The sequence below is a fragment of the Tupaia chinensis genome, unplaced genomic scaffold (assembly GCF_000334495.1).
Source record: "Tupaia chinensis unplaced genomic scaffold, TupChi_1.0 Scaffold000017_1, whole genome shotgun sequence".
NCBI classification, from domain to species: Eukaryota; Metazoa; Chordata; class Mammalia; order Scandentia; family Tupaiidae; genus Tupaia; species Tupaia belangeri.
Window position 1 is genome coordinate 2,572,900 of NW_006159447.1, and position 107,666 is coordinate 2,680,565.

The 107,666-nt window shown below is 38.4% G+C and overlaps 1 protein-coding gene and 1 long non-coding RNA gene across 2 annotated transcripts; one reads left to right on the top strand and one right to left on the bottom strand.

Moving 5' to 3' along the window:
* Positions 1-25,030: 25,030 nt before the first annotated feature.
* Positions 25,031-40,805, bottom strand: LOC102496451 (uncharacterized). Its single transcript, XR_333207.3, has 3 exons — positions 40,698-40,805; positions 27,111-27,192; positions 25,031-25,133 (listed from the first exon to the last, which is right to left on the bottom strand). It is a non-coding gene; the product is annotated as an uncharacterized LOC102496451 (long non-coding RNA).
* Positions 40,806-41,218: 413 nt separating this feature from the next.
* MAL2 (mal, T cell differentiation protein 2) lies at positions 41,219-69,373 on the top strand (the record flags this gene model as incomplete). Its single annotated transcript, XM_006140050.3, has 4 exons — positions 41,219-41,326; positions 55,975-56,145; positions 64,366-64,521; positions 67,846-69,373. Coding segments are annotated over 4 exons (507 nt in total), but the record flags the coding sequence as incomplete, so codon positions are not given.
* Between the last annotated feature and the right edge of the window lie 38,293 nt (positions 69,374-107,666).

The window sequence follows — 107,666 nt, forward strand, 5'->3', positions numbered from 1 at the left end:
AAAAAAAAAAAAAAGTAAAAAAGATGGGTAATGGCTTCTGAATGTTCTGCCTCCTCAAAACCACTAATATGAAGTGATTGAGTACTTCCTTTTATAAATTTTCTGACTTCTATGTAAATGTATATATACAATTATAAAGAAAAAGTATTAGAACTCCAATAAAATTTATTCACTGATACAAACTTCCCAGTTGAAGAAGAGTGATATGAAGGAACTGGTTAACCAGAGAAAATACATTTTTTTTCTAGTTATTAAGCAACCTAGTTAATCAACTATTTTTCTACTTCTAAAATTTGTCCTGCCTTAAATTGCAAACATTCTTTAATTTTCCCTAAAACTTTTAATAAATCTATAAAAGTGTTCTATTTCTTATGAGGTTTTATATATGTGTGTGTGTGTGTGTGTGTGTGTGTGTGTGTGTGTGTGTTTAGGCTTTATATATTTTATTCTTTCTCAAATCTGCCAAAAGTTGTTATACATTGTGTTATACTATGACATTATTTCCAGTTCCTAATGAACTTTTAGCCTGGGATTTGCTCAAAATTGCAAGCATAGCACTAAAAGAAATGACTTTATATTTCTCAGTCTCACAAAAATCCATATTCATGATGACAATTTATAAAAAATGTAATACAAGTTCCAAGTATTTAAAAACAATTTTAATTTTTTAATTATTCTTTGACTTATTCATGTAAAATTTAACCAAAAGTTCTACTCTAGTATACACTTCAACTAGTTCTAGAACAAATATATTTTGTTAAATCAGTTTAACATGAACAAATAGCAGTAGTTAATTTACCAGCTAGGATTTGGGGCATGTCTGTCAGTTATCTGACAGTAGGATCAGATTCAAGAAGAGTTTGGTGTCAAGTAATTGAGAAACTGCCTGAATGCATTTTGGTCTTTGATTTCTGAACAATTTTCAAGAAGTTCAATCCCAGTCCAATTATGCGGTATCATGCTCAGAAAACAAGAAACTGCCTTAAGGGGAATTTGTTACTGTCATTTACAAGATATCTCAGACAGCTCATTCAAGGACAGATGCGGTGTTTTGCTGTGAAGCCACTGTATTGTACTAGAAAGCAAAATAGTCACAAGAATATGCTATAGATCCTGGCTCTCCCATGAACCACCTTAATGTATAACCTTGGTCCAGTCATTTAATGTCCAAGCCTCAATTTTATCATCCTTAAAAAAGCCCCCATTATAGCACCTGTTTTAAAGATTACAATAAGGACCATGTAAATGGTAAAGTGTTTTCTGTTCTCAAGGACCATACTTATCTAAGAGATGATGATCATTATTCTCTGTACAATGATCCTTTCCATGTTATTAGTGTATTTATAACCTTGGAGGTCGCATTCTAAAGATACATCTAAAAAAACCTACATTTTCATATTGATTGTCAGTGTAAATGAAAAAGTACATAGAGAACTTCTGAGAACTGTTAAAACAGTAAAGCAAATATGACTCATCTGGCATGGGATGGGTTTATGTCTAACCTTTGAACTCTAATATGTCATCTATAGCAAGTTAAAGATTATAAGCATAAATACATTGGACAATTTACTCATGTTTATTGGTTTGTCTTTTTCACATCCAAGAGGTATCCTGAATGGCCTCCTGGTCTCAACCTCTCCCTTAACTCAGCACTCCTCCACTGACTTCAGTCTCTTCCAATTTAGTTCTGATTAGAGCGAGATAAGAGAAATATTCACTTCTCCATCTACCCCAACTTTAGGATCTCCTATCAAGTTAGATTCTAAAACCTCATGTTGGGTCTAATATGAGACTTTATGGAGGCTTGATTTTTTGAAAAGGAGTTTCTAAGTCAGTATTTTTCTAATCAAAAGTAGCAGAAAGCCAACAAGAAACTAGTTGAGCCAAAATATAGGAATTTATTGGAAGACTTGTAACCTCAGTATAAGCAAATACAGCCCAGGATCCAACTAGGAATAGAAATGTCATTGTCTTTGGAACATACTAAAAGTCTCCTCTCCACATGCTGGCTTCATTTTCTTAAGAAAGATTTTCCCATCAGCAGCAAGATGGAACCAGGCAACTCCATCTCAATCATTGGGTCATCACCAGAAAATGATGATGCCTACTGTCTCTTTTCCCAAATTAAAAAATCAGGGAGAAGTTCTCTAATTTGGGTATATAAAGGGGTCATCCTCCAATCAACTCAAGTCAGGCAGTAAATTATGCCACTTTGGATTCCTACACGCTCTTACACCATTAGGTTTGGGAGAAAAGTCATTTTCTAGAAGGAGAGGTGAAGGTGACAAAACCACTTCCAGAAGTAGGAGGTGAAAATTCCTGGGTAGACAAGGTAATACGTGTTCACTGGGGTAAATATCCAGTTGGCATATTATCTTTTGTTTTCTTTTTGTTGTTTTTTGTTTGTTTGTTTTCCTATTAAACTCCCCATGGACCCTCTTCCTTTTGTTTGTTTCAGTGTTTACTTAAAGCCAAGATGAGTGTGTTGAGTACTGGGGATTGACCATAGAGAATGGAGACTCAGTTCTGTTTCAAGAGTATGCATTCTCAAGGGGAGACAATGAAATGAATTAAGCAAAGGGGCAACTCCAAGATAGCACAGCCTTGGGCCAACTCCATTCCTAGTACGGAGAGTTTTATTTTCCAGACTCTCCTCTTTTCTCCACTTAGCTCTGCTCCCAGAAGACTGATCTCTAAATGCCGCATAGGGGACTCCCCCTCTGGATTCATGTGCTTGTTGAACATCAGCAGGAGACTGAAGGTGGGCTAAGTGATGTCAGATATGATCCCCAGCTTTTTTCCTGAGAGGTTGCTACAGGCTGGCTTCCAGAAGTAGGAGGTGAAAATTCCTGGGTAGACAAGGTAATACGTGTTCACTGGGGTAAATATCCAGTTGGCATATTATCTTTTGTTTTCTTTTTGTTGTTTTTTGTTTGTTTGTTTTCCTATTAAACTCCCCATGGACCCTCTTCCTTTTGTTTGTTTCAGTGTTTACTTAAAGCCAAGATGAGTGTGTTGAGTACTGGGGATTGACCATAGAGAATGGAGACTCAGTTTCTGTTTCAAGAGTATGCATCCTCAAGGGGAGACAATGAAATGAATTAAGCAAAGGGGCAACTCCAAGATAGCACAGCCTTGGGCCAACTCCATTCCTAGTACGGAGAGTTTTATTTTCCAGACTCTCCTCTTTTCTCCACTTAGCTCTGCTCCCAGAAGACTGATCTCTAAATGCCGCATAGGGGACTCCCCCTCTGGATTCATGTGCTTGTTGAACATCAGCAGGAGACTGAAGGTGGGCTAAGTGATGTCAGATATGATCCCCAGCTTTTTTCCTGAGAGGTTGCTACAGGCTGGCTGAGTACCTCTTGAGGGCCTTACAGCTTCTTTCAAGTTGCCCTCTCTCTATTGTTTGCACATTCCAGTGTCTCTCCCTCTGTTAGACCCTTTAGACCTGAGGGCTGGCCTACTGCAATTAGTCCCATGGACTGACTGCAGTGCTCTTTGTGGTTTCCCTCAGTCTGCTCACACCTTGCAAACAGTGCCTTTATTAGTCTGTCCTTGGAAGTCTCCATGTACGGCAACTAGTAGATGGTGTAATGGTTGCGTTTCGGGACTCCCACGTAGTCAACTCTGGTTAGAGTCCCAAACCTTGCAGCTTAAAACTCATGACAGTGTGCATGCATGTCTGAAATTCTGAGAGGACAATGAGGGGAAAGGGATTGTGGAGTGGCCATCTTCCTTGGGGCGGTGATTTCTTGCTTTCTGTCTGTCTTCTCTGCCTCTCCAGAAAGTGCATGTGCCTTATAGCGAAAATCTCTCTTTAAAAAAAGTCCCCATGTTTGTGTACCATTTGCATCCTGCTGACACCCAGATTGTTCAGTCCCTAAACTACCAGGTAGAGCAGAACCTTCCCGTGACCTACAATAAACATTTGTTGGGTTAAACTTCTGTAGTTTGAAGGTTAGTTTGCAACATAGCTGTTTATTTACTAGAGCTACTAAATCACCTGAAGCCATGTACAAAAGTTTTAAACACTATGAAAATTCACAAAATTAAAGGAGATCATCCTAAGTAGTATAGATTTGCCTAAGGTAAAAGATGAAGCAAGGAGATGAGGTGTTAATAGGCTGCACGCTTAAAGGATGATCAGAGTTTGACAGACTTATTGCTAAAAAAAGAAGGTATTACTCAGATGACCATGTCAATAGCTGTTTGAAGAATTAGGTATAATCAGACACTAGACCGTAAGAGATGTTCCTTCTTCTGACTCCTCTAGAGAGATTTTGCCAGATACGCTGAGTGGCAATGGCACTCCCCCAAAATATGCATGGATAAATATTCAGGAAACTTTTTTTTCTTCCCTTTCTGTTGTTTTCCTTTAGGGGGAGAGTTGACATTTATTAGAATATAAAGCTGAGTCAGGTGGAAGAGTGAAACTTTTGCTGGAAATTTAGTTTAAGTAACTTTAATTCAGATAGATGTTTATACAAGTCTATAAACTATTTTTTTTTTGAGAGATTTTCACTGTAGGGCGCGTGCGCTCGCCAGACAGACAGAGAGAGACATAGAGACAGAAAGCGAGAAATCACCCCCCAGGGGGGATGGTCACGCCGCAATCCCTTCTCCTCCATTCTCCTCTCGGGATCTTGGGCACGCACGCACACGCGCCCGGCGTGAGTTTTAAGCCACTGGGTCCGGGACGTGAACCACGGTCGACTACGTGTGAGTCCAGCGACATAGCCATTACGCTAACTGCTGGTTCCCAAGTCTATAAACTATTAAAGCAAAAAACATCAGGCTTGAATGATCTTAGGCATAGGTTATTGTTGTTTTTGTAGTTTTGTCCTTAACACATAGTTTAGAGCCTCACATAAAGAAAAAGTTCAATAAACATTTATTGAATGAGTGAACAAAGTAATTACTAAAGGAATAAGAATATAGACAGAAATAAATCATAAATAAATTATAGTAGTAACTTTTCATATTACTGCAAATTTAAGTTTTAGGTACATGTACTAGAATTTATCCAGGTAAGTGAATATTCTCCTTTAAAATAATCACCTTGGGGATGCAGTGAGTAATAAGCAAGAACATTTCAAGAATGCTATTGTTTTAAGGTTTTTTCATGTATTTATTTCAGTGCCAACCACATATTCTCTTAGAGAATAACAAGTCTTAATCCTCAGGAAAGGATTTTTTTAATACTGCTAAAAGTGATGCAATCATTTTTTGTATATATGGTGAGTGATCAAACTATATATATATATATATGTGTGTGTATATATTTCCCTCAACCTTCCCACGTCTTGTAAACAGTGCCTTTATTATTTTGTCTTTGAAAGTTCATACACATATACATACAAGGTGGGATTTTAAAGTAATTATTGTTTCTTTTTTTAAGTTGTTCATGGTAAAACTCAAATATGCTTGGAAGTAATCAAATTCATAAGTATGTATATTCCAGAAATATTCTGAACAATGCCAACCTTGGAAAAATGAGCATATAGTTTTCCAAGATGATTATTCTGAAGGATAGTCATCTTTCAAATTTTAATTCTGGCATGTTTATTGAATAAGTGGTACTGATCAGTGCCTGGCATTCGTTAAGCATTCTGTACAAATTAGTTGAATGAAATAAAAGAAGTTTGTTCACAAACTAAAGTTTAAACTCCATGAGGGCAGAGTTTGGGTCTTGCTAATCTCTATTCCCAACACTGCCTGGCATAGTATCTTTCCTGAGTAATATTTGAGTAATATTGGCTGAATATTAAATTAATGTCCAAGGGATTATTGTTGAAAATATTGCATAAAAAATCATCACAGAGAATGAAGAAAATACAGCCTCATATTAACAATAGACCAAAGATAAATGGCAGTAAAATACTAAATCCTAGGGAAGCCAGAAGCAAGCCTTCTTCAATCACATCCCTGCTCTGTTACTTAGAAGTTTGGTGTCTTTGAAAGGTTGGCTCAATTAGCTTTATTTTCATCTCTTCATTGTGTAAAAATGATAATTATATTACCTATCAAATAGTACCTTATTTAGGATTAAGTAAGGTAGTTTACATCAAAGAGTTTTACAGTATAGTCCAATATTCTTCTATCTAGAACACATTTAGTAACCAAATCAACCCTTTAGATGTGGTTGGATTTGTAGGCTTGGAAATTAGATAGGGAGAAATTTCTAATTTTGTCCCAGTTTTCTGGGTCATGCTCTTTTGTATCTTTATCATAAATTAAACATAAGCTTGTACAAACATGGAGAGCAGCATTAAAAACAAATTGATTCTATTGGATATCAATACTTAGATTAGTATTTACTAGATTTGTTTCCAAGGTCTTAGCTAAATGTGTATGTGGAAAAGAGGAATGATGAGATTTTTTTTTCCCCTCCAACTTCAATTTTAGCATGGGCTTATGGAGGAATGGGACTAGAGTGTGGGCTCCAGATCCTAACAGATGGGCTCAAATCCTCCCTTGGCCAGTTATTCATTGTATGGATCTTCTACAACAGAGGAATAATATTGGTTATTTTGTGAACCAGTTGTCAGAGCTGGCTTGTGCTCTATGCCACATGCTCACTACGCTCGGAATTCACATCACAACATTATCTTGAGAATTAATTTAAACCTTTGGACTTGGGAAGGTAACAAAGTATATCCACTATACTAAAAGTTTGAGAGAAGGGACACACCTTTATATGCCTTGAGCCACGCACTCATAATGGATGGATTTTAGACATAATATGATAAAAAGAAAGGCTACAACTGTATGCTCTGGATACAAAGTGGATATCCTATTATCTTTCATGCTCTGTTAATACAGTTATCTCTTGGCAATTCTTATTTGGGATACAATGGCATTTGAGAAAAGCCAAGTTCCAGGAATCTTCCAATAACTGGCTCACACCTTGATGGATTCCAGAAGGCATTGTGCAAAAATTTTCTTGGGAAGGTCTTTTTGTTTGTGTATTTCTAAAAGACTTTCCAACAAATTCCACTGGAGTATTCTTACCATATAATCCTATGAGAACAGCTTTAATGTGAGTTATAGTCAGCAGGACAGCTGGCTTCCGTGACCCCATTTCTCTAAGTCCACACCTCAGTTTCAACTTTCTGTCTTAACACTGTGATGATGAGTAAAATAGAACCCAAAGAAAAGAAGGGAGAGCATTTATTTATTTAAATTTTTTATACTCATGATCCAGTAATATAACCTGGATTGTTCTTGGACTTGATCCCTGCAAAGCTACAAATCTCTTTTGTGGAATAAAAGGGTAAAGAGGAACCCTGGAACCAAATACTGTTACCTTGCAATTGTCCCTCTGAATCCTAAATGTGCCTGATCCACTGAATTTTCCCTTTCCAAACTGGAATATAGGCAGGGTTTTAGTTCCATCTCAACCCTTGCTAACATCGTCTTGAAGCTGTCATTTATTATTTCTAAGTATTAATTTGTTTATCTAGGAATGGATAGCTCTCACTTCAGATTAGTTTGGGATGAGGAAATAAAGGTCCATAGAAGAAATTGAAAGTTGACCAGCACTCAAAAGTTTTCATTTTTGTACAAAGCTTTTTCGTTTTATTTGTTTTTTGTTTGTTTGGGTTTTTTTTGTTTTTGTTTTGGGGGTTTTATTTTGTATCATCTTATTTAGAGCTTGAGTTTAGAGAAAGTCAAGAAATATCTACATAATAAATATTTACCAAATTCATTCATTCAAGTGAATTCATGAGCATGGACTCCTCTGACTAACCTCTGCTTACAACCTCAACCTCCAGTAATAAATGTTCATATGTGGGTCTTTATATTTGTGATACACTCCAAAAGAAAAGCTTGAATTATAGTAATCAATCAGAAGCTTTAGTTATTTGCAGTGACTGTCAATGTGTCTTATAAATGGCAAGCTTTCAACAAATAGCACTTTTGACTAAATTGAATCAAAAGTTCCTTTTAACTTGCTCAGCATTATACATTTAGGAAAGGTGGGTCCTAAGTGTCCCTCACCATCTGTTTCATTTTGAGAGTGATAAGGAAGGAAATTGCAGATGTATATTGCAATGAGAGCCAAAACATCAATGCTTCCTTAAATAATATAAGGGTTATTACTTCGCTGGTAAAGCACGCTGCATGAGATAAGACAGCATCTTTCATTGCCCTGTAAATTTGTCTCTTGATGTGTAGAAGCTCATCTAAATATACCAGAATATATCTTAGACATTTATATCTTCAAATGCTAAGAATGACAAATGTACCAGCATCATGCATATTGTCTTGGAAGACTAAATCATACAGTCTCTATTATAACAAAAACTATGGGTTCTCAATTAGAGCATTCAAGTTGCAAATAAGTCAATGATATGGCTACCAACTTTATTACTCAGAACCCACCTATATCGTTACTAAAATATACTTGATTTTGGGACCAGCAGCTGGCATGGTGGTTAAGGCACTGGACACTCCCACATGGCCAACCATGGTTTGAGTTCCAGATCTCCTGGTGGCTTGCTTTCTCACTCTCTCTCTTTCTCTCTCTCTCTCTCTTTTCATTCTGTTCAAATGAAAAGATAAATTAATGAATAAATAGAATTGAATAAATAATTCTTTTAAAAATATATTTGATTTTGCAAAATAATAGATTTCAGGTAATTGCAGTGCAAAATCTAAAAAGCTATTTATGATTACACAATAATAATTTAAATGCATTGGTTCTACCTTAATAATGTATTAGTGCTCTAAAGAGTTGTGTACAATTATTTTGTTTTCTAACAAACCCATTCTCTTTGCCTCTTGTTTCCCATGAACTTCATGAACTGGTAAAATGCTAGTGTTCTGGCAATAAGTTTCAACTCCTATGCTTGGGGAAAACATGACTCTATTTTGCAGAAGAAATAGTTATCAACTGAGCTATTTCTTTTTCACAAAAAGTGGGGGCTTACTCTGCTCACTTGCACTAAAAAGTACTTTTACAAATTTCAGGACATTAACCCTCACTTGCACTAAGAAGTACTGTTATAAATTTCAGGACATTAACCCTCCCTAATATGCCATATCTTAGAGACTACCATCCTTGCAAAGACAGGCAGACACAGTCTTTTTTCTTTTATGTTATCCTGTACTGCTTATGCCTCTACCAAGATCAGTGCTCTCAAAGACAATGGTGGGTAGAGCTTACAGTCTCGCTGACCTTAAATCCCAGCTCTGCCACAAGCTAGGATACAACCCTGAGCAAGCTACTTACTCTCTGTGTATTGATTTTGTGGTATGTAAATTGAAAATTAAAAACAGCAATGGATTGTGAAGCTGTTGCAGGATTAATGAGTTAATTCTAGCAAAATACTTTATAGAATGATTTCCATTTGTTTGTTCCCTTTTTTAAAACTCTGCCTTTGCTCACAATAGGATATGGCTATTGCATTGACAAGACAAGCGATAACAGGAAAAATGGCTTTTAGCAGTGGGACTCCATAATACATGTGATGTGCCCGGTTTTCTTGATTAGGAACTGTAAGACATGAAAACAGGGTTCAGAACAAGCTCTTTACACTTAAAATGCTCTTCTCCTTGGTTGTGTGAATCATGAAATTGTCAAGTAGCTAATGTGATATTTCATATAATTGAATGTATTATCACACCACAGGCAGAAGGTTAAGAACGTCAGGATTACTAAAATAAAGGTAGACCCTTTGCTAATGATTTAGGTGGTATGTCAGACAATCCAACATTGTCTTTGGAAGAAAACAGCATTTAGCTATGAAACAAACTCAAAGGGTAGGGCAAGAGACTTTTTCGTTTTATTTGTTTTTTGTTTGTTTGGGTTTTTTTTGTTTTTGTTTTGGGGGTTTTATTTTGTATCATCTTATTTAGAGCTTGAGTTTAGAGAAAGTCAAGAAATATCTACATAATAAATATTTACCAAATTCATTCATTCAAGTGAATTCATGAGCATGGACTCCTCTGACTAACCTGCTTACAACCTCAACCTCCAGTAATAAATGTTCATATGTGGGTCTTTATATTTGTGATACACTCCAAAAGAAAAGCTTGAATTATAGTAATCAATCAGAAGCTTTAGTTATTTGCAGTGACTGTCAATGTGTCTTGTAAATGGCAAGCTTTCAACAAATAGCACTTTTGACTAAATTGAATCAAAAGTTCCTTTTAACTTGCTCAGCATTATACATTTAGGAAAGGTGGGTCCTAAGTGTCCCTCACCATCTGTTTCATTTTGAGAGTGATAAGGAAGGAAATTGCAGATGTATATTGCAATGAGAGCCAAAACATCAATGCTTCCTTAAATAATATAAGGGTTATTACTTCGCTGGTAAAGCACGCTGCATGAGATAAGACAGCATCTTTCATTGCCCTGTAAATTTGTCTCTTGATGTGTAGAAGCTCAACTAAATATACCAGAATATATCTTAGACATTTATATCTTCAAATGCTAAGAATGACAAATGTACCAGCATCATGCATATTGTCTTGGAAGACTAAATCATACAGTCTCTATTATAACAAAAACTATGGGTTCTCAATTAGAGCATTCAAGTTGCAAATAAGTCAATGATATGGCTACCAACTTTATTACTCAGAACCCACCTATACCGTTACTAAAATATACTTGATTTTGGGACCAGCAGCTGGCATGGTGGTTAAGGCACTGGACACTCCCACATGGCCAACCATGGTTTGAGTTCCAGATCTCCTGGTGGCTTGCTTTCTCACTCTCTCTCTTTCTCTCTCTCTCTCTCTTTTCATTCTGTTCAAATGAAAAGATAAATTAATGAATAAATAGAATTGAATAAATAATTCTTTTAAAAATATATTTGATTTTGCAAAATAATAGATTTCAGGTAATTGCAGTGCAAAATCTAAAAAGCTATTTATGATTACACAATAATAATTTAAATGCATTGGTTCTACCTTAATAATGTATTAGTGCTCTAAAGAGTTGTGTACAATTATTTTGTTTTCTAACAAACCCATTCTCTTTGCCTCTTGTTTCCCATGAACTTCATGAACTGGTAAAATGCTAGTGTTCTGGCAATAAGTTTCAACTCCTATGCTTGGGGAAAACATGACTCTATTTTGCAGAAGAAATAGTTATCAACTGAGCTATTTCTTTTTCACAAAAAGTGGGGGCTTACTCTGCTCACTTGCACTAAAAAGTACTTTTACAAATTTCAGGACATTAACCCTCACTTGCACTAAGAAGTACTGTTATAAATTTCAGGACATTAACCCTCCCTAATATGCCATATCTTAGAGACTACCATCCTTGCAAAGACAGGCAGACACAGTCTTTTTTCTTTTATGTTATCCTGTACTGCTTATGCCTCTACCAAGATCAGTGCTCTCAAAGACAATGGTGGGTAGAGCTTACAGTCTCGCTGACCTTAAATCCCAGCTCTGCCACAAGCTAGGATACAACCCTGAGCAAGCTACTTACTCTCTGTGTATTGATTTTGTGGTATGTAAATTGAAAATTAAAAACAGCAATGGATTGTGAGGCTGTTGCAGGATTAATGAGTTAATTCTAGCAAAATACTTTATAGAATGATTTCCATTTGTTTGTTCCCTTTTTTAAAACTCTGCCTTTGCTCACAATAGGATATGGCTATTGCATTGACAAGACAAGCGATAACAGGAAAAATGGCTTTTAGCAGTGGGACTCCATAATACATGTGATGTGCCCGGTTTTCTTGATTAGGAACTGTAAGACATGAAAACAGGGTTCAGAACAAGCTCTTTACACTTAAAATGCTCTTCTCCTTGGTTGTGTGAATCATGAAATTGTCAAGTAGCTAATGTGATATTTCATATAATTGAATGTATTATCACACCACAGGCAGAAGGTTAAGAACGTCAGGATTACTAAAATAAAGGTAGACCCTTTGCTAATGATTTAGGTGGTATGTCAGACAATCCAACATTGTCTTTGGAAGAAAACAGCATTTAGCTATGAAACAAACTCAAAGGGTAGGGCAAGAGACCTGGAATGGTCAAGGAAATTTTTCTTCATGGAAACTAAATGAGTGGGTCATACATGCTTTGGATGGGTCTATTTAGTTTCCTATGGCTATTGTAACAAGTCATTACAATCTTAGCTGCTTACAGAAACACACGAGTTAATTCTCTTAGTCCTTTTTTTTTTATTCATAAGGTGTTTAATCACAGGGTCTGTACACTTACCAGAGAGAGACAATGAGAGATAAAGTGAGAAATCCATCCAGGGGGGTAAAATTGCCACAATTCCTTTTCTTCCATTTTCATTCTAGGATTCTGGGCGCAAAGTACATGTGATTTTCAAGTTGCCAAGTCTGTGACTTGAATCGTGGTTGGGCATGTGGGAGACCTGGATTGTAACCACATGTCACTTGCTTGTCTCCTCTTATTGTTCTTGAGGTCAGAAGTAAAAACTGAGGTTCACTGAGCAAAATCAAGGTATAGGCAGGTCGAAAGGAAGAATCAGTTTCCTCACTTTTCTCTGCTTCTAGAGTGACAATTCTTGCATCCTTTGGCGTGTGGACCTCTTCCTCTGTCTTTAAGTCATCAATACCACATTTAATTCCCAAGGTCAAATTCCCTTTGTGTGCATGTCAAATCTTTTGTCTTTCTCTTATAAGAATGCTGATGATTGCATTTAGGATCTACGTATATAGTTCAAGATAATCTGCTCTCTTCAAGATTCTTAATTTAATTACATCTGGAAGGTTTCTTCTCACATACAAGGTAACATTCAGAGTATGGAAGGATTAGGACCAGGATATTTGTGGGGGCCATTATTTAGCCTGTTACCTGGGGGTTGAAAGCTAATTAATTTCAGAAAAAGCAGTTAAAACATTATATTTTAATGACACATGATGAGCTAGTTTTAAGGAGTCATTAAAGAGTTAGGGATAAATATAACAATCAAAATATGATCAGCCAAATAAAGAACAAGTAAGGTATTGCCAAGGTAGATAGTCCAGCTAGTATGAAGGCCAAGGAGCGAGAGAACATGGCATACTTAAAGACTTAAAAAAGTTTTGTGTGGTTGTAAGGGAGAGAGCAAGTAATGGCAGTGAAGTAAGAGTAAGACAGTGGATGTGTGCAGGCATTAGCTCATAAAGGGTATAGTAACTTAGACTGTATCTTATGGTAATTTGAGTCAAATTTTGAAAGGCTAAAAGCAGAGGAGTGGTTTGATTCATTCTGTGTTTCAGAAAGCTCTGTTTTCCATGTAGAGAAAAATGATGGAAAAAGAACAGAACTGGAGGCCAGCCGAGGGGCAATTGTCATTATTTATACTATTAAAATTGATAAAGTCCTGGATTCTATGAACTCTTGCCCTTTGGTCTCTTGGTATACACATGTCAGTTCTAAAAAAAAAAAAATTAAAAATATATTTGAAATTCATATTTATTGAGGGTCATCCAGGTGGCATAATGGTTAAAGCACATGAATCTCACATGGCCACTTAGGCAGTTCTAGTCCCAGACCCAGTGGCTTAAAAATCATGCTAGGCTCCTGTGCATGCATGCCTAAAATTCCAAGAAGAGAATGGAGGGGAAGGGACTGCAGCATGGCTATCTCTCTGGGAGAATATCTCTCACTTTCTCTCTCTCTAATGACTGCATCTGGGAGAAAATCTCTCACTTTCTCTCTCTCTAATGACTGCATGTTTGTGTAGCAAATAAACAAAAATTCCATTGAATATGGTATCCTCCAATAAAATTATTTATTTACATATTAATGTGGTTATCTACTGGATAACAATGCTATCGAGTCAAGTTAATATTATGTATTAGCTCTCACCTGAAAAAGTAGCTTTTTATTCACCTAAAATATCACTAAGAAAGAGATTCGAAATAATTCAAGAGTATTTCAGTCATTACTGAAATACCTCTTGGTAAATGACTGAAATAAGACAAATCAAATGGTGTATTATTTGGTTTTGTAATGTTTTGATCTTCCAGGTATAATATGATTAAGCATCATTATTTGTTATTATGCATACATAATTCTTAATAAATCCTTCAGTCTAAAAGGAGATACTAGGACAAAATTTTGCTTAACCGTATAGAGTCATGTATCATGTAGATTTATTCTGTGACCTCAAATGTATAAATGTCTTCAATTGAATTTACCACAAAATCAGAGCCTGAGACAAAGAATTTGGAACAGTGATGTATTTGGTGGCGATCCCAGGAAATAGAGAAGAAGAAGTGAGGAAAATGAGAAACTGAAGAAGAAAAATCTATTCAAGTATGTTTTGAAGATCACTGCTGTGCTTACCACCAGGTTCTGTTAGGATCTGTTAAAAACCTACAAGATGATAGGCTAGAGAATTTATCACCCACAGCCAAGATTCTGTTGACTAAGGATTGATTCTATGCCTGTCAACTCCCTCACATTTCTGAGGGGTATTTGTGCTAGCTAAGGAGTAAGGGGAGGCTTTGGAACAGAAAGTCAAGGGATACCAGGACAAGCAAGGGAGGCGGATCTGGAGACTTTATCCCCACATCTGTGGCTAGCATTAGGGTAAGCCAAAGACTCTGATGTGGGCACCAAAGGCACCTGCTACAGTGAAGAAGCTGTCCTAAAATCACTAATGAAGTTTCTTTAGGTATACGAACTTTGCCATCATTTTATAACAGCATTAATAAGTTGAATTTTTATAGGACTATTTTTCTCTCAAAATCTGATCTTGAAATTTTTATGTAATGTCAACAAATTATTATATGGTTACTTTGGAATAGAATCAACAGCAGTACATTTTATTATACAGATCATGGAGTATGTCACACATAAAGAAATAAAATAAAAATGGATCCACACTGGATGAACAAATGGTAGGGTCTAAATGACCAAAAATTTAAATCAAAGCTTAAGGGATTGTAGCAAACTCACAGCCTTTTTGAACAAGGTTCAATGGCCATGGGATGAACTTTCTTTACAGTGTGTGTGTGTGGGGGGGAGTTAAAATGATCAAAACTTCAGAATATGAGGAAGAGTTACAGAATAAACCAAGAGTACAGATTATTGCCCTGCAGTGCAGTGGCTAAGCACTGTGCATTGAGAGCCAGATCCCACATGGCCAACTGTGGTTCTAGTCCCAAACCTGAAAGTTTGAAAAAGATGCCGTGTGTGTGTGTGTGTGTGTGTGTGTATCACAAATCCTAATGAGATGGAAAAATGGAGAAAAATGATTGTGACATAACATTATCACATTGGGGGGGGTGCGCTCTCTCTCTCTCTCTCTCTCCCGTGCATGTGCTCTCTGGCCAGAAAAAAATAAAAAGAAAGAAAGAAAGAATGTGTACAGATTATGAGAAAAAACACTTTCCCCTGAAACTAGAAGGAAGAGGAAATGAGCTTTTTGCTACTCCTAACAGACTAGAAAGATGAGTATTGATAGAAGGGAAAGACAATGATCAAGTTGTTTCTACAAAGTAAAGATGGCAAAGATCTTATTTAAAGCAAGGTTGGTGAATGGAAATAAAGAGAAGGTGACAAAGTGAGTAATAGAAAAGAGACAAATGGTGCCAATTCCAACATAAATTGCAAGGGGGTAATAAGTAGTCTCACCTACTAGAGTTTGAGTACATGGGGAAAAAATGACTACTTCTTTTTAGATATGGGTTCTACACAACTCAAATACTAGAAGCTTTCAAAAATTTCATGAAAAAATGGAATTACCGTATGATTTTATTTGGGAATCAAATCTTTTTTGAAAAGCCAGGCACAGTTTTATTGTAATAAGTATTTTCCATGAACTCTTTGAAGATCTTTCACAAAGTAGAGTTTTAGTAAATATATGTTGCATTAAAAGAACAGAGTTTCTGGTTTGATTTACTGAGTCAATTATGGTGTCACCCACCTAGCAATGAAATACATGAATTTTGTTTTGAAGATCGTGAGTTCGAGATGTCCATAGAGCATCCAAATGAACCTATCTAATAGGTAATTACATGCAAGGGACTTCAAAAAACAGGCTCAGCTAGAAATACAAATTAGGAAATTATCAGCAAGTGTGTTGAAGGCCATCAAAACCATACAAATAGATGAGCTCTCCTGGAGAGTGTAGATTGAAAAAGCTGGGACTCAAGAATAAAACCATGGAAAACCAAAATTCAAGTAATGTTGAAGAGGAACAGCCAAAGAGGTAGGAGGAAAGGGAGGCATTAAAATAAATTCAATGCTGCAGAGGTGGAATAAAGTGAAAATGCTTTATATAGTTAGATTTACTTATTGTAGACCTTCAAAAAGCAGTGCAGTGGAATAGTAGGAAAGAAAGATTAAAATGCTAGAGGAGATGTGAGAAAGTCACAATTAGAAACACAACTTCTTTCTAGAAGTTTGAAGCTGTGGAAAGGAGACAAATACATTAACATCCAGAAAAAGATATAGCAACAAGGGAGAGAGTTTGTTGTTATTTTGGTTTTGTTTATGTTTTTATTTTGAAGATAGGAGAGATTTAATGAAATTTAGACCCTAATGGGAAAAGAAGTAAGAGAGTGTAAATTCAGGATGTTAGGAAGAAGATTTTCTTTCTTTTCTTCTTTTCTTTTTCTCTTCTTTTCTTTTATTTTTTCCTTTTTTCTTTTCTTTTTTTAAATTTTCTTTTTTTAATTTCTTTTCTTTCATTATTACCAGAATGCTTGTGCACTTGCAATAGAAAGATAGAGAGCAGAGGGAGAAAGAACAATCTCCCTTGGGGCATGGCCACAATCCCTTCTCCTCCATTTCTCCATCCTGTTAGGATTTGGAGCATGCTTGCACATGTCCCCAATGTGTTTTTCAAGCCAAAGGAACTGGGATATGAACTGTGGTTAGCCTTGTGGACTCTGTTTCCCCTAACAACTAGGCTACAGGACTGGACCTCTTTCCTTTTTCTTTTCTTTTAGTTTATTTATTTATTTTATGAATGAAAACAGACAGAGAAAGAGAGACAATAGCCTTTAACAGAGTCTCACCATAATACTTCCCAGCCAACCAGGTTGAAGGGTGTCTGTGCCTTGCATGTGTAGATCAACTGGAAAACTGAACCTGGAAGCTTTCATATGGCTCCAGCACTACTTTAACAGCAAATAACCACTGTGACACTAGCTGACTGAGGAAGCTTTCCAGTAAAGTCTGGTACCTGGAGAATCGGTCTGCAGTGGGATGCAGGCCTTAAAAGAACTGAGAGGACTTTTGGGGAGAAGTTCCTGATGCTGGGAAGGGAGGCTGGATAGTTGCAGCAAGTATGTTAGAAAAGACATGAGAAGGTGGTGTTTAAAGGCCTTGAGAAAAGTTGTGAAGGCTTTAAATGCAATGTACCTTATCATTAATATGGTAGGTCTCTTCTTTTGCATCCTGAAAGAATCAGTGTAAAGAACACAGCTTCATGGGGACCAGACACTGGGGTGGTGATGAAACACAACATTCTGCAAGGAAATGCCACATGGGAAAATTCCCCAGCTAGGTCTGGAGACCTCTCTGAACATGCCAGGCACGTGGCTGCCCATGACCCAGGGCTGGTTGATGGGTAGGGTGCACTGCAGCATTAAGACCCTGGTGATGATGCTGTCTCTCTCCCTTTTTTTCTCCCTCATGGGGAAAAACATAAAGAAAGCAAAACGAAACAGGTATAAAAGAGTGTGGCTTTTTCCAGCAACAGTATTAAATAGGTTTTCAATAACTCACCATATCGTCATACTCCTAGCTTCAAAAAAAAAAAAAAGATCATGCGTAAATAAAGATGACTAGGATAGAAGAGTTCTGATGTTTTCTTTGGTGATGCTGTCATTCATACATGCAATACCAGGATGTAAGATGAGAGGACAGTAAGAGTACAGGAGACTGAGCATCCCACTGGTATTAATTGTAACAACAGTAATAGCAACAGCTTTTTTACTGCTTCTGTGTTAACACCAATGCTGGAGTTTCACTCCATTATCTCATTTGAGATTCAAAAAAGCCTCTATCATTCTGAGCAATTTGAGCAATTGTTTTCATAATTCCAGTAGGTTAATACAAAAGGGTATGTACACGTATGTACCTGTGCAAAAACGTTTGTTTCCACAGACACACCATTACTTATGAAGCTTTCTTTGACATTTTCCACAACTTTAAATTATTTTTATTCAGTGGTTACTGATGATCCAATATGTGCTTTATTGCCATATTACTACCAGTATTGCTTTGGGCCACTTTGTTAGGAAAATTTTTGTTCCATTCAAGGTCAGTTCATTTTTACTTACTTATAGCAGATATGTATGGAATATCTATTATCTTTTAAGTGCTTGTGAAACAAAATTGACTGGACAGTTCTTGTCCCTTAAACATCCACAATTTTGAGGGAAAGAAAGATTAGTACAAAGGTAATTGCTACATTGTCAATTTGGGGGGACAGAGTGGCACTTTCTATTTAGAAATAAGTTCAGGGTACTACAGGAGAACAGGGTGAGAAGGACACTTCAGTCAGTCATAGAAGATTCAGGGTAGACTTCCTGGAAGAAGCAACTTCCAAACTTACATGTAAAGCATAAGCAGGTGTTTGAAGATAAAGGGATAGAAGGAGAAAACACTACAGAAAGAGTATATACTATTTACAAAGATCCAGAGAAAACCTAGGACACTATCAAAACTCAAATAATTTAGTTTGGCTTCATGCTAGTGAGGAGCGAAGTGATTGATAAAACCATACTGCATATGTGGATTAGATCATGGAAGTTTACCCGCTATGTAAGAGTTGAGATTTTATTCTCAGTGTAAAAAGGAGGAGATGTAGGTTATAATCAAGGAAGTGACATGATCAGAATTTAATTTTAGGTGCTACAAGCAGAAAGGGCACTGCTGTGTGATGCTGGAGACCACATGAAAGGCTGCGGGTTATCACTCTGGGTCTAACTGTACATCTGACTGTACCTACTGGTGCCCTTATAATTCTGACTGTCCTGGGGGAGGGGAGTGGCATGAAGATCCTGTTGAAGATGATTCTCATTTCATCTCTCTTAAAAAGAAAAAATTTTTGTTTGTTTGTTTTTCTATTGGGTGCATGCACTTTCTGGGGAGAGACAGAGACAGAGAAAGTCAGGAACTGAGAAATCATTATGGGGATAGCCATGCCACAATCACTTCTTCATTCTTTTCTGGAGATTTTGGGCACACATACACACATGGCTTCCGTGTTTCTTAAGCCACAAGGTCCAGGATTTGAACCTCACCGTCGACCATGTGAGATCCAGTCACCTTAACCTCCATGCCACCTGATGGCTCCCATAATTTTTTTAAGTGTAGTTTTAGATCAAATTTTTGTAGTGGAAAGTTATCTTTATCCAGTACCCTCGCCTTGACAACTCACTAACTAACCCATCCTCTAATCAAAAAGAGTACACGTGATTTGCAGACACAGTTTCAAGATGACTGTTCTCCGTTTGTATGTGTGATTGCATACGTATACACACGGCCCACCAGAAAGCCATCTCCTAGCAGAAACGTCAAGGATGATGAAAATAAGGTCAAGGGATCCCAAATAGAAACTGAGCAGGACTTTTTAAAAAGAAAGAGAAGATATTACAGAATCTTGGTCCCAACAAAAATGGTCAGTCAGAAGCTACTTCTAGAAGGAATCTAGAATTTAAATATACCATGTGACCCTGGTCCAACCCCTATATAAGAATCTTTCCCTCCTATGTCTCACATTTCACTCCCCTTTCAAGCTACAATCTGTTCTCATTTCCCACCTCCCACCCCAGCAGAAAGTGAACATGGAAGGATGTTTGAAGAGGAATAAGAGGAAGTGCTATTTACAGAGCACTGGTTACAAGGCATGTTAGGTATTTCCTGATACCTTTGTCGCATTCATGTTGATCCTTACAGCAGCCTTGTCAGGTAGGTAAAATCCCTGCTCTGCACATGACACAGTGGGCCTCCTGGTGATTCATTTCTCCTTTTTCTTTCCTAGGCATGAGGGCCCTGAGCTAAAAGCTGAGCCACAGAAGCCTGCCTTGGGTCACAGTGTGGTGAGGAAGGGATCTGAGGTCAGATTCTTTGGCTCATGCCCTTCCAACCACATCATGACAGTGTTTGGTCACTGCTATCAAGACCTTTTGTTATTGATGCTGGTGTGCTCAGGAAGCTTATGAGTTTCTGCTTCCTTGTCTGCCCCTGCTTTTCCCTCCCGATGACATTCTCAGCTTATGGCTGCCTGCCAGCTCAGACTTTATAGTCCTCGTATTACTTTGCCCTTGGGTATCTGTAACCTCCTAATTCCTGACTACCCACCTGTGCTCTTTGGTTTGTGGCCAGCTCTGAACTGCTCACCTGGCTCCAGTGTCTCACCTCCACCCTATCTATCTGCTAAGTACTGCCCGGGCAGGACTCAGGTTCTTCCCAGTTTCCAAGCACCCATAGTACTCTCCAACTCAAGGCCTGCTGGTCATTTTAATCATGCCCTTCAGCAAGAAAGAACTTTAGAAAAACACTGCTCTGTGTTGGGGTAGCCCCATTGCCTGCTGGTTGGGGGAACTGGATCCTACTTGGCCACTTGCTTGGTTCAGGTCCTGGACCTGGCATCTTGTAAAACTACACAGGGCACATGCGCATGTGTTTGTGTGCCCAAAATCTGAACAGGATAGAGAAATGGAGATGAGGGAATGATAGGAGTGTATCTCTCTCTCTCTCTCTCTCTCTCTTTCTGTCTTTATGGTATTAAAAAATAAAAATAAAAGAACAAATAAAAAGAATGAAGCTACTGTTTTCTCCATTTCTTTATTTTCTTTTTTTATTATTATTTTTTTTTAAAATTGCCAGAAGGCCCATGTGCTCCTCAGAGAGAGACAGAGGGAGACAGGGTAAGGATAAAGCACCAGGCCCCCATGGAGCATGGTCACACCACAATCCCATATTTTCCATTTGTCCTTTTTTTCAGGATATTAGGCATGTACACACACATGCCAGTATGTTTTCCTGAACTGGGTCCTGAACTCAACCACAAGGTCATAGGCTGGCCCCTGTTTTCTCTATTTGTACTGTTTAGCATTTTTTAAACACTAAGTTATTTTCCTAAATTAAGTCAGAAAGAGCTTCTTGATGAACCTACTTAGGGCCCCCTTAGACCCAGTTCTTTCAAACTCATGGGTAAATTTGGTGCAAAAATATAATCAGAGAATCACAAGGCTATAATATTGTTGAATAGTCATTAGTATTTGTCATGCTTTTTATATGCAGACAGGAGTATAGCTAAAGTTTACTAAAAGAGAAAGAGAAAAAATTATATAACTTCAGGAGATAAACTGCTTAGGTAATCCTTCACCTACTATTAGGCAATTCATAGTAGAGCTCATCATATTTAGAAAAGAGTCTTAGCTACATAGAAGATAGGATTTGAATAATTTTTATGAAGGGTGTCTTTTCAGGGGCAATTATCCAATTTGTAAAATTCAGTATGTCCTGGTCAAAAGTGCAGATCATAGTGCTGGCTTGCTATCCTTTCAATGTGGATAACTTTTTAACTAACAATAATGTATTTCCTGATCCAAGGTAAGCTATGAATGATCAAATCTCATGCTTCAGGCTACGAAGTAATTACTGCAGAGAACAGTTCCCTTGCCTATGTTGACAGAGAGCGATGGAGAGCAAGAGAGGCAGCAGGACAGGGAACAGCAAGAAAGAGAGCAGGAATTTGAGAACCACAATACACACTGTGCAAACCACCTTCTCTCCCTAGAACACTCATGGAGCGACTCCACATTCCCAGTCAAGGGCTAAGACTGAAGCAGAGATGGTATAGCTTTAGCTCCAGCATACAAAGTGCTCCAATTCCTGTCAGTCCCTTCGAGGTCTTCTCTTTACTTGCCAAAATAAACCTCCTTCATGTAAGTAAAACCAAGTATTGTTCTGTTAAGTTAATATAAAGAATGGAATACAATGCTTGTGTTTGTTAGTATCTGACAGTTTCAATCCTGTGTTAGTACTTGAGACTTTTCTAAGCAATAGAAGCCTGGTACAAGTGCTATTATTAAATGAATTGAAACAAATTCACAGAGTGCAGGCACTATGCCTAGTGGCATTGACTCATAGCCTGTGCTTAACTTGTATTTACTATATTAATCATGGTTATATTACATATTAATTCTTTGCGAAAATGTGACAATTATAAGCTTAACTAACAGTAGCAACAGTGCCCTAAATAAGTTAAAAAAAAAAAGTTGGCAGAACTGAAAGCATAAATAGATCATTTAACAATAACAGTTGGAGAGTCAATACCTCAGTTTTAATATCAATAGTAGAAAAACTAGGTAAAGAATCAACAATGAAACAGAACATGAACTAGAAACTAAAATGTGAATGAGAACTAAAAACTAACTAGACATAACAGACATGTATAGAACTTGCCACCAAACAAAAGAATAGACATTCTTCTTGAGTATACTTTGAACGTTCTCCAGGGTAGACCATATGCTAGGCCATAAAATAGGCCTTAATAAGTTTGAAGTTACTGAAATGATAGAAAGTGTATTTTCTTAACCACAGTGGAATGAAGCTAGAGATCATTAATGCAAAGAAAGTTCGGATATTTACAATATGTGACAATAAGATGATACACTCCTAAATAATCAAGGGGTTAAAATTAATCATAAAGGCAATTAGAAAGTACCTGAGATGAATGAAAAAATTATGACACAAATGTCCAATTTACAATATCCAATAACTCTACTCTGTTTTATATCCAAGAGAATTGATATGTATATCCATAGCGAAATCTGTTAAAATGCTCACAGAAATATTATTCATAAAAGACACAAAGTGAACACAACACAAATGTTCATTACTGATGAATGAATAAACAAAATTAGGCATATCCATATAATGGAATAGTATTCAGTCATACACACAAATAAAACAGTTATATTAGATGTTAATTCTAGATTGAATGTTGAAATAAGCCATTTGTGAAGGATATAGTGCATGACTTAACTTCAATGAAATGTCCAGAATAGGTAAACCATAGAGACAGAAAAGAGACCTGCGGGTTTCTGGGACTTGGCAAAGAAACGCTGGAGCAAATGAGGAGTGATTGCTATTGAATATGGATTTTTTTTCTCTGGGGCAAATAAAATTTTCTAAAAGCAATTGCAGGGCAAACTCCATGGTACAAGATTAATGCACTTCTCTAAAGAAGCCAGATCCCTCTGGGTGACCATGATTCAAATCTGTGACCTGGTCAGCCTAAAACATTCTGAGGAAGTAGATGACAAATTATGTTGAGTGTTGTGAGAAAAAAGAAAGAGGAGGGAGTTACAATGGGACAATAACGAGAGTAGACCTCTTTAAAAAACAAAGAAACAAAAAACTGGCTATATAGGGAAGAAAACACAACGTCATTAGGGGTTAGTACTAAAGAGAGTAGAGATACTAGGAGGTATAAGAAAAAAGATACAGAAAAATGGGGTTGGGGAAAAGAGTTGGCTGAGTAAGAGAAGAAATGGAATACAAAGATCCAAAGGGGATTACATATTGATATCATCACTCCAGTGATATGGGAAGGAAGAAATAAAGGACAAATATACTATCATTGAATTGCTCATGATCTAGCGGTTGCTGCTGGGCATCTCTAACCAGAAGACAAGGGAGAGAAAGGGTGTGACATGGAGACTCATCATGGGGGATGCTTCCACTCTCATTTTTCTCTGTTTCTCTCCCACCTCCCTCCTTAGTGGGCACATGTGTTTCCTAGAAAATTGAAAAAAAAAAAGAAAAAAAAAAGAAAAATTAGAAAGTTCTTAAAGTGGTGGTTCTGTAGCCTAGAGATTAAGGGAACTGTATCTCAGAGGACCAATCATGCTTTGACTCTCAGCCCCAGCAACTTCAAAACACACTAGCCATGCGTTTGTTCAAGCCCCAAATCTCCAGAGGATGGAAAAATGGAGAAGGTACGGTAGCATGACCATGCCCCATTGGGGGTGCTTCCTCCCCCCTCCTCATGTCTTTCTGCCTCTCTTTGTTGAGCATGTGCACCCTCTGGCAATTAAAGCAAAGAAAGTTTGTAAAAACTGGAGTAAAAGCACAACTTTATTTCAGTGCAAAAAATTTGAAATTCATGTATGAATCTTTCATCATATGCACTTGCCATGAAAATTTTGAAAATAAATACCATTTATAAACAAACTATGTAATTGATTAGATAAAGATATAAATATTTATCCTATATATAAAATTTAGCTTTAAGATGTCATAAAAACTATCAACTGTTTTTACTAGTGGATATCAAAATACTATGTCCAATTTAAATACAAACCCACCCATATTTCTAATTATGTATCTATTTGTCATTTTAATACCCATGAAGGTCAAGAGTTTAAAAATAGTTTTTTAAAAATACTTTGGATAAATTTTTATGTATTAAAAAATTAATGGGTAGAAATACATATTTGGAAAATGTTAGTTACACTGGGGAAGTTATAAAAACAAAAACACTGAGCTCATTAATGTTCAAATGGAGATGTGTTTGACTAGAGAAAGTTAATCACTACTCAACGTGGGAGGAGCCCTGAGACAGTTAAGACTGTGAAACAAATGCAATGTTTAGAAGAACATGATAGATAATTCTACTTAATGAGTACACAGCAGACTAATTATTGTAATGAAATATGTTTAATTAAAAAGAAGTCTGTGTTCTAACGATTGTACTGAGTATAAACCAGTTTGGAAAAAATCCCAAAGATTGCTAAAGACTATACATACAGAAACTTTCTCAAGGAGGGTAAGGATAGGCTGGGCGGGGGGGAAGGGGGAGTCTTCCAAAAGTTCATGAAAATTTATAAGCAATCATTCAGGGATTTCAAAATTGTTCATGCTGAAATAACCTTGTACTTTAGTTCCACTAACTTTGGAAGTATCCTCATGTATTTGATTATTTTTATTGTTTCCCCGAAGTTTGCTCTTTTTTTTTTCTGAGAATGAGAAAGAGAGAGAGAGAGACAACACCTGGAGATTCACCTCCAGGCTTCAGGCGTACCTAGAGAGGTCTCCAAACTTGAACTTGGCACCTTCTCATGTGGGATTTTTCTTGTAGAACCAGTGTTGACCGCTGTGCCACTGTCTGGGCCCCGTTTTAAAGTTAGTATTCTAGTTACTTCAGGCTCTTTTTAATGTCTCCTGCTTTCCTAAGGCAATGCCCAGTTGAATAAGAAAGGAGAAAGTATTTGGAAACAAAAGAAAGTTGTAGGAGAATCATTTTAATATGTTTTAATATGAATTAGGAGAAAATACATTTTAATACAAATTTGGGGAGAAAAGGAAAATTATAACAAGTTTTACTCAGGTAATTAGCACTAAAATTCATTCATGGAATCAAAGTGTCAATGACACCTACACAGGTCCAGTGTGTGGCAGAACTTGAAAATGACCTATAAAACATGCCTGTACATTCCGCTTCAGCCACCATTGATGCCTCAGTAGACAGAGAACACCTGCTGTAGCAAAGGAGAGTAGAAATGCAAGTTTTTCTGCCTCTAATTCCTATGTATGTGTAATTGTGTGTGTGTGTGTGTGTGTGCGCGTGCACATGCGCGTGTGCATGTGTGTTGGGATATAGTAGTGTTATCAGACATATCTTCAAGAGAATTTCAATGTGGGAGAATTCATAATTACTTATTTCATTTTCTGGGCTTATTGTCCCAAACCACCCACTTCTCTTGGCTTTTCCCAGGCAAATGCTGTGTGGGGGCTGACCTGAACAGCTCATGAGAGCCAATATTAAATTGAAAAAAATTTTTAATTTATCTCTCTATGTATGTATGTGTGCATGTGTGTGTGTGTGTATATACACACATATATATGTAAAATATGAGAGAGCACACATGCACGCTAATGACAGTGAAGAGAGAGCATGTATGAGCTTCCTCCAGTGGAGTCTGGTCCCTCTGTAATCTCTTCTATTCCGATTCTTTGTCCCGTCATGATCCAGTGTATATACTCACATGTCTGGTATATTTTTCAAGCCACCAGGATCAAGGCTTGAGTGCTGTTCAACCATGTGGGATCCACTTCCCTGTACAATGCTTAATCACTGCACTACGAGGCTGGCCTCTGCCAGATTTTTAAGTAACGTGTGAGCTGCTTATCACAAGGTAATTAAAATTTAAATTATGAAACCTCAAAGTACATAAATTATATTAAAAATGAAGGCAATAAATACTCAAACTCAACAACGTGTATTTACTTTATTTTTTTAATTATCCATGCTCTTGAGATTACCTGCATGTTTCATCTTTATCGAGTGGATATTGTATATACTACTGCACAGCTTTTCATAATTCCACCTTCAGTGACTTCATATTGGTAGCTTAAAATTGACCATAGTAGAAACATTTACATCACAGAATTCACTATGCATTACAAATTAAAGCTCCTAGGACCAGCGGATGGTGTAATGGTTACATTACTGGGCTCCCACATAGTTAACTGTAGTTCGAGTCCTAAACCTGGAGGCCTAAGACTCACACCGGGTGTGTATGTGTGCATGCGCAAAATCCCAAGAGGAGAATGGAGGAGAAGGGATTGCATCATGGCCATCCCCCCGGGGGGGGGGGTGATTTCTCATTTTCTGTCTCTCTGTCTCTCTCTCTGTCTCTCTGGCAAGCGCAGGCACCCTATAGTATAAAACCTCTCTTAAAAAAAACATACAAAACAAACAGAAAAAAAAATTAAGCTCCCTTCAACCCTAGATAGCTGCAAATGTTTGCAAGCACATCACTGAATAGAGCCTGTTATGGGGAGCTAAGTCATGGCATGTGGGTTCCACTGTAAGTTTGGAGAGTGGAACTTGAGCTTTGGCAGTTGCCGTAGGAGAAGAGTGATTGGATGTGAGTTTGTAAAAGAAATGGAACAAATGTGATCTCAGTGAACTGGCATTCTGAGAAAGCAGGCAGAGAAAAATCAAGAATTTGGTTAGGAGATGCTGAGAGGAGAATTTATTATAGGAAAGTCAACAAAAGCAGGATCATTTAAAAAAAAAAAAGACCGGTAAAGAAACCATAAAAGTTGATTCCACTGAGTGGACCAGCAGGTTTGTCAACTTGATACCTGGTATACACAGGAAAGAAGTATTTAAAGAGAGGGACAATAATTTCTACACTTACCTTATGTCACTTCACACAAAACATTGTTTTTCTAAAATTGCTTTTTTCCCTCTGTTCACAGCTTCAATCTTCAACACCTTATCTACATTAAAAAAGAAAGAAATTGGATTAAAACAATTTACACAGTTATGGTTTATATTCCTGGATACTAGGATGAATGTTACACACATGCATATGTTCATGTGCATGCACACACACACACATACATAAACACACATCTGCACACATACAGGTTGGCTAGAATAGTATGTAACAAGGGAAAACCAAAGAGAATTATTAGTAGCAATCTGTAGGTTTTAAGTCATTCATTCACTGTGGTCTGACCATGTATAGGACTCAGACAACTCTAAATCCTAAATTGTGAGTATTTTTTAAAAAGTTTTTGACTTAGGGTGTGTATGCTTGCTGGAGAGAGAGAGAGACAGAGATGGAGAGAAGGAAAGTGAGAAATCACCCAAGAGAGATGGTCACACTGCAATCCCTTCTCCTCCATTCTCCTCCTGGGATCTTGGGAACACAAGCACACGTACCCAGTGTGATTTTGGAATCAATGGTCTGCGACTTGAATCGCAGTCAGCTACTTGGGAGTCCAGCGACAGAACTTATGCCATCTGCTGGCCCCAGCTGTGAGTGTTTAAGCTGAATGACTAGGATCAGTCCCCTATACCCTGATGTCATCCCTGCTGTGATGTGGGATGAAGTACGTGGGTAAAAGCATGCCTTCTACTGTATTTTGCTAGTTTGGTATTCATGGATGGTGGGAAACAGCCTCTGTCCTGGGTGCTTGGGCCTAAGCTTTCTAGTTTCAGTATAGGATGCATCAAACTACAGCAGAAGTAGTAACATCAGTGTTTACAGTTGTGGATACATCATTCCCTCCCCTGGTATGATCATAGGTTGGAGTCTAAACTGTACATTTGAAGAAGACTGATCACTCTAAAAATTGGGACATAGCCAATGAATTAAACCAGGCCAGCTCCTTTTCTGAGAAGCAAGTCTGCAGAGGCTCACTCTTGGACAAGTATATCCTTATTTCTAATTGATAAGTGGCCTAGATTCTTCAAGAGATTCTTGGAATATAATATATGAGTTAATTAACACAGATTGATTAGTCTATTAGATATAAAGTTTAATAAATTTTATTTTTAAAAGCAAATTGTTCTCCTGCTGCTTTTCCCCTGTCTTAGAGAACACCTCATTCCCCTATCAGTTTCACCTTACAGACATCAGTTTCAACAACTTATAACCCATTGTATGAACACTTCCATGGGGATGACAAACATTTTTCCTCTAAGTGCCAGTTGCTGTAAAGAAACAGTACTAAGATTGGTTACTGATGTCCGTTACAAATATGAGGGTAATATGTGTCACACATCCCATATATTTGTCATTTTGCCTAACTTGCTGTTAAATTATTCTTCCATGACAATGGTTTTAGGTATCTATGTCCGTAAAAATCAAAATGAAAGACCAGTAGATTGCATAATTGTTACATCACTAGACTTCCACATAGTCGACCGTAGTGAGTCCTGTACCCCACTGCTTGAAACTCACACCAGACAATGTGTGTGTGTGTAAGCCCAAGATCCTGAGAGGAGACAAGGAGAAGGGATTGCAGCTTGGCCATCCCCCCCTTGGGGGTGATTTCTTGCCTCCTATCTCTCTGTCTCTTTCTGTCTCTCTGGTAAGCACACGTGCCTTATAGCAAAAATCTCTCTCCCCCACAAAAAAAAAAGAGCTAAACAATGGAATATTACCCAGTGTGAGAAATAAATGAGATGTTAAGACATAAAAAGACACTAAGAAAACAAATGCATGTTACTAAGTGAAAAAAGCAAGTTGGGGACATCTATATATTGTATGACTCCGACTATATGACATTCTGGAAAAGGCGAAACTATGGAGATGATAAAAAGCCCAGTGGATACCAGGGACTAGGAAGAAGAGGAGAGAACACAGGATTTTCGGGGTAGTGAAAACTACTCTGTATGGAAGTATGTCATGGATACAGGCCACACACCTTTGTCCAATCCCATCGGGTGTGCAATATCTAGTGAACCCTAGAGTGAACTATGGACTTTGGCTGATAGCATGTCAATATGGGTTCATTATAATAAATGTGTCACTCTGGTGGGGGGTGTTGGTAGTGGGGGAGGCTGTGTGTATTGGGGGGGGTATATGAAAAATCTCTGTACCTTCTGCTCAGTTTCATTGTAAACTTAAAATTGATCAAAAAAAGGCTTAAGAAAATAAAAATCCCCAAAGCTACTGATCCCTGCTATGATCTTTCCAAAGGCTATATCTTCACATATGACATAAATAGATTAAAATTAGAGTGCTGGCCACATTGATCCTTGGTAAATTTTCTAGTAAGTTCACTTTTGGTGTTTTTTAAATGTTATATATTCTTCATTTGATAGTTTACACAAACCACATTAAAATGTCTCTCAATAAGTAAAAGGCAATTTTTCAGGTACAGGAAGTTCTAATTAGATTAGCAGAGTTATGACCAAAAATATAAAGTTAGACGTCACTTCCTTATCTTCAACTCTTTGCCTTTAATGGGTTAATGAACACAAATTAATACACAGGTGAATCTGCTTCGTTTTGAGACACGAAGGGATTTCTTCAGCATTTATATATTCATAACCAATATATGCTTAAATAAAACTGAACTCAATAGTACAAATTCCCTGAGTAAAGTTGTGTTTCTACATATTTTTAATTAATTTATTTTTATGTGACAAAGAGCCCAGTGTAAAACTGACCATCTGAAATGTACTTTCTCTTGTAAAAGTGATAGCAGCACCTGCTCTTCTTGCCTTGTAAAGACCCGCACATTTTTCTTTATGTCACAGATTCAGTCTTTTTTTTTTTTTTCTTTTTTTAGAAAGTGAGAAGTCGTCCCCCAGAAGGAAGATGGCCACACAGCAGCACTCCTTCTCCTCCATTCTTCTCTTGGGTATCTTAGGCACGCATACTCGCATGTCCAGCATGAGTTTAAGCCACTGGGTCAGGACTCAAACCACGGTGGCCTACATAGGAGTCCAGTGACATAACCATTACACCATTTGTTGAACCCATCAAAGTCTGTTTCTATTGGATACGTCTAAGTCATCACCAAAAGAAAGAGTCAACATGGTATTTATTTCAGGAGTCATGTCAATGATGCATGCATGATTACTAATGACGTTCGGCATTTATGAAGTGCTTCCTACGTGTTAGGTGCTGTGATACGTTCCCTACATCAGTAGAATAACACTGCCTCCTTACAGAAATATGCTTAAAATGATGAGAGCAAATGATGTTCTGTGAAATGTGAAACTGGACTATTTCCCTCCCAGTTTAGTAAATGTTTTACCCTCCACCATGCATAGCAAAGTAAGTGAGAACCCATAAAATATTTATTACGTTATATTTGTGAGCAATCTACAGTTACGATCACATCTATTTCGTTTCACTTCACAGTAACCTTGAATGTGGGTAAAGACAGAATGATAAACCCCATTTTGTGGATGAGGAATGACTCTTAGGGAGGTTAAATATTTTGTTCAAGTTAAGCAACTCTTTCACATCAAAGCTTGTAAATTTACCTTCCCACGTCATTGTTTTCCTGTTGATTGTTTACACAGTTAAGTGCCATTTTGTTCTTCCCATGGACCCTGAATTATACTCTTTTCATTTTCAATCAACATATAGTAATTGTACTTATTAGTGGGGGCAATGTGATTTTTCATTACATGAATATAATGTGTAGTAATTAAATCAGGATAATTAGTGCACCCCTCATTGATCTCTGCCATTTACCATGATTTTGTGCTGGAAACATTCAAAATCCTCTATTTTAGTTACTCTGAGATATATAGAGTAAGTTATTACCTATATGCTAATTAATGTGTTTTGTAACACCAGAAATTGTTCTCATCTATTTCTAATTTTGGTTCCATTAATCATTAAATTATCTTTTTAAAGATCATTTTACCCCCTGCTCAAAACTTACACTGTGCATATAGACTCCTTCTAGTAAAATTTAAAATCTGGAGAACTAAATTTTCACTCAACTCCCTAGCCTGATCTCAAAGCACACAGATTTCACTCAATTTCTCACCACCAAGTTCCTTCTTGAATAAGGACTTCCACACACAGTCTTTCTTTGTTTGTGATTCCCTATCATTCCTCCACTCTTCAGTCAAACTAGCTTTATTCAGCCTTTGAGTCTGCGGTGAAGTCACTTAACTCACCAAAGGTTTCTCCAACTTCCTAGATGGAGGTTCTCTGTTACACACTCATACACTGTCCATATAAAGAGAACATTTCTCAAGGTCTTAATGGTTGTTCAGCATTTACACCAAGTCTTTATTTGGTCAATTTTCCAAAGTGCAACATATGGGGAAAGATAGAGGCCACGTTTCATCACAGAGGTCTAGAAGTAGATACTCATGTCCCCAGCTTTCTTTCAACTAGGTTGCAGGTTTAACAAATTAGATGCACATGCTTCCATCTTTGAGAATTTCAAGACTCGAAGAAGATTAGATAGAAGTGCATTTATGATGACAGAGCCTATGCCTACATTCGGTTTTAAGGGATCACAGAAATAGCAATGGTATTGGTGTTGGTGAAAGAAATCTTGATCCAGTTCTGTCCACAAAGGAGTGTAAGTCATAGATTTTTAAATTTACGTATAAGAAGTGTACACATATGTGGGATAAAATGCGATTTCTCAGTACAAGAATACAATGTGTATTGATCAAATTGGGTAGTTAGTATACCTACCATCTTAGCTATATGTCATTATTTTATGTTAGGAACATTCAAAATCTTCTTTATTAACTATTTCTGAAATATGCAAAAAATTGGTATTAACTATATTTATCCTATCGTATTTTATAATAGTAGAAATTATTTTCAAAATCTATCTGTGATTCTGTTTCTGTTAATCAACCTCCTTTTATCTCCTTCCCTCCATCCTTCCTAGCATATAGTAGTCATTTTTAAACTATTTGCAAATTCTAGACTTGAGTGACTAGTGACATTGAAAGTTATACCCTCACTAGTCTAGTTCTTTAGCTTAAGTTTGGGCATGACTTTGGCTACATATCTGCCCTTACTCCACTATCTGAGCTTGATTTCCCAAACTTCCTTCCAAGTTTATGAACTACTATATGTTCTTTCAATAAAGTATATTTCTGTTTCAATTTAGTTTCTGTTGCTTGCCACTTAGAACCCTGACTAATAAAAACATCCTTGCCTGGGGCCAGCAGGTTACATGATGGTTGGGGACACTGGACTCCCACATGGCCTATGGTGGTTTGAGTCCTGGAGCTGGCAGCTTGCATTCTCACTTTCTCTCTCTCTCTCTCTCTCTCTCTCTCTCTCTCTGGTGAGTGCATGTGCCCTATAGAAAAATTTAAAATAATAATAATAAAATTTAAAAATTAAATAATTCTTTAAAAATAGTCACACCCTTTAAAATATTACAACTTTAAATTTTTAAATACACCATATATGTATGCTGGGAAAATTCATTTTACAGAGGTTGAATGTATACTAAATAAGTAAATAAATAAAGTATGGGGAAACAAAACAAAACATGCTTTTGAAAAGTAGAATTTAAAAAAAAAAGAAAAGTAGAATTAAAAGATAAAAATAAATAGAAATCATTTTTTAAATAAAAAATAAACATTTTACTGCATCTTCAAATGAACCATAAACTTGATGAGACTAGACCTCTGCAGAAATCATTTTTTAAATAAAAAATAAACGTTTTATTGCATCTCCAAGTGAACCATAAACTTGATGAGACTAGACCTCTGTCAGGTGTGACACTGTGTCTCTAATGCCTATCACAGACTTGTAACATAGATACAAAACAAACTTGCTGAGTTAAAGATTAAGTATGAGCAAAGCACGGTGCCTAAATGACAAAGAGGGTATGGAGCAACAGGACATACAAAGGATAGATCTTCCATAGAAGAGTGATGTTTATAGTAATGAATTAATATGTAAGTGCAGACATGTTGAGCTTAAAGGGCATGTGCATTCCAGTTGTCAACCGGAAGCAGCAGTCTGAAATGAGAGAAAACAGACTTCTGGGTATAGATGAGGGAGTAAAGCAGATGATGCTATGGCCCTCAGGTTCCCTCGAAATCCCCCAAATCTCTTTACATCCTTTCTGTGCACCCTTCTTCTGACTTTGAGGTGGATCCCATCATCACCCGTGGCTCATTTTTGGAACACAATCTTGAGCTACTGAAAGCACATTGCCTGCATATGCAGAGAGCTGGAAGAGTCTGCAGTGTATGCCCACACCCCTGCCTTTCCTCCTTCTCCTTCTCAGTGACAGTTGGTGAAGAAGTAGGAAGGCCTTGTCTCAGACTGTGCAGCACTGAGAAGTAGTTTACATTCCAGCTTTCTGCAGGATCTGCTGACTTCTGCCTGCGATCAAGTGCCCTTGCCTAGCTTCCTCTCCTGTTTTACACCCTTTCCAAGCTCCTCAATAAGCACTTCTTAATGACTCACTTGCACATTAATCTGCATCTCGGGCCTCTGGGGGGGCCAGACTGAAGACAGGGAATTGTTGGGTAGTGTTGTTCAAGTCTTCTATATTTTCTCTGTTTTTTTCCTGCTTTTTTTTTTATCAATTATCGAGAGAGAGAAGTGAAGACATCTCTGATTCTAACTGTAGATTTCTGTATTTCTCCTTGCATTCAGTTATTATTGCATCATTATTTAAAAACTGCTGTAAGGTACATGCACACTTGAGAGTATTAAGCTCCCTCGTGTTTTAGTTTATGTCTGATCTTTCTCTCACACATATCAAACATTATTGTCTTTGAATTTAACAATTGTTTTACTATGTGCAAGTATTTACTAAATATTTTTTTCTTACTGTGGTAAAAATTTAACATAAATTTTACTATCTCGACCATTTTTAAGTGTACACTTCAGTAGTGTTACCAATACTCACATTGTTGTGAACCAAATCTCTGGAACTCTTTCATCTTGTGAACTAAAATTCTACACCCATTACACAGTAAATCCTCCTCCCCCCAGGACCTGGCAACCATTCTTCTACTTTCTTTTTCTATTAATTTAGTCACAATGTTTTTAATTCCTGGAGGGCAACTGTGTTTTCCAAAAAGAGCGGGGGGGAAGAAAAGAAAAAGAAATGGGAAAGAAAGTCCCTTCAATGGTGCAGGGCCAAGCATCTTTCAGAATTTTGGGCATGCATGCACAAACACCTAGCATGCTCTTCAAGCTGCTATGGCTAGGTCTTGAACTATGATTGGTGATGCAATATCCAGCTTCCTAAAATACTGTGCTATGGTGCCAGCCCTGAAGCTGACTACTTAATATACCTCACATAACTGGTATCGCACAATGTTTGTTCTTTTCTGACTGGTTTATTTCACTTATCATGAATTCCTGAAAGTTCATCCATGTTGTAACATGCAATGAGATGTCATCCCGTTTTTATTTTTAAAAATTTATTTAGTTTTATCTATCATTATTATTTTTAAAAGAATTATTTTATTTAAACTTATTTCTTTATGTATTTATTTTGACCAGAAAGGCACAGAGTGAGAGCTAGAGCGAGAGGGAAAGTGAGAAAGCTAGCTGCCAGTTCCAGGATTTGAACCACAGTCGAACATGTGGGAGTCTAGAGCCCTTAATCGCCATGCCACCTGCTGACCCCCATTATTACTGTATTTTACTTTGCTCCAGGGCACACACACTCACCAGAGGGAGAGCGAGAGCATGAGAGAGAAAGTGAGAAACGAGCCACCAGGTTTGGGACTTGAACTGAACTACAGTTGGTCATGTGGGAGAGTCCAGTGCCTTAACCACCATACCACTAGCTGGTCCAATTTCCTCCCTTTTCAAAACTGAATAACATCCCATTGTACGACTGTGTCTGTTAGGTGTATGTGTGTTTTTTTTTAGACAGGGTCTTGCTGTGTCATGATCCTCCTTCTTGCCTTAGCTTTCTGAGTAGCTGGGACTGCAAGTGTGCACGCACAGCTTTTCCGGATAGCAGGGAATCAAACCAGGCTTCCCATGTGGTTTTGCCCTGCTGAGTAGCATGCTTCTGGGCTAGGCCATATTGAATGTTTATTTGATATTTTGTTTTACCTTTTCATCCATTGATGGGCATCTAGTTTGTTTTCACACCTTGATGGTGCACAAATATCTCTCGGAGATCCTGCTTCCAGTTCTTTTGGATGTAGACCCAAAAATGGGATTGATGAATCATACGGTAGTTCTATTTTTGATATTTTGAAGAAACTTTATATTTTTTCCCATAGTGAGGCATCATTTAAAATCCTACAAGCAGCACACAAGCATTCTAATTTTGCTGCATACTTACCAACACTTGCTATTTTTTTGTTGTTTTATTTTGTTTTTAATATTAGCCTACAACTACTGGGTATGAGGTGATAGCTCATTGTGATTTTAATTTATATTTCTCTGACATTTAGTGAGTACCTTTTCATGATTAGCTTAGTATCTTTTTATATGCATGATGGCCATTTTTGTCTGATCTTTAAAGTAATGTTTAGGGAATTTACACTTAATAGGATTATTACTATACTTAGGTTTACTAGTATCATTTATTTATTTTTTGTTTCTTTTTTCTTCTTTGTATGACTTCTTTTGGATTAATTGTGTATTCTTATGATTCCTTTAGATTTCTTTTGTTAGTTTATTGCTCTATTTTTTAAGATGTCAAATACATTTATACTAACTGCCTTAATGGTCTTTTCAATACAGTCATCTGTGTGATTTCTGGGTCTGTTTTTAGTGATTGCTTTTTCTTCAATATGCATCATATTTCCTGCTTCTCTGTATGGCTGTTAATTTTTAATTGGATTTGAGACATTATGAATCTTATCTTGTTGATTGCTGGACATTTTGTTTCATATAATATTCTTGAGCCCTGTTCAATGATTCAGTTGAGTTATTTAAACTTTTCAGTGCATTTTATAACTCTCTGCAAGGAAGAACCAGAGCAGCCTTTTGTCTGAGGCTTATTTTGCCCCAGTACGAGGAAATACCTTTCCAAACAGTCTATCCAGTGCTCCATTAGTTAGAAGATTTTCCCACTCTTGATGGTGAAAACATTAACTATTTATGGCCCTGTATGAATTCTTGGGGTTGTTTCTTTGCACCTCTGGAATGCTTCTCGCATGGCCTTGGGTAAGCTGTACACCTTCATGAGATGACCAGCACTCAGCCGAGGGTTTCAGGGGGAACCTTTGCTAACCTCCCAGTCTTTATCTGTATGCAACTCTTTCCTCTTTAGAAAGTTCATCCTGTACCTTCTACCTCTCTTATAAGATTTCCAGCTTCACCACCTCAATCCATGGAGACTGCTGGCATCTATCAGGGTCTCTCTTCCCTCTGTTCTGGAAACTCCAAGCTAAAAATCATAGGGGTCTTTCTCATCTCCAAGTGATCACTGTCATACAATGCTGATGTTGCAAGGCCTGAAAGCCAGTTTTACACACATTATATGGGATTTTAGTTGTTTCACCCAAGAATAGTACATCTAGCTATTGTTATGCTATTGGGATGGAAATCAGGTATTGCTGTTTCTGATGATGAGGGAAACTTGCTCAGTTTCATACAGGGAGAAAGACTGAGTGAAAATTGCAAATTGAAGAGAGAGAAGAGAAAAAAATCAATAGATTTAAGTTTCTTAAGTAAATAGAAAGGGGAAATAATCAAAGCTGAGATGGAGCTCAACTTTGCATGGGGAAAGAAATAACCTCTACAGGAACAAAGGAGGGAAGTAATGGTGATGAAACAGAAATTTAAACGCAGCTTTCATTTGGTCAGCTGTACTATTTGAGCTCTTATTATTTACTGTGAATAAAGCTCAGCTACTTCCTGCAATGAAGGAGAAGGGATGCAGGAGGCTGAGGCTGAAGTGTGATTGCCACACTGTCTCCCCCACCTTCCCCCAAATCCTTTCTTTTTTGGAGAGGTTTTTGCTATAGGGCATGTGTGCTCGCCAGAAAGACAGAGAGAGACAAAGAGACAGAAAGCAATACCCGGGGGGTATGGCCACACCACAATCTCTTCTCCATTCTCCTCTAGGGATCCTGGGCATGCATGCACACACACCCGGTGTGAGTTTAAGCCACCAGGTCCAGGACTCGAGCCACGGTCGACTACGTGGGAGTCCAGCAACATAGCCATTACACTAACTGCTGGTCCCCCCAAATCCTCTTTCTAAATCCTTTTATCTCTAATCTTTTATTCTTGATGGAAGTGAGAGGTTTATAGATTGCCTAATGAGTTTTTAATCAGCCTGCAGTCATTTTGAAATTAAGAAAGGCCTCTAATAAGGGAAATCTGTTTGAGGAGTGGTCAGACGAGAAACTAGGAGTGGGTATTAAAAAGAAGACGAAGACGAAGACGAAGACGAAGATGAAGACGAAGATGAAGACGAAGAAGAAGAAGAAGAAGAAGAAGAAAGGAATCAAGAGGAATCAAGATAATTGTTCAAAGGAAAGCCATTGGCTGTGGTGAGATTGTAGTAGAAATGGTATTTGGTAACTACAAATATTGAGCTTGTTGAGACAGTTTGGTGTTGCTTGCTGACTGTCCCCTTGTAACCTGGCTGTAAAACTAAACTCCCTTCTCCAGCCTTTGCCTCTCATTTCACTGACCTTGAGAAGAAGCAGTTAGACTTTGTCAGTAACAAAGCCCCCTTTTGTTTTTAAGAGAGATTTTTGCTATAGGGAGGTTGTGCTTGCCAGAGAGAGACATAGAGAGAGAGAGCAAGAAGTCACCCCCTCCCGGATTTTGGGCATGCACACATGTGCCCAGTGTGAGTCTCAAAATGCCAGGTCTGGGACTAGAGCCATGGTGGACCACAAGGGAGTCCAGTGACATAACCATTACACCATCTGCTGATCCCACAAAACCCATTTTAAATCTTTTGGTGGTCTAGTTTGCAACTCACATTAGTATCTGATATCTATGATCTCATAGTGCCTCCACTAAACTTATTTTTAATATACTGTTAGACCAGACTAATAGATGTGAGACAAGTGAAAACACAGTTTCGATGCAATGAGGTTAATGTTTTTTATAAAGTATAGCAGGTGATGCGAACCCACTGGGATCGGGGCCCCGTGTAATCTTGAATAAGCACAGAAAGGCCAGAGTGTACTGTCCTTATGACTCAAAGGAGTTATCAGGAAATGGCTGTGAGGAATGAAGTGGTAAGAAGAAAGGACCTTCCTCGAGAGGGAGGAGAATGTGTAAAAGTTGGAGGCAAAAGAATTATTAGACTGTGAGTGGATCAATAAGTCTAGAGAGGTGAGGAAGCTTATCACCCACTCCAGAAATATCTTTAATGTACCCTAAAGTGCTTAGAATTGATCCTGAAAAAAGCAAAGACTCCTATAGGAACTTTTCACTTCTCGTTGTTTCTTACATTCATGAGAGAGAACAGGTACTCCTGAGAGTGAAAAGAAAAGAGACACAGGCACCTTGGACAGGGTCTCATCGTGCTGCAGTCCCCTTCCCCAGCCACTCAGCTTTCAGGATCTTGGGTGTACCTGATTTCAGGCCAACTCAGGATCTAAACTAGTAGTCAGCCATGTGGCTTCTAGCACGGCAGCAACACTGAGGCTGGGCCTACGGGGTTTTAAGCAGAGGAGTGACTGATGACATTTGTAAATCCAAGTCATTCTGATGACAGAACAGAGAATACAAGAAGAGGGAACGACACTTCGGAGTACTCATCGTGCGAAGAGAGAGCGGCCTGTGATGGAGCGAGAACAGTGGAAATGGTGAGAGGTGGATATATCCTGGAGAGTGAAATGGTAGAACCGCCAGAACCCAGTGACTGAGTAAACATGTGACATGAGAAAGAGGCATGAGGGGCAACACCCAGGTGTTTGTCTTGGATAACTGGATGGATGGCTGTGTTTTCAATGAAACAAGTATTACTGGTTAGATGTTCTAAAACTTCTTGTAAAGCAGGAGAAAGTAGGGAAGGTTGGAACAGTCTAGATTTGTTTTTCCTGATTGAGCGTGTTGTCTACCCGTGCCAGGCACAAGGGCTGGAAACATGCAGAAGCTATGGAATCATAACTAAGAAAAATGGGGGTAGGGGATAGAGAAAAATGACAACGGGGAACCTCTAAGGCCCAGCCAAGGTTGAACAACATGAATTAGTAGTGGAACCAAGGGCCATGGTTTTGACGTTCTTTCAGCAACCCCAGGCAGCATGACGGTAGAATCGGAGGGGGCATATCTAAAGAATATGCAGTTTTGAGGGTAAGTTTACAGCAAAGTGAAAGATGGAGGGCAGATCTGAAGAATATGCAGCCGTGAGGGTAAGTTTACAGCAAAGTGAAAGATGGGGAGGGAAAAGGGGACTAATAACAAGCATTACTAAAATGCCTTCCAATAAGCACAAATCAGATAAGGAAGCCAGGAGAGTCAGAATAAGGCCAATGAGAATATAGGAGTGGGTGAACGGCTGGAAGGCAGTGAGCTGAGAATGAAGAAGAGAAAGATGAATAGGAGGAATCAGCAACATCGATGTTCAAAGGCATGGCAGTAGCTTATTGCTAAGTCACAAAGTGGGTTCAGTTGCTGAGGATCTCTACAATAATTTCTTTGAAGTGGTCTTCCATTTGAACATTAAGAGCTTATTGAAAACTCTTAGGCAGAAATAAAATAAAACATAAAAATCATTCCCTGCCATTCCAGGTCTAACACAGAAAGGATTCATCAATCAAACAAATCAATGTAGAAAACTTTAAATTTCCTATTAAATAAATGTCACACATTGAATACCAGAAAGTGATGACTAAGAGGTGGAGAGGCTAGGCAGTATATACAAAAGGTTTCATCCACGCCCTGGTTTGTGGGGTTTTTTTTACTCTGATGCCACCACCACACCTATGAGTTTCGCTTATTAAAATAATAAAGAGGGAGAGTAACTAAATCTTGCTGATCACTGCATAGAGCGAACCGCAATTCCTCAAAGGCTAAACCTGACAGACAAGATCAAGAGTCAATGTAGAAAATGTCTGCTGAGGTTAGCTAATACTTTTTTCCAACCTGGTCTACAGGTACGTGTTAACGTGTAAGTTGGTTTTGCTCATCTTCAACTGATCTTTGAGAAAGTTTATCTCACCTTCTTTACTTCCCTTACAAAATATGACATTTAAAATCAAGATTGGAGTAGGGGGGTCCAAGCAGACTTGGAATCCCCCTTTTCAGAAATAATTTTAAGTGTTTAAAAGGTAACTACAAGAAGTAAGTTTCAGACAGGTGTAAAGGCTTTTGTGCATTATGGTATGTCCTTAGTGACACATGCGTGTGTAAAAGTCAGTAAAATAGCTGTTACCTTGCTAGTTACGATTTAAAGTGACATTATGCTAAACTCTTCACTGTCATTGCATCTGCACGCTATACGAAATAGATACCCTCATCCCATCTCAGAGAAGACCAGCGACGCGAACTAGCCAGTTACTTGCCCAGGACCACGGCCAGTAGGTGATGGAGCTGAGTTATCTGCCCGACTCGAACGCGCAGTGCTGAGAGTGGTGTCCTTACAATGTTCATGGAGTCCCGTGTAAAGTGCATGCTCTCCACTTTTTAGATGTCCCCGAAGACTGGATTTTACCTCCTGAGTCACAACCCCAAGACCTATCATCTCATCACCTTGAGGGAAGTGGGCGAGGGCCAGCCCTGAGTTGGGGACGACAGGTAGAGAGAACAGGTGACATCTGAGAGGCGGGGCAGAGCAGGCCTGGCGTTGAGAGGCTCTGGGAGCACAGGGCGCGGCCAAGCAAGGGAGCCAGGGCCGTGGTGCCCGCAGGGCCGCACCTGTGCACGTGACCCGCTCGGGCGCGGGGGACAGAGGCCGGCTCACCTGTGCCCACGTGACGGGGCGGGGCCTCGCCCGCCCGAGAACCGCGTGGCCACGCCCCCTCCGGCGCGGCTCGCCCAGACCTCGCGGACCCGAGCGGCGACGGCGGCGGGAGCCCGGGAAGCGGAGGCGGGAGGCGGGAGGCGGCGGTGGCGCGTGGAAACGCAGCAGCGGGAGGGGGAGGCGGGGGGGGCGGGGGAGGGGGAGGCCGCCCCCGAACCCCGCCGTGTCCTTCCCGGCCCCTCGGTTAACCCTGCCCATCGGCCCCGACATCCTGCGGACCTACTCGGGCGCCTTCGTCTGCCTGGAGATTGTAAGTGGGACAGCCTCGGGGAGGGTCTCCCGGGGAGCGGGGACTGGCAGCGGCATCCCTGTCGCCAGGCTGTCTCTGCGCCTGCTCCCACCCTCGTTCCCTGCGCCCGCCCTCACCCTCCTTCCCTTCGACGTGGCCTTGTCCTGCGTCCCCTCCCGGGGTCTTCTCCTTGTCCGGAGTAGCCTCCTGGGTCCTCTCGCCTGGCACCTGTTACGCTGGCACCTGCTCCAGCGCCGGACGGAAATGGCCCCGAGAGAGCTAGCAGGCGGCCGGGCGGGGCCGAGGATTGGGGACTGGGAGGGGAGAGGGGCTGTTTGGGCTTGGGGACGCCTTCAGAAATTCGAGGTTTGGCCGGAGGCCGAGCTTGGCGAGGGCAAGGGCCGGTGCTTTCGGCCTCGCCTGTTGCTAACCTGCCATTTTGTTGGGTGGTGCAAAGGTGTAGCCGACGACTGGGTGACCAGGAGGCTGCCAGGGTGTGGAAAACTGGGGCAGTAGCGCCAAGAAGAGGAGGAAGGCCGGAGACCTGAGCCTGTTCCCTCCCCGTGCCTTCCATAGTACCCTTCGGATTGGGAGAGGAGGACGCGGGAGGCAGGACTGGGGGAGAGGTGAAGTACGTGCCGTGCCCTTGGCAGGTTCTAACCAAGTGGGAGCGTGAGATTGGCGGGGGACAGTGGGAGGCTGTCACGTTCGTCTCCGCCCGCCCTTGCACCTTCTCGCTCCTGCTCCACCTGCACAACTGCAGACCTTCCCAGCGCACTTCTTTTGGGACCAGATAAAGGTGGGGTCACCTCATCTGTCAGGCAACCTTCTTGGGCTAGATACTTGAACTTTTAAAAGGAATTTTATGGAGTTGGAAGCTTCTGAAGCTCGTTGTGGACAAGGAGAAAATGTGCAAATATGAATTAGGCAACCTGAGGTTGCATCATGCCCAGAGAATGGCAAATAGAATGAAATGTTGGTGAGTGAGTGCCTCATGACTGTAGGCTGGTTTCATTTGCTCTGTTTGGGGTTTTGACTCTCCCCTCACCCTCTTCTTGGAGTTTGCATAACCTGGATTTGGGTCGCTTGGATTACACTTTTGTGCTAGTGGGGCTGGATGCCTTGTGCGCATTGGTTTTCTGCCCTATTATGCTCAAGTGGCCAAACCACCCCAAGTTAAGTTTAGCTCCGATTTAATGTGAAAGAAGAGACACAATGAGTTAGAGGCGATGACATCAGTAATCGGATCGTGACTGCCAGGCTGAAAGAATCTGGTTGCGTTTGAGGCCAGTTCAGAAGTATATGAATGACTGGGAGGAGGTACAGCCTCCATGTGTGAGGAACCAAGACAGGACAGCATGGGGCCTGCTACCTGCTGTGGGATGGAGGCGGGTTTACAACAGTCAGAGCTGGCAAGAAAGTTCCTGAGTTCTGGGCAGTTCTCTGTTGGTTGCTTATCTCTTTTAAAAGTGTTTGCCATATCCACATTCCACCCTAGCATTTACAGAATGTTCACTTACAGAGACTCGCTTTCTAAACTTCAGTACTTACCTTAGCCTCATCCTAGGCAGTAATATACATAAAAACTCAAAGTTAGTAATTTGGTTATATTTTTTAACATTTATTTGAATACAGTTTTATGTATTTACAGACACAAGAACATGAAGATACATGTATGTATATATGTATATATCTAAATGCACAGACACACATATATATGTATGTAAAGAAGGCTTATCCATGTACCAGCAAATCAAATACTGTCTCAAAAACCACCTATGGTCACGTTATACCTTTTGGAAAATGTGCCTAATTCTGAGTGGGAAAAAAGTCGAAAGTGACTTATTCAGTTTTGCCTTCTCCCATTCCCATATCTCCTCATGTACCCCAGTGGTTAGGTCTCAACTCTTAGTGTACTTAATAATTTAGGAAGCTTTTAAAAATACTGTTGCCAGCCCAGACTAATTAAATCGGAATCTCTGGGGAGCACCTGGAGTCAGCTAGTCTTTTTTTAAGTTTCTCTGGAGATTCTAATATATAGTCACAGCTGGGAACCCTTATAAAAAGGACAACTCTTCTCTTGCACACGAATTCTCTGTCTCGTAAATCTTTTTACTACTCTCGATCTGTGAAGGATCCTAGATTCACGCAAATATCCAGTCCAGTCCATATGTGTTATCTCATTTTTTTCTGTCTTGTTACCCCCAGAAACATGTCAGGCTCTTTGGGTAGTACAGCATCATTTTTCAAAACTATTTTAATTTGCTTTTCACATTTTGTGGTCCAACATCTTTATAAATTCAGATCTTAGAGTTCATTTGCCTTCTTTTCATGAATATCATGCACCCCCACTGCTCCAGTAAAGAAATACTGAAATATTCTAACAAAACAAGTGATCTTAGTGAAACAAGAGACCACCCTTGCGATGAACATAGCTTTTTATTGGCCATAAAGCACATTCTCCAGAACGCTCACAGATACTGGATTATATGCTTTAAGAAAGCTGGAATCTCAGCCACTGTGTTATCTGTGTATCTACTTTAGAAGACCCACCTTGAGTGGCTGTACAGATGGGACCTAAGTCAGCACTTTTGAAGGACCTCAACTCCCAGATTTCTCATTTCCCTGTGAATTTCCAGTTCCTCTAAAATGTCTAATCCTCCATGAGACCTCTTCAGAAATTCCTTGTCCAATAAATGAAATGTGAGAATTCCCTGGGTATAGATATAAACACCATTCTGGAAACCTATTATTTAGTCTATACCAGTATTCCTGGATATCCCCAGACAACGTCTTAATTTTGGCCTTTTATTCAAATCTATTAGTCTTCACAAAAATTACCTTATCTATTTATTTATTTATTTATTTTTGCTACAGGGCACATGCACTCCCTGGAGAGAAAGAGGAGGAAAGTGAGAACTCTCACCCTAGGGGGGGGATGGCCATGCTGCCATCTCTTCTCCTCCATTCTCCTCTCAGAATTTGGGGCACACACTCAGGATTTGGGGCACACAGTGCATGTGCCTGTGTGTCTCTCAAACCACCAGTCTGGCACTTGAACCATGTAGTTGGCCATGTGGGATCCAGCACTTTAGCCACACTACCTCCTGGCTCCCATGAAAATGTCTTTGTTTATGCCTTGCTGCACAGAAAAACTATCTGACAAAGATGAAATAGACTATCAATAGTGGACTAAGCTAATAGATCATGATCTTGGAGCTCAGTTCTCATATAACCATTTAACTCTGCTCAAAGAATTCTACTCCAATCACCCTTTTCAGCCACAACCTCAAGTATAAGCCATTTTGGGTGGAAATAATATAAAAGATAAGTGTATTGCCAAATTACCAGTACCATGTAAAGCAATTTATGGCATTGACTTCACAGGTGGAGAATATTACAACTTCACATGCATGGTGTGATTTTTTGAAATAGGTGTGTTTCATTCCTGGATCCTTGAACTGTCAGACTATTGGATTTTGGTCTCAGGTATACTAACCAATGTAGGCTGGCCACAAAGAATTTAATGATGAGTTAGTATTACAAAGCAAAGCTTTTCAGTGTAAGATGGAAAATAGCGTATTCAAAAGTTATCATTTTCAAAATCTCCCAATATTTCCTGAGTCAATGTTTTATAAACCAGTCATCAAATATTTTTTTGAATACTTACCATGTACAAGTCATTCTTCTGGGGACAAGGATATTTAGGCCCCTCCTCACCTGAAAGATCTAACTTAGTGGAGAGCATATGCACAAAAATAGCTCCCACTCAGGGAACATCAAGAACAGGAAGTGAGCTACAGCTGAGCATATTCTAGGCGGACCTATCTATATGGAAATGACAGTGGAGCACCTGTACTGTCAGGCCGAATGAGATATTTAGTGTCCCTGGCCTCTATGAAGCTCTTTTGTAAAATGTACAAGAATGATTGAATGTAACAGTGTTAGTTATAAATAAGAATAAAGGTCACCATTGAATTTAGTGTGTTTCACAGTTCCTGTATTTAGGACACTGTTTATATTCTCTCAGTTATTTGTTCACATTCTCTTTATGGGTGATATTCTGGGACTTTTTTTTCCACATGCTTCTAATAGTAGTAATGTGGGCACTATAATTTTTGTCTACTTAGCATATAACTGAGAACATTCTGTGCATCAGATCTCATGTTATGCCCTGGGAATGGGATAACTAACATAGTTCCTGCCTTTAAAAGAAATTACTATAGGTGGAATATCAAGTCAAGGGAGAATTACAGTGCTTGTTGAAGTGCTGAAATATGTTCATGAGACATTCTATGGAAAGACAGGTAAGAGTATGTCTTGGCTAGTGGTGTGACCAGGGTAGACAGCATTCATCTGGTGGTAACATTTCAGTTTGGCTTTCCAGGATGAACCAACATTCAAAAGACAGAAAAAGTGGGAAAGACTGTTCCAGTTAGAAACCAGGGTATAGTGGGCCACACGGCGATTGGACCAGAGCTAAAATGCAGCACTCTATGAGGCTGACCCATGTGGGAAGGTTCTGAGTTCAAATCTGGAGACCTCCTTGAATATTCCCGGCACATGTGTGCCCATGACCCATGACTGAGGCTGGAGATGGATCGTGGTGTCAAGTTGGAGGTGCATGTGCTCTATATCTCACTCATACAAGAAATCTGAAAAAATAAACTTAAAAATAAAGCAAAAAGAACAAATCAATGAATGAATGCACAAGGGTGTGGAAAGCTCAGCGATGAGACTGTGGCTTCATGAGTTTGGCAGTTGTTTGTTTTCTGACATGACTGGTGGGAAGGTGGCAGAAGAAGGAAAACAGCAGATAGGTTCAGATTGTGATTTGCTGGGAGACGCTAGGCCAAGGCACTGACTTTATTCTATGTTAGGGAGCTGCTGAGGCACAGATCAATTTGATTGACCTTATGACTTAGAAATCTTTGAGTAAGGAAGTTTGATTGTAAACTGAGGTCTTGAAAACAGAGTCAGGGGGCTTTTTGCAATGGTTTAGGTGAGCAATGATGAGAACCTGAAATAAGGCAAAGAAAAGAGGAAAAACAGAGAAAATGGAGGTTTAGAAGGTCAGCCAACAATATAAGTTTGACATGTCCTCAAGTAATACTAGGCCAGACTTAAGTGTAAGATATAATGCAAAGGAATTATGCCAGGAAAACAAATGTTAATGAAAGCATGATGCTGAAAGACAAACTGTGGAAAAGCAGATGCAGTCATGCAGATAAATCTATGCAAAGGATTCAGGTTTTTTTCAACCTGAAGCTTTGACTCCAAACTGCCTGACAGGTAAATGTTCTGATGAGTAGACTTTTCTTTTCCATCCCAGAAAATAGATTTTGATTGAGAAAGGGCATTTGCTATGGACAAAAAGGGCCATCCATGGCTGTGTTTGTTTCCCTAAATTGGTTTTAATCCTGTAAGTAAAATTTTTCCTTTGCTCCTGGGTCAAAATTTCTCCATCCACATGAAAGAAATCTTTAAGATTTTGTAAGAAAAAATAAACCAATACCCTTACAAAAAGGTTCTTGTCAGAAGTTGTTTGCCTTGACTGGCAGCCCCACAAGAAATATGAAGAATTGAAATATGGACTTTAAACAAAGTTGCCAGAATATTGACCTTGAGGTCCCAAGGAAATGGTCAAGGAGAGGGGATTTGTCTTAAAAAGTTCAATAGAGGAACCAGCAGATGGCATAAACTCATGCTAGGCGCATATGCGTGCATGCCCAAAATCCCAAGAGGAGAATAGAGGAGAAGGGATTGCGGGGTGGCCACCACCCCAGGGGGGAGGGGTGATTTCTCACTTCCTCTCTCTCTCTCTCTCTCTCTCTCTGTCTTTCCAGTGAGCACTCATGCCCTATAGCAAAAACCTCTCTAAAAAAAAAATTAACAATAGAAAAGTTCCATAGAAATTTTGTACATAGTAGAAGGAACTTTGATCAGGGCATATCTGTATCGATAGCGCTGAATAGAAAGGACTGCATAATGGTACAGGACAGGATCTAGGTTGTCATGCCCAGTATTGTGCATGTGTGGTACTTAACTAATGCCGCTTGATTGTTTTATAGTACAAACTGAATGGTGTGTCGGAATATTCTGGGGCAACTGGCCAGAGAGGACAAGGGCAGCTTTGGGGTGAGAAGGGCAGCTTTGCACTGGAAGACCTCCTTAGGTCTTGCCCAGGTAGAGAAATACTGTGGTTCTCCTCCAATTATCTACTCTTTTACCCGAATTTTGTAAGTGTCCTATGTTATATGAACGGGCCTTGTTCTTCCGTAGCAGGCATATGTCACACTCTTGTAAAACAGCATTGAAAACAGGAGGTAAAAAAGACAGAAAAGAGGCCGATAACAGGGCATTGGCATGCAGGAACATTTTTAACCTGCGATAGATACTTATCTTCAAACGTGAAAAGAGGATTTTGAACATCAAAGGAAATGGTACACGTGAATGAAAAGGGGTCAGAACATATTTCTCTTCTGTAGTATGTACTTTCCATTTTAGGATTCGCGTCAGCTATTTAAACAACTGAAGGGGAGTTTGGGTCAGATGGGGAACAAGCAAGTATAACTACCGAACTCAGACAGAAAGCCAAAACACAAAAGTAGCGTGTTTTGCTCAAAGCTCTCTTGTATATATATCATTTCTTGTTGGTTCCCAGGATTTGTCTTGTTTTCCTTTCCCTAATTAAAGGAAGGAAGGAAGATCCTTTCTGCTGTACCTCTAATTCAGACCAGTACCAGGACTAGTCCAAGACCAGTGTGGATGGAAGTTGGCCTGGTTAGAGGACAGAGGGGACTCTATGGGGGGAGCAGGAAGGGACAGGGAGGCATGGGTCTGCCCTGAGCAATGGTTTCAGTGGCACTAGGTCAGCTGGGTGTAGTTGAGACCCAAAGAAGATTGAAGATGGGATGTCGTGAAGTAGTCTGGCAAGGGGTGCCTACTCTCCCATAGCTTTCCAGCCCAGTACTAAGATCTTGTACTAAGTGGTGGGTGTTGCCAATAATAACTTAAAAATTGAGAATTACATGTTCCTGCTTCTTTAGTCTTTATGCCTATTTTTGAACGACCTCTGTGTACCAGGGAACGAACCCGGCTCCAGACAGCAGCACATGTCCAGCATCCTAAGCTGTGCCTCCAGAGCATTTTCTTCTGAAACCACTCGTTGCACACACTGGTTTCTATCCACTTCAGGGAGAATGCAATTGAGCACCATCTGTAGAAAGTACAGTCCTGGAGCCCACTGCTGGCGTGACGGTTAAGATGGCTGGATCCTACATGGTCAGTGGTGTATTGGGTCATAGGGAAAGTCATGATGCATTTTTGCATTAAAAAGAATTTTAAAAACATGTCATACTTGTCCCAACAACCTAATAGTTTGAATCCTGGACCTGGCAGCTTGGGAAATATACCAGGCACATGTGTGTGTGTGTCCGAAATCCCTAAAAGAGGGAAGGATGGAGGAGAACAGATCACAGTATGACCATTCCCCATGGTGCTTTCTCATGTTCCCTTCCACTCTCTCTTGTCTGTCTCTAGCTGGCACACACATCCTCTAGCAAAAAAAAAAAAAATTAATTTTTTAGAAGAAAGCACTTTCCTGGGTTCCGAACATTCACATATGTTTAAGACATGTTTACTGACTCTGACCTCACAATTCAGTGGGCAAAACGGCTGTGTGAATTTGTAATTTCAGTCCAGTCGTAAACCATAGGAGACATACCTCAGTACCATGGAAGTGTGGAAGGAGGGCATCCAGCCAGGAAAGTCGTTCTGGAGCACGTGGTATCAGAGTTTAGTTACCCGACAAAAATTGAATGGCAAGGTACTAGACAGAAGCATGGGCAAGCGCGATTGTGTCTTGTGTACAGGGAATGTGGGTGGAGTTGAAGTGCAGAGAAAAGGTGACAGGAAAAGGGGCATTGCAGGGGGAAAGATGACCTTGGGGAGGTAGGCAGCAGTATTCTCTTAGTGTCCGTACCACAGGACTGCAGTTGTATTGTGAATGCATTTACACTTTGGTCAGCTGCCTTGTAAATATGGCATCTGCCAGTTATTGTTACTTATAAATATGACATGTGTCAGTTATTATATTTTATCTCTTGACTGAAGTATGTTCTCAGTTTTATAAAAAAAAAGCACTTTCAAAATACAAATTGTGTGTAACATAGAGCCAGTTGCAAGTCTTCTTTTTTCTAGATGTTCTCTTTCTGAACTGATTAAACACATCAATAGCCATGATGTTCCATATACAGGTACCCAATAAGCCAGTACCCATTAAAATAAGAGGGGTAAATAATAGTGTTCTGGACTTATGGGGGGGCACAAACCCCTCTGTGATTGTCATAATAGTTACAGGCTGTATCTTTGGAAAAATGCATAGGCACTTATCTCCCCAAACATATATGATTTAAGGGAATCTGTGGAAAATGATAGAAACTCTGCTCTAGAATGAATTATAACCTTTGAAAGAGGCAAAACAACATAAACTCTGGAAGACAATGACCAAGTTCAAATCCCAAGCCTCACATCTATTAACTGCGTTACTTAGGATAAGTTATTAATGACTGTCAATTAGCTCAATTAACTTATCTGTCAAGTAGGAATAGTAGTATTAATTATCTCTCAGGATCTGTGAGAATTAAACTGGCACAAATAAAACCCTTAGAACAGTGCTTGGAATGTAAGAGCTCTGTAAATGTTAGGAAATATTTCTGTTATCATCATCAACTTCACCTCTCACTCTAGCTCCATGAGCCAAACAGGGAGAGTTTCTGTTTGTTCTGTTTTCTTTTTTTTTCTCCTTTAGGCTTGCTGGTTGTTCATTGTCATTGCAGTAGAGTATTAGAATGTCTAATATCCAGATAATAGGAGAATTAGAGGGGGTTATATGTTACATTCAGGGAGTTCTAGAAAATGAGGTATTTTTCCTTAGGGGTAGTCTAACCAGTCTTTTATTCCTTCAGATTTACTTACGTTTCTGGTTCTCATTCCAAAGGTAACCGAAGATAGGTCAGAGTAGGAATTCGCCATTGTACTTGGCGCTTTAAGAGTCTAGTAAGACGAAGGTGTCCAATTGGTTTGAAAATTATTAGCAAAGATGTTGAAGGGCATATTTAAAGGCATGTTATTGAGAAATAAATGACATTTGAAATTAAGTGTATTTGAAAGAGGAATCCTTTGGGAACCTAAGAGGACCATCCAAGTAGGAGACAAGTTGAGGAGTCTAATCCAGGCAGCCAGCATTGCAAGAGGCAGTACTTGCTCAATACCGTGTTTTCCTGCGGAGTATGTATTTTTACCAAGCCACGGTTTCTAGTAAGAACTTGTCTTAACTCCAGTTCTGACGGCTTAGTGTAGTGTGATTTGCAGATGAGCACATTTGTGGTTTTCTTACAGGGAGAATGCAGCCAAGTGATGCCCTTCTGGTGTGCAGAGGCCAAATGAAAATGACAAATAGCTATTAAACCATGAAGAACAGCAAATGTTTTAGGAGTTTGCAGCATCAAAATAACTGCAGCTCTGAGTATATTTGAGTTCTTGTGTGTGCCAGGTGTCTCTTCAGTTGGGCTAAGATGGTACGGGGTGACTGTGTCACAGGAGAAGGTGAGGAGGTTTTTACCGTTGCCTTAGCTGTAAGTAAGGTGGTCTTATTTTATAGCTTGATGTTCTAAGCTGTGAGCCCTGGCTGAGTTTCATAAAGAAATTTCAAATTGAGGTGCATTTGGCTTTTTTTTTTTTTTTACATAATTATGAGACATTTTAGGAAACTAGAGAGCAGGGGAAGTTGGTGGTAGACAAAAGGTCAAAATGTGGCTTCAGATTCGTGATGGGAACAGCGTGGGTGAACCGTGGCACCCGACCACCTTTCTTCACAGTATGCTGCAGTTGCTATGATACTTATCAACCACGTGCCCTTGGATTTTAGCCATGCTTATGCCTTCCTTCTCACCTCTGGAACAGGGCTCCCTCCAGAGTCTCTACTAAACCAGGACCACTAATAGTTACACTGTATCTGGTAAATAGTCTGAGCCTCCTAAAACCCGGAATGACCTGGAGTAAACCTATTAGTAGTGTTAGTAAAAGCTTAAATTTTAAGTTGGGAAGCTTGGAGGAAAGGTTGCTTTTGTCAAAAAGAAATCATGGAGTTGGGGAAAAATAACTTTATCAAGGCCATAGTGACCCACACACCAGCCCAGTACTTTTTCTTTGTTCATTTGTTTGTTTGATGGGGGTGGGGGAAGCACATGCACTCACTTGAGACAGAAAGATGAAGAGGGAGAGGGAGAAAGCACCCCCAATGAGGCATGGCCACACCATAATCCTATCTCCTCCATTTCCCCATCCCATTGGGATTTTAGACACATGATGCACGTGTAACCAGCATGTTTTTTAAGCTGCCAGGGTCAAGACTCAAACTGTAGTCAGCCATATGAGATCCATCTCCCTTAACAACTAGGCATGGGTCCAACCCTAGCATGATACTCTTGAAATAAGGAAGGAGGCCCACCAAAGGGGGTTTTATGTTTTTTGCCCCATCCTGCATCTTCCAGATCTAGCCTGACAAGTAGGATTTGCACAAGATTTCACAGAATCTCTGACCTAGGGATGTAGTGCATATATTTATATGAGAGGGAGAGTGGGAGCATTCATATGCCCCCTTTTTCCCTCTTTCCGTGCAACACCCACACCACAAATGAGACAAATCTGATCCCTTTTCAAATAAGCACTTAGTTTCTTTTCCAAGCCTTTGAGGTGTTGGAAGGACTGTAATTTTGAGTACAGGAACAGTTAATCTATACTGTTTCACAGGCTAGCTTCCCCTGTCAAAGCCTTGTTCTATCTTAAAAGCAGCCCTGCCTCCTCTGCCTGCTTTCGCAGACTCCTCCCATCCTGTTTCTTCTCCTCTCTCCCATTCTCTGAGAGCACACTGTGCTGAGCTCTTTTTATAGCCCTGGCCACAATCTGCTCCGGAATCAGATTTAATGGTTTCTATTTCTCCCTTATTCAAAGCTCCTGGAGATGGAACCTTGCCCTTCTTGTTTTTTCTTGAGCATTTTCTACAATCTAGCAGTAGGTTTGGGGCTGACCTGTTTGCAGTCCAGTTTGGGTATATTTAATTCCAAAAGAGCCTATAGCCTCTTCTTTAGAGATGTGAATTGACCACAGTTTCTAAAGTGTGTTATCATGCTTATCTGTTTGAGTCCGCCTGTCCCAAACTGTGGCAACTGTTCTTTATTATCCTTCATGCTTTCACACAGATTCTCAATAAGTGATTCTTTTTCTTTTATAGTCAGAGAGTATGTTTAAAAGAGAGAACGAGAAGGTGCCCCCAATGGGGCATGGTCATTCTGCAATTCTTTTTCCTGTTTCTACAACCTGTCAGGATTTTAGGCATGCATTCACATGCATCCAACATGCTTTTTAAGCCACAGGGGTTGTAATTCAAACTTAGGTCAGCCACATGGGATCCTGATCCTTTAACCATTGAGCTATGGGGCCAGCCCACTCAGTAAATGACTCCTAAGAGATACTTAACAATGATGTACATTTCCTAAATTGTATTTGAAGTAGTGTTGGCTATTTTTAGTGTGATAGTAAATAAAGGCTACAAGAAATAAGAAACTGGGGGAGAAAAGTGATTCATTGAAGTCATTCTTCAAATATATACACCTTCAAATACTTAGCAACTGGTGTGAAAAAGTAGATGCTCTTTTACCAAGTACGAGTTTCTTTCTTTCATAAGTACTGATTAGGTGAGGCTGATTAAAATTTTTAGCATGCATTAATATTCATTATTTAGGTTTATTTCATAAAACTTTCTAGGCTAATGGTTCATTTTTGACCTGAAATTAGGACTTACAATATACCACCACAATTAGACATTTATTAGACTGGTGATTTACTTATCATTGCTCAAGTAATCATTTTTTTTAAATTGTTTTTATTTTTTCCATGAGATAGCAAAAGTTAAAGTGAAAAAGACAGGACACCCTCCCCCCCACCCCACAGGATCTCATTATAGTGTGTTCCCCAAACTCCAGCCAGCTGTGGATGCACACAACGTGTTCAGATCATTCTGGGGCATTCCCACAGTAGCACCCTACTGCCTCACCACCACACCTGGACCAAGTGGCAATTTGTTATACTTTCAAAATTGTTTGGAGGGGCCGGCAGGTGACATGGTGGTTAAAGACACTGGGCTTCCAAATGGCCCACCGCAATTCGAGTCCTGGACCTGGTGGCTTGTTCCCCCACCCCCCACCCGATCAAATTTGAATAAATAAATAAATAAAGTTAATAAAATAATCCTTTAAAAAAAGTATTTGGAGTAACTTCTGCGACTGGGCCTTTATATAAAACTTGAATTAAAACATGTTTCTCACTTTCAGTGACTTGTGCAATGTGTATATTATCTAAATACTTAAGAAGCAAGATACAGATGGTTTTTAATATTTGGAGCAAATATTTGAGAACTGTGTGTGTGCATAAGAGAGAGAAAACAAAAGGAGGGAGATACTGAGATTTTAATTTGCATGAGGTCCCTTTAGGATAGGTAGATCGCCCAGGTTTTTGTGTTGCCAAATCTAGCAGAGTGCCTGATAATTATGAAAAGGCTATCAGGATTAATAAGTGACTCGAGACGCAGACATGTAAAGCAGGATGTTACCAAGAAGGTCTTATAGTGCAGATGGACTGAGAGCCAAAGGGGTTCAGTTACACCGTGTCTCATTGGAGTAATGAATCTCTAGCAGGGAGGTTGCCCAGAGAAGGGAGGGGTACATGGACATGGGGTAGAACTCAGAAAAATTTTGTTAGATGATGTGCTGAAGATTAGATGTGAGGGAACCAGCAGTTAGCGTAATGGCTATGACGCTGGACTCCCACGTAGTCGACCGCGGTTCGCGTCCCGGACCCGCTGGCTTAAACTCACGCCGGGCGCGTGTGCGTGCGTGCCCAAGATCCCGAGAGGAGAATGGAGGAGAAGGGATTGCGGCGTGACCATCCCCCCTGGGGGGTGATTTCTCGCTTTCTGTCTCTAATGTCTCTCTCTGTCTGTCTGGCGAGCGCACGCGCCCTATAGTGAAAATCTCTCAAAAAAAAAAAAAATTAGATGTGAGTGGGAGTTTCCCAAGTACACGTGGAGAGGGAATGACATTCTGGGACAGACAGCATCAGGCCAAGGACCTTTCAGATGTGCGCCCACCCCATCAAACCTCTCATCAAGATCAATCACCAACGGTCATGATCCTATTTCTGTCTACTCCATTCTCTTCTCTTTTTTTCTCAATGCTGGGAGCCTAGCTTACATTCTGTTGTCATGGTCTCCTCTGTGGTCTTTCAGCCCTCCATTCTTTCCCCTAGTCAGAAAGAAACTGCTAAATGCAATTCTTGCTCATGCTAGTTCTGGCCCCTCACTCCTTAGCTGACCTTCAGGTCTCTTCAGCTCAGTCTCTAGCTCTAGGCTCTCACCGTTCTGTCCCTACTGTGTTCATGTGGCTCTGCGCTCTGTTCTTTGCCCATGCTGGCTTGCTCTGAGCTGCCAACCCATCATCTTAGAACTCATCTCCCACCCTAGGATACCCTTCCGCTCCCTCTGCTTCTCCCAGCCCTGTCCTTGGACTACTGCTTCTAGGATGTGTTTCCTGACTTTTCAAATCTGGATGTAGGATCCTGGCTGTGCGGACCCACGGTGACCCATATTTGCCCAATTGTGACACAAAGCAGTGTCATTTGCTTTCTTGTCTCTTATAGTGATAGGCTGAGTTCCGTAGGCACAGAGTCCAAGTGTAGCTTGTTTGCCCCCTAATCCCAGCACCTGACACAGTGCCTAATGTACAGTAGGTATTTATTGACTTAGATCCATGGATATCTAAAGTGTTTATTCCCTCATCATGAGTACATGGCAAATCTTAATAAATGAGAGCTTTTGTTTACCATCACGTACAACAGCTGCAACAATTATTTTATATAAGGGATTTCAAAAACTTCATGGAAAATGGAGTTAATGTAGCTTATTTTGATGCAAAATTATTGAAATCCATGCATATTTTTTCATAGTATTTCTGTGAACTTTTAGAAGATCTTGCATAATAGGCCATATTACCAAATGTACAGTCATGATGATAAAGACTGAAAAATGACCATTGGTTTCAACAAATTTGTCAGAGAGAAGTAAAGTGATAGCTATTCTTTGCTAATATGCTCTTTAAGAAGTGGTGAGAGGAGAAGCTTGTTTATAGTGGTTTAAAGAGTCACTGCAAGGGGAGAGAGTGGAGACCAATCAAAGATGAATTTGGGGAAAGGTTTGACCAAAAAGGGAAATATATTGGCAGCACAGTAATTGAAGGGGCAGGGAGTGGGGGCAGTCAAAGGAAGACAGGTGATGAGAGAATGCCCGGCTTGTTCAGAAGCTGGGGAAGAGTCCAGTCTGGAGATACAGGTGTGGCATCAGATCAGGGCTCCTAGTGGAAGAACTGGTTGTGCACCTGAAGAATGAAGGCATCTTGCATAAAAAAAATATGATGGGTAGGATTGCAGAAATGTTTGCAGGAGTCTGAGGAGAATAGAAGGGGAATTGTGAGGGTGATGCAAACATGTTTGACTTTATTACACAGAAGATAGCTTTTAAGCCAACCTGTTACCCTCTTATTTTTTTCTTTCAGCTGTTTGGCGGTCTCGTCTGGATTTTGGTTGCCTCCTCCAATGTTCCTCTACCTCTGCTACAAGGATGGGTCATGTTTGTGTCCGTGACAGCTTTTTTCTTCTCCCTCCTTTTCCTGGGTGTGTTCCTCTCTGGCACGGTGACTCAGATTGATGCCAACTGGAACTTCTTGGTAAGGAATTTTTATTTTAAGTATATTGCAAGAAAATATGAAAAACTTCCAGATATCTCATTCCATTTTGAAATGATCAGGTCCGTGTTCTGATTGTCACCTCTAATGGAGAGAATAGGTCAGTCTGTAGGGACATCTGTGGTGCGTGTGGTTGCCTGGATAAGAGAGTCCCAGTCCATGAAATTCTGACGTTGACAGAGCTGCTAATCATTCTGTTTCTTCTTTATGACTTAAGGAATTTTTATTCAAATGCTGTTTCCTTTCATATAACAAATGAATTGCACATTATTATAATTATTGTCATTATTATTATTATTATTATTATTATTTTAGGGTTTTGCCATAGGGCACATGAGCTCACTGGAGAGAGCCAGGTAGTGACAGAGAGAAGGAAAATGAGAAATCACCACTCAGAGGGGATGGCCACACTGCAATTCCTTCTCGTCCATTTTCCTCTTCAGATTTGGGCATGCACACATACGTATGTCCAACGGGAGTTTCAGGCTGCTGGGTACAAGACTCAAACTACACTTGACCATGTAGGAATCCAGCCACCTTAAACACCACACTACCTGCTGGCCTCACAACCATTATTAAACTATTAAACAGATGCCTTTGGAAGATAAATGTCATAACATGTATCTTGAAATTTTCCATTGATTTTAGCTCCAGATTTTTTTTCCAGAAAAACAGGTAATTATGTATGTATTCTGATCTCCAAATACTTAAAAAAGAAAAGAGAATGTTTAAAACCTCTCCCAATAAATAAATAAATAAATAAATAAATAGATAAAATGTATTTATTTATATCTCCCATAAGCTAGGGAAACAAGGAGAGATAGAAGAGGAGCGAGGCACTGCCTGCAGGGTCTTTATTCTACCATCCCAAGCCTCACCCAGCCCACATGGATCATGTGACCCGAGTACCCAGCCTGCAGAGAGAAGTCTTGGGATACACAACCTGGACCTTCTCATTGGGTCAGTCTAGCAGAGCTTTATATTGTAGAAACAGTGCTCTCTAGCCCTCATGAACATTTTATATTTATAATGAGTTTCTATCCTAAATTAATAAGAATCAGTGAGTTTAAAAAAATGAATTTGCAGGCCATCCCCATGTCACAGCAATGAGGTTCAGTGTATTGGGAGCTGGATCCCACATTGCTCACCGTGGTTCAAATTCTGGTCCCTGAAGCTTGCAAAACATTCCAGGCTCCAAATCCTGATGTGAAGGAGACATGGAGGAAAAGGGATTATGGAGTTCTCTCACCTCTCTCTCATCCTTTCTCTAGCAAGAACTTCCACCTTCTAGAAATAAAAATGTGAGTTTGCAGTCAACACAGCTTTTAAAAATTATGACAGCATTAAAATGTGACCAGCTCTCTTGTTTTTCTGTATAATTTATGGGGCTTCTCTTTCAAGCTTGTGGTCATTCATTCTCTGGGATTATTTCAGAATGGCCCAATAGAGCATGAACTCCAGTCCATGGTAGGTAGTGCCTTAGTGAAGTTCATGACGAACCCCCTTAAGTTCTAATCCCACTTTGGTATTTATGAACTTAAATCAGATCTTTAGTCAGGCTTTATATGTTCCAAGTATAATAGCACCTTTTGGGACAGATATTAGAGGGAAATTTCTGTTTTTGTTGTATTTATGGAATTTAAGAGAACTTGAAATGATCTTTATCACATTATCAGCAGCGAAGGCTGCTTTTTCAGCCGGCAGAGGGGCAAATGGCTCGGCTTCGTATAATGCTCACAAGAAAGTGGAGTTTAACAGACATAAGAATGTAAAGTTATCTATTGAAAATGATATATGTGTGTGTGTGTGTGTGTGTGTGTGTGTGTGTGGTATATACACATATGGTAATATCCTTGGTCTGATTGGCATGTGTATATGCATGCTTAGATAAACCATATTGTATGTAACAATGTACAATGATTAAATGTAAATAAAAATAATATATATTTTTTAAAGTGGAGTGAAGTGCTTAACAATTATGCACAGGCTTTGAGCTTTGGTCTCATCTACTTAGTGTGTAACCTTGGGCAAAATAATTCACCTCTCTGAACTTTAATTTCTGCCTTTGTAAAATGGTAATAATACCTATCTCACGCAATGCTCTCACAGAATAATGGAGATCATGTGTTTTAAAGTGCTTAGCTTTGTGTCTGGGTTATAGGGAACGAAGGATAACCAATGTAATTCTTCACATGCTGAAGCTGGCAGTTTGGAACTTTGCAAGTCCCCTTCTTAGGTTGCTGATATAGTATAGTTCTACATTTTTGCCTTAATTTCCCATTTAGGATGAGAAAATATTTCTAATACTTGGTCAAGTGATGAAGATCAAAATTCTGTGTTTAGGTTATAGATAGATGCCTAATCTTTTCTCTCTAAAAGCCTGACTTTCCCATCATAATGTGTGGATCAGTCGGTCCCTCATGTGGGTAAGGGCCACTAGCTTTTTTTGTAGTGTCAGGCTCAGAGGTGATATTGGGCCAGTATGTACCACTGCAGCCCTGTTGGTACCTGGTACTGGTTAGCATATACCCACTGCCCAACTGACCGCATCTCCCTGAATGTTGTGGCACCACCACCCTGGCCCTTCTCCAGGGACCTTCCTGAATCTCTTAGTAGTCAAGCAATTAAAAGGTTCATACCTGGAGAAGTAGTATCCTCAGGATCTTGCAGCATGCAGCATTCTTTCCAAGTGATTGACATATATAACTTACCAATATTTAAATATTTTTGGGATACCATTCTTGGTCTATTAAACACATGTCTACACCCTCTTTTTTTCTCTTGTGCTTATATTCTTATCTTTGATATTGAGTATAAACATTAATATCCTTATTAATTGTTTAGTTTTCTTAAATTTGCATATCCTATCCATTTGTAGCATTATATTCTGATGTTCGGACAATAAAATAGGAGTATGTGTTATTGTTTTAATTACACCACTATATGAAAGTGTTAGTTGAAATCCGAACTATCAGTCTCTTCTATGGATCACCTGCAAAAATTATCTTGTGGGTTTTTTCAGCTGGAATAGTTCACTCTTACAGAAGAGAAAAAAATCCAGAAGAAAGTGGTAGCAGCAACACATGCCACATGGTACAGTGTGGGGTGTGTGTGTGTGTGTGTGTGTGTGTGCGCACATGCACGCGTGTGTGTTTAGGGCCTATCATTGGTGGGCATGCTTTGAAAGAGTCAACTTTTTCTTCAAGGAATTTGTTAAGAAAAACTAAATGAGACTGAAACTAATAGTAATGTGTACACCAAAATTTTGTTGTAGATTTTTTTTTTCACTCAATTTTTTTTTTTTTTTTTTGGAGAGATTTTCACTGTAGGGCGCGTGCGCTCGCCAGACAGAGAGAGACATAGAGACAGAAAGCGAGAAATCACCCCCCAGGGGGGATGGTCATGCCGCAATCCCTTCTCCTCCATTCTCCTCTCGGGATCTTAGGCACGCACGCACACGCGCCCTGCGTGAGTTTTAAGCCACCGGGTCCGGGATGCGAACCGCGGTCGACTACGTGGGAGTCCAACGACATAGCCATTACGCTAACTGCTGGTTCCCCTCCACTCAATTATTTTTGATGGCACTGTTTGTTTTTGATAGGTTTGGTACATTCTTGTAAATGCTCAGCCAGGAAAGTGTGTGGGCCATGTATATCATGGAGCCATCAGCAGATGGTAATCACTTTTAATTGTTGCATTCTGGAATTCTTAGACATTAATGACTCAAAAAAAATTGTTTTTTCTCTGTGATCATAGTTTAATGCCACCATATCCTAAGTTTAAAGGAAGTAAAAATACATTTTGATAAGAAATTCATTCTCTACCAGTATTTTTCATAGAATACTGACTACAATATGTGTTTATTTTTATTGATCATAAAATTAACTTTCATTGTAGATATCTTTAGTAATTTTTTTCCCAGTTTTTGAGCTTTGGTATAAATGGTACAATTATCAGAAAAATTATGATATATTTTTGCATAGAAAATATGTCATGGCTTTTTTGATGACCCAATACTATGGAATAACATATAGCAGATACTAAAATTTTGTCCCTTACTTATCTGAGGGAAAGAAGGAGAATTTAGTTTTAAAATATTCTGTGTGTGTGTGTGTGTGTGTGTGTGTGTGTGTGTGCTTAGAGAAAATATGAAGTGTCTACCAAAGGTTCAAGGAAAATAAATTTGTATTATTAAACAACTATTCATGGATTTAAAAATGTTTTCTGTGCTAAAATAGACTGAAAATTTTAATTTCATTTTCCACAGAGTTTCTGAAGTCTCTTTGTAATACCATGTTTACCTAACTTTAAACAAGAGAGTCCATATTTATATTCTCTTTTAGGGATAGGGAGGAGGAGTATTCTGGTTCTTTTGTTTGTTTGCTTTGTTTTTTTTGAGAGATTTTTGCTATAGGGCGTGTACACTCGCCAGAGATACAGAAAGTGAGAAATCATCCCTTCAGGAGGGATGGCCATGTCTCAATCTCTTTTCCTCCATTCTCTCCTTGGGATTTTGGGCATGCACACACATGTGCCAGTGTGAGTTTTAAGTCACTGAGTCTGGGACTTGAACTGCACTTGACTACGTGGGAATCCAGCTACATAACCATTACATCATCTGCTGGTCTTCAGGGAGGAATATTCTAAGGAAAGATCTATTTTGCCTGGAAATGAAGTGGAGGGTAAGATGGCTGGATCCCACATGACTGGTTGCACAGTTCGAGTCCTGGACTCTGCAGCTTGAAAAACATGCTGGAGGGACCAGCAGTTAGCATGATGGCTATGTCGCTGAACTCCCACGTAGTCAACCGCGGTTCACGTCCTGGACCCGATGGCTTAAAACTCATGCCAGGTGCATGTGCGTGCGTGCCCAAGATCCCGAGAGGAGAATGGAGGTGAAGGGATTGCGGCGTGGCCATCCCTCCTGGGTGGTGATTTCTTGCTTTCTGTCTCTCTGTCTCTCTCTGTCTGTCTGGTGAGCACGCATGCCCTATAGCAAAAACCTCTGCAAAAAAAAAAAAGAAAGAAAGAAAAACATGCTGGACATGTGTGTGTGCCCAAACTCCCGAGAGGAGAGTGGAGGAGAATTGATTATGGCATGGCTATCATACCAGGGGTTGATTTCTCACTTTCCCTCTCTTCTTTTTGTCTCTCTCCAGTGAGTACATGTGTCCTGTCGGGGGAAAGGAAAAAAAAAAAAGGAAAAATAATAATTACCCAATTGACATATTAATTAAAAGTAATGGCCAAGAAAAGAAAGCTTAACACACTAGAACAGCATATGTGTCATGTCAGGTCCACTGGGTAGTAGGCTAAGATGGATTTAGTTCAAGAGAGCTTTTGAGAGGAAAGAAAGAGCATAATACCTATAAAAGGTGATGGGGGAGGAAGTAGAATAAGGCAGAAAAGTATTGTTGTGTGTACACATCTCCAAAGACTTGGCCAAATCAACATAGTGCTCCGGAGCATCGCCTGCCCCAATGAGTCTTGCGTTAAACACGGGTGACCAGGCACTGTTATCCCCATTGTGCTGTCATTAGTTGGGTGCTACTCGGGAAGCAAGTGGCCTTGGCTTAAACACTGCAGTAGAACCCTAATCTACTGGAGCTAGAGGCTATCTGCTAACTATGTTCTTCAAAGCTGAATATCCAACGTCTTTCAGGAAATACACATATAGGAAGGCCTGCTCTTTGCCCCATGTGGATCTGCTTTCCCGTATGTGTTTGGGGAGTTGCTCCTCCGGAGTCCCAATGTGCCTTTCTCCCTGTAGGAGAACTTTGAGAAATTAAAGGAATGAACTCCAGGCCCTTTCACTGGAGTTAATCTCAGGGTCACAACTGATAAGCATCATCTCTCTCTCCCCATAACCATTTTATCCTCCTCTTGCTTGGTCTCATGACTACTGGTCTTGGAAGTTTGCCTGCTGGAGCATGCATCATACTAATTCCTGAGGAAGTTGGAGTCACTGGTAACCCCACCTTTTTCAGGCCCATGTTGATGTACTCATCTGTTTTAAGTCACAATTAAAAAGGACAGTTCCAAGAGTCCACTCGCGAAGTAGAGTCCCTGAGTTCCACATCCATCCCCTCTCACACTTCCTGTGGCACATACGCCAGTGCCACATGTACTCCTCCCTGCTATCCTGTTTTCTAGCAGCAACTCCCCTGCTCTTGAAGATAAAGACCAACTACCAATGTCTTGCCTTTTGGTCTCTGGATACAAAGAGTCCATAGTTCTCAGGCAGTCACCATAACTTGTGGTTCAATGGGACCCTTGTTATAACCTCTCGCAAGAGTATGCTCCTTTTAGGACTGAGATCTCTGATCATGTAGAGGAACCAAGGACTGCCAAACTTTTAGCCTCTACATGATGCATGCATTTAGATGCTTACTGAGCCCTGCCTTTGATAAAAGAATAGTATGAGTATGTTCAACTGTACATGTTTAAAACTTGATTGCCATGACAGCAGAAATTATAAGGTTACAACAATAAAAAAATATGTTTGTAACAGTGCTGTGAGGGTGGACATCACAAAGTGTTTCAGCAGCTTATTGGGAGTGACAGTAAGTGGAGAAACTTCTGCGTCCACACTTTAGTTCTCATTTTTCCAGTGGGGACACACCACCATGCAGAAAACACTTTTATGTATCTACAGCATCCTGAAGGATGACCGTCCATCCTTGCAGACTAATGCCCCAAGCTGTGCCTTCAGCGAACCAGTCTGATGCAATCAGGCCAGCAACTGGATGGTTTTATGCCTATCAGTTCTCACCTTTCCTCTGCTGAAAAGTGGATTCCTGCATCAGAGACCTGTGGATCAGGCGCTCTAAGTTTCTGGATACAGGTGATGGCTGAGCCTCTCAGGGAAGGAAAAAATTCATACATTTGTTCTTATGACAAGGAACTATTTTGGCTTCTAGGGAGATAGTAGTTCAATTTTCATCAGTTTCGTACAGATGGCTGGTTAGTGTTCTTGGGTGTAGAGGACTCCACATTGGTCTTTGTGGTAGGTTCAAGATTCAAAGGGGGCTGCAGCAAGGTCAAACTTTGGCACTGGAGAGTCCCTGCTATTGGCTCCTCTGACTGTGGCCACTCAGTTCATGTGGCTCAGCCGGCAAAGTCATTCTGCCTGTGGGCATTCCATGGTGCAGCTTCTGGAGCGGTGGTATTAGCATGTGACAGAAAGATCTTCACACTTCATGTCTAATCCATATCCCTTTCTTCTCTCTCTGAAACTTTAATCTTTTTTTCTCTCAAGGCCAGAACCAGCCTATTAGTTCCCGGTGGCTTAAAAAACACACTGCGTGTGTGTGTGTGTGTAAGCTCCAAATCCTGATGGGATGGAGGGAAAAGGATTGCAGCATGTTTGGACATGCTTCCTTTCTCAACTTCTCCCACACATGGGGAAGTGCTCACTCTCTCTGCCTCTCTTCCCTCCCACCCCCATCTGTCTCTGGTGAGCGTATGCACCCTCTGACAATTAAAAGAGAGAAACAGCAACATATGATGGTAGATCAATTCAGATTAAGACAATGTAAACTTTAATATTTATGCTTCAAATTAATGCCAGCAACACAAACAATAGCATAATAAATAATTGAGCTTGTAGAGGTATATATTATGTATTTTTAAGGGAATAAAAGGCTGAATGTCATTGAATACTATGATTTAATAAGTCTTCCATGTATTTCAATATGGGATGATGATCTAATGACAAAACAATTTGTCAAAAACAATAATTATAAGAGTATATAAAAATGTAAATTTATATAATTATATAAGTATAATGATAAAAGTAAGTATGAATATGTAAGGACTATAATAAGTTATAGCAAATAGTATTTTATTCAGATTTTAAAGACAGCTTATGTTATGCCCTTTTGTATTATGTTAATTAATATTGACCTCCATGGCATTTTAATCCAAACTGAAATTACATGTTTTATTATAAAATTTAGTGTATCAAAAGGTTTGCCACTATTCCAATTAAAATAGGTCATTGATCCTCATTGGGATTCTAACAGCCTGACATTGCTAAAGCAATGCCAAATGTTATTGCAAAAATAAGCAGTGAATATGGTTAAGATTGTTTCATTAAGCGTTCTGATCTTCCCGATCCTAAATTTTATTCTTTAAAATAAGGAATAGAAAAACAAAATTACTTTTTATTGTGGATGTCTTTTTTTTTCTCTTCCATTTTAGGATTTTGCCTATCATTTTACAGTGTTTGTTTTCTACTTTGGAGCCTTCTTATTAGAAGCAGCAGCCACATCTCTGCACGATCTGCATTGCAATACAACCACATCTGTGCAGCCACTCCTGAGTGACAACCAGTATAACATCAACGTAGCAGCCACAGTACGTATTCAGTGAGGGTGCTCACCAGCCCTTCCCTCCACTGTCAAGGTCTCTAGGAAACTCCTCAGGCAGTAATAGTCATCATTTATTAGCATCAAACATACAATAGCCATCTATCTGTACAGTAATCCGGTGAGCAAAATACTGTTATCATCCCTAGTATTATGGGCGATGAAGAGGAAGCAGAAATGTCAGACTGTAGTGAGTTGGCCCAGCCACATGGGAACAGTAGAGAGCACTGGTCTGCAGAGCTGGGATCATATGGAAGATCAGGGTTCGGTTCCCAGGTCAATCTGTACCTGCTGGGCCTACACACATGCCTGTGATTCTGGCTGGCGGGGAAGGCTGAAGGGAGAATCACAGTGTGTGACCTCATGGGTGACATGCTTCCTCTTTCTTTTTCTCACTAAACTTAATAAAAAATAAACACTATAGAGGGTAGTAGTACTGCAAGGCTATGTACAGCAAAATCTTCTTGGTAAAAAGAATTGTGATTGTTTTTACTTCTTATAATTGTCCATGAAGGTGAGGGAGATTTGTTCCCAGCTTTGATCTTTAGTACTTTCACCTGTTTATAATCCATTTAAATTCAGTGAATATTTCCCATGTGCCTACCGTGTGGCAGGCAATTTGCTGGGTACTAGAATGAATAAGTTGCAGTTCCTGCCACTGAGGAAAGAAAGTACAGGTAGGCAGGAGACAGGTATGCCTGCCAATATAATAGGTGATATACCGACAAAATGAATCCTATGGGGAATTATTTTGAATTTTTTTATCCTCTTTAACTTACATACTAGAAGTTATCATTTTGTATTGACATAGGTAATTTAAAGAAATAATATATTATTTTTGTCTTTACAGATAATTTTTAAGATTTAAAAAATCCTAATTATTTCCTGAAAGGTCTTAATATGACTGTACATCAACTTAGTGACCCTAAGTGTTTTACTGTGTTACTCTGGTAGCCTGAAAACAACCCAGTACTCCCCATGTAGCTAGCGAAATCTCTCTCTGGAGCAGCCCTGTTCAATATAACTTTCTACAATGCTATGAGCATTCTATATTTGTGCTGTTCAGTGCGGAGACTTCTGGGCACATGTGCCTAATGACCAGTTAAACTGTAGGTAGAATGACTAAGGAACTGAATTTTTATTGTTATTTAAATTTTAACAAATTCAAATAACCACATGTAGTTAGTGGATCATTTTGGACAACATAGATACAGAGTCTGGTTTTTGAAGGGTAGAGATGTTTTCCAGACCTGTTATCCTAAGTTTCCCAAGTTTCTGATAGTATTTGTCAGAATTATACTGAAAGTGCAATTACAACAGAAAAAGAGTTTTGGATATAGCTTTGAAAGGCTTGTAGTTTAGTGATTTTAATGGTTTTTTGTTTGTTTGTTTGTTTGTTTGTTTTTGCTACAGGGTGTATGTGCTTGAGAGAAAGAGACAGAGAGCGGGAAAGTAGAAATCACCCTCAAGGAGGATGGCCACACAACAACCCCATCCTCCATTCTCCTCTCTGGATTTTGGTACACACTCACATCTGGCATGCTTTTGTAGCCACCAGATCTGGGACTCCAACCATGCATTTGGCCATGTGAGATCCAGTGCCTTAACTACCACACCATCTGCTGGCCCTTAACATTTTCTTTTATGAGAAATGGGGTATTTTACTAATGAAGTCTTACTTACAACCCAATAAATGTAGAAGATCAAAGTATAAATGATGTGGGGAAGAGGATCTTGAAGGATACCCATCCTGGGTTTTCATTAAGCCACTTCTACCCATCTTCATCCTGAGGCACTTTTAATAGAATCCTTGTGATCCACAGATAGCAGTTGGAAAACCACTGGTTTTAACAATTTGACAAAGCAAAGTTTAGGTACTTGGAATAGAAGATGGATTTACTTAATGGATACAGAGTAACAGACACTTAAGAGGAACTGAGCTGTAGTGTTACATAGCATAGCAAGGTAACACAGTTGACAATGACTCACTGTATATTCTCAGAGGACAAAAAGAGAGGGCTTGGAATTTTTCCAATGAAAATAATATATCTTTTCTTCAAATGACAAATTTTTGAGATGTTGGGTATATTATTGATCATTATACATTGCATTCTTGTGCTAAAGAAATGCACTGTAGCTCATAAATTTGTGTAGTTATGTGTCAATAACAATAATGAAATTTTGAAAGATCAAAAGAGAGAAAGAAAATGAGAGAGGGGGGAGGGAGGGAGGGAGGGAGGGAGGGAATGGAATGAGAGAAAAAGGGAGGTGATCAATCTCATTCAGAAGACAAGGTCTAGATTAGAAAATCATACAGGAACATCCAGCAGAGGAAGAATGGATGGAATCACAGAATGATAATTTAGCTAAATCTGATATTCTTAGTGCCAGCAGGTGACATAGTAGTTAAGGTGCAGGACTCTCACTTGGCATTCTGCAGTTCTAGTCCCAGACCTAGATGCTTGCTTTCTCACTTTCTCTCTCTCTGGTGAGCATACATGCCCTATAGAAAATTTTAAAAAATAATAATAATAAACAAAATTAATTAAATCATCCTTAAAAAACAATCTGATATTCTTTCCCAGAGCTGTGGTTTCCTGGTTAAAAATCCCTAAACTAAATTATAATGTTTTATCATATTGAACTGCTTTGTCTTGTGCTTTTCAATGGATCATCACCCTCAAAGGATGAGGACAATATTTGTTTATATACACCTAATGTAATGATGTACACATAGTCACTGCTAAAGGAATCCTCACTGAATACTAAATAATTAAGAGCAGAGTAACTTGGGGCAGAGTACAGGCTAATGCATGAAGGTTGTCTCCCATGTGAAAAAGATACAACCCAAGGATTTATTTCCATGAGTTTTCATTTCAGGGTTTCTGGTTTCCCTTGTCAGTTTCCACCATCACAGCAATGATTCCCTACATCCTCAGGTTCTTGTATTTGCTGTCTTCTTTAACTGTGAAGCCACTATGAATAAATTGGTCATATGGAATTTTTTAATACAATTGGTAGGATTTCACAAATTCTGAATAATTGAGCTCGCGATGTGAACAAATGTTCAACATGAGTCTGTCTACCAATGAAAAATTATTCATGGCTAAGATTTTAAAAGGAACAGATAATAGTATGAAGGAATAAAACAGTAGTACAAAATCATCAAAAAAAGAGATCCATATAAAATATTTTTATAAGTCTTGAAGGATCTTTGTCAAGGTTGGTCATTTATCATGTAGTTGTCCCTTAGAACAGTACTACATTAAAGTGCTATCAGGCTGATATCAACTTTTTTTTCTTTTTTCCTTAGATTTTTGCCTTTGTGACAACAGTTTGTTATGGTTGCAGTTTGGGTCTGGCTTTACGAAGATGGCGACCGTGACACTCCTCGGAAACTAACAGTCATGTGTTAGTTTTATTTGTCTACTTTGTATGTCTGATCAATTTAGATACCATTTTGTCCAGAACTAATAACATTTCAAAAATAATTTGTTTAGTATATTGAGAGAATCTAAGTGTGAGTGTTTATTTTCATGGATAGAATTCTAATTTTATTATGGTGTTAAACAGGAAAATAACCTTTAATTTTCCATCTTTTTTCTTTTCTTTCTTTTTTCTTTTTTCTTTTTTTTTTTTAGGAATTTTTTTATCCACAAAACACACTGATATTTACCATGAAAAAGTAATATCCATTTAGTTTTTTTAAGCGTCACCTGGACCTTAATTTTAATAGGTAACTAAAATGTCCTTAAAAAAATAAAGTCAAATAGGCTTTCCACTGACTCCAGCCTTTAGGGATTAGGACACTTTTTCTGTAATAGGCCAGATGGTAAATATTTTAGGCTTTGTGAGCAATCTTGTCTCTGTTGCAGCTCTGCTCTTGTAGCAGGAAAACAGCTATAGCCAATGTGTACTTGAATGAGTATGCCCAGGTTCTAATAAGACTTTATAAAACTAGGGGCAGGCTGGATTCAGCTTATAGGTTATAGTTTGTAGACCTTGGTATAAAACCTCAGTTATGTATTCTATTTGACTGAACTGATCTTGAAAGGTTATAAATTAGATAAGTCACATAATATTTAGTCACATTATGCAATAATCACATTGCCTTTTGTTAATGGTCAAATACTTACCCTTGGAGGGCTGTAGAGTTTCTCAAACTAATTCAAGCAGAGTCTTCGGTACACAAAAATTTATGAAGTAAACCCTAGTTGCTTAATCAAACTAATGATCTTCTAACAACTGAGCAAGACTCATCTGAGAGTCCTTAAAATGGAAACCCTAGAGACCATTCATCACTACTGGAACTGGTATCTAGCTGCTTGTGTCTTACTTTAGTTTTGTTTATGTTTCAGAGTACAGTTTTTTGCCCTGTGCATGAATATATATATATATTTATGTGTGGATATGTGAGTCTTCTCCAAATAGGGCTCTCTGCAAAGTTAATTAATATTTTACTTCTAGTTATTTTGCATTACTTTCTGAGTTAAATCTAAATAGAGTATTAAATATAACAAAGTTATAGATTCTTCATGTTTTGATAGTAGCCCGGATATATGTGTTTTTTTTTTTATTTGTTTGTTTTTTGGGTTTTTTTTTTTGCATTGGTTACAAATGGATACAGTCAGTTTAAAACGATAGCCATCACAAAAACTGTCTTTAGCTGAATAGCACAGAAAATTATTTTAACACATTTGTAAAGATTCTGGTCATGGAACGGTGTCAAATGGCTTGAATGGGAGAGCAAGTTAGAGTTAGGCTATGGTTCCCCCAACATTGTCCAAGCAAGGTACCTGTCATAGTCCAAGAAGGCTACCTCTGGGAATAAAGGGCTTTGGGGGTTGCTCTTTTTTATTATTATTAATTTGCCAGGGGGCATGTGCACTTGCCAGGGGGCAAAAGAGAAAGAGCAAGAAAGTATCCCCCCATGGAATGGTCACGTCACAATCTCTTTTCTTCTCTGTGCCCCTCCTTTTGAGCCTTTGGGCATGCATATACAACATTTCTAACTTGTTTTTCTTTTCTTTCCTTTATTTTATTTTTTTTAGAGAGATTTTTGCTATAAGGTATGAGGGCTTGCCAGAGAGACAGAGAAACAGAAAGCAAGAAATCACACGAGGGGCACTGCCACGCTACAATCTCTTCTCCTCCATTCTCCTCTTGGGATTTTGGGCACACAGACAAATGCACTCAGCATGAGTTTGAGCCTCTAGGACTAGGACTCAAACCATGGTCCACTACTTGGGAGTCCAGCAATGTAACTATTATGTCATCTGCTGGTCCCACCCAACATGTTTTTCAAGCTGCCAGGTCCAGAATTCAAACTGTGAATTCAGCCATGTGGGATCCAGCTCCTTAGCCATCAGGCCACGGGCTAGCCCACATTGCTCTGTACTTTCAGTTGTTTGATTCTGTCTGAGGAATATGTACAGAGTGCCATGGATGAATTGGGCTATTGGATTTCTTGAACATAAAGCATGTATGCACTTACTGGGTTGTCAGAAAAGTCAGGATGCATTTTTGCATATAAAAAAAATGTCATGACTTTTCTAACAGCCTGGTAGTAGCATTACCAATGCTCAAAGATCAAATGCTGATAATTGAATAACCCCCTAGAAGTAACTTTGTTAGAGCTTCATTTGTGGTGAAATTATAAAGACAAAAGATGTGTTTCAATATGGGGCTGAAGAAATCAGTCTTAAGACTCACGTTATCTTGTTTCTGTAATATCTGACTCCCATGCACCTAAACCTGCATTATGAACTGTATCTATTATGAAGTCACAAATGTGCCATAAGGATATATAGTCTATTCTAGCTGGGATCATTTAAAGTCAGTCTGCTAGAATTTAGTTTTGAGATTTTATTATTGTTTCTAAGGTGTAACAGGCCCATGCTTGGTGACATTAAATTGAATGATTTCATTAAAATGCACTTCTGTAAATGGATTGCTTCTAGATCATTAAGAACCAAGCCTAAAACTCATCTAACTGTGAATACTCAGACTTGTAGATTAATAGCATTCTAGGTTTGTGAGTTGAGTGACAAAGCACTTGAACAAAAATTATGGCATTTAATAATTTCTTTACATATCTTAGTTGTAAGGATGAGAAAGTGTTGGTTGCGTTTAAAATCTGGTAACTCCATGAGGAAAAGAAATTTATTTTGTAAGTGTTATGACTAATAAAGTATTCATTTGATAATCTTTGGGTCATCTATTTTTTATGTCACTCACTCTGAAATTCTGTTAAACATTTGATATAAACATGACAGTATCTAGACTTCCAAAAGAATTCTGTTTTAAATATTTCTGAGTAAAAGAGATTTTCTCAGGAAATGACAGTAGATCTTTATTCTTTGAAGGTGAAAGGAGTAAGACTTTGGAAGCAATATTGCAAAGGAAGTTTAAAATTATAGTCTATTTTATTTTGTTTAAAAACATTTTATGTTTCTTATGTATAAGCCAATATTCTAAGCATTTTTTAAATCAAATATTAGCTTATTTAATCAGGTGTTATCCCTTTTTTAAAAATAGAGAACTGAAACACAGACCTTAAGAAAGATTCAGGGCCAGCCACCTAGCAAATGGCAAATCTGGGATTTAAACCTTGATGTCTCTCTCTCTCTCAAGCCAGGCCTTTAACTGCTGTATGTGCTTCAGTTCTCCAAGATCTTACATATATATCCCAAAAAAAAATGTCGTTTTTACCCCCGAAGAAATTTTTAGCAGAATGTTTAACAACATAATTGATTATGGTCAATGTCATCCTTTAGAACATTTTTTTTTTTTTTTAATCAAAACCAAGGAGTCGTTATTTTTGCTCTAAGAATTTAGGCCAAACCCTCTTGATGGGGGAAGGTTAGGCAGCTTTAGTCTGAGAAGGTCCATGGAGTGCTTGGCTTGGCCGCCTCAGTATTTCCTTACCCTGTTAATTCTTGGATGGTCTATGGGATTTCAGTCTGTCCCATTACCTTACATTGGGTCAGCCTTTTCCTGAATTGTCCTGGCATTCTCATTATCTCTGGGGCTAACTCCAGTCAGAATACACCATTCCATCTTTACATGTGGACTATGAAGTTTCATCTTTGCATACCCCAGGTCTGGGTGTTACCATGAAGGTCTGTCTTCACGTCGTCCTTCCAGCTTGTTGCTTAGCCAGGGTGCCTACCGGGTGGCAACATGATGCATTCATGAAGGAGGGGTCCAGAGTTTAGGGAAGGTGATCGTATCAGAATATATATACATATGTATTTTTGAATGCTTCGAAAGTTCACCTTGGTAAGAACGTATCGTCTATACTTTTGCTGAGCCATGCCACTAACAAAAGACCTATCCCAGGCCTCTGATACATTCTTTTCTTAAGTATTTAGGTTTCCTCTAGCTCTTTGGGTCTTTACTCAGCTGTCACTTTTGCAGTGAGGTCCTGGGAAACTCTACTAGCACTTCCTGTTCTTTTTTCTTACAGTTAACTCCATGGCACTTAGGACATCTCTTTCATATGTAGTGTACATGTGTCTTGCACTAAATCACATGTTGACTTTGTTCTCCCCTAGAATGTAAAGCTGTGGTGCAAAATCACATGCTTTATTCACTACTATATCCACATGCCTAGCATAGAGCATATAAATTACCACTCAGTAAATATATATATAATTAGTGGCTGGGTGAATATTGATTGAAATACCTTACTGTTATGTTCAGTCAATATTCTTAAACATTAATCTTGTTAGCACTTGAAAATATCTAGTATAAAATGGCTAGGTGTTTTTAATGTAGGTCTAGATGTATTTAGATTAGTTTCTATTCTTCTGTAGGGTATCAGTAAAACTAATCACGACTTATTTTTTTTAAGAATTATTTATTTAATTTTATTTATTCATTTGTCTATTTTAATTTGACCAGAGAAAGACAGACAGACAGAAGGAAAATGAAAAAGCAAACTACTGGGTCTGGAACTCGAAACATGGTCTGTCATGTGGGAATGTCCAGCACTTTAACCACCACGCCACCTGTTGGCCCCAACGACTTATGTTTTTAATTTAATGTGTTGTTCCTTCTGTACTTTTTTTCCTCCCAGTATGGTGCATGTGTTGTACGGAGACAGAGAGCACTAGAGAGAAAGGCTGGAAGGGTGAAAAATGACCCCCCAAGAGGGTGTCTATTATAGGTACCTTCTGTGCAGGGCCCCATTATGAAGACCCATCCAAGAGGGATGGCCACACTGCAGTCCCTTCTCCATTCTCCTGTCATGATTTTGGGAACACACATACACGTGCCTGGCATGTTTTCCAAGACACCAGGTCCAGGACTCAAACCACAGAGTTGGCCACGTGGGAGCCCCATAGTCTCTCTCTCTAAAGTCAGGCCCTTAATTGCTATTTGTGCTTCAGTTCTCCCACTTCTTAAATATGTATCCAAAAGCGTTCAGCTACCTTATCCTCCACACCACCTGGCTGACCCACTCCCTCTGCTTTCAAAGACCTCAAGCATCACACTGGCCACTATATTTCCCTCAAGTTGGCACTCACCTCTCATACATTAGGGTGATCATAACCCTAAGATACCAATACGATATGTGTTCTTTATTGTAGCAATTACACTATTATTACAAAACAATATAAATGCATGAAATTGCTTTCCATTTATTCAAAATTGAGCACTATTTCACTCTGGAGAATCTTTGAAAGATTTGCTAAGTTTCCAGCAACTAAATACATTTTTTAGTCTAAAGCATTCTTATGAGAGAGAGAATTGATTTCTGATAGGTATATCCTTGTGATCCTCCTGCCCCAGCCTCCTAGGACCACACGTGTAAGTCACCAGCACTCAGTCTATTTTGGTTAGGCCGGGAATTGAGCCCGAGCCTCCTATGTGGCCTCAACTTCTGAGCAGCAGTGTCCTAACAGCCTCACTGAGGATGAGCCTTCAAAGAGATCTGAATCAATTTGGTTTCCAAATACAGAAAATAAATCCAGATGACTTGCTAAAACAAAGTAAAAAAATTTGTGGAAAGAATTCCCCCAAATCATCATAAATCCCCTTCAGACAAGAGCATGTTATCTGGAATTCTTCAGTTCTGAATTTATTTATGGTCTTTGTTCATTTTATGTCTTATTAGTGAACAATCTTGTCTTAATAAATGATAAGCATCTTTCTCTTACCTCCTCCTTCTCTTTTCCACTTTTGAATCCATTGGTTATTTCAGATGAATCAGACATAGGTATAGAATTTGTTAAAATATCTTATGCTGGGTCATTTGGAGAACTGCAGAGAAGTTAGTGTATTCAATGTACTCGTTCTTTTTTTAATTTTAGGGTGCAAGTTACGTCATTTATTTTGCACTGTATCTTTTTCTCATTCATGTATAATGGTAAAAGCAGAATACAATTTAAGAGATCTTTCATCATTCCCTATTCAAGAGATATTCATTGGTCCCTTCCCCTTATGTGTCCTATGTGTTCTGGATGCTCCAGAGATGGTGAAGAAAAGGATACCCCTGTCCTCATAGGACTTACATGTTGGTGTAAGGAGAGAGGAAATAAATTGATGCCAAATATTGAACATATATAAAATGTCATATGTTTGAGTTCTGAGGAAAAAATCAAGGCAAGGTAAAAAATGTAAGATATATGAGACCTGAAGGGTGAACTAGAGTGGATCAAGAAAATAAGAAGGGCCCAGCAGGTGGTGTGGACTAGTGCTGGACTCCCATATGACCGATCGATCATGGGTTGAGTCCTAGACCTGGCAGTTTTCTCTGTCTCTGTCTCTCTCTGTCTCTCTCTCTTGTAAGTGTATGTGCCCTTAGAAAATTCTTAAAAATCATAATAAAGAAATAATTCTGAAAAAAAAAAGAAAAGGAGAAGAGCATTCCAAAGAGACATGCTTATAAAGCCTCAAAAGAAGAAGAGATGATGTGTTCAGGAAAAAAATGGTGCATTGCACCTGCAATGAGGAGTATAAGGTAGTGATGACTGTAGGAATGATGATATAGGTATATATATTATAGGTGTCTATTATAGGTACCTTCTGTGCAGGGCCCCATTATGAAGACCCTTCTGTATTATACTAAGGAGTTTGGATTTCGTCCTAAAAGGCTCAAGACCATCCTGAGCCAAATTGCACCTACCTAGCTACCTTCTCATAATTTCTCTTTCTTCACCTGTAGATTATTTTTTCTGACCTAGGACTATGAATGTTGGGATTTTCCCAGTGTGTTAGAGGAGCTTGTCCGATTGTCTTGGTTACATCACTTTTATCTGAGAATTCTAGTGCTTCATTTCTGGAGCATAGAACAGTTCATTTACAGTCACTCAGTGCTACAGGTCCTTTTTTTTTTTTTAAGAGATTTTTGCTGTGGGGCATGTGCACTCATGCGAGAGAGAGAGAAAAAGAAAAAGAGAGATAGAAAGTGAGAAATCCCCCTCTCCCCCCAGGAGGATGGCTATGCCATAATCCCTTCTCCTCCATTCTCTTCCCAGGATCTTGGGCACACATGCACATGCGCCTGGCATGAGTTTTAAGCCACTGGGTCCGGGACTCGAGCTGCAGTCAACTATGTGAGAATCTAGCAACATAACCATTATGCCATCTGCTGGTCCCACGGTTCCTTTTTTTAAGTCTACTTTCCTTTTTCCTCTACCAACTCACTCTTATGTTTCCCTGATCCACTGTGAGGAGTTCTGTGTGGCTTGGTAGTATAACCTTTAGGACTCTAACTCATAATTATCTCTTTAGTTCTGAAATGAACAGTGGCCAGAAGTCCCTCTTCATTTTCTGGTTTTGCTAAGAGATTAGCAGAGGTGCTCTCTGATGTATGGTGGTATCGTGAGCCTAGTCTCCTTTAGTCAGATAAACAGAATGATGGTGGATGAAAGGCATGCAAGTATGGGAGCTGACTTACTGTGCCTCTGTCATGAATGAAAGACTTAAGGGATTTATCCTTGCTTGGCTACTTCAAATGTCTATTTTTCCTTTCAGTCTAAATAGTGAAGTTTTTTCTTTCATTGTAAGTTAAAATGTATAGCTGCACAACATCTTTCAGAAAATTTACATTATCCTAAAAATTCAAATAGCTTCTGACATTTTGAGCCTTCTAGTGATATGAAGACTTTTTTTTTTTTTTTAATTTTTGCCATAGGGTGCATGTTCTCTCTGGAAAATGACACAGACATGGAAAGTGAGAAATCATGCTGCAAGGGGAGTAACCATGCCACAATCCTTTCTCCTCCACACTCCTTTTAGGATCTGGGGCATGCATACACAGGCAACTGGTGTAATTTTCAAGCCACCAGGTCCAGGACTCTAACCATGGTCTGTCATGTGAGAGTCTAGTACCTTATCCAGTATGCCATCTTCTGGCTCCTGAAGACATTTTTGATAAAGAATTTACTCCAAACTAGCAGCAGCTAAAACCTCCATTTATTTATTGTATGGGTCTTGGTCATGCATGTGAGGCAGATCCGGAGAGAATAACAAGAATCTGTAGCATGTTTGAAATCAGCATATTCCATTCTCATAATATTAGACACACTGATGTAAAGGAATGATTTTATGGTTCCTCCAGTGCATGAAGCTTTTATCCTCCCCCTCTTTAGACTGTAGAATAGCACCTAACACTTATTATTTACCATATGCTAGTCTCTTGTCTAAGAATTTTAGATATATCACATTTAATCTTCACAATAACCCAAGACATGCGCTCATGATCACTACTTACAGATGTGAAAACAGGACACAGACATGAGATTCATAAAGTAATGTAGCTGAGAGTGCAGCTACACTTCAAAAGCAAGCAGTCTGGTCCAAGGGGCCTGATTAGTACCCAAAACATGTTTAAAGGTAAGAATTACGAACCAGAGGAAGTTGTTGAGTAGGTATATACTTTTTCAGGTTTTCGCTCAACCATGAGTTTGGTTGCTGAATGATGAAGGAACGCTGGAGTCTTTTACAGTCACAGACAGAATGTTTTCCAGAATCTCCAGCAGTCATCAGGCATAAAGCATGTAAATGAATGAGAACAAATGCAAGACCGATGTCCCCAGCTTTTACTGGGTTCTGTCTTACAAATAAAGAAGCCTAAGACAAACCTATTCAGAACTTAGATGAGCTCTGGTCACTACTGGGGAAAAAACAAACAACAACAACAAATGAAGCTAATGTAAGTAGCTATGAGAAAACCATACTGAAGCAAGCCTTCAGTTCAATATTGGGCAGCTTGTTTATGAAATTGTTTAGTCAGGGTTCATATTTGCACTGAAAAGTCATACATGAGAATTCTTTTTCCATCCCGTGACTTTTCTCTTTTGATCACTTGGTTATTCCATTTTTATTAAATTCAGACTAGTCAGAGAGCACGCAATGCTGAAACCCATGTTCATACTGTTCTTTCAGCTTTTCTTATATTCAACCAGGAGAGGGCAGTAATAGTACATCTTAGAGACTTTGTAGGCAGCAGCTTAAGGGTGGGAGCTTCAGAAGGATTTTTCCATTTTAATATGATGTACTTTTGAGTCCCTTTCCTCAGGGTAACATGAAAACTTAAATTTTAAGGCCATACAGAACATGATATAAATATGAGCTGAGAACTATGGCCTCTTTTAAGACAGTGGACAAAGCTGAATCATTAAAATCATAGATAGCAATACATATAATCAGAAGGCTTGTTTTACCAGGGGAAGCGGTTAGGGAAGGCCAAAAACATTGGCATCTTTCAAAGTCCTTGAGACTATATTACAATTTAAGAGTTATATTTTCAACACATTTCAGTATCATTTACTGGTTATCAAAATACAGTTTTAGAACATGTCAACTAGGCTTCGTTTGCAAAAGCTGGATTCTACGAGGTTGGTCACTGCTCTTTCACCCTTTGCTAAAATTCTTAGCAGTGATTGATTTGTTAACATGTACTCCATGTAAGAAGCAAAATAAAAAGAAAAATGCTGCATCTCACAGTACACCTTTTACTTTGTCCTTACCTTCATCATTGAAGTCACCATTATTCTCACATGCAAGCTTTGTCAGGTGGTTTCATTAAAAAGAAAAAATTAAAAAACAGGGTTTGGATCCAAGGAGAACCTATTTCATCTTTTGGCTCAGTAATGAGATTTGAGGCAAGTGGCTTAATTTTGGAGTCAGGTTTTTCTGCCATCTGGAAGAAGAGCATTGCTGTGTTCTAACTGAAATTAAGAATCGAAGCAGGAGATTCCTCAGAAACCTACAGACAGAATTACCATATGACCCAGTAATTCCACTCTTAGTTATCTACCTAGAGTATAGAAAAACCCTCAGTCTGAAAAATGCTTGCACCTTCATGTTTGTTGCAGTATTACTTACAATTACTAAGACATGGAATCAACCCAAATGTCCAAAACTGGATGAAAGGATTGAAAAATTGAGGCACAGGTACTCTATGGAATACTACTCAGCCATCAAAAAACAATGGGACCCTAATATTTTATACAAAGTGGACAAATATGGAAGACTTTATGACAAGTGAAGTTAGTCAGACTATGAAAGACAGACTTCGTATGTCCCCACTCAATACATACCGAATGCCTGCACACTACAGCGGAAACCGGAAGATCGAAAGGCATAACGGCAGGAAGAGCAACTGTACGTAGATACTAGATAGTATGGGATGGGGGGTACTAAGAGGTGGGTAATAGGGGTAGGGAGGGAGGAAAATGGGGAAAAACAATCCATTTAATTGACACAAAACTGAAAAGTTACTTGCTGGTGATAATGTATATGGTGATGTCTTTGCCTTGACTGATAAGCACTGTATTCATGCTGGGAAAAACTGTGTTGCACAGTGTAAAATGTATAGTGATTCAATGTAAAATATAATATATATATATATAAAATGTGAATATTAAGAGACACCATTCAAATTTTGTATTCATTTCCAAAATTGTTATATATCTCAAGTTTTCCTCTTTTATATAAAATCATTTTCTTAAATATGCCTTCCTTCCCTTCAAGAATGTCAACACCAAGAGTAACAAGAAATAATGGCAAAAATATGCTCTCATTAGTTTAGTTGCAGTTGACTCAGAGTATATATACAATAGTTACTTCTCACAAAAGAGCTTAATTTAGTCCCTAAAGAAATCATATTTCCAGCAAATACCCCAAACATAATAAAAGTCTTTTTTAGGAGATTTGCATAAGGCATTACATTTTATATGTGTCAGTTGCATGCAAAATAAAATTATAAACAAAACACATTCACAAGCATAATTTGCAGTTTACAACATCTTCTAAGAAGATAGATACTATTCATATATTACTGAGAAATAACTGATGCTAATGTATCACATCATTGGCTCCAAACAGATCTCAGTAACCAAGTTTTCAGACTTGTCATCTAACACTTTCAATACAGTACACCATCTTTATAGCCCAATTTCACCATTTTTAAAGGGGTACATTTATAAAAAATTGACAACTATACAACACTTGTTCTCAGCCAGTGTTACAGTAGCTGGAGTAATATCCTTCAAACATTTAATATGACAAGGTATAGTGAATTTATAACACACCATCCCATCCCAGAGGTAAACTAAAGATCTTTGCAAATTCTTATGTCAAAGGTGGAATGAAATTTAGACCATGAAGAGACCCTGACAACTAAAAAAAACGGGTTCTTTGATCTTCAAGCTATTGACACCTTCTTTAGCTGCTTAACTATTGGTAGTTACAGTGAACCTCAACAAAAATAAAAACTATAAGAGCATGCCATTATTTGGATGATAAGAACTGGATTTTTCCACTGCAAAGAATGGAGTTACAGTTACTTATCTAGTTTTTCCTTGTTTGTGCTTAAAAATTGCCAGTGGGCATGTGCACGTGCCAGAGGGAGTAGAGAAAGCACTCCCCAATGGGCATAGTCATGCTGCAAATCTTCCTCCTCCATTTCTCTATCCTGTCAGGATGTGGGCAGGCATGAACACATGCCCAGAATGTTTTTCAAGCCACTGTGGCCAGGATTCAACCTGCGGTCAGCCTTGTGGTATCCAGCTCCCTTAATCACGAAGTTATGGGGCTACCCTATCTAGTTTACTGTTTGTTTGTTTGTTTTTATAAGAGTAATTGAAATTTGTGCATTTGTTAATAAATTCTTGATTTTCAGTGATTCCTAAAGAATAAAGGATGATTCTGGCATATTGGATAGGCTGTGATAATTAAGGGATTGTTTGTGGGACTCTGAGAAAGCTGTAATATGTATATTTAACAGTCTGCCACAGTAATCCCAAGGACTGTGTGACAGAGCTTTTCATACATGGTATTATTCAGTCTTCATGACAAGCCTATAATAATATGGACAGTTAAGGAACAGAAGGCTCATGGAGGGTCCCTTTGCATGAGCTAAAGTCTTTCTCCAGTAGGTAATGAGAAAATGAGGCTGCAGTGGTGTTGAATAAGCTATGGGTTTAATATTTTATTCTGTAAGCTCTGGAGAAACACAGAAAGCCAAAGAAATGTTTTCATAAGATTATTCCATCTCCATCATGTGGGAGCAGAATAAAGGAAGAAAGACTAAGGATAGCCAGCAAGCTAGTGCTATAATGCAGATGTTAAGAGAGAGTGATCAGGGTGATAAGAGAAGAAAAGGAAGTAAGGACTGATTCCTTTGGTAAAGAGGTTTGTGGTGGTAAGATTTAGAGGCTCAGAAAAGTCAGAACTTCAGGGGCTGAAAAACAAAGAAGAATTCATGTTCATCTAGAAGTTGCTTTTTAAAAGTAACCTATGATGATGAACTATGTGTTTTTTTCTCATAAATAGTAAGTTCTAAATGTCTAATAATAAACTAAAAAGATTTCCTGTCTAAAAGTCTGCTAAATGTTCTATGACTATGGGCACATCGTTGGCTTGTCCTCCTTGGGGCCCATGTGATCATTTGAGACCTTGTGACCCTGAAATTAGGGATTATTTATTGCTGCAAAATAATTTCATTAATCCTGAATGATATACATTCACTCCTACCTTAACAGTTGAGTTCCATTCCTGCAACTAGCTCAGAGTAAACAAGAAGTTGAAAACAGATGTCATGACACTATAGGGTATGTTTAATTTTCAATAGATACCATGTGACACATTAGAATACAAATACATTAGTGGCAAGAGACACCACAACACAAGAATATAAATCCAGCATAATCATTTTTGTTTATTTTGAATACTACTATGGGTTCAAAATAAAAATTTATAAATGAAATACAAAGTCTTGCATGATTGTGAACACTTCATGTAGTTAGTACTAACCAACTTTGGGAAAAAGACAAAGACTGAGAGAGGGGATTGCTCATGCTGGAGAACTGACGATGAGGCAGAACGGTTGAACAGGTAGTCATTAACTGAGGAGGGGCTGTACTGTACTGGTATTTTGAATCACGAAAAATCAAAACAAGATTTCCTAGAGTTAGGGTTCAATATCTAATACTTCAGAAAAGTAAAAACTATTGAGTGCTTCATAGGAGCCTTAATAGGTGGGAAGTGTGTCTGTGTGTGTGTTCATTCATTCCTTCATTGAACAGAAGTTTATGGAAGAATATTATGGATTAGGTGCTGTTTTAAATAGTGAGGATATAAACTTTTTGACCTCTACACGCAAAGTTAGCAACCTTATGAAATAAAATAGATACCATAAAGTATTACAGGATTATAAACAGAGTACGGTAGGTGTGCAGAGAAGGAGACTGCTTTCAGATGGGCATGGTCAGGAAAATCTTAATGAGCAGGTGTCTATGCTGAGCCTGAGTCATAAATACATATAAATTAAATTATTCGAGTAGCTATGCAGCTTTGAAATCTGAGGACATTAAGTGAAAAAAGAACTGTTAATATAGTTTCCTGTGATCAGGCCACAGAAGGGTAACAAAAGTGAGTCTACAAATTACAGGCCAGATCAGTTGGGCTATGGCAATTGTATAATGGAATGTGAACTTAATCTCGGGGCTAAGGAAAGTCACAGATTTGGAGCAGAGTCATGAGTTGACCCAGTTTTTTGTATTTTTGTTTTTTGGGGTTGTTTTTTGTTTTTTTTTGTGTGTGTGTGTGTGTGTTTTTGGGTTTTTTTTTTTGGCCAGGGGGAGATTTTTGCTATAGGGTACATGTGGTTGCTGGAGAGACTGAGAGAGACAGAAGGAGAGAAAGTGAGAAATCCCCCCCCCCCGGTGGAGTGGCCATGCCAAAATCCCTTCTCCTCCATTCTCTCAGGACTGTGACCACACACCCACACTCACTCAGTGTGATTTTCAAGCTGCCATCTTCAGGACTCTAATCGCAGTAGGCCATGTGAGAGTCCAGCACTTTAACCACCATGCCACCTGCTGGTGCTATTGATGCAATTTTTGTTGGAGAAACATTTCTGTGATAGTAATGGAGAGAATGGGTTGTAGTGAATGCTGACTGAAAACAGTGAATTGAGTGGGCAGGCCACGGAATAGTTCAGGCAGAGGATGATAATGTTCAGAATTAGGACAGTGGCAGAGTTAATGATGAAGAAAACATATAAACTTGGTTTAGTTGATAGAACTTAATAACTCAGGAGTCTGTCTCCGGTACCTGAATGTTCGATGATACTTTTCACTAAGGTACAATATTTGTTGGTGAGTGGGAGAGAAATATCTAACAAATTTGATTTGAAACTCACTAGCACATTTTACTTGGAAAATGTCTTTTCAACTACAAATTTTAGTCTCAGAAGGTCCATACGAGCTAAGTTAAAGTTACAGCTTTGGAGATGTGAGCATGCAAGTGACCTCTTACCTCACAGATGAAAAACATGCAGAAGATGGCCAGCAGATGGCATGGAGGTTAAGGCAGCAGGGCCCCACTTGACTGACTTCACAGAGTCTGGGACCAGGTGGCTTGAAAAACACGTCAGGCACATGCACATGCATGCCCAAAATCCCAAGAGGAGATTGGAGAAGAACAGATTGCAGCATAGCCATCCCTCCAGTGGGTGATTTCTCATTTTCTCTCTGTCTCTCTGCCTTTCTTCAGTGAGCGTGTATACCCTATAGCAAAAACTTAAAAACAAAATGTGTAGAAGAACAAGAAAAACACCAGCACTAAGGAGAAAGTGGGGGGGAAAGTAGCCCAAGAAAGAAATTAAGAAACACTATCCAGAGATTTAGAACCAATGTTGACTTGATGAAAATAAAAGAGGGATCCAGGGAGAGTGCTCAATTCATCAAATGTTGTAGAAGACATTCATGAATTTGATGGACCACTCAGTAGAGAGACTGAAACAATGAGATCAGAACACAGCCAACAAGTCAAAAATGGTTAAAAAAAGTCTTCATTTCACAAATACTTACTGAACACCTACTATAGGGTTGCTCAGAGGAAGATAAAGAGGGAAATCCCATGTACCATAACAATATAGAAAAAAAATTAAATGTATTTACTGACTTTTCAGATCCTATCTCTTTATCTTTCCCACAAAATTCTCAGGCAACTGTGGTGCCTATAGATTTATAGTTCTTTATCCATCACTTCTGAATTCAAAATGCTCTTAAAAAATGTTTTTTTTTTAATCTGACCTGAACTGAATTAAAAGGAGACTAACTGTAGCCTTTATCTCTCAATGTAAACAATTCACATTTTCTTACTTCATAAATATTGGCATACATATGATTACATGTGTATGATATGATACATGTGTTGTATTTTCTCTTTAGAATAAAAAGTAAAGAAGTCAAACTCCAAAACACATAAGACTTTAAGGACTCTAAATGAGAGATTGTGGACAGGTAGAATTATAACTCTTATAACACCTCAGAAAATATATGCTTTTCTTTCCAGATTAGGCACTGATGATGAGAGCCATATATAATATTTATTTTGAGTGTGAAACTTTCTGGCAGAAACCAAGTTATTGCACCAAACAACAGCGTATTTATCCCTCTCTATGGCAACTATCACCAGTGCTCCAGTGCGCTTGCTCACAGAATACTCAGCAGAGACTGGAGGGTGCTCAGCTAGCAGAGAGATGTCCTGTCCTGGAGCTGACCTTGCTCCCCGGAGCATTCCTTTGCTTCCTTCACTCTACGGCCCAGGGTCTGCTGGCTTTCTTTTCTGCCCTGCACCTGGGCCTGCTTCCGTTTTCTTTTCCATGAAATCTTAAGCCAGAAGAATCTTCCCATTCTCATTTGGCAAGCTTGAGGTCATTACCATTTTTGAGCTGGAAGAAAACTTGGAGAGAGCATCAAGTTCAACCCTCTCCTTTTAAAACACAGAGAGGCAGAGAAGGGAAGGAACTTGGCCACACCACCTCTGTAATTTATGACAAAGCTAAGACTTTGATCCAAGCTGCTATTTCACTTTTCCAATTTGAGGAATTGAAACATCAGAGGAATGGGTACAGGATATGTAATGAACATTTTCATTTGAATTTTTTAAGAGGTTTTTGCTATAAGGCGCTTGCGCTCGCCAGACAGACAGAGACAGAGAGACAGAAAGTGAGAAATCACCCCCCAGTGGGGATGGCCACGCCACAATCCCTTCTCCTCCATTCTCCTCTCGGGATCTTAGGCACACACACACACGTGCCCGGCATGAGTTTTAAGCCCCTGGGTCTGGGACACGAACCGCTGTCGACTACATGGGAGTCCAGCGACATAGCCATTACACTAACTGCTGGTCCCAAACATTTTCATTTGAATTTGATTGTTGGGTTGTTGTACCCTTCAATATATATATATATTGTCTTTTCTTCTAAAGACAATACTCAGGTTTCCTCTGGACTATCACTTTCCCATCTCTCTTGTAGTGGTTCAAGCAAAATCTACTCAACCCTTCTTTCCACCAGAAAGTCTTAACTGGGGCTAGCCAATCAGAGTATCACATCCTTCCAGCTCAGAAATGAACTCTTAGTCCAATCAGAGATCTGAGAGTGTTGGTATGTCTGCATGCCTTTGTAATCCCATCACAATTCAGTGGAACCTGGGGGAAAAAAACCTCTCAAGTTACTTTAAACCATTTGTGTCACATGAAGGCAAGAGAGGAAGCCAAACCCTAAAGGTGGAAAAACACAGAGTTCTAACAACATCATCTGAGTCTGTAGATTCTCCATGCCTGAAACCTCCCTACTTCAGTGATGAACCAATTAATTTCTTATTTACAATACACCCAGACTGAGTGTATCATCTGTCATTTGTAACTGCAAGTGCCTTAACCAATAAAGTGACCTTTTATGAAGTCTTTTCAAACATTGTCAGTTTATGATTTGATGATACTTTTTCTAAAGGTCTGGTATTTCTGGAATCTCTGAAATTCACTAACTGGCTGAATTAGGTGAAGTGAGGAAACGAGCAGAGTGAAAATTTTACCTCTTAATAATATGCTATAGTTTTCTACTCTACATAAAAGACTCCACTGTTCCTGTGCCCAAAGTCTGATTTAATCATTATATCATGACTTTGTGAATCTATCTGGCTAATTTGAAGCTTACACAAGTATCATAAATTTTTATGCTGCAAACTGAGCCTTAGAATTGGGCTTTTCTGTTTATTAGTGTTTATAAGATCATAATTTCCTATTTCTAAAAACAAAAAGAGTTTAAGTGCTTCTTAAAATTAAATAATCATTATTTTAAGTAAATAAATCCCTAGAGGTTTCTTAAACTTCAAACCACTGTAAAAGATTGGCATGATAATGAGTTAAATGTAAATGAATGAGGACCATCCCGTTGATTTGCCTTCAAGTCCACATGAGTTCATAAACCAAAGGGAAAGTTTTCCTTTGTGAAATGCCCCATGGGGAAATGGACAATATTCAGTGTATTTGTCTACAGTAAGTTTGGCCACTTTTGCTGAATAAGTCCCTTATTTGCTCATGGAAAGTATCTTCCCATGCCTCCAAAACTGAGGATTGGTCTGAGTAAAATTAATGAAAGGAGATCTGAGTTAGGAAAGATGGATCATACACCAATGTCCAGATGAGAAAAAGCAACATTTCAGGTTTAGAAGGAATAGACAAGGGTTGCTTAAGTATATCATAGTGAGTAATCACATCCATCTTTCTATGAAAGAAAACTTTGCTTTTTAAATTTTCAGTTTCCAAATCCCCTTCCTGCTTATTTTCATTTTCTTTCTGTGTTGGCCCTGCTGCATCTCCAACTGTACGCCTGCCACTCTCCTCTTTCTCCATTGAACTATATTATAGCCTTTCTGTATCTTGAACTTGTCCAGCTCTTCCATGCCTCAAGGCTCTTACGTGAGTCATGTTCTGTGCCAAGAAAGCTCTTTTCATAGCACTTCACAAATTAGTGCATATTACGTTCTTGGAGAGACCTTCCTTTCTCATCCAACCTCATGTTGTCCACATCTCATTACTTTCTCTTATATCACCCTATTAACTTCCTTTATATCATACTTATTTTATAAATTATTATTTATTTTATTTTATTATTATTATTATCTTAATTTGTTATGGGGCACGTACATTCATCAGAGAGAGAGAAAGACAGAGAGAAGTGAGAAAGCAAGCTACCCAGTCCAGGACTGGAACCATAATCAGCCATGTGGGAGTCCAGCACCGTAGCCTTAACCACCATGCCACTGCTGGCCCCAATCATATTATTTACTCTTTTCGTCTGTGTGTTTTAACCTATTGCTCCCTTTTAGAGGATAAGCACCTGAAGTGCAGAGGTAATATTTTTCTTCATTTACTGGTATATCTCCAGAGCCTTTAACAGTGTCTATTAGATAGTATATGAACAATAATTATTTGTGGAATAAATAAAAGTGTGAAAGAATGAAGGATGTAATTGCACAGATATGCTCCTTTTCCATCTTTTCCATCAAGATTTCCCTTTACCTAAAAGATTATTTACACAGAGAAAAGGCTAGTGTGTTTTAATAGTAGTTATCCTAGCTAGGGTTGGGGGAAGAAGGCTTTGCTTAAATTTTTAGCTTCCATGAAGTTCCATTAAGAAAAGCAACATGTTGGTGAGAAACTTTCCAACTAAGATCAGGAACAAGATGAGGATGTCCCCTCACAATACTTTTAAATATCATACTAGGGGACCAGCAGTTGGCATAATTGCTAAGTCGCTGGACTCCCTTGTAGTTGACCGTGGTTCGAGTCCCTAACCTGGTGGCTTAAACTCACATCAAGTCCGTGTACATGTGTGCCCAGGATCCCAAGAGGAGAATGGAGGAGAATGAATTGCGGTGTGGCCATCCCCCCTGGCCTGGGGGTGGGGGGTGATTTCTCGCTTTCTGTCACTCTGTGTCTCTCTGTCTTTCTGGCGAGTGCATGCACCCTATAGCAAAAACCTCTCTAAAAAATAAATAAATAAATATCATATTGGAAGTTGTAGATAATGAAATAAAGAAACAAAAATTAAAAGAATACAGGTTTGATAGAAAGAAAACTGTCTTTGTTCACAGATGATATGATTATCTATATAGATAATCTGAAAGATGGTATGATCATCTATGTAGATAATCTGACAGAATCAACAACAAAACTCCTTAAATTAATAAGCAAATATGGCAAGATTATAGAATAATAACAAGGTTTGGGACCAGCAGTTGGAGTGATGGCTATGTCCCTAGATTCCCATGTTGTCGACTAAGGTTCGAGTCCCAGACCCAATGACTTAAACTCACACCAGGCAAATGTGTATGTGTGCTCAAGATCCTGAGAGGAGAATGGAGGAGAAGGAATTGTGGCATGGCCATCCCCCCAGGGGGTGATTTCGCGCTTTCTGTCTCTCTGTCTCTCTCTGTCTTTCTGGCAAGCACACATGCCCTATAGCAAAAACCTCTCAAAAAATAATAATAACAAGGTTTAATATATAAAAGTTATATATTTTCTTATATATCAACAATGAACAATTGAATTTTCAAATTGAAAGTGCCATGCTATTTGCATTAGCACCTGCCAAAATAAAATACATAAGTATAAATCTAGCAATATGTATACAAGATCTATATGAAGAAAAGCAAAAAATTCAGATAAAAGAAATCAAATAACTAAAAAAATGGATATATATTCTATTATCATGTATAGAAAGACTCAATATTGTCCAGATGAAAGTTGTTCTGAACTTGATGTATAGATTCAATGCAATTCCAATTAAAATTCCAGCAACTTGTTTTGTAAATATTGGTACATGAAAAGTTTATATGGAGAGACAAAAGACCCAGAATAGTCAAAACAATATTGAAGAACAAAGTTGAAGTACTCAGATTGCCCAACCTCAAGACTTACTATAGTAAAGCCACAGTAATCAATGGAATGTGGTACTGGTGAAAAAAATGGTTAAAGGAATCAATGAAACAGAATCCAGAAGTAAACTTATGTGGTTATAATCAACTAGTCTTTGACAAAGGAGTAAAAGCAATACAATAGAAAATGATAGTCTTTTTAACAAATGATGCCAAGACAACTAAATATCCATATGTTAAAAAAATGGAATCTAGACTTGGACCTTGTGCTCTTCAAAAACTCAGAATGCATGACATGCCCAAATATAAAAATCAAGAGTATAAAACTCCTAGAAGACAATAAAGGAGAAAATCTAAATGACCTTGGATTTATTGATGACTTTTTTAGATACAACACCAAAGACATGATCTATGAAAAAATACTTAATAAGCTTGACTTCTTTAAAATTAAAACCTTTCACCTGCTTGTGAAAGATAATGTCAAGAGAATGAGAAGACTTCACAGACTAGGAGAATGTATTTGCAGAAAACACTTTTGATAAAGAGCTGTTATTCAATTGTACAAAGAACTCTTGAAATTTGAAAAAAAAAAGAATAAAACAAATAATCCAACTATAATAAAATGAGCCTCTGTGGCACAGTCAGTAGCATACCAGACTATGCAGCTGGAAGTCTCATGCTGACTGCGGTTCAAGGCCCTACCTCTGTCAGCACAGAAACATGCCCAGAATCATCACAGGTTGAAAGACTAAAGGACGAGTATTGCAACATGACCGAGTTTTATAGAGAATGCTTCTTGCTCTGTCTCTTCCTCTCTCTCTCATCTCCCATTCACTCTATCATAATTGAAAAAAAAAAAGAGCGAAAAACCTTAACAGACACCTCACTAAAGAAGATATCCAGATTGCAGATAAGCATACAAAAAGATGTTCCACATTATATGTCATCAGAAAAACGCAAATTAAAACAATGGCATACCACTGTACACCTATTAGAATGGTAAAAAACTAAAACACTTAACAACACCACAAAAACTCTCACCCATCGCTGGAGGAAATGCAAAATGGCACATCTACTTTGGATGTTTCTTACGGAAACTTTGGCAATTTCTTATGGAACTAAACATACTCTTAACATATAATCCAGCAATCACTCTCTTTTATATTTAGCCAAAGGAGTTAGACTCTTATGTCCACACAAAAACCTGCAATGGATATTTGTAGCAGTTGTATTCATAAATACTAATATTTAGAAGCAAGCAAGATGTCTGTCAGTAGGTGAATGAACAAACTGTGGCATACCCAGACAGTGAGTGATTACTCAATACTAAAAAGAAATTAACAATAAAATCATGAAAATATGGGGAGTAGGGACTAGCAGTTGGTGTAATGGCTATGTTGCTGGACTCTCACATAGTCAACCGCAGTTCAAGTCTCAGACCCGGTGGTTTAAACTCACGCTGGGCCCATGTGTGTTTGTGCCCAAGATCCCGAGGGAAGAATGGAGAAGGGATTGCGGTGTGGCCATCCTCCCTGAGGAGTGATTTCTCGCTTTCTGTCTCTCTGTCTCTGTCTTTCTGCCGAGCATACACTCCCTATAGAAAAAACCTCTCAAAAAAAAAATCAAGAAAGAAAATATGGGAAGTAATCTCAGATGCTTATTACTAAATAATAATAATAAATCCAGTTTAAAAATGCTACATACAGACCAGTAGGTGGCATGGTGGTTAAGGCGTTGGATTTTCACATGGCTGACTTGTTTGAGTCTTGGACTGGGCAGCTTGTTTTTTCACCTTCTCTTTCTCTGTCTCTGGTCAAATTAAAACATAACAACAAATAAAATTAAATAAATCTTTCTAAAAAAATGCTACATACATCGCTTTCAACAATATGACATTCTGTCAATTGAAAAACTATGCAAAAATAAAATGATGAATGGTTAACAGAGGCTAGCAGTGGGATAAGTCAAGGGAACACAGAATTTTTAAGGCAGTAAAAATGCTCTGTGTGATACTAAAGTAATGTATATGTCTTATTAAGTATTTGCCAAAACCCATGAAGTTTAAAACACCAAGTGAACTCTAATGTAAACAATGGACTTTGGGTGACTATGAAATGTCTATCAGTTGTAACAAATCTGCCATTCTGGTATGGAATTTTGGTAATAGGAGAGGCTGTGCATGTATAGGGGCATGAGTATATGGGAAATCTCTGTATATTTTGCTCACATTTTTGTGAATCTTTTCTCTAAATATTAAGAATTTTAAAAGAAAGAAAAGAAAAGCAGCATGTACCATTTTTTTTTGCCCATAGTCTACATTTTTTTTAAAAGAAATACTATCTGCTATTATTTGAATATGTCCACCACCTCCAAATTTATATGTTGAACCATTGTCACAGGAGTAACATGGTGAAAACATGATCCAAGTATAGTGTTGAAAGGTGAGGAAATTGAGAACGGTTTAGGATTAAGGTCATTAAGGTGGGAGTCTCGTCATTGAGTTTTGTGAGTTTATAAAGATAGGGAATGAGATCAGAATAGAGAGATGTGAGGAACGTGAACTATGCTCTTCAGCTCTTCACCATGTTGTGATGCAGCCACCAGAGATGGCCCCTGAACCTTAGACCTCCAAACCAGGAACTGAGTACATCTTTATTTATATAAATCAGCCAGCTTCAGGTATTTGGATTGTTAGCAAAAGAATGGACTAAACCACTATCTTGGACCATTTTATGCTCTATATTGGAATTCCTAGGACTGAATAATTTATAAAGAACATAAATTTACTTTTTCATACTGTGAAGTCCAAGATTCAAGGTGCTGGCAGGCTCAGCTGTCTGCTGAGGGCTGCATTCTCCTGAAAGCAGGAAAACCGTGTACTCACATGGCAAAAGAACCAAATAGTAAGCTAGATTATGCACTGTGGAGCCCTTTATATAATTGCCTTAATCTCATTAATGAGAGGAGCCCTCATAGCCTAAACATCTCTTAAAGTTCCCATTCTTTAATACTGTCACATTGACAACACCTAAATTTTGAGGAAGACGCAGTCAAAGCACTGCAAATACATCGTATTGAAGTCAATGACTGTACATTATTCAATTATCTTTACAAATTAGAAAAACCAAAAATTTGGAATTCTTGGCTACAAGAATGAATTCTAAGATTGCTCTTCCGGGACTCTAACTTAGAAATAAACCAGGAATATGGGTTACCCTAGATTCAAGGAAAACACCAATTTGTCCCAGAAGTGACTTAGTGACAATAAAAAAATAGGAAAGCTATCAAACCAGATATGTCTGTGGCAAGGCCAAATAAAGGTTATACACACACACACACACACACACACACACACACACACGGTCATTGAAAAAGTCGTGATGCACTTTTGCATAGAAAAGTACATCATGACTTTCCCAGCGACCATATATATACTGATATTACACATAATTGTACTCACAGCATAAGTTTAACATAAACTATAATGCCTCATTCCATTTATTTTTATGGCTACTCAGAGGGCAGGAATAGGAAGAATTTTATATTCCCATTTTCTAAGTGGAGAACTAACCTCTTCCCAGGTCTCAACCTAGGAATTTTGGGGAGAAAATCCTAGGCTTAAGTACCCACACAAATTCCCTGACTGCAGTCCTGTCCTTCCTACACAGTCTATTTTCTCTACTGCAGCCAGAGCTGTCAAACCAGAAACCAAATCAATTAACTCTCCTGCGGAAACCCTCCAAAGACTGTACTGTACATCTTCCTCTGATCATAAAGAGTTCTTAGCATTGGCTCTAAGTGACCAGCCATACAAGGGGTTTTCAAAAATTTGTGGAAAATGTGCATTATTTAAAAACAAAGCAAAAAAACTATATTTAGATTTCAAAATCTTCTTGTACTTTGATTCCATTTCTCATGATCTTTTTGGAGTCCCCTTCTACAATGTATCATGTGATTGTAAAATGTTTCATCTTTAGAGTGAAAAGGAGAGGCTATTAAAATTAGTCTGGACAACAAGCACGTGCCAGGACGGTCTCAGACAAATAGAAGCATGTGATCACTCTGTTATTGTGCCTTTTACAACCTACCCTTAAGTCTCCAGCATCATCCTTCACTACTTTTCCCATTGCTTTCTTGTACTCTTGCTATACTGAGCTACTGTTCATCTCTGCATCATGTTCTTCTCACATTCAGGGGCTTTGGCACATACTTTCTCATCACCTCACCCCTCGTTATCAATTTTTCTTTACCTGTCTAATTATGACAGATTCTTTGGAACTCAGATCAGAGTTTACCTCATCTTCTCCAACTTCTCAAGGCTAGATTTACTACTGTTCTTATGGGCTTCATTTCATGATGTCATGCCCCTAGCATAACTTTTAATAGACTTGACTATGATTGCCTATTGTCTTGTATATCTTCCCTTGTCATAGGGTGTGCCTTTAGGTCATGATCATACATTATTATAATTGTACATAGTTTCATTTCTAACATACAGCAGGTGTACCTATAAAGGGATTTAATAAACATGTATTGAATGGGCAGATGGATTAAGCTAGATGGAAGGATAAGTAAATTAAAGAAAATATTCAGGCTCATAAACCTCTAGTATGATTTAATCTTTATACCCTTCAAGATAATAATTCCTAGCCTGGCTATGCATATGAATCACTTAATTAGAATATTAGGTATTAGGGCTGAGGAATCTATAATTTTAGCAAGATTGCTGAATGATTCTTACACATGCCCAGTCTGGTTAGCAGGATTTAAGAAACTACATTTCTGCAGTGATTGTCTTATAAGTTTTCTTTATTCCTATACACTTTGCTCAATGAAGAGAAATGTTTCTATCTGAAAACAAGAAGAAATTTACCTCAGAATTATTGGGATCCATGCCTGAAGTCTAACAAAAACAAAATAGGGGTAAAAGCCCTGATACACTAAAGCTGTTGAAGGACTCATTTTGCCTGATTGATAAGAAATGAACTAAGTTAGGTCTATTCAGATATGTATTCCAAGGTCACCACTCAGGATATCCATCTCTTCAGTCTAGAGCTAGCTCCTACTGGCTCACTCCTATGGTCAACACTTTTAAGACAAGAAAAGTTCCTTAGAATAAGCAAGAGTTGGGAGCAGGGAAAAGGCAAAAGTTTGGGAATTCCTTTGGGAATACATTTACTGAATTTTTAAAAATTGCCACATTTGCTATCTTTAGCATTTGAAAAATATTGACTGTACTGAAATGTTTTTAATTTATGGCAGGTTACTAGGGATTTTTCAGTGTAGTTTGATCCAACTATTCTCTTTGAAGTGGTGCCTACAGTATAATGCACTTCACCAAAGAAGAGAAAAGAAAAATAACCTGTCTCCTTGAGAACAAGAACAAACGGATTGCAAACATGAATTGTAAGCCACTTTCTGAGTAGACAAATTAAGCTCTCAGACAGAGCATGTGACCAGTAAATTCATAAGCCACTTTCTGAGTAGAGAAATTGAGCTCTCAGAGCATGTGACCAGCAAATTCATAACTACCTCCACACCGCATTCAACTATATCTGGGAAGCAAGATGGGGCAAAGAATATTCTCCATTGACTTCTCAGAATCATTCACGTATGGACTATCAACCTACAGATAAAAATATCTGAAATCTCAGAAAAATGGAGAGTGATTTGAACTCTTAATGAAAGCAGGAAAATGGAGGTCAGAAGACAGGCTCCATCACTTCTGCTGCCAGTTTATTGTAAGTGTTGGACGAAATACCCAAGTTCTTGGGCTGAGTATTTTATCCCTTCATAAAAATAAGTCTTCCAGTGCTTGCCCAAAGTGCCAAGCCTAATTACCACAATTCATCACTATAAAATGCTTTGCGTTCCTTGGTGAAAGTTGCCATATTAAAGGTCAGAATACCAGACGAGGCATGTTTTGTTCTTGGGAACTTTACTGTAGAAATCAAAACATTGGCTTTATTATTTCTAAAATCTCTCATACAAAGCTATGGGTAGATAAACATCTAAGGTTTTGGTGATTTAGTTTATAAGCACTTGGATGTACCATGAATGAGAATAATGTTAGGCTTTGTGTCTTCAAGTAGCAGGAAATTGGCTTAAATAAATCAGGAGAGCCAATATGTAGAGTATAAGTTAGAGAGCAATTGAAAAATGAATAGCTGTAGATAAAGGTTGGAAGCAACATGGGTGAAAGGAGATGAGTGTAATTAAGTAGAAAATCTAACTAAGAAAAAGAAAAATAAGTGCTGATATAGACACCCTAAAAGTAGGTGTTTGAAGATGGCAGGCAAAAGGATATTATTCATCAGTCTAGTTAAACAATATTTCTTAAGCATATTTTTAACTTAATATCTTGAAATAATTTTAGACTGACAAAATAGTTACAGAAAGGTAAAGCAAGTTCCCACCTTTTTATCATATGTTTTCTCACTAATTTTAGTGTTATTGATGGTTCTTTTATTGTAAAATTATTGTTGTCCTTTTTCACCTGATGATAATTTTTATTTCCAATATTCCTTCTATATCTATTAAGTGATATTATATCGGAGTAAGAAATGTCTCTTGTAACTTATTTATTTATTCAATTATTCATTTAAGTATCGACTCACATCTTTATTTTATTTGATGATTTTACTCCAATGTTCCTGTTTCTTTTGTCTAATTGAGCATATACTTTTGGAGGATAATATATTAGGTAATAAAAGAACAATAGAAAGTAAGATCAAAGTATGACATCATATATACAAAGAATAGTGGTGGGTCAGCCAGGTTCTATTTTAATTAAGGTGGCTGAATTTCACATGCTCAAATGGGATCTGTACTTCAAGTCCCAGACCTGGCACAGTGGAAGGTACACAAGCATATGTGCATGAGTGCCCAAAATCCTGAGAGAATGGAGAAGGGATTGCAGTGTGGCTATCCCCCATGGTGAGTGATTTCTTACTTTCTCTCTATCTCTCTCTAGCAAATGCACACCCTCCATAACAAAAACATAAAAATAGAAAAAAGAAAAAAAAGAAAAGGAAAGGAAAGAAAGAATTGTGATATAATAGAGAATGAAAGTCTAAACTTAAGAATTATTTCTAGAGAAAGATATCATAATAAATGCCAATTCAATTCTTCTAGTTCCCAAGCCAAAATTCTTGGAGTTGAAGTTGTGTTTGACTTTTTTTTCTCTCAGAAAACCTCAAATCCATCTGTTACACATTCGAAACTAATTCAGAATGAGGCCTCTTTTCATCATCTCTGCTAGACAAAGATGACAAGAATAGGCCATGGATAAAGGACAATCTTTTCAATAAATGATACTGGGAAAATTAGATATCCATATGCCTAAGAATAAAATTAAATCCTTTTGTCATACCATATACAAAAATCAACTCAAAATGTAATGATGACTTTAAAAAGTAAGACTTGAATTTGTAAAACTGGTAGAAGAAAATATGGGGGGAAAGCTCTATTTCATTGGTCTGGACAATTTGGGGGACTTTTCTGGGGGTTGAGGAATAAAGGAGTTGAAAATGATTCCAAAAGCATAAGCAATAAATAAACAAAAATATACAAATGAAATTACATCAAACTTCTGAGCAGCCAATAGAATGATCAACAGACTGAAAAGACAACCAACAGAATGGGAGGAAATATTTTCAAACCATATATCTGGTAACTAGTTAGTATTTAAAAATGTATAAAGAATTCATACAACTCAATAGAAAGAAAACAAATAATTGGCAAAGAACCTAAATAGACATTTCTCAAGAGAAGACGTATGAAAGACCAAAAGGTATACAAAAAATGCTCAACATCACTCATCATCAGAGAAATGCAAATCAAACCACTAGGAGTTATTACCTTACCCCAATTAGAATGGCTATCACAAAAAAGATGACAGATAAAAAATATCGGTGAGAATGCAAAGAAAAGAAAATCCTTGCACATTGTTGGTGGGAATGTAAATTGCTATATCTGTTATGGAAAATAGCATGGAAATTACTCAAAAAAATTAAAAATAGGACTACCTACAATCTGACCTTCTGTATTTGTATTCAAAGTAAATGCAATTGATATCTTGAAGACATATCTGTACTCCCATATTCATCACAGCATTACTCACAGTAGCCAAGAAATAAAATAAGTCTAAGTGTCCATCAGTAAATGAATGAAGAAAACATGGTATACATATACACCATATTCTAGTACAATATAGTACTTTTCAACCATTTTATGAAAGGAAATCTTGTTATTTGTGATGACATGGAAGAACCTAGAGGACGTTATGTTAAGTGAAATAAGCCAGATATGTAAAGACTAATATTGCGGCCAGCAGGTGGCATGATGGTTAAGGCACTGGATTCCAACATGGCTGACTGTGGTTTGACTCTTAGACATAGTGGCTTGCCTTCTCACTTTCCTTCTCATTCTCTCTCTCTCTCTTTCACTGTCTCTCTGGTAAGTGCACATGCAGTATAGAAAATTAAAAATAGTAATCATAATAATGATAATAAATAAAAGTAAATAAGTAATTCTTTTTGTTTGTTTTTGGTTTTGGTTTTTTGGTTTTTTTTTTTTTAAGAGGTTTTCGCTATAGGGCGTGTGCGCTCACCAGACAGACAGAGAGAGACATAGAGACAGAAAGCGAGAAATCACCTCCCAGGGGGGATGGTCACGCCGCAATCCTTTCTCCTCCATTCTCCTCTCGGGATCTTGGGCACGCACGCATATGCACCCGGCGTGAGTTTTAAGCTACCAGGTCCAGGACGCGAACCATGGTCAACTACATGGAAGTCCAGCGACATAGCCATTACGCTAACTGCTGGGTCCCAATAAGTAATTCTTTTTAAAAATAGACTAGTGTTGTTAAGATCTCATTTCATGAGAATTGAACAAATTTGAACTCATAAAAGTAGAGTAGAATGGCTGGGACCAGCAGTTGGCATAATAGCTATGTCACTGAATTCCCATGTGGTTTGAGTCCTGGATCTGGTGACTTAAAGTCATACTGGGCACAGGTGCATGCATGCCTAAGATCTTGAGAGGAGAATGAAATAGAAGGAACTGCAGTGTGGCCATCCCCCTAGAGTGTGATTTATCACTATCTGTCTCTATCTCTCCCTGTCTTTCTGGAGAGAGCATGTGCCCTATAGCAAAAACCTCTCAAGAAAAAAAAAAAAAAAAAAAAAAAGGAGAATGGTATTATAGCTACCAAAGGCTGATGGGAGATGGTGAGTGTTGCAGAAAAGTTGATCTAAGAGTGAAATTTCAGCTAGACAGGAAAAATAAATTCAAAAGATCTATTGTATAATATGGTGACTATAATTAATGTGTTATGTACTGGAAAATCACTAAAAGTAGACTGAGTGCTCTTGCTAAAAAAATGGTAAGCATGTAACATAATGCATGTTAATTAGCTTAATGTAGCTATTCCAAAATGTACACATATTTTAAAACATTGTGTCGTATACCATATAAGTGTATAGTTTTTACTTGTCAATTTAAAAAAATTTAAAAAGGAATCAGGCAACATGACTTTTTCAAATAAAAGGAAGAAAAATCTATCTTCACTTTTCTCTTTCCTTTATCCTGTTCTTTTTCCAACTTTGATTCATAAACAAGTAGGTGATTTAAAATTCAAAATGCATTACAAAGTCACCCTCTTTTCTCCATTTCTACTGCCATTCCTCTAGCCTAAGTGATAATCATCCTTTTACCTGACCTCCAGCATTCTTGACCAACTCCAACATTTTCTTTATATAACAGTCAGAATAAACATTCAAAAACCTAAATCATATCACGGCACAACTCTTCTCAAAGCCCTTTAATAATTTTCTATTGCTCTTAGCATAAATAAAAGTTTCACATCTTTGGTTTCAAGATCCCAAACTGACTTCTGTCTGTCCTTTAAAGCATACATGAGTCTTCCTTTCAGTCACTCTGCTCCAGCCACACCAGCCTGTTTCTAAATTCCTAAGAGACCTTAACTCCTTTATTTCCTAAGTTTTCAGAGAGTGTTTCCTTCCAGCGAAGGTTTTTCTTTGCCTTCATACCTGGCTCAGATCTCCTTCACTTCCTCAACTCACCCTAAATAGTGTGGCTTTGATTATGTTTCATTTTGCTCTTTGTGTTTTCCTCTTAGCGTGATCAACCAGTTTCCACTTTAGCTCACTCTAAACATCTCTTTCTTTTCTTAGAAAATATTAGCACCATTTATTAACTCTACAAATACTTTGTAAGTTCTTAGTATTTTTCTGATATTTTTCTGGGTACCAGGAAACAGAAGTGATCAGTGACCAGTTCTCTTGGAGACTACATTTCAGTTTGATATTCAGTCAATCAATATCAAGATGTAATAAGGAAAGTCTGGTTTTATTAATTTTAAATAATTATAAACATAAATATCAAGGTCTAAATCTTGGGGAAAATAGTCCATCTTGCTCATAGTGTTAATATGCTTTGACAAATATCTGTAATGAAAACTTTCAGCAATAATCAAATTGGCTCTGGTGCAGAGAATCATCAATGTGTAGAGACTGAACTTCCCTCAGCATGTTTACAAGTTCTATTCTGCTTTTAATATATAAGGTGGTGATGACATTTACTTGTTTTCCTTAGTCGTTCATCCTGTAGATTCATGTAGGTGTCTCCATCTGGAGCTTTATTTCAAATCTGCTTTGAATGCCAACTAGAATTTGTGTAGAACACTGAATTTCTATAATATCAAGTTTATAGAGAATGGTAGCTCAGTCGAAGAGGGAAGGCTATCAGGCATTCACGCAAATAGAACTAAACCCGACTGGATATTCCAGAGAGAAAACCAGTGATGCACAAAAGAGAGGGCACATATAAGATAGAAACTCAAATAGATGAAAATGTGGAGCTTTCTAATTTTTTTGAAGCCATTCACCACAAATTATTTACAAAGTTGAGCTATATGAAGACTTCAAGCCCACTCAGTGAAGAAGTTACCTCATGTCATATTGAACCTTAAAATTTTAGGGTCATTGCATCATGGAGAATCATGGATGACTTTTGATATTCCAAAGTCAAAAGCATGAATCCTCCATACACTGTCCTGCCAATGTATTCCAGATGTGCATATGGTGATTTCCTAGACCTCTCTCATTCTGGTTTCCTGCTCACAATGAGTGACTCTCGAAGGCCTTTTATTTACAGAGACTGCTACCTATTTGTCACACATTGTGCCCACGTGTGATCTGTCTTGTTCACATCTCATTGGCCAAAGTGCATCTACTAAGACTATTTGTGAAACTTTTCACTTCAAATTGGTGAAACCACAGAAGGAGAACAATTATCACAGAGATAAATACCCTTGGTCACAACATAGAGACTTACTTTCTCTGGTAATTTTTCTCCTTTGTCTCTGGTCAACACTATCTCTTTCACTCTACTAGAATGTTTTCCTTTTTTTTTTTTTTCTCTTCCTTCCAACCTAGAATATCCAGGATTGCCACCTAAAACACTTAATTCTTTTTTACATTATTATAGAGAGAATAATTTGCTGTCTACCTAGCTTCTTCCATTGAGACTAGTTTAGGAACCTATATTTACATAATAAAGTTATGTAAGATAGGGTATCTTTTGGTATACACAAGAGTAGTTTTCCTACTCAGATTAACTCCTCTTTTGCCCCTAAGATAAGGAACTCTGTAACCAGGTTTTAAATAAAATGTCCTCTAAATCCTTATAGTAACCTGAAATGTATCTCCTTAGTGTTTCTGTCTATTGGCTTTAGTTCATTCATTCAATGATATCTATAAATTTTCTGCTATATTCCAGCACCATGCAAGGCATTGAGAAATGTAAAGACCCATCTCTTCCCTCAATTAACGAAGATCTAGAGATAAATGCAAAAGCAATTAAAGCCTATTATAATAATTGTTTCTGTAGAGAGAAGCACAGAGTTTACAATAGACATATAAGAGTATTTAATCTAGACTTTGAGAGGGCAATGGTTTGATTAGCATCCTTCAAAAAAAGATGGCCAAGTTCTCATCCCTGATACCTGTGAATGTGGCTGTATTTGGAAATACGGTCTTTGCAAATGTAATTAAGTTAATGATCTCAATATATAATCCAGGTTTTAAAGTAGGCCCTAAACTCAATGACTAGTATCCTTACAAGAGAAGAGATAACAAAATGGCACATAGGGAAGAAGGCCGCATGGAGATGGACACAAAGTCTGGAGTTAAGCTGCCACAAACTGAAGAATGTAAGGAGCCACAGGACTGTGAAAAAGGCAAGGAAGCATTCTCCCCTAAAATCTTTGGAGAAAGTGTGATGCTCTAACACCTTGATTATAAATTTTTAGCCTCCAGACTGTGAGAGAATATGTTTTTGTGGTCTTAAGCCACCACATTTATAGTAATTTGTTGTAGCAGCCTGAGGAAACTGAATTGAGCAACATCCAACATTTTCTCAGGAACATGGTGTCTAAACTAAGAAAATAAATAGGAGCAGGTTAGTGGGAGTTGAAAAGCGTTCTAATCCAGAGAACAGCACATGTGTAATATGAGAATGTCACTGGTGGATGGCTACTCTTTTTTATCTTCTATGACAGTAAGAATGGCAATGGGAATGATGCAGTGTGACAAAAGGAACTATGTACGCCACCTTATTGTCCAAAAGAATGCCAATAAAAATCCCACCCTATCACAGAATTTACCAACAGAGGACATTCCAAATGAGCTGTCATCATAACCCCTCCACTACATGTTCATAGTAGGGTTTGTAGTCAGCCAAAAATATAGTAAGTCCACTACAACATCCTAAACAGTAGAGGTTTGTTTTCGCACATAAAAAGATGTGCAGAGGCTGACAGATGTTGCTCCAGGCCAACATCCATGAAAGTCCCTTGGACTATTGTTTTCTCAGGTGTGTTGTCACAAGATAATTGCTGGTATACCTTGGCCTCTGAGCATAATGTTTACATCTTAGGCAGGAGGAAAAGGGAAAGGTGAGAGGGAAAGTGCATTCTTACAGAGAGTCTTTATTTTTTCAGGGATAAGAGATTTTCCCATGATCTTTGTCCTTTATCTAATTGGCTAACACTCTATGTCATGACCACCCCCACCCTCAATGTAAGAAATGTTAGAAAAAACATGATAATGGAGAAAACGTGAAAAGTGAGTGAGAAAAAAAGTCATGGAAAATTTGCAGGTATTCAGCTTTCATAACTATGTAGCTGATGATATGAAAATAAAAAGAAGCAGCAGCAGATTTGTGGGATTGTATGTGGTGATAACTAGTAGCTGGCTAACAATTTAGATTTGGAACTGTGAAGAAATATCTTGACTAAAGACATAGATTTGAAAATAATCATAATAAAAACAATTTAATTTGCAAGTGGAATAAAAATAATAACCTCAACTGGGGGAGTATAGGAAGCAAAAAAAGAAAAAAATCGACCTAGGCTAGATCGAAAGAAAATTCATCTTTAAGCAATGACCAAAAAATAGGAATTAAAAGGAAATCAAGAAAAGGAAGAATAGTAAGAGAAAGCTCATAATAATAATAATAAGTAATAAAAAGAATAGGAAAAAAATATTTCACAAAGGAGGAAGTGATCAATACTGTGAAATGTTTCCCAGATATCAAGTCAGTTCAGGATAAGTTAAAGGGATCATTGATGTCTTTGGTGAGGGCAATTTCAGGTTGTGCAGTGGGGGTCAGAAATCAATGAGATAAAGAGGCTGGCCTTTACCTCACAACTGTCTTGTTCTCACTCACCTCCCCCCCACCAAAAAAAAAAAAAAAACAAAAAATTAAGGAATTTGCACTACCAGGATGTCAGAATTTGTTTGCTGGTGGCTTCTATTTATGGGAGACCTTCTCCAATGACTTTTTTTGTTCTTTTACAGCACATTATGATGTGTGGGTATGAGTCCTTAAGCTATTGCAGCCATCTTACCCATCTATTTAAAAAATTGCTCACCTCCCCCCCCACCAAAAAAAAAAAAAAAACTAACCAATAAGAAAACAGGAGAGAGACCCAGGATGGGCACTCTGGCAGCTTTCTTAAACATGGGATTATTTCTTTGGCTACTTAGATGTTGATCAATAAATAAATGATACAAAAGATGTTAAGAGTATAGGTACTTCCTATGAAATAAAAATGACTACAACAGGAATGTATCAGAATTTGATTTGACCTTAGAACCTTAGAAAATTTGTTTTGAGGATTCTACCTTGCTCTTTGGGAGGGTGATTAGTCAAAGGTTTGCTTCAGTATCAGTTCTGGAACCCTAAATTTGCTGACAATCAACAAGTATGGTATGCCAAAATTATTATCTAGTCATCACAATAATATTAGTTATGAGAAATGCATGACATTCAGGTTTAATATTTCTATCTAAATATTCACTTTAAAATAGAGCTCTACTTTCAAAATTGAAATTGGAGTAAAATAATCTTTCTGTGTCTTTTATATGCTATAATTCTGTACGGAAAAACAATTACTTGGGGACCATTTCATTAACAGTAATATTTATAATGGCAGAGCTCAACAGAGAATAGCTTGCACCTCCTCAGACTTCAAATGAAAGTGAGAACCTATTAAGTATTGAGTGTATTTACATTGAGTGTATTGACATTAGTTACAAAGGCTGAAAATTATTGTATTGTAAAATAATGTCAAGTGTTAGATTTTGACTAGGAGCATCATTAATGATAAATGAAAATGTGGACAATTTAATATTTATTTGTATGTTCCAGAAGTTCATTCCATGAGATATTTCTCTTCAGTTTCAGCTTAGGCTGCTTATTGATTTTAACTCTTGGCTAACTTGGCATTCAGCTAAAATGTATAATTTGGTAACTCTAACATGACAGAGTTTCATAAGCTTATATAGGAGGTCTACTATATATTCTATTATAGAATGTATTGTGGTAAATAATCAAGGAAGAACAAAATCATCTACAAGAAAGTTCATATGTTTGGTTAATATACTAAGCACTCTGTGATATCCTTGAATGTGTAAATGAAAATCATCTGGGGAAGAAAAAAAAAAAACAGTAAGAAAAAAAGAAAAGAGCCTGTTTGTCTACCTGACATGCTAGTCTATAGTCTAATCTACTCAGTGAAGATCAGTGTATTAAGAAACAATTCCCTCTGTGTTCATTGCACAGTACATGTCAAAGGAATAAAGATTTCTGCATTATGGGAAAGCGATATAGTGTGATATGGGCCCAGGAAAGAGAGTGAAGAAAGCTAAGGGAGCTAGATGGAGAGAGGATAACTAATGGAGAGCCCTGGAAGAGTGATTGGCTTTGGTTGAAAGAGGAGTCACTTCCTCTCCAGAAACCATTAAGGAGAGATGGGATATCCTTGCCTTTCATCTTTTTGTTTTGTTTTGTTTCATTTGGAGATTAAATAAACTTGAAGTGGGATTTCTGTCTTTGAAAAGTTTCTCTGCTTCTGGTTCATCCTCACAACTAGGATGTAGCCTTAAAAGGCTCCACATGCCAATAACTGTCCATCTAGCCCCATCATTAGCCCAACTCTCTGCTCAGCTCAAATGTTCTACTGCTTTCAAATTTGCAACTGCCCTGAAAGAAAAGTATGCCAGGGTAAATAGACACAAGAATGCACATAAACCAGACAAATAGGTCATGGACATATGCTACAGCAGAGTGAAAACTAGGGTGCTGCCAAATGGATAGACAGATAGATAAATAAGTATAAATATATTATAGATATATATCTCAACAACAAGAATTAGTAAAAAGAAAATCCTAGATGCATAACATAATGTATTGTTCTTTGTTGAAGATGATGAACATGATAATGTCCTTGATTTGATTATCACACTGCATTCATGTTTTGAAAATTCCTTTTCAACCCCACAAAGATGTACAATTAAATGTAAATAAGAAATTATAAAATAAAGTTTTAAAATATATACACATGCACACATACCAGGAAATTGGTGCCTAAGGTTGTGATCTCTGCTCTTCTTTTCTTCCTGGAATTTTGGGTTCACAAATCCTGACTGCCTTAATGGCTCTCAGATACCTCCAAATGATTTAGTTTTTTAATCATTTTATTCAGGTATTTTGGTTGTTCTCAGAAAAAAAAGTTCTATCTAATACAACTAATCAGTTCATAAAAGTCTGTTTTCATTCATGTTACACATAGTTTTCTTCACGTACCTCCCTGTCTTCTTTATCCACATATTCTCCTCAGAATTTTTTGTTTGTTTGTTTTTTTAAACCCATAGGAAGGCTGGAATCTGGCCCTGTGGCCTAGTGGTGAAGTGAACTGGATTCTATACGGCTGGCCATGCATTTCAAATTCTGGACCCAGTGACTTGAAAAACACACCAGGCATGTGTGTATATATGCCCCCAAATTCCAATAGGACAGAGAAATGAATTCAAAGGGATTGCAGTATGACCAAATCCCATTAGGGGGTACTTTCCCCCTCTCCTTTTCTTTGTCTCTGGCAATTAAAAAAAAAAAGAAGAAGAAGAAAGATTTAGAATTATGCCCTGACTTTCCATCCTTGGGAGGCACCAGTTCAGATACTCTTCAAAAAGCAAACTGACGGGAACCAGCAGTTAGGGTAATGGCTATGTCGCCGGACTCCCACGTAGTCGACCACGTTTGCGTTCTGGATCCGGTGGCTTAAAACTCACGCCGGGCACGTGTGCCTGCGTGCCCAAGATCCTGAGAGGCGAATGGAGGAGAAGGGATTGCGGCGTGACCATTCCCCCTGAGGGGGGTGATTTCTCGCTTTCTGTCTCTATGTCTCTCTCTGTCTGTCTGGCGAGTGCACGTGCCCTATAGAGAAAATCTCTCAAAAAAAAAAAAAAAAAGCAAACTGATACTAGGACCTTAGCAGGGGCTTAATGAATAACCTTTATGACGGACCAAGTACCCAATCGCTATAGCAGTCTCTTTAGATCCCGCAATCTATCTGTGAACCACAGTTGCCACTTAAGAGTAATTATTTCTAGGTAAATACAAGCTTTAAAAAAGCCTCTGAAAATGTAGAAGAATCTTTTAAATTTGCATTAATTTATTTATTTCCATGAGTGAGAGAGATGGAGAGATGGCACCTCCAACAGGGTCCCAGACCCTAGCCTCAGCCAGCCCTAGGTTAAGAGCCCATGTATCCCTAGTGTACCCAGGGAGTCATCAGGCCATGACCCCAGGAATCTCCCAGGTGGGTCAGCCTTAAAGAATGTCACATTTTGTTGCTGCACTACCCTCCAGCACTGAGAGATTTTTTAATAATTTACTTTTTCTTTCTATTTTCCAAAAATCTCCCAAAAAAGTTTAACATTATTCTGTACAAGAAGACTTCCAAAAGTTGGTGGAAAAAGTGGAAAGAAAGTATGAGTTTAATTTGATGCAAAATAAAAGTTGAAATCTATGCATAGCTTTTTTCATAATCCACATTTTCTATGAATTTGTTGAAGTACCTGCTTCTAACATATACATTGACTAATTGGTCTCAGGTTGTTTTTTGTTGTTTTTGTTTTTGTTTTTGCTAGCAGGAAAAATAGAAATTCTTGGATTTGCACAAAACACATGCCCCATACATCACCAAGTCTGAAACCACCTTGCTCTCCCCTGCCACCTGATAAAAGTCTGGGTTTAAACTGTCAGTGGTTCAAAAAGGAGGAATGGCCTTTAAAAAGTCAGTCACTCCTAGGCAAACAAGTTTTTTTAATCTGAATGATAATAATGATAATTCTTAGCATCTCTCAATTTTTCCAAACCACTATAGAAGAATTATTAGAAGGTAAGGCTTTATTAATAATACTTTAAGAAAATACCGTTAAACTTTATGAAAAATAACTGCTTGTATGATCCTGAACTTTATTGTTAAAAATGTCCTATCCTAAAGCAAGAAGCTGAGGGCAATGTAAATTAAATAAGTAAATAATTTATTCTTCTAAAAGGCAGTTCTATGGAACTCAGTTCAGCACATACTTTATGATTAGTGTGTTAAGTACCACCCACTGAAATAAAATCACAGATAAAAGGCAATTACAATAAACCCTTTCTTTGAGGTTCAAATCAACCCATTATCACATCTAGGAAGGTAAACCTGTTTTTCCTGGGAGAATTGCATATCTATAAATGGATTCCACACACACATATACATATATATGTGGTTTTTTAATATATATATTTTTTTATATATTAATCTATGTATATGTGTGTGGGTGTGTGTGGATGTAGATATACATAATATATTATATATGTATATGTGTTTTTTATAAATATACATGTATATGTATCTGTTATGTTGGCTTGAATGTCATAGCATGATAGAGGAAGTTTTTTGACAGAGCCTGAGATATACAGCAGTCATGAAAAATATTTATGAAAATGACTCTTTAAATAATCTTTTTTTTTTTTAGTGAAACTATATTTCAAAGAAAATCCAGAAGAGGACATGACTGCAGCTAGACCCATCTATTACTAAAAAATTCCTTACTTTTAACACATATTGGACAATATCTTCAGATTTTCTACAATATATTGGGTCATTAAGAAAGTCATGACAAATTTTTCTGTGCAAAAATGTGTCATGATTTTCCTGACAACCTTATATATTATTTTATATTACTAAAAAAAGATGATATAATAAAAATATAGTCTTTACATGCTTGAAGCTGTTCCCTTTGGCTACTTGTACCAATTCCCTTTGGGTTTGAGTGTGGTTGGCAAACTCATCTGAAAGAAGCATTTATCACTGGGTTATCATATGGAACTGCTCTACCAAGTCTTGCTTAGCAGTGATAGGACATCCACTGGGAGTTAATTGATTGTCCAAATGTAGAAATATATGAGAACCTCAACCAAAAGTAGGGTTATTCTTTACCATTTTTCCAAGTCTAAATAAACTTGGGCTCTAGCCTATGAAACTTTGAATAAGAGAAAGAAGCTCAAGAAGTCACTTCTCTACTTTTTTTTCATCATTGTAAAAAAGAGTTTATTCTTCTACCACAGATTGGCCCTTGCTCTCAGGAGCCCTCCATTTCCATCTCCAGACCGCTGGTCAGCAAAGGAAACTGAGGCAGGGGCACCACTACCCCTGCTCCACTTCCAGGCTCCCAAGACCAGGACCCCAGGCCCTTTAGAGGTAGGCAGGATCTTTATTATTTTTTTTAGACCCTTGGGGAAATCGCACGCCACGCGACTTTTTCTTTATTCTCCTCTATAGTCTTTTCTTTCATCTTACATTATCCTGTCTTCCTCATCCTCTATCCTGCCAGAGGGATTAGAGAGATCTAGAATCACAGTTCTAAAACTCCTTAGTATTATAAGATTCCCTGAGATCCTCCCCTATACTGAACAACCTATGATATGAAGATAGTACTCTTCAGACACCTGAGTAGAGTACACCTCTTGAGACCACATTGCTAAAAACAACAGAAGAGAATTCCACACACATCAATTCACAGCAAAAGGGAAACACACTTGCTCCTAGTTGAAGTAACGTTCTCCTAAGAGGTATTCAAAAGTTAATACATCTTTCAATGACTAGAAGTAGAAGAAGAGCCTCAGGTCTGAATAAGCCAGGAAATATGTCTCCATCAAAAGAACAGACTAACTCCCTTCCATCTCTCCTAAAATCCAAGGACATTACGAAAATGTCAGAGAAAGAATTTAGAACATTCATGTTTAACAAATTCTTTGAGTTGAAACAGAAAAGAGACAGTGAACTACAGGAGATTAGGAAGTCCTTCCACGATAAGACTTTCCACGAAAGAAGAAATGGATACTCTGAGAAAGAATCATATGGAGCTATTAGAGATGAAGTCTGTAATACAGGAAATCAAAAACCCTCTTGAAAGTATTAAAAGTTGTTTAGCCCATGCAGAAGATTGAATCTCTGATGTAGAAGATAAAACCTCTGACCTAGAAAAATCCACCAAGAAGATAGAGAAAATAACAACAACAACAA